The following is a 144,179-nucleotide window of genomic DNA, read 5'->3' as shown; positions in this document are numbered from 1 at the left end:
TGGGGGCAGGATGCCGGCATCTCTCCACGGCAGCAGGCGATCCCAGCACAGCCAAGTTGCTGAGAGGCGGGTGGGGCAGGTTCAGGGAAGACTGCAGGACTCGGTCCTCCACGAGTCCACCCAAGTGAAGACAGGGTACAGATCTCCAGGGACCTCACACATGGCCTCTGAGACATGCAAGCTCCACGACACAGTACCCAGGGACAAGCAGGGAGAAGGAAGAGCAGGAAAAAAGGCAAATCCTTCTCCCTGGTTCTGACCACCAGACCAGGTAGCAAGATGTTACATTCACAGGAGGAGGCAGAGATGTTTGCAGATTTTGGGCCCACGTGGAACTCAAAGAGCCGACAACCCACCCAGATGGAGCTTCACTGTGAGGTGCTCGGAAAGGTGTCCAAGAGACAGAGTGGGGTGGATGAAGGAGACTTCAGGGAAGCCGAACCTCCCAAGAAGAATCGCCTCCCCGATTCTGAATGACAGACTCATGTGGCAAAAGCCATCCTGCAGCCGCACTGTGCACACTTTCCACCGAACCACACACTCCCATGCCCTTCTATTGCTCTGCATAAAACCACATACGTCTTTGGATGAAGTACCTGCAGCACATACTCAGTTCAGCACCTAGAACAGTGCCTGTCATGCACTCAATAAACAGGTGAATACTTTTGTGTACGCCTTGTACTCACCCAGGTAACTATTACACAAACTTCTTTTCAATATTACGTAGTTTCGTGTAGTGTATAAAGACACAAACTGTCCTGTACTTTATGTGATGGGTGATGTGAGGCGGTTGTACCTATTGCCTGAAGCACGAATCTTATAGCTCAATCCACACAAAAGGAGTCACTCTACCCAATGGCGTCTACCCTGCTTCCAGTTGTGTCACCTCCCAACCCACTATCCACACAGTAACAGCACCAGCTTTTTAACAAGTTAACATCATGTCAGTCCTTTCCCCTGAGGACACAATGACCCAAGGCCCTTCTCTGAATACCAAATTCCTTACGGGGAAGTTTCTGCCCAACACCAACTGCCTGGTGCCTCACTTGGCTCCACTTCCACCTCCATAGCTTAAGACAAAGGCACGTTTCTCCTTGATTCTGGCCTTTGGCCCCAGAGTGAGACTGCTGGGAGAGTGTTCTGTTAGACTCAGCTCCTGATGTACCTCTCCGGAAAAGTCCTTTCCTGAACCGCAGTGCGCAAGTAAGCAATTCCTCCTAACTGCATCATTCTTTCAGATAAACTCTTTCAGATGTGCTTCCACCTCCGTCTCCGAGGAACACAGATGCCAGATCCCAGCGACCACAATGGTGCCGAGTCACAGACGGGCTCAACAAGGGTGTCTGGTTGTGTCTGTGCACATGATGCAGGTGCACCAACCCAGAAACCCTTGTTGTTGGGGTTGCACTGTACAGTTGAGGGGCAAAGCGCCCCGAGCCTGCTTCAGTTTCTTGGTCTCTCTTCCGCTGCCCTTCTGTCCGTACGTTTCTCTCTCAAAAGTAAATCAACATTACAAAAAAATTTTTTTAAAAAAGCCAAAACTGATCAAACACTCACAGAATAAGGGTCACGCCATCCACCTCCTTGGCCTGCTTTGCCACATCCAGCCCGTCACTGCAATGCTTGCCCTGGGCAAGCACCTGAAAGGGGAGGAGGGCAGCGGCGGTGGGGTGGGGGTGGGGGGGGCTGAGACACTTAAAACATCACCACTCAATGGACGCTGGCTGAGCGTGGGCAAACTGGATGGCCATTTTAGAACGACGGGTACTAGGCAAGGACTAATGGGTTTCGTTTTCTCCTGTAACAAACGCTGTTGACCAAAAGTTTTACTATGACTTCTTTTTCTTCTCCGCCTGCTCTTATAAGTGTGAGTAGTCTGTTAGTCAACCTATCATGAACTAGGAAAGATGATTTCAATTTTAGACATGTTTGAAGGCATCACGGAGACACTGAGACAGTCACAACTGGAAAGACTGAGACCCCAACAAAAGGGAAGCCCACTGAGCCAACTCTAATGTTCAGGGTCCTCTCTCTCCTTCAAGGGATTTGAGGATTCTGAATTTCTTCAGGGATTTGAGGCAATATACCAATGAGCAGGAAAGGAAACAAAACAGACAGCCGAGCAGAAAGTCACTGATAACCAGCACTGTACAGCACAGGGAGGCACAGAAAATGAGCCAAGCACTTGGCAAACATTGCCTGAGAAGCTGAGCCTCCCGTAATCTCATTGTGCTGCGGAGAAAATACCGGGGCTTTTGGACCAAGCCTCAAAGAGGGGTCCTGGAAGACACTCCAGCCCTCGAGATGGACATCCTGGAAGACTACACGGGGGTGGTGAACATTGTGAGTCCCGCTCACACTGAACCTTACAAAGACTGGGGCCCAGTGACAAGTCATTCAGGCCTGACTGGGCTCAATAACCATCACAGTGTGTGGGGGATGAAAGGCTGAAGAAAAAGCAAGCACACGAAGAGCCTCTATGCTTCTCCATAATGTCCCACACAAAATTCAAAAAAGAAATTAAGAAAAGAAAAAGAACGAATGAAAAGAAATTAAAAAAAGAAACAAAAGAAAGAAAAGAAAAAAGAAAAGGGATGCCTGGGTGGCTCAGTCGGTAAATCATCCCACTTTGGTTCAGGTCATGAATCAGGTTTTAAGGTTCGAGTCCCGTGTCGGGCTCTGTGCTGACATCGAAAAGCATGGAGCCTGCTTTGGATTCTGTGTCTCCCCCTCCCTTGCTCAAGATTTGTCTCCACCTCTCTCGCAAAATAAATAATATTTAAAAAAAATTATTTTAATAAAAAAGAAAAAAAAAAACAGAGAAAGGCACGAGGATAGCTCAGGTTACTCGTTTAGGTGACCAAAAGTTGGTTTCGACTCAGGTTTGTGAGTGTGAACCCTGTGTTGGTCTCTCTACTGATAGAATGGAGCCTCTCAAGAGTCTCTACGCCCCGCCCCCCCGTCTTCTACCCCAACGCCTACTCTCAATCGCTTTCTGAAAATAAACTTTTAAAAAAGACATGTTTTACATCATATAGACCAAAAGAAGAAAGAACAGAGAGAGACCAAGGGGAGACACACCGACCGGAATACGGGATACAGAGGTCAATTGTCCAACAAGCATACTTGACAAATGGGAAATTTTCAGAGAATCAAAACAGATTCTAAACCTAAAAATTATCAGAGCTAAAATTAAGAACTCTGGTGGCCTGGATGGCTCATTTGGTTAAGCATCTGACTTCAGTTCAGGTCGTGATCTCGTGATTCGGGAGTTTGAGCCCCGCGTTGGGCTCTGTGCTGAGTGCTCAAAGCCTAGACCCTGCTTCGGTATCTGTTTCTCGCTCTGTCTGTTCTTCCCTTGTTCACATTCTGTCTCTCCAACATAAATAAGAGTAAAAAAAATTTTTTTTAGTAACGTTAACAACTATTTGGGCTTAATATCAGACTAGGCACAGGTGAAGAGAGCCACAGTGAACTGGAAGATAAGTAGGTAAAAATTTATCTGGACCATACACAGAGAAAAAAATCAATAGAGAAACCCAAAAGACACACAAAATATGGGTAAGTGTCCAATGAGAACCTTCAAAGTAGAGAAAACACAGAATGCGGGTTACCAGATCCCTACAAAAAGAAGAATCAAAACTTTCCAAAACTGATAAAAGAACCATGAAAGTGACTCCACAAAGAATGCTTGAGGCAAAAAGATGTTAACAATCATGAGAGGGAAAAGATACCGCCTTCCATGGGACAAGACTACCAGCTCACGTTTCCAGAAAGCAAATGAAGCCAGATGATTGTAATCTAGAAAATGTTGAATGAAAATAACCACCAACCTGGAAGTCTTTACCTAACAAAAAAACTTCTTCAAAGTGAAGGCAAGGTAAAGATGTTTTCCAGGAAAAACAAAAGCAAAATGAGAAAAAAACAAACATAAAAAACTAAGATTAGGAATCAACTACACACACAAACTAAAATCAATATTAAAACACGTCGTTAAAGAAAAAAAACCTAGTCTCTGACAGATATAGGAAAAATCAAGGCTTGCAGAACAACGTCCCAACAGAAAGGCTATGAGAACAAATCTTAACAAAGGCACAAAACAATGACAACTACGCCAAAATCCATCTAAAACTTTAAAATTTTACCGCAAAAAGATGAAGGGGAGTTCACTGTGGTTCGAGTGTCAAAGGAAACAGCAGGGGCGCCTGGTTAACTTGTTCAGTTGAATGTCCGACTTTGGCTCTGGTCACGATCTCACGGTTTGTGAGTTGGAACCCCGTGTCAGGCTCTGTGCTGATGACTCAGAGCCTGGAGACTGCTTCAGATTCTGTGTCTCCATTTTCTCTAGCCCCTAGTATTTCACTTTTATTGTCATTTTGTGTCTACTGACACATTTTACAAACACACCAGGCAAACTCTTTTCCCCAGAAGCGGGATGAGGTTTTCCTTTTTACTGCCGGATGACCTGAGACAACCAAGGAAGAGACGTGCGGCTTCCCAAAACACAGGGTCTTACATCCTCAGGCCAGGCTATGCTTCTGCACCTGACATTCCCCCTATCTCAAGTTCTAACTAAAACGGTCAGCTGCCTACAAATTCCTGGCCACTCACCGCTAGTTTGGAAAGAGTGCTAATAGGCAAAAGAATAACGTGCAGTTAACACATAAGAAGGAATCCAGGAGGGTAGCAACATAACATGCTTACACAACATCTAAAAGAGTTAATCCCATGACGTTGAAGTAACCCCGTTTTCCAACACAACATTTTAACATCCTGAAAGCTTTCCACTGAGACTAGGTCCTTAACTTCACTTGTAATTAACAAAAGAGGAATGAAGGTCAATGCAACCAACGACGATGCAGAGAGTCTTTCTTTGCTATCTTGTTTTCAAGTTTATCCTTGAGGTCGTGCGGACAGGTGGTTTCATGCTGTGCCCTGAGACAACGCTTCTCAAGGTTAGTGATCCTCTCTTGTATGTCTTCCTTCTGGACCATGGCCTACAGCAGGTATATCAGAGGGAAAACGGAAAGAATTAGTGTACGACATACTAATATACTCCAGACAGAAAAACGGTGAAATCCTAATTTCCAAAGAGAAAAAGTAGCATCCTCGAGGCACCTGGGTGGCTCAGCTGGTGACGATTTGTGAATTGTGGCCCCGTGTCAGGCTCAGCGCCGACACTGCGGAAGCTGCTTGGGATTTTGAGCACTCAGTTACCCAGCCTTATTCTTTCCGATGTGTTGAAAGACAAAAAGATAATAAAATCTCCCGGAAAAAATCTCCCGGAAATAAAATCTCGGCAGCCTCCGGACACAAGTGAGCTTTCCGCAGTTCAGGGCCTTCCGTCTGGAGACACACACCATAAGACAACCATCATTTTTCCGGGAGAAGGGTGGATGAAATCTCACCCAATTACCACAAAGTTGAAGCAGTGGTGTTAACAAATGGACACCAAACTCAACCTTCAATATAATTGGAAGTCACCTTCTGTAGCTTAATCCTGTAACAAAATTGTATCCCGTGGTATCTGACACTGCAAATGGAACAAGAAAGTTCTGCCCTGAGTTTCTTGTCCACCACCCGAAAGATTCCTCTTTCAGCCTTCCGTTTACTAAGCAATTTATGTCAGCAGTCTCAAGAGTGAAAGTGAGGACTCAAGAAGTGATTGAATTCTCCACATATTGAACTCTGCTGCGGGGTCTCCCCCATCTTGGGCAAACAACTCCGCTGAATGGGTTATATAATTTCTGCAAATACTTTTGTTTTAAATTCTTACACGACCTCACCCACACGAAGGTACTAAACAGACCGCACGTGTACGTACACAAGGAAGGGTCTGAAACGGTCTTCTTGAGTTGGCGTTGCTGGGCTGGGGTTGGGGTGTGGGGGGACTGTCCACAAAGGGCAGCTCACAGTGACAGGAGGAGGCAGAGAGAAACCATGCTACCCTTACTAGTTTCTGTGACAATGATCAGATTCCCATCGACGACCACACGTGCAGAAGCGGCCGCACTCCTCCATGACCTTACACCAGGACCAGCGGGCTGCCCCTCCCTCACTCTGACCGCCACGACCAGGGGCACGGAACGCCTGGGAGGAGGGCAGGGCGGCAGAGGCGGCCGTGACGGCCCCTCGGCAGAGCCGCCCTCGCACGGTCGTGCCCCCGTAAGCGACTTGGCAGCACCACGCTGGTTCCTACGTGCCGAGTGTGTTCCCAAAACGGACTCGAGAGCACGGCATGGGCCAAGCTCAGGTGGCCCACACTCCACACCCGAGGGCACTCCGCCACTTGCCCGCCAGGCCTCAACAAGGGAGAGCCCGGGGAAGACAGATTCAACTACGCGGATGGAGAGACGGCCCGTCCAGGCCCCTGAGTAACGTTCTGTTCTGCTGCTACTTCTATAAAACTCCAAAAGTTCAAACCCGTGGGAAATGAAGGACACACTGGGCAAAGACCGAACCAAACACCCCACATTTGTCTCGACGACGGCGTGGCCATTTCAAATGCCACTGACTTCACGGATATCTCGCTGCAACTTGCTGTTCTTTTCTTCAGAAATGAAGAGGTCCTTCCCTGAGGTGTCTAGGTCCTCTTCCAGCTTGACCACGAGACTGGAGAGGAGAGCCAGGCGCTCTTTCATCTAGCTCTGCACCTTTGAAAGCCAGAAAGGGAAGCAAGGGATGGGCCCCACGGCAAGTCTTGTGTTGTTTAAAAAACAAGGGAAAAAAGAAACCCAATCAAATCCTGTGATGACGTCTGGAGCTGAAATTTGAATGTGGCCCTTAAATCTTCTACGAAACTTTACCTCTCCACACCTAACCATTCTCTCACTTGGAAACAAAGGGATTGAGTTTCTACTCAGAAGTCTTTCGTTAGCCTTTACTGTAGAGTTACCCTAAGGTGCCCTTCGCCTCATGTAACATGAGAGAACACTGGTAAGGTTTTTCTCGGTTGCTTATGTTCACACAGTTGCTTGTTAAGAGCTTTCAATTTTACATTGGAGAGAAAACTTCCCCGAAAAAAAGTACATTAGGAAATTTGTACCAGCCAATCGATACACACATTTCCACCAACCAACCACTGCTATTTAACCATAGAGGTCTGACTTCTTACAAGAATTCAAGAAGCTTAAAAGGAAACTCCAGTTACACAAACACGCAATGTGTGCCTGATCACACACAACATGTGCACAAGTCAAGAACCGCCGTGGCTACGCACACCGTTTCTTCATCCGTTTTGTGACTCTTGAACATAGAAGTCAGGGCCTTGAGCATCTCCGGCTCACTGGACACGCCAGCTTGAGACTTCACCTGTTGCCTCACAACCGTCATCCGGAGAGATCCCTCGTGCCTGGAGAAAAGCTACTCCACATGTTCCAGCAACAGCTGGCGGGAGAGGCAAAAAGAATCCGTGTTTCAAGAACACCTTCAATTCCGGGCCTCAAATTCACCAAATGCAAAACCAAGTCTGAATCCCTTCAATTCAGTTCCGAGGCAGGGAGCCGCCCAAGCAAATGTGTTAAAATAGCCTTACTTTTCCTCACAGATCAAAGTCTGAGAAAAATGGGCCCCATCCAACTCCACTGGGACGTGTGGACAAGGGGAGAGAATGGTGTCCTGTGTGTAAATACACTGGCAGGGGGCCTACTGGCCCTGGTCCTATTTCGCTCTTCCTTCGTTTCTGTGGTTTCCTCTCTGTGTGAGAGCTGCTCCTTGCAAATGTTGAGCTCATCAGTGAGTCCTGCAAACTCCTGGGGTTGCAGACGGGATAAAAGTGGAGAAACAGAGGGGGTCGTTCACAAGAGCTCACCAGGCTTCCGTGGTTCTCCAGAGTCCACTCACTCTACTCCAATCACCCACCACCTTCAAGTAGCACACACATAAAGCCCTTCCTCACCACTCACAGCAGTCCCAGGGATATTCGTAGGAACTGAGACTCAATGGGACAGAGGTATTGTCAGGTGCCTTGCAGGTCTATGACAGAGGAAATCTGCTGACTCAGGAACAGGTAGAGAAGGCTGTTGCCGACTCCCAGCCTCTGGCCCCATCTGGCAAGCAGGCTTGTGGAGCGGCAGTGGGGAAAGGCAACGGGACTCAAAAGCCGCTGACAGCCTGAATAACTGGGTCAAAGTCAACCATACAGAATGGACTGTTCAAAACTGATGGTACGACTCGACGAAAGGAAGAGTTTAAGACTTATTTCCTTAGTCAAACAGGAAAATTTCTGGATGAAGCGTTTCTGAGTAGAGAGATGCCGGGGCCTACAACCCCGCGTGGGGTTTTTCTTCCGTCAATACTGAGCGCCCACCCAGGACATGCCATACATGTGGGCTCCAAGGAGGTATGCGCACACTCTCCAGTCAATCGAGCACAGAGACAGATGCAAGGCTCAATCCGTGAACCTTGACACCATGACCCGAGCTGAAACCAAGAGTCAGACGCTTAACTTCCTGAGCCACCCAGGCGCCCCAGAGGTTTTGTCGCTATAGGACAAATGGAATAAAGGTTCACTTAACAACTGACATTCAAATAAAGAGTGGTTGACTTCGGCAATTCTAGAAAATCTGTATAAACAGGTGACATACTTCAAGGTCCTACATAAATTAACCCTTTACAAATCAATAAGAATTTTACCACAGAACTGACCACGTTCCTTGCAATCTGACTTGACAAGGTGAACTTACAGAAGCCTATCTGATCCTTGATGTAGAACTGTGCAAAACCCATTTCTATGTGGAGACTTTGTTCCAATAAATACATTGGAAATTTTTCTGGAGATGTGTGACGTTTGGAAAGACTGGCAGTTGAGCTGAGCAGCTTCAAGACTTACCAAAACTTCTGCACTGAAACAGTACCCACACGATGCCATTTGCAGTCAAGAGAAAGGCAAACAAATGTGGATACGCAGGATTAAGTACTAAACGCATAACACGAGCTGTAGCAGACGCTTTCCTCTGGGGGAAGTGTGCACCACCTCCTGTTGCTATTGAGGTCACCTCAAGTGTGGCACGAATCTGCTAATCAGCTCTTGGTAAGCCCTTCATTTCTCCAGTAAATCAAGCACCAAAGGAAACGTGATTTCTCACGGTTCCTGCGTCATTGTCACCGTGTTAAGCATAATACCATCAACCATGGATTAAACCCTTGGACCCGTCTGTGTCTGTAGGGTGCTGGACGTGCTCCCGCGATGCAAAGAAGAGTCATGTTATAAGAAAAGGCTGAATGGCCTGACATGTACTGAGGCCAACAGCTGCAGCTGCCAGCCGGCCAGTGTGAAGACCATGGGGGCACATAAAAGGGAAACTCTCGAAGCTCTCGCTGCGGCTATCCCAGCACATGAAAAACCTGGTGATTTTTCTGAGCCATCTTTTTGTGTCGTGTTGAAGATGTGGCATCTCTATGGATGTACTAATGTTATGAGACGGACACACGTGCAGTCTCGACTCGAACGGAAAGACAAGTCTTGACATCACAACTTAAGGCAGAATCGAGGGAAGGATCAAAAACTGGAACATTTCAATGCAGGCACAGTATAGATTGGTGATTTTAGAAAGGGGTTTGGCTTTTAGAATGGTCAAGACGATAGGAGAAGCAGGTTCTACCACGAAGAGGAAGCACACGGTTTCCCAGACGCCCCAGAGAATATTGCAGAGAAGGAACGACCATCCACCGCATGTCAACCACTCCAACACAAAAAGTGAAAAACCCAAGAAAATCAGTTGAGGAGACCAAGGCTACCTGCACAGGTTTTTCTTGCAGAAGGAGGTGCCCTGTCAGGAGGAAAATGCCACCAAGGACACTGATCCACGAGAAAGACAAGTGAGCAGCAAAATGTTGGGTAGGAAGGGGTGAAGCAGCTACCGTCTAAGCGGATACAGTCGGGTGTGTGATCAGGGCGGCTGGCCCTGTGTAGGAAGCTCACCCCATTGTCCTGAAAGCAACAAGTCCCAGTGGCCAGTGGTCTGGCTGCACGACCAGAGCCCTTTCCCTGGACAAGTTCCATCCCGGTTCTGTCCCTCAACTCACGAAGTACGCTGAAAGCAAGGGACTGTCCTCTAATGTTCCTATGACACTGGACAATGTCCTGGCCACCCAGAACCCCACGGGTCACAGTCAAACGTGTCTTGGCGGCTCACCCGCTCTGGATGGCAGCAAGTCTAAGTCAGCATGTGGAGCAGGGGCCACGAGGACCTATGAAGCTCATGACAAATGCCATTTACAAGAAGGACGGTCAATGCTACCAAAGAGAAAAACCTCAGAGGAAACATATGAAAGTCAGGAAGATTCCAAGGGAGGTTTTTATAAACTCCTTCAAAGCCACCAAAATAAAGAAATCCCTGCTAGAGAAGACTGTCCAAATGACGTGGTCACAGGACGTACGTCACATTCGGGAAACTCATGAATGTGACTCTGAATATGGTAAAAAAAAAAAAAATAAGAAGAAGAAGAAAAAGATTTGGGGGATGCAGAGATTCAAAATGTGTATCCTAAAGGTCAAGAGTGCAGAGAAAAACCCAGAGGAGGTCACAGAAGACAGCACAGAGAGGAGATCTGGTGAAAAAGCCAAAGTGCGAGGAAAGTTGAATGGAAGTGGCATCGCTGGAAAGCCTTCTGCCACCAGGAGTGATCCGGCAGAGTCTCGTCTACTGTCCCATATTGACCATTCCATGACAAGGGCGCTGGGACTAAACCCAGCCAGCCGTCTATGGAGACATTGGCCAGAAAGGCCCTTCTGAAAAGTGGCAAAGACATTGCCCGTATCCACCACATACAGCCAGGCCCCGAGACCCAAAATTGCCCCATTCAGCCGGTCCCCCCCCCCCCACCCCATGCAGGTCTGCACATCAGGACATTTGTGAGACCCACCCTCACTCTCCAGACAGCAAATCCTCACAAAGGAGCTCAGTGAATCTCTTCACCTGCCATACACACGTCTGTGCGTGAAAATCGAAGGAGCATGCAGCCAGGCCACCCGAGACGCATGTGTGTCACTACCACTAAGGGTTCATCAGGAGGAACATCCTGTGTGACTTTTGTGCACTTGGACAACCTACCCACACACGGATATAAGGTACATAAGATCTGATATAAAACGAATAATGTGTTTTCCATAACTAGTCTTTCAAAAAATGACATTACCTTGTAGCATGCTTGTCTCCGTCCCTGCCCGGAGAAAATGCCTCTCAGCCTACTATCACAGGCGTGTTTGGTAATGCAACAGTGTGTTCAGACTGTATTAGGAATATGGCTGTAAAACTGCAGGCTAGAAAAGCTTTATAACAATTCATTCACCCCTGTATCTCCTAGGCCATGAAGAAGCAAGTGTACTGATTACATTAAGCAATCATGAAGCAACACTCTTCAATGTTAATGCATGAATTGTTACACCTGTAACAACGTAAACATACAGGAATCTTTCCAATATCTCCATTTCTGACGACTAGTTCTGGAGATACACTTAAAAACAGCTTAGTGTGTAACCTAAGTCAACAGTGATGCGTGAGCTGATAGATGATTTATCCTAGAAACAAAACGGAGAATAAACTTAGGTATGAATACAGCACAGAGCTGTGAACTTGTTTTCTATGTAACTTTGTTTCCATAGCTTCCTCTCCTCGGAGAATATGGTATATATGACATAAAACATACAAGTGCTAATGGATTTTTTTGTGTTCTACTAAGGTTTCTGGACAACAGGAGAGTTTGAACACTTGAGATTTCTGGTGAGGAAAAGTTATACATGGATTTTCAATTTGGGGCAGGATTTAAAACCGAGAACCAAGTTTTTTTAGGATCAGCTGTAGTCATCCGTGAGGAAGAATGGAGACAGCACTACCATTGTCAACAGAAAAGAGTAAAATAGAAGGAATTTTGCTATTTTAATTTTTTAAATGTTATTCTTTATTTCTTAGAGACAGAGACAAAGAGCAGCAAGGGAGGGGCGGAGTGAGAAGGAGACAAGAATTCAAAGCAAACTCAGGCTCTGGGCTGTTAGCACAGAGCCAGACTCGGGGGTTACCTTGCCAACACAAAGTTCATGACCCGAGCTGAAGTTGGCCGTTTAACCTACTGAGCCACCCAGGAACAGAATAGGAACACTTTGGAGGTTCCTTGTACACAAGGCAAACGTGATTCCCCCAAAGAGTTAATTGCTAAGTTGCTTAGCAAAAGCCAGCACAAAGGGCCAACAGGCAGGACACAGTTTCAGAAGGCCGTCTTCTCAGAGATCGTGGCCTATTGTACACGGATGGGGGCAGGATGCCGGCATCTCTCCACGGCAGCAGGCGATCCCAGCACAGCCAAGTTGCTGAGAGGCGGGTGGGGCAGGTTCAGGGAAGACTGCAGGACTCGGTCCTCCACGAGTCCACCCAAGTGAAGACAGGGTACAGATCTCCAGGGACCTCACACATGGCCTCTGAGACATGCAAGCTCCACGACACAGTACCCAGGGACAAGCAGGGAGAAGGAAGAGCAGGAAAAAAGGCAAATCCTTCTCCCTGGTTCTGACCACCAGACCAGGTAGCAAGATGTTACATTCACAGGAGGAGGCAGAGATGTTTGCAGATTTTGGGCCCACGTGGAACTCAAAGAGCCGACAACCCACCCAGATGGAGCTTCACTGTGAGGTGCTCGGAAAGGTGTCCAAGAGACAGAGTGGGGTGGATGAAGGAGACTTCAGGGAAGCCGAACCTCCCAAGAAGAATCGCCTCCCCGATTCTGAATGACAGACTCATGTGGCAAAAGCCATCCTGCAGCCGCACTGTGCACACTTTCCACCGAACCACACACTCCCATGCCCTTCTATTGCTCTGCATAAAACCACATACGTCTTTGGATGAAGTACCTGCAGCACATACTCAGTTCAGCACCTAGAACAGTGCCTGTCATGCACTCAATAAACAGGTGAATACTTTTGTGTACGCCTTGTACTCACCCAGGTAACTATTACACAAACTTCTTTTCAATATTACGTAGTTTCGTGTAGTGTATAAAGACACAAACTGTCCTGTACTTTATGTGATGGGTGATGTGAGGCGGTTGTACCTATTGCCTGAAGCACGAATCTTATAGCTCAATCCACACAAAAGGAGTCACTCTACCCAATGGCGTCTACCCTGCTTCCAGTTGTGTCACCTCCCAACCCACTATCCACACAGTAACAGCACCAGCTTTTTAACAAGTTAACATCATGTCAGTCCTTTCCCCTGAGGACACAATGACCCAAGGCCCTTCTCTGAATACCAAATTCCTTACGGGGAAGTTTCTGCCCAACACCAACTGCCTGGTGCCTCACTTGGCTCCACTTCCACCTCCATAGCTTAAGACAAAGGCACGTTTCTCCTTGATTCTGGCCTTTGGCCCCAGAGTGAGACTGCTGGGAGAGTGTTCTGTTAGACTCAGCTCCTGATGTACCTCTCCGGAAAAGTCCTTTCCTGAACCGCAGTGCGCAAGTAAGCAATTCCTCCTAACTGCATCATTCTTTCAGATAAACTCTTTCAGATGTGCTTCCACCTCCGTCTCCGAGGAACACAGATGCCAGATCCCAGCGACCACAATGGTGCCGAGTCACAGACGGGCTCAACAAGGGTGTCTGGTTGTGTCTGTGCACATGATGCAGGTGCACCAACCCAGAAACCCTTGTTGTTGGGGTTGCACTGTACAGTTGAGGGGCAAAGCGCCCCGAGCCTGCTTCAGTTTCTTGGTCTCTCTTCCGCTGCCCTTCTGTCCATACGTTTCTCTCTCAAAAGTAAATCAACATTACAAAAAAATTTTTTTAAAAAAGCCAAAACTGATCAAACACTCACAGAATAAGGGTCACGCCATCCACCTCCTTGGCCTGCTTTGCCACATCCAGCCCGTCACTGCAATGCTTGCCCTGGGCAAGCACCTGAAAGGGGAGGAGGGCAGCGGCGGTGGGGTGGGGGTGGGGGGGGCTGAGACACTTAAAACATCACCACTCAATGGACGCTGGCTGAGCGTGGGCAAACTGGATGGCCATTTTAGAACGACGGGTACTAGGCAAGGACTAATGGGTTTCGTTTTCTCCTGTAACAAACGCTGTTGACCAAAAGTTTTACTATGACTTCTTTTTCTTCTCCGCCTGCTCTTATAAGTGTGAGTAGTCTGTTAGTCAACCTATCATGAACTAGGAAAGATGATTTCAATTTTAGACATGTTTGAAGGCATCACGGAGACACTGAGACAGTCACAACTGGAAAGACTGAGACCCCAACAAAAGGGAAGCCCACTGAGCCAACTCTAATGTTCAGGGTCCTCTCTCTCCTTCAAGGGATTTGAGGATTCTGAATTTCTTCAGGGATTTGAGGCAATATACCAATGAGCAGGAAAGGAAACAAAACAGACAGCCGAGCAGAAAGTCACTGATAACCAGCACTGTACAGCACAGGGAGGCACAGAAAATGAGCCAAGCACTTGGCAAACATTGCCTGAGAAGCTGAGCCTCCCGTAATCTCATTGTGCTGCGGAGAAAATACCGGGGCTTTTGGACCAAGCCTCAAAGAGGGGTCCTGGAAGACACTCCAGCCCTCGAGATGGACATCCTGGAAGACTACACGGGGGTGGTGAACATTGTGAGTCCCGCTCACACTGAACCTTACAAAGACTGGGGCCCAGTGACAAGTCATTCAGGCCTGACTGGGCTCAATAACCATCACAGTGTGTGGGGGATGAAAGGCTGAAGAAAAAGCAAGCACACGAAGAGCCTCTATGCTTCTCCATAATGTCCCACACAAAATTCAAAAAAGAAATTAAGAAAAGAAAAAGAACGAATGAAAAGAAATTAAAAAAAGAAACAAAAGAAAGAAAAGAAAAAAGAAAAGGGATGCCTGGGTGGCTCAGTCGGTAAATCATCCCACTTTGGTTCAGGTCATGAATCAGGTTTTAAGGTTCGAGTCCCGTGTCGGGCTCTGTGCTGACATCGAAAAGCATGGAGCCTGCTTTGGATTCTGTGTCTCCCCCTCCCTTGCTCAAGATTTGTCTCCACCTCTCTCGCAAAATAAATAATATTTAAAAAAAATTATTTTAATAAAAAAGAAAAAAAAAAACAGAGAAAGGCACGAGGATAGCTCAGGTTACTCGTTTAGGTGACCAAAAGTTGGTTTCGACTCAGGTTTGTGAGTGTGAACCCTGTGTTGGTCTCTCTACTGATAGAATGGAGCCTCTCAAGAGTCTCTACGCCCCGCCCCCCCGTCTTCTACCCCAACGCCTACTCTCAATCGCTTTCTGAAAATAAACTTTTAAAAAAGACATGTTTTACATCATATAGACCAAAAGAAGAAAGAACAGAGAGAGACCAAGGGGAGACACACCGACCGGAATACGGGATACAGAGGTCAATTGTCCAACAAGCATACTTGACAAATGGGAAATTTTCAGAGAATCAAAACAGATTCTAAACCTAAAAATTATCAGAGCTAAAATTAAGAACTCTGGTGGCCTGGATGGCTCATTTGGTTAAGCATCTGACTTCAGTTCAGGTCGTGATCTCGTGATTCGGGAGTTTGAGCCCCGCGTTGGGCTCTGTGCTGAGTGCTCAAAGCCTAGACCCTGCTTCGGTATCTGTTTCTCGCTCTGTCTGTTCTTCCCTTGTTCACATTCTGTCTCTCCAACATAAATAAGAGTAAAAAAAATTTTTTTTAGTAACGTTAACAACTATTTGGGCTTAATATCAGACTAGGCACAGGTGAAGAGAGCCACAGTGAACTGGAAGATAAGTAGGTAAAAATTTATCTGGACCATACACAGAGAAAAAAATCAATAGAGAAACCCAAAAGACACACAAAATATGGGTAAGTGTCCAATGAGAACCTTCAAAGTAGAGAAAACACAGAATGCGGGTTACCAGATCCCTACAAAAAGAAGAATCAAAACTTTCCAAAACTGATAAAAGAACCATGAAAGTGACTCCACAAAGAATGCTTGAGGCAAAAAGATGTTAACAATCATGAGAGGGAAAAGATACCGCCTTCCATGGGACAAGACTACCAGCTCACGTTTCCAGAAAGCAAATGAAGCCAGATGATTGTAATCTAGAAAATGTTGAATGAAAATAACCACCAACCTGGAAGTCTTTACCTAACAAAAAAACTTCTTCAAAGTGAAGGCAAGGTAAAGATGTTTTCCAGGAAAAACAAAAGCAAAATGAGAAAAAAACAAACATAAAAAACTAAGATTAGGAATCAACTACACACACAAACTAAAATCAATATTAAAACACGTCGTTAAAGAAAAAAAACCTAGTCTCTGACAGATATAGGAAAAATCAAGGCTTGCAGAACAACGTCCCAACAGAAAGGCTATGAGAACAAATCTTAACAAAGGCACAAAACAATGACAACTACGCCAAAATCCATCTAAAACTTTAAAATTTTACCGCAAAAAGATGAAGGGGAGTTCACTGTGGTTCGAGTGTCAAAGGAAACAGCAGGGGCGCCTGGTTAACTTGTTCAGTTGAATGTCCGACTTTGGCTCTGGTCACGATCTCACGGTTTGTGAGTTGGAACCCCGTGTCAGGCTCTGTGCTGATGACTCAGAGCCTGGAGACTGCTTCAGATTCTGTGTCTCCATTTTCTCTAGCCCCTAGTATTTCACTTTTATTGTCATTTTGTGTCTACTGACACATTTTACAAACACACCAGGCAAACTCTTTTCCCCAGAAGCGGGATGAGGTTTTCCTTTTTACTGCCGGATGACCTGAGACAACCAAGGAAGAGACGTGCGGCTTCCCAAAACACAGGGTCTTACATCCTCAGGCCAGGCTATGCTTCTGCACCTGACATTCCCCCTATCTCAAGTTCTAACTAAAACGGTCAGCTGCCTACAAATTCCTGGCCACTCACCGCTAGTTTGGAAAGAGTGCTAATAGGCAAAAGAATAACGTGCAGTTAACACATAAGAAGGAATCCAGGAGGGTAGCAACATAACATGCTTACACAACATCTAAAAGAGTTAATCCCATGACGTTGAAGTAACCCCGTTTTCCAACACAACATTTTAACATCCTGAAAGCTTTCCACTGAGACTAGGTCCTTAACTTCACTTGTAATTAACAAAAGAGGAATGAAGGTCAATGCAACCAACGACGATGCAGAGAGTCTTTCTTTGCTATCTTGTTTTCAAGTTTATCCTTGAGGTCGTGCGGACAGGTGGTTTCATGCTGTGCCCTGAGACAACGCTTCTCAAGGTTAGTGATCCTCTCTTGTATGTCTTCCTTCTGGACCATGGCCTACAGCAGGTATATCAGAGGGAAAACGGAAAGAATTAGTGTACGACATACTAATATACTCCAGACAGAAAAACGGTGAAATCCTAATTTCCAAAGAGAAAAAGTAGCATCCTCGAGGCACCTGGGTGGCTCAGCTGGTGACGATTTGTGAATTGTGGCCCCGTGTCAGGCTCAGCGCCGACACTGCGGAAGCTGCTTGGGATTTTGAGCACTCAGTTACCCAGCCTTATTCTTTCCGATGTGTTGAAAGACAAAAAGATAATAAAATCTCCCGGAAAAAATCTCCCGGAAATAAAATCTCGGCAGCCTCCGGACACAAGTGAGCTTTCCGCAGTTCAGGGCCTTCCGTCTGGAGACACACACCATAAGACAACCATCATTTTTCCGGGAGAAGGGTGGATGAAATCTCACCCAATTACCACAAAGTTGAAGCAGTGGTGTTAACAAATGGACACCAAACTCAACCTTCAATATAATTGGAAGTCACCTTCTGTAGCTTAATCCTGTAACAAAATTGTATCCCGTGGTATCTGACACTGCAAATGGAACAAGAAAGTTCTGCCCTGAGTTTCTTGTCCACCACCCGAAAGATTCCTCTTTCAGCCTTCCGTTTACTAAGCAATTTATGTCAGCAGTCTCAAGAGTGAAAGTGAGGACTCAAGAAGTGATTGAATTCTCCACATATTGAACTCTGCTGCGGGGTCTCCCCCATCTTGGGCAAACAACTCCACTGAATGGGTTATATAATTTCTGCAAATACTTTTGTTTTAAATTCTTACACGACCTCACCCACACGAAGGTACTAAACAGACCGCACGTGTACGTACACAAGGAAGGGTCTGAAACGGTCTTCTTGAGTTGGCGTTGCTGGGCTGGGGTTGGGGTGTGGGGGGACTGTCCACAAAGGGCAGCTCACAGTGACAGGAGGAGGCAGAGAGAAACCATGCTACCCTTACTAGTTTCTGTGACAATGATCAGATTCCCATCGACGACCACACGTGCAGAAGCGGCCGCACTCCTCCATGACCTTACACCAGGACCAGCGGGCTGCCCCTCCCTCACTCTGACCGCCACGACCAGGGGCACGGAACGCCTGGGAGGAGGGCAGGGCGGCAGAGGCGGCCGTGACGGCCCCTCGGCAGAGCCGCCCTCGCACGGTCGTGCCCCCGTAAGCGACTTGGCAGCACCACGCTGGTTCCTACGTGCCGAGTGTGTTCCCAAAACGGACTCGAGAGCACGGCATGGGCCAAGCTCAGGTGGCCCACACTCCACACCCGAGGGCACTCCGCCACTTGCCCGCCAGGCCTCAACAAGGGAGAGCCCGGGGAAGACAGATTCAACTACGCGGATGGAGAGACAGCCCGTCCAGGCCCCTGAGTAACGTTCTGTTCTGCTGCTACTTCTATAAAACTCCAAAAGTTCAAACCCGTGGGAAATGAAGGACACACTGGGCAAAGACCGAACCAAACACCCCACATTTGTCTCGACGACGGCGTGGCCATTTCAAATGCCACTGACTTCACGGATATCTCGCTGCAACTTGGTGTTCTTTTCTTCAGAAATGAAGAGGTCCTTCCCTGAGGTGTCTAGGTCCTCTTCCAGCTTGACCACGAGACTGGAGAGGAGAGCCAGGCGCTCTTTCATCTAGCTCTGCACCTTTGAAAGCCAGAAAGGGAAGCAAGGGACGGGCCCCACGGCAAGTCTTGTGTTGTTTAAAAAACAAGGGAAAAAAGAAACCCAATCAAATCCTGTGATGACGTCTGGAGCTGAAATTTGAATGTGGCCCTTAAATCTTCTACGAAACTTTACCTCTCCACACCTAACCATTCTCTCACTTGGAAACAAAGGGATTGAGTTTCTACTCAGAAGTCTTTCGTTAGCCTTTACTGTAGAGTTACCCTAAGGTGCCCTTCGCCTCATGTAACATGAGAGAACACTGGTAAGGTTTTTCTCGGTTGCTTATGTTCACACAGTTGCTTGTTAAGAGCTTTCAATTTTACATTGGAGAGAAAACTTCCCCGAAAAAAAGTACATTAGGAAATTTGTACCAGCCAATCGATACACACATTTCCACCAACCAACCACTGCTATTTAACCATAGAGGTCTGACTTCTTACAAGAATTCAAGAAGCTTAAAAGGAAACTCCAGTTACACAAACACGCAATGTGTGCCTGATCACACACAACATGTGCACAAGTCAAGAACCGCCGTGGCTACGCACACCGTTTCTTCATCCGTTTTGTGACTCTTGAACATAGAAGTCAGGGCCTTGAGCATCTCCGGCTCACTGGACACGCCAGCTTGAGACTTCACCTGTTGCCTCACAACCGTCATCCGGAGAGATCCCTCGTGCCTGGAGAAAAGCTACTCCACATGTTCCAGCAACAGCTGGCGGGAGAGGCAAAAAGAATCCGTGTTTCAAGAACACCTTCAATTCCGGGCCTCAAATTCACCAAATGCAAAACCAAGTCTGAATCCCTTCAATTCAGTTCCGAGGCAGGGAGCCGCCCAAGCAAATGTGTTAAAATAGCCTTACTTTTCCTCACAGATCAAAGTCTGAGAAAAATGGGCCCCATCCAACTCCACTGGGACGTGTGGACAAGGGGAGAGAATGGTGTCCTGTGTGTAAATACACTGGCAGGGGGCCTACTGGCCCTGGTCCTATTTCGCTCTTCCTTCGTTTCTGTGGTTTCCTCTCTGTGTGAGAGCTGCTCCTTGCAAATGTTGAGCTCATCAGTGAGTCCTGCAAACTCCTGGGGTTGCAGACGGGATAAAAGTGGAGAAACAGAGGGGGTCGTTCACAAGAGCTCACCAGGCTTCCGTGGTTCTCCAGAGTCCACTCACTCTACTCCAATCACCCACCACCTTCAAGTAGCACACACATAAAGCCCTTCCTCACCACTCACAGCAGTCCCAGGGATATTCGTAGGAACTGAGACTCAATGGGACAGAGGTATTGTCAGGTGCCTTGCAGGTCTATGACAGAGGAAATCTGCTGACTCAGGAACAGGTAGAGAAGGCTGTTGCCGACTCCCAGCCTCTGGCCCCATCTGGCAAGCAGGCTTGTGGAGCGGCAGTGGGGAAAGGCAACGGGACTCAAAAGCCGCTGACAGCCTGAATAACTGGGTCAAAGTCAACCATACAGAATGGACTGTTCAAAATTGATGGTACGACTCGACGAAAGGAAGAGTTTAAGACTTATTTCCTTAGTCAAACAGGAAAATTTCTGGATGAAGCGTTTCTGAGTAGAGAGATGCCGGGGCCTACAACCCCGCGTGGGGTTTTTCTTCCGTCAATACTGAGCGCCCACCCAGGACATGCCATACATGTGGGCTCCAAGGAGGTATGCGCACACTCTCCAGTCAATCGAGCACAGAGACAGATGCAAGGCTCAATCCGTGAACCTTGACACCATGACCCGAGCTGAAACCAAGAGTCAGACGCTTAACTTCCTGAGCCACCCAGGCGCCCCAGAGGTTTTGTCGCTATAGGACAAATGGAATAAAGGTTCACTTAACAACTGACATTCAAATAAAGAGTGGTTGACTTCGGCAATTCTAGAAAATCTGTATAAACAGGTGACATACTTCAAGGTCCTACATAAATTAACCCTTTACAAATCAATAAGAATTTTACCACAGAACTGACCACGTTCCTTGCAATCTGACTTGACAAGGTGAACTTACAGAAGCCTATCTGATCCTTGATGTAGAACTGTGCAAAACCCATTTCTATGTGGAGACTTTGTTCCAATAAATACATTGGAAATTTTTCTGGAGATGTGTGACGTTTGGAAAGACTGGCAGTTGAGCTGAGCAGCTTCAAGACTTACCAAAACTTCTGCACTGAAACAGTACCCACACGATGCCATTTGCAGTCAAGAGAAAGGCAAACAAATGTGGATACGCAGGATTAAGTACTAAACGCATAACACGAGCTGTAGCAGACGCTTTCCTCTGGGGGAAGTGTGCACCACCTCCTGTTGCTATTGAGGTCACCTCAAGTGTGGCACGAATCTGCTAATCAGCTCTTGGTAAGCCCTTCATTTCTCCAGTAAATCAAGCACCAAAGGAAACGTGATTTCTCACGGTTCCTGCGTCATTGTCACCGTGTTAAGCATAATACCATCAACCATGGATTAAACCCTTGGACCCGTCTGTGTCTGTAGGGTGCTGGACGTGCTCCCGCGATGCAAAGAAGAGTCATGTTATAAGAAAAGGCTGAATGGCCTGACATGTACTGAGGCCAACAGCTGCAGCTGCCAGCCGGCCAGTGTGAAGACCATGGGGGCACATAAAAGGGAAACTCTCGAAGCTCTCGCTGCGGCTATCCCAGCACATGAAAAACCTGGTGATTTTTCTGAGCCATCTTTTTGTGTCGTGTTGAAGATGTGGCATCTCTATGGATGTACTAATGTTATGAGACGGACACACGTGCAGTCTCGACTCGAACGGAAAGACAAGTCTTGACATCACAACTTAAGGCAGAATCGAGGGAAGGATCAAAAACTGGAACATTTCAATGCAGGCACAGTATAGATTGGTGATTTTAGAAAGGGGTTTGGCTTTTAGAATGGTCAAGACGATAGGAGAAGCAGGTTCTACCACGAAGAGGAAGCACACGGTTTCCCAGACGCCCCAGAGAATATTGCAGAGAAGGAACGACCATCCACCGCATGTCAACCACTCCAACACAAAAAGTGAAAAACCCAAGAAAATCAGTTGAGGAGACCAAGGCTACCTGCACAGGTTTTTCTTGCAGAAGGAGGTGCCCTGTCAGGAGGAAAATGCCACCAAGGACACTGATCCACGAGAAAGACAAGTGAGCAGCAAAATGTTGGGTAGGAAGGGGTGAAGCAGCTACCGTCTAAGCGGATACAGTCGGGTGTGTGATCAGGGCGGCTGGCCCTGTGTAGGAAGCTCACCCCATTGTCCTGAAAGCAACAAGTCCCAGTGGCCAGTGGTCTGGCTGCACGACCAGAGCCCTTTCCCTGGACAAGTTCCATCCCGGTTCTGTCCCTCAACTCACGAAGTACGCTGAAAGCAAGGGACTGTCCTCTAATGTTCCTATGACACTGGACAATGTCCTGGCCACCCAGAACCCCACGGGTCACAGTCAAACGTGTCTTGGCGGCTCACCCGCTCTGGATGGCAGCAAGTCTAAGTCAGCATGTGGAGCAGGGGCCACGAGGACCTATGAAGCTCATGACAAATGCCATTTACAAGAAGGACGGTCAATGCTACCAAAGAGAAAAACCTCAGAGGAAACATATGAAAGTCAGGAAGATTCCAAGGGAGGTTTTTATAAACTCCTTCAAAGCCACCAAAATAAAGAAATCCCTGCTAGAGAAGACTGTCCAAATGACGTGGTCACAGGACGTACGTCACATTCGGGAAACTCATGAATGTGACTCTGAATATGGTAAAAAAAAAAAAAAAATAAGAAGAAGAAGAAAAAGATTTGGGGGATGCAGAGATTCAAAATGTGTATCCTAAAGGTCAAGAGTGCAGAGAAAAACCCAGAGGAGGTCACAGAAGACAGCACAGAGAGGAGATCTGGTGAAAAAGCCAAAGTGCGAGGAAAGTTGAATGGAAGTGGCATCGCTGGAAAGCCTTCTGCCACCAGGAGTGATCCGGCAGAGTCTCGTCTACTGTCCCATATTGACCATTCCATGACAAGGGCGCTGGGACTAAACCCAGCCAGCCGTCTATGGAGACATTGGCCAGAAAGGCCCTTCTGAAAAGTGGCAAAGACATTGCCCGTATCCACCACATACAGCCAGGCCCCGAGACCCAAAATTGCCCCATTCAGCCGGTCCCCCCCCCCCCACCCCATGCAGGTCTGCACATCAGGACATTTGTGAGACCCACCCTCACTCTCCAGACAGCAAATCCTCACAAAGGAGCTCAGTGAATCTCTTCACCTGCCATACACACGTCTGTGCGTGAAAATCGAAGGAGCATGCAGCCAGGCCACCCGAGACGCATGTGTGTCACTACCACTAAGGGTTCATCAGGAGGAACATCCTGTGTGACTTTTGTGCACTTGGACAACCTACCCACACACGGATATAAGGTACATAAGATCTGATATAAAACGAATAATGTGTTTTCCATAACTAGTCTTTCAAAAAATGACATTACCTTGTAGCATGCTTGTCTCCGTCCCTGCCCGGAGAAAATGCCTCTCAGCCTACTATCACAGGCGTGTTTGGTAATGCAACAGTGTGTTCAGACTGTATTAGGAATATGGCTGTAAAACTGCAGGCTAGAAAAGCTTTATAACAATTCATTCACCCCTGTATCTCCTAGGCCATGAAGAAGCAAGTGTACTGATTACATTAAGCAATCATGAAGCAACACTCTTCAATGTTAATGCATGAATTGTTACACCTGTAACAACGTAAACATACAGGAATCTTTCCAATATCTCCATTTCTGACGACTAGTTCTGGAGATACACTTAAAAACAGCTTAGTGTGTAACCTAAGTCAACAGTGATGCGTGAGCTGATAGATGATTTATCCTAGAAACAAAACGGAGAATAAACTTAGGTATGAATACAGCACAGAGCTGTGAACTTGTTTTCTATGTAACTTTGTTTCCATAGCTTCCTCTCCTCGGAGAATATGGTATATATGACATAAAACATACAAGTGCTAATGGATTTTTTTGTGTTCTACTAAGGTTTCTGGACAACAGGAGAGTTTGAACACTTGAGATTTCTGGTGAGGAAAAGTTATACATGGATTTTCAATTTGGGGCAGGATTTAAAACCGAGAACCAAGTTTTTTTAGGATCAGCTGTAGTCATCCGTGAGGAAGAATGGAGACAGCACTACCATTGTCAACAGAAAAGAGTAAAATAGAAGGAATTTTGCTATTTTAATTTTTTAAATGTTATTCTTTATTTCTTAGAGACAGAGACAAAGAGCAGCAAGGGAGGGGCGGAGTGAGAAGGAGACAAGAATTCAAAGCAAACTCAGGCTCTGGGCTGTTAGCACAGAGCCAGACTCGGGGGTTACCTTGCCAACACAAAGTTCATGACCCGAGCTGAAGTTGGCCGTTTAACCTACTGAGCCACCCAGGAACAGAATAGGAACACTTTGGAGGTTCCTTGTACACAAGGCAAACGTGATTCCCCCAAAGAGTTAATTGCTAAGTTGCTTAGCAAAAGCCAGCACAAAGGGCCAACAGGCAGGACACAGTTTCAGAAGGCCGTCTTCTCAGAGATCGTGGCCTATTGTACACGGATGGGGGCAGGATGCCGGCATCTCTCCACGGCAGCAGGCGATCCCAGCACAGCCAAGTTGCTGAGAGGCGGGTGGGGCAGGTTCAGGGAAGACTGCAGGACTCGGTCCTCCACGAGTCCACCCAAGTGAAGACAGGGTACAGATCTCCAGGGACCTCACACATGGCCTCTGAGACATGCAAGCTCCACGACACAGTACCCAGGGACAAGCAGGGAGAAGGAAGAGCAGGAAAAAAGGCAAATCCTTCTCCCTGGTTCTGACCACCAGACCAGGTAGCAAGATGTTACATTCACAGGAGGAGGCAGAGATGTTTGCAGATTTTGGGCCCACGTGGAACTCAAAGAGCCGACAACCCACCCAGATGGAGCTTCACTGTGAGGTGCTCGGAAAGGTGTCCAAGAGACAGAGTGGGGTGGATGAAGGAGACTTCAGGGAAGCCGAACCTCCCAAGAAGAATCGCCTCCCCGATTCTGAATGACAGACTCATGTGGCAAAAGCCATCCTGCAGCCGCACTGTGCACACTTTCCACCGAACCACACACTCCCATGCCCTTCTATTGCTCTGCATAAAACCACATACGTCTTTGGATGAAGTACCTGCAGCACATACTCAGTTCAGCACCTAGAACAGTGCCTGTCATGCACTCAATAAACAGGTGAATACTTTTGTGTACGCCTTGTACTCACCCAGGTAACTATTACACAAACTTCTTTTCAATATTACGTAGTTTCGTGTAGTGTATAAAGACACAAACTGTCCTGTACTTTATGTGATGGGTGATGTGAGGCGGTTGTACCTATTGCCTGAAGCACGAATCTTATAGCTCAATCCACACAAAAGGAGTCACTCTACCCAATGGCGTCTACCCTGCTTCCAGTTGTGTCACCTCCCAACCCACTATCCACACAGTAACAGCACCAGCTTTTTAACAAGTTAACATCATGTCAGTCCTTTCCCCTGAGGACACAATGACCCAAGGCCCTTCTCTGAATACCAAATTCCTTACGGGGAAGTTTCTGCCCAACACCAACTGCCTGGTGCCTCACTTGGCTCCACTTCCACCTCCATAGCTTAAGACAAAGGCACGTTTCTCCTTGATTCTGGCCTTTGGCCCCAGAGTGAGACTGCTGGGAGAGTGTTCTGTTAGACTCAGCTCCTGATGTACCTCTCCGGAAAAGTCCTTTCCTGAACCGCAGTGCGCAAGTAAGCAATTCCTCCTAACTGCATCATTCTTTCAGATAAACTCTTTCAGATGTGCTTCCACCTCCGTCTCCGAGGAACACAGATGCCAGATCCCAGCGACCACAATGGTGCCGAGTCACAGACGGGCTCAACAAGGGTGTCTGGTTGTGTCTGTGCACATGATGCAGGTGCACCAACCCAGAAACCCTTGTTGTTGGGGTTGCACTGTACAGTTGAGGGGCAAAGCGCCCCGAGCCTGCTTCAGTTTCTTGGTCTCTCTTCCGCTGCCCTTCTGTCCATACGTTTCTCTCTCAAAAGTAAATCAACATTACAAAAAAATTTTTTTAAAAAAGCCAAAACTGATCAAACACTCACAGAATAAGGGTCACGCCATCCACCTCCTTGGCCTGCTTTGCCACATCCAGCCCGTCACTGCAATGCTTGCCCTGGGCAAGCACCTGAAAGGGGAGGAGGGCAGCGGCGGTGGGGTGGGGGTGGGGGGGGCTGAGACACTTAAAACATCACCACTCAATGGACGCTGGCTGAGCGTGGGCAAACTGGATGGCCATTTTAGAACGACGGGTACTAGGCAAGGACTAATGGGTTTCGTTTTCTCCTGTAACAAACGCTGTTGACCAAAAGTTTTACTATGACTTCTTTTTCTTCTCCGCCTGCTCTTATAAGTGTGAGTAGTCTGTTAGTCAACCTATCATGAACTAGGAAAGATGATTTCAATTTTAGACATGTTTGAAGGCATCACGGAGACACTGAGACAGTCACAACTGGAAAGACTGAGACCCCAACAAAAGGGAAGCCCACTGAGCCAACTCTAATGTTCAGGGTCCTCTCTCTCCTTCAAGGGATTTGAGGATTCTGAATTTCTTCAGGGATTTGAGGCAATATACCAATGAGCAGGAAAGGAAACAAAACAGACAGCCGAGCAGAAAGTCACTGATAACCAGCACTGTACAGCACAGGGAGGCACAGAAAATGAGCCAAGCACTTGGCAAACATTGCCTGAGAAGCTGAGCCTCCCGTAATCTCATTGTGCTGCGGAGAAAATACCGGGGCTTTTGGACCAAGCCTCAAAGAGGGGTCCTGGAAGACACTCCAGCCCTCGAGATGGACATCCTGGAAGACTACACGGGGGTGGTGAACATTGTGAGTCCCGCTCACACTGAACCTTACAAAGACTGGGGCCCAGTGACAAGTCATTCAGGCCTGACTGGGCTCAATAACCATCACAGTGTGTGGGGGATGAAAGGCTGAAGAAAAAGCAAGCACACGAAGAGCCTCTATGCTTCTCCATAATGTCCCACACAAAATTCAAAAAAGAAATTAAGAAAAGAAAAAGAACGAATGAAAAGAAATTAAAAAAAGAAACAAAAGAAAGAAAAGAAAAAAGAAAAGGGATGCCTGGGTGGCTCAGTCGGTAAATCATCCCACTTTGGTTCAGGTCATGAATCAGGTTTTAAGGTTCGAGTCCCGTGTCGGGCTCTGTGCTGACATCGAAAAGCATGGAGCCTGCTTTGGATTCTGTGTCTCCCCCTCCCTTGCTCAAGATTTGTCTCCACCTCTCTCGCAAAATAAATAATATTTAAAAAAAATTATTTTAATAAAAAAGAAAAAAAAAAACAGAGAAAGGCACGAGGATAGCTCAGGTTACTCGTTTAGGTGACCAAAAGTTGGTTTCGACTCAGGTTTGTGAGTGTGAACCCTGTGTTGGTCTCTCTACTGATAGAATGGAGCCTCTCAAGAGTCTCTACGCCCCGCCCCCCCGTCTTCTACCCCAACGCCTACTCTCAATCGCTTTCTGAAAATAAACTTTTAAAAAAGACATGTTTTACATCATATAGACCAAAAGAAGAAAGAACAGAGAGAGACCAAGGGGAGACACACCGACCGGAATACGGGATACAGAGGTCAATTGTCCAACAAGCATACTTGACAAATGGGAAATTTTCAGAGAATCAAAACAGATTCTAAACCTAAAAATTATCAGAGCTAAAATTAAGAACTCTGGTGGCCTGGATGGCTCATTTGGTTAAGCATCTGACTTCAGTTCAGGTCGTGATCTCGTGATTCGGGAGTTTGAGCCCCGCGTTGGGCTCTGTGCTGAGTGCTCAAAGCCTAGACCCTGCTTCGGTATCTGTTTCTCGCTCTGTCTGTTCTTCCCTTGTTCACATTCTGTCTCTCCAACATAAATAAGAGTAAAAAAAATTTTTTTTAGTAACGTTAACAACTATTTGGGCTTAATATCAGACTAGGCACAGGTGAAGAGAGCCACAGTGAACTGGAAGATAAGTAGGTAAAAATTTATCTGGACCATACACAGAGAAAAAAATCAATAGAGAAACCCAAAAGACACACAAAATATGGGTAAGTGTCCAATGAGAACCTTCAAAGTAGAGAAAACACAGAATGCGGGTTACCAGATCCCTACAAAAAGAAGAATCAAAACTTTCCAAAACTGATAAAAGAACCATGAAAGTGACTCCACAAAGAATGCTTGAGGCAAAAAGATGTTAACAATCATGAGAGGGAAAAGATACCGCCTTCCATGGGACAAGACTACCAGCTCACGTTTCCAGAAAGCAAATGAAGCCAGATGATTGTAATCTAGAAAATGTTGAATGAAAATAACCACCAACCTGGAAGTCTTTACCTAACAAAAAAACTTCTTCAAAGTGAAGGCAAGGTAAAGATGTTTTCCAGGAAAAACAAAAGCAAAATGAGAAAAAAACAAACATAAAAAACTAAGATTAGGAATCAACTACACACACAAACTAAAATCAATATTAAAACACGTCGTTAAAGAAAAAAAACCTAGTCTCTGACAGATATAGGAAAAATCAAGGCTTGCAGAACAACGTCCCAACAGAAAGGCTATGAGAACAAATCTTAACAAAGGCACAAAACAATGACAACTACGCCAAAATCCATCTAAAACTTTAAAATTTTACCGCAAAAAGATGAAGGGGAGTTCACTGTGGTTCGAGTGTCAAAGGAAACAGCAGGGGCGCCTGGTTAACTTGTTCAGTTGAATGTCCGACTTTGGCTCTGGTCACGATCTCACGGTTTGTGAGTTGGAACCCCGTGTCAGGCTCTGTGCTGATGACTCAGAGCCTGGAGACTGCTTCAGATTCTGTGTCTCCATTTTCTCTAGCCCCTAGTATTTCACTTTTATTGTCATTTTGTGTCTACTGACACATTTTACAAACACACCAGGCAAACTCTTTTCCCCAGAAGCGGGATGAGGTTTTCCTTTTTACTGCCGGATGACCTGAGACAACCAAGGAAGAGACGTGCGGCTTCCCAAAACACAGGGTCTTACATCCTCAGGCCAGGCTATGCTTCTGCACCTGACATTCCCCCTATCTCAAGTTCTAACTAAAACGGTCAGCTGCCTACAAATTCCTGGCCACTCACCGCTAGTTTGGAAAGAGTGCTAATAGGCAAAAGAATAACGTGCAGTTAACACATAAGAAGGAATCCAGGAGGGTAGCAACATAACATGCTTACACAACATCTAAAAGAGTTAATCCCATGACGTTGAAGTAACCCCGTTTTCCAACACAACATTTTAACATCCTGAAAGCTTTCCACTGAGACTAGGTCCTTAACTTCACTTGTAATTAACAAAAGAGGAATGAAGGTCAATGCAACCAACGACGATGCAGAGAGTCTTTCTTTGCTATCTTGTTTTCAAGTTTATCCTTGAGGTCGTGCGGACAGGTGGTTTCATGCTGTGCCCTGAGACAACGCTTCTCAAGGTTAGTGATCCTCTCTTGTATGTCTTCCTTCTGGACCATGGCCTACAGCAGGTATATCAGAGGGAAAACGGAAAGAATTAGTGTACGACATACTAATATACTCCAGACAGAAAAACGGTGAAATCCTAATTTCCAAAGAGAAAAAGTAGCATCCTCGAGGCACCTGGGTGGCTCAGCTGGTGACGATTTGTGAATTGTGGCCCCGTGTCAGGCTCAGCGCCGACACTGCGGAAGCTGCTTGGGATTTTGAGCACTCAGTTACCCAGCCTTATTCTTTCCGATGTGTTGAAAGACAAAAAGATAATAAAATCTCCCGGAAAAAATCTCCCGGAAATAAAATCTCGGCAGCCTCCGGACACAAGTGAGCTTTCCGCAGTTCAGGGCCTTCCGTCTGGAGACACACACCATAAGACAACCATCATTTTTCCGGGAGAAGGGTGGATGAAATCTCACCCAATTACCACAAAGTTGAAGCAGTGGTGTTAACAAATGGACACCAAACTCAACCTTCAATATAATTGGAAGTCACCTTCTGTAGCTTAATCCTGTAACAAAATTGTATCCCGTGGTATCTGACACTGCAAATGGAACAAGAAAGTTCTGCCCTGAGTTTCTTGTCCACCACCCGAAAGATTCCTCTTTCAGCCTTCCGTTTACTAAGCAATTTATGTCAGCAGTCTCAAGAGTGAAAGTGAGGACTCAAGAAGTGATTGAATTCTCCACATATTGAACTCTGCTGCGGGGTCTCCCCCATCTTGGGCAAACAACTCCGCTGAATGGGTTATATAATTTCTGCAAATACTTTTGTTTTAAATTCTTACACGACCTCACCCACACGAAGGTACTAAACAGACCGCACGTGTACGTACACAAGGAAGGGTCTGAAACGGTCTTCTTGAGTTGGCGTTGCTGGGCTGGGGTTGGGGTGTGGGGGGACTGTCCACAAAGGGCAGCTCACAGTGACAGGAGGAGGCAGAGAGAAACCATGCTACCCTTACTAGTTTCTGTGACAATGATCAGATTCCCATCGACGACCACACGTGCAGAAGCGGCCGCACTCCTCCATGACCTTACACCAGGACCAGCGGGCTGCCCCTCCCTCACTCTGACCGCCACGACCAGGGGCACGGAACGCCTGGGAGGAGGGCAGGGCGGCAGAGGCGGCCGTGACGGCCCCTCGGCAGAGCCGCCCTCGCACGGTCGTGCCCCCGTAAGCGACTTGGCAGCACCACGCTGGTTCCTACGTGCCGAGTGTGTTCCCAAAACGGACTCGAGAGCACGGCATGGGCCAAGCTCAGGTGGCCCACACTCCACACCCGAGGGCACTCCGCCACTTGCCCGCCAGGCCTCAACAAGGGAGAGCCCGGGGAAGACAGATTCAACTACGCGGATGGAGAGACGGCCCGTCCAGGCCCCTGAGTAACGTTCTGTTCTGCTGCTACTTCTATAAAACTCCAAAAGTTCAAACCCGTGGGAAATGAAGGACACACTGGGCAAAGACCGAACCAAACACCCCACATTTGTCTCGACGACGGCGTGGCCATTTCAAATGCCACTGACTTCACGGATATCTCGCTGCAACTTGGTGTTCTTTTCTTCAGAAATGAAGAGGTCCTTCCCTGAGGTGTCTAGGTCCTCTTCCAGCTTGACCACGAGACTGGAGAGGAGAGCCAGGCGCTCTTTCATCTAGCTCTGCACCTTTGAAAGCCAGAAAGGGAAGCAAGGGACGGGCCCCACGGCAAGTCTTGTGTTGTTTAAAAAACAAGGGAAAAAAGAAACCCAATCAAATCCTGTGATGACGTCTGGAGCTGAAATTTGAATGTGGCCCTTAAATCTTCTACGAAACTTTACCTCTCCACACCTAACCATTCTCTCACTTGGAAACAAAGGGATTGAGTTTCTACTCAGAAGTCTTTCGTTAGCCTTTACTGTAGAGTTACCCTAAGGTGCCCTTCGCCTCATGTAACATGAGAGAACACTGGTAAGGTTTTTCTCGGTTGCTTATGTTCACACAGTTGCTTGTTAAGAGCTTTCAATTTTACATTGGAGAGAAAACTTCCCCGAAAAAAAGTACATTAGGAAATTTGTACCAGCCAATCGATACACACATTTCCACCAACCAACCACTGCTATTTAACCATAGAGGTCTGACTTCTTACAAGAATTCAAGAAGCTTAAAAGGAAACTCCAGTTACACAAACACGCAATGTGTGCCTGATCACACACAACATGTGCACAAGTCAAGAACCGCCGTGGCTACGCACACCGTTTCTTCATCCGTTTTGTGACTCTTGAACATAGAAGTCAGGGCCTTGAGCATCTCCGGCTCACTGGACACGCCAGCTTGAGACTTCACCTGTTGCCTCACAACCGTCATCCGGAGAGATCCCTCGTGCCTGGAGAAAAGCTACTCCACATGTTCCAGCAACAGCTGGCGGGAGAGGCAAAAAGAATCCGTGTTTCAAGAACACCTTCAATTCCGGGCCTCAAATTCACCAAATGCAAAACCAAGTCTGAATCCCTTCAATTCAGTTCCGAGGCAGGGAGCCGCCCAAGCAAATGTGTTAAAATAGCCTTACTTTTCCTCACAGATCAAAGTCTGAGAAAAATGGGCCCCATCCAACTCCACTGGGACGTGTGGACAAGGGGAGAGAATGGTGTCCTGTGTGTAAATACACTGGCAGGGGGCCTACTGGCCCTGGTCCTATTTCGCTCTTCCTTCGTTTCTGTGGTTTCCTCTCTGTGTGAGAGCTGCTCCTTGCAAATGTTGAGCTCATCAGTGAGTCCTGCAAACTCCTGGGGTTGCAGACGGGATAAAAGTGGAGAAACAGAGGGGGTCGTTCACAAGAGCTCACCAGGCTTCCGTGGTTCTCCAGAGTCCACTCACTCTACTCCAATCACCCACCACCTTCAAGTAGCACACACATAAAGCCCTTCCTCACCACTCACAGCAGTCCCAGGGATATTCGTAGGAACTGAGACTCAATGGGACAGAGGTATTGTCAGGTGCCTTGCAGGTCTATGACAGAGGAAATCTGCTGACTCAGGAACAGGTAGAGAAGGCTGTTGCCGACTCCCAGCCTCTGGCCCCATCTGGCAAGCAGGCTTGTGGAGCGGCAGTGGGGAAAGGCAACGGGACTCAAAAGCCGCTGACAGCCTGAATAACTGGGTCAAAGTCAACCATACAGAATGGACTGTTCAAAATTGATGGTACGACTCGACGAAAGGAAGAGTTTAAGACTTATTTCCTTAGTCAAACAGGAAAATTTCTGGATGAAGCGTTTCTGAGTAGAGAGATGCCGGGGCCTACAACCCCGCGTGGGGTTTTTCTTCCGTCAATACTGAGCGCCCACCCAGGACATGCCATACATGTGGGCTCCAAGGAGGTATGCGCACACTCTCCAGTCAATCGAGCACAGAGACAGATGCAAGGCTCAATCCGTGAACCTTGACACCATGACCCGAGCTGAAACCAAGAGTCAGACGCTTAACTTCCTGAGCCACCCAGGCGCCCCAGAGGTTTTGTCGCTATAGGACAAATGGAATAAAGGTTCACTTAACAACTGACATTCAAATAAAGAGTGGTTGACTTCGGCAATTCTAGAAAATCTGTATAAACAGGTGACATACTTCAAGGTCCTACATAAATTAACCCTTTACAAATCAATAAGAATTTTACCACAGAACTGACCACGTTCCTTGCAATCTGACTTGACAAGGTGAACTTACAGAAGCCTATCTGATCCTTGATGTAGAACTGTGCAAAACCCATTTCTATGTGGAGACTTTGTTCCAATAAATACATTGGAAATTTTTCTGGAGATGTGTGACGTTTGGAAAGACTGGCAGTTGAGCTGAGCAGCTTCAAGACTTACCAAAACTTCTGCACTGAAACAGTACCCACACGATGCCATTTGCAGTCAAGAGAAAGGCAAACAAATGTGGATACGCAGGATTAAGTACTAAACGCATAACACGAGCTGTAGCAGACGCTTTCCTCTGGGGGAAGTGTGCACCACCTCCTGTTGCTATTGAGGTCACCTCAAGTGTGGCACGAATCTGCTAATCAGCTCTTGGTAAGCCCTTCATTTCTCCAGTAAATCAAGCACCAAAGGAAACGTGATTTCTCACGGTTCCTGCGTCATTGTCACCGTGTTAAGCATAATACCATCAACCATGGATTAAACCCTTGGACCCGTCTGTGTCTGTAGGGTGCTGGACGTGCTCCCGCGATGCAAAGAAGAGTCATGTTATAAGAAAAGGCTGAATGGCCTGACATGTACTGAGGCCAACAGCTGCAGCTGCCAGCCGGCCAGTGTGAAGACCATGGGGGCACATAAAAGGGAAACTCTCGAAGCTCTCGCTGCGGCTATCCCAGCACATGAAAAACCTGGTGATTTTTCTGAGCCATCTTTTTGTGTCGTGTTGAAGATGTGGCATCTCTATGGATGTACTAATGTTATGAGACGGACACACGTGCAGTCTCGACTCGAACGGAAAGACAAGTCTTGACATCACAACTTAAGGCAGAATCGAGGGAAGGATCAAAAACTGGAACATTTCAATGCAGGCACAGTATAGATTGGTGATTTTAGAAAGGGGTTTGGCTTTTAGAATGGTCAAGACGATAGGAGAAGCAGGTTCTACCACGAAGAGGAAGCACACGGTTTCCCAGACGCCCCAGAGAATATTGCAGAGAAGGAACGACCATCCACCGCATGTCAACCACTCCAACACAAAAAGTGAAAAACCCAAGAAAATCAGTTGAGGAGACCAAGGCTACCTGCACAGGTTTTTCTTGCAGAAGGAGGTGCCCTGTCAGGAGGAAAATGCCACCAAGGACACTGATCCACGAGAAAGACAAGTGAGCAGCAAAATGTTGGGTAGGAAGGGGTGAAGCAGCTACCGTCTAAGCGGATACAGTCGGGTGTGTGATCAGGGCGGCTGGCCCTGTGTAGGAAGCTCACCCCATTGTCCTGAAAGCAACAAGTCCCAGTGGCCAGTGGTCTGGCTGCACGACCAGAGCCCTTTCCCTGGACAAGTTCCATCCCGGTTCTGTCCCTCAACTCACGAAGTACGCTGAAAGCAAGGGACTGTCCTCTAATGTTCCTATGACACTGGACAATGTCCTGGCCACCCAGAACCCCACGGGTCACAGTCAAACGTGTCTTGGCGGCTCACCCGCTCTGGATGGCAGCAAGTCTAAGTCAGCATGTGGAGCAGGGGCCACGAGGACCTATGAAGCTCATGACAAATGCCATTTACAAGAAGGACGGTCAATGCTACCAAAGAGAAAAACCTCAGAGGAAACATATGAAAGTCAGGAAGATTCCAAGGGAGGTTTTTATAAACTCCTTCAAAGCCACCAAAATAAAGAAATCCCTGCTAGAGAAGACTGTCCAAATGACGTGGTCACAGGACGTACGTCACATTCGGGAAACTCATGAATGTGACTCTGAATATGGTAAAAAAAAAAAAAATAAGAAGAAGAAGAAAAAGATTTGGGGGATGCAGAGATTCAAAATGTGTATCCTAAAGGTCAAGAGTGCAGAGAAAAACCCAGAGGAGGTCACAGAAGACAGCACAGAGAGGAGATCTGGTGAAAAAGCCAAAGTGCGAGGAAAGTTGAATGGAAGTGGCATCGCTGGAAAGCCTTCTGCCACCAGGAGTGATCCGGCAGAGTCTCGTCTACTGTCCCATATTGACCATTCCATGACAAGGGCGCTGGGACTAAACCCAGCCAGCCGTCTATGGAGACATTGGCCAGAAAGGCCCTTCTGAAAAGTGGCAAAGACATTGCCCGTATCCACCACATACAGCCAGGCCCCGAGACCCAAAATTGCCCCATTCAGCCGGTCCCCCCCCCCCCCACCCCATGCAGGTCTGCACATCAGGACATTTGTGAGACCCACCCTCACTCTCCAGACAGCAAATCCTCACAAAGGAGCTCAGTGAATCTCTTCACCTGCCATACACACGTCTGTGCGTGAAAATCGAAGGAGCATGCAGCCAGGCCACCCGAGACGCATGTGTGTCACTACCACTAAGGGTTCATCAGGAGGAACATCCTGTGTGACTTTTGTGCACTTGGACAACCTACCCACACACGGATATAAGGTACATAAGATCTGATATAAAACGAATAATGTGTTTTCCATAACTAGTCTTTCAAAAAATGACATTACCTTGTAGCATGCTTGTCTCCGTCCCTGCCCGGAGAAAATGCCTCTCAGCCTACTATCACAGGCGTGTTTGGTAATGCAACAGTGTGTTCAGACTGTATTAGGAATATGGCTGTAAAACTGCAGGCTAGAAAAGCTTTATAACAATTCATTCACCCCTGTATCTCCTAGGCCATGAAGAAGCAAGTGTACTGATTACATTAAGCAATCATGAAGCAACACTCTTCAATGTTAATGCATGAATTGTTACACCTGTAACAACGTAAACATACAGGAATCTTTCCAATATCTCCATTTCTGACGACTAGTTCTGGAGATACACTTAAAAACAGCTTAGTGTGTAACCTAAGTCAACAGTGATGCGTGAGCTGATAGATGATTTATCCTAGAAACAAAACGGAGGGGGGCGCCTGGGTGGCGCAGTCGGTTAAGCGTCCGACTTCAGCCAGGTCACGATCTCGCGGTCCGTGAGTTCGAGCCCCGCGTCGGGCTCTGGGCTGATGGCTCGGAGCCTGGAGCCTGTTTCCGATTCTGTGTCTCCCTCTCTCTCTGCCCCTCCCCCGTTCATGCTCTGTCTATCTCTGTCCCAAAAATAAATAAATGTTGAAACAAAACGGAGAATAAACTTAGGTATGAATACAGCACAGAGCTGTGAACTTGTTTTCTATGTAACTTTGTTTCCATAGCTTCCTCTCCTCGGAGAATATGGTATATATGACATAAAACATACAAGTGCTAATGGATTTTTTTGTGTTCTACTAAGGTTTCTGGACAACAGGAGAGTTTGAACACTTGAGATTTCTGGTGAGGAAAAGTTATACATGGATTTTCAATTTGGGGCAGGATTTAAAACCGAGAACCAAGTTTTTTTAGGATCAGCTGTAGTCATCCGTGAGGAAGAATGGAGACAGCACTACCATTGTCAACAGAAAAGAGTAAAATAGAAGGAATTTTGCTATTTTAATTTTTTAAATGTTATTCTTTATTTCTTAGAGACAGAGACAAAGAGCAGCAAGGGAGGGGCGGAGTGAGAAGGAGACAAGAATTCAAAGCAAACTCAGGCTCTGGGCTGTTAGCACAGAGCCAGACTCGGGGGTTACCTTGCCAACACAAAGTTCATGACCCGAGCTGAAGTTGGCCGTTTAACCTACTGAGCCACCCAGGAACAGAATAGGAACACTTTGGAGGTTCCTTGTACACAAGGCAAACGTGATTCCCCCAAAGAGTTAATTGCTAAGTTGCTTAGCAAAAGCCAGCACAAAGGGCCAACAGGCAGGACACAGTTTCAGAAGGCCGTCTTCTCAGAGATCGTGGCCTATTGTACACGGATGGGGGCAGGATGCCGGCATCTCTCCACGGCAGCAGGCGATCCCAGCACAGCCAAGTTGCTGAGAGGCGGGTGGGGCAGGTTCAGGGAAGACTGCAGGACTCGGTCCTCCACGAGTCCACCCAAGTGAAGACAGGGTACAGATCTCCAGGGACCTCACACATGGCCTCTGAGACATGCAAGCTCCACGACACAGTACCCAGGGACAAGCAGGGAGAAGGAAGAGCAGGAAAAAAGGCAAATCCTTCTCCCTGGTTCTGACCACCAGACCAGGTAGCAAGATGTTACATTCACAGGAGGAGGCAGAGATGTTTGCAGATTTTGGGCCCACGTGGAACTCAAAGAGCCGACAACCCACCCAGATGGAGCTTCACTGTGAGGTGCTCAGAAAGGTGTCCAAGAGACAGAGTGGGGTGGATGAAGGAGACTTCAGGGAAGCCGAACCTCCCAAGAAGAATCGCCTCCCCGATTCTGAATGACAGACTCATGTGGCAAAAGCCATCCTGCAGCCGCACTGTGCACACTTTCCACCGAACCACACACTCCCATGCCCTTCTATTGCTCTGCATAAAACCACATACGTCTTTGGATGAAGTACCTGCAGCACATACTCAGTTCAGCACCTAGAACAGTGCCTGTCATGCACTCAATAAACAGGTGAATACTTTTGTGTACGCCTTGTACTCACCCAGGTAACTATTACACAAACTTCTTTTCAATATTACGTAGTTTCGTGTAGTGTATAAAGACACAAACTGTCCTGTACTTTATGTGATGGGTGATGTGAGGCGGTTGTACCTATTGCCTGAAGCACGAATCTTATAGCTCAATCCACACAAAAGGAGTCACTCTACCCAATGGCGTCTACCCTGCTTCCAGTTGTGTCACCTCCCAACCCACTATCCACACAGTAACAGCACCAGCTTTTTAACAAGTTAACATCATGTCAGTCCTTTCCCCTGAGGACACAATGACCCAAGGCCCTTCTCTGAATACCAAATTCCTTACGGGGAAGTTTCTGCCCAACACCAACTGCCTGGTGCCTCACTTGGCTCCACTTCCACCTCCATAGCTTAAGACAAAGGCACGTTTCTCCTTGATTCTGGCCTTTGGCCCCAGAGTGAGACTGCTGGGAGAGTGTTCTGTTAGACTCAGCTCCTGATGTACCTCTCCGGAAAAGTCCTTTCCTGAACCGCAGTGCGCAAGTAAGCAATTCCTCCTAACTGCATCATTCTTTCAGATAAACTCTTTCAGATGTGCTTCCACCTCCGTCTCCGAGGAACACAGATGCCAGATCCCAGCGACCACAATGGTGCCGAGTCACAGACGGGCTCAACAAGGGTGTCTGGTTGTGTCTGTGCACATGATGCAGGTGCACCAACCCAGAAACCCTTGTTGTTGGGGTTGCACTGTACAGTTGAGGGGCAAAGCGCCCCGAGCCTGCTTCAGTTTCTTGGTCTCTCTTCCGCTGCCCTTCTGTCCGTACGTTTCTCTCTCAAAAGTAAATCAACATTACAAAAAAATTTTTTTAAAAAAGCCAAAACTGATCAAACACTCACAGAATAAGGGTCACGCCATCCACCTCCTTGGCCTGCTTTGCCACATCCAGCCCGTCACTGCAATGCTTGCCCTGGGCAAGCACCTGAAAGGGGAGGAGGGCAGCGGCGGTGGGGTGGGGGTGGGGGGGGCTGAGACACTTAAAACATCACCACTCAATGGACGCTGGCTGAGCGTGGGCAAACTGGATGGCCATTTTAGAACGACGGGTACTAGGCAAGGACTAATGGGTTTCGTTTTCTCCTGTAACAAACGCTGTTGACCAAAAGTTTTACTATGACTTCTTTTTCTTCTCCGCCTGCTCTTATAAGTGTGAGTAGTCTGTTAGTCAACCTATCATGAACTAGGAAAGATGATTTCAATTTTAGACATGTTTGAAGGCATCACGGAGACACTGAGACAGTCACAACTGGAAAGACTGAGACCCCAACAAAAGGGAAGCCCACTGAGCCAACTCTAATGTTCAGGGTCCTCTCTCTCCTTCAAGGGATTTGAGGATTCTGAATTTCTTCAGGGATTTGAGGCAATATACCAATGAGCAGGAAAGGAAACAAAACAGACAGCCGAGCAGAAAGTCACTGATAACCAGCACTGTACAGCACAGGGAGGCACAGAAAATGAGCCAAGCACTTGGCAAACATTGCCTGAGAAGCTGAGCCTCCCGTAATCTCATTGTGCTGCGGAGAAAATACCGGGGCTTTTGGACCAAGCCTCAAAGAGGGGTCCTGGAAGACACTCCAGCCCTCGAGATGGACATCCTGGAAGACTACACGGGGGTGGTGAACATTGTGAGTCCCGCTCACACTGAACCTTACAAAGACTGGGGCCCAGTGACAAGTCATTCAGGCCTGACTGGGCTCAATAACCATCACAGTGTGTGGGGGATGAAAGGCTGAAGAAAAAGCAAGCACACGAAGAGCCTCTATGCTTCTCCATAATGTCCCACACAAAATTCAAAAAAGAAATTAAGAAAAGAAAAAGAACGAATGAAAAGAAATTAAAAAAAGAAACAAAAGAAAGAAAAGAAAAAAGAAAAGGGATGCCTGGGTGGCTCAGTCGGTAAATCATCCCACTTTGGTTCAGGTCATGAATCAGGTTTTAAGGTTCGAGTCCCGTGTCGGGCTCTGTGCTGACATCGAAAAGCATGGAGCCTGCTTTGGATTCTGTGTCTCCCCCTCCCTTGCTCAAGATTTGTCTCCACCTCTCTCGCAAAATAAATAATATTTAAAAAAAATTATTTTAATAAAAAAGAAAAAAAAAAACAGAGAAAGGCACGAGGATAGCTCAGGTTACTCGTTTAGGTGACCAAAAGTTGGTTTCGACTCAGGTTTGTGAGTGTGAACCCTGTGTTGGTCTCTCTACTGATAGAATGGAGCCTCTCAAGAGTCTCTACGCCCCGCCCCCCCGTCTTCTACCCCAACGCCTACTCTCAATCGCTTTCTGAAAATAAACTTTTAAAAAAGACATGTTTTACATCATATAGACCAAAAGAAGAAAGAACAGAGAGAGACCAAGGGGAGACACACCGACCGGAATACGGGATACAGAGGTCAATTGTCCAACAAGCATACTTGACAAATGGGAAATTTTCAGAGAATCAAAACAGATTCTAAACCTAAAAATTATCAGAGCTAAAATTAAGAACTCTGGTGGCCTGGATGGCTCATTTGGTTAAGCATCTGACTTCAGTTCAGGTCGTGATCTCGTGATTCGGGAGTTTGAGCCCCGCGTTGGGCTCTGTGCTGAGTGCTCAAAGCCTAGACCCTGCTTCGGTATCTGTTTCTCGCTCTGTCTGTTCTTCCCTTGTTCACATTCTGTCTCTCCAACATAAATAAGAGTAAAAAAAATTTTTTTTAGTAACGTTAACAACTATTTGGGCTTAATATCAGACTAGGCACAGGTGAAGAGAGCCACAGTGAACTGGAAGATAAGTAGGTAAAAATTTATCTGGACCATACACAGAGAAAAAAATCAATAGAGAAACCCAAAAGACACACAAAATATGGGTAAGTGTCCAATGAGAACCTTCAAAGTAGAGAAAACACAGAATGCGGGTTACCAGATCCCTACAAAAAGAAGAATCAAAACTTTCCAAAACTGATAAAAGAACCATGAAAGTGACTCCACAAAGAATGCTTGAGGCAAAAAGATGTTAACAATCATGAGAGGGAAAAGATACCGCCTTCCATGGGACAAGACTACCAGCTCACGTTTCCAGAAAGCAAATGAAGCCAGATGATTGTAATCTAGAAAATGTTGAATGAAAATAACCACCAACCTGGAAGTCTTTACCTAACAAAAAAACTTCTTCAAAGTGAAGGCAAGGTAAAGATGTTTTCCAGGAAAAACAAAAGCAAAATGAGAAAAAAACAAACATAAAAAACTAAGATTAGGAATCAACTACACACACAAACTAAAATCAATATTAAAACACGTCGTTAAAGAAAAAAAACCTAGTCTCTGACAGATATAGGAAAAATCAAGGCTTGCAGAACAACGTCCCAACAGAAAGGCTATGAGAACAAATCTTAACAAAGGCACAAAACAATGACAACTACGCCAAAATCCATCTAAAACTTTAAAATTTTACCGCAAAAAGATGAAGGGGAGTTCACTGTGGTTCGAGTGTCAAAGGAAACAGCAGGGGCGCCTGGTTAACTTGTTCAGTTGAATGTCCGACTTTGGCTCTGGTCACGATCTCACGGTTTGTGAGTTGGAACCCCGTGTCAGGCTCTGTGCTGATGACTCAGAGCCTGGAGACTGCTTCAGATTCTGTGTCTCCATTTTCTCTAGCCCCTAGTATTTCACTTTTATTGTCATTTTGTGTCTACTGACACATTTTACAAACACACCAGGCAAACTCTTTTCCCCAGAAGCGGGATGAGGTTTTCCTTTTTACTGCCGGATGACCTGAGACAACCAAGGAAGAGACGTGCGGCTTCCCAAAACACAGGGTCTTACATCCTCAGGCCAGGCTATGCTTCTGCACCTGACATTCCCCCTATCTCAAGTTCTAACTAAAACGGTCAGCTGCCTACAAATTCCTGGCCACTCACCGCTAGTTTGGAAAGAGTGCTAATAGGCAAAAGAATAACGTGCAGTTAACACATAAGAAGGAATCCAGGAGGGTAGCAACATAACATGCTTACACAACATCTAAAAGAGTTAATCCCATGACGTTGAAGTAACCCCGTTTTCCAACACAACATTTTAACATCCTGAAAGCTTTCCACTGAGACTAGGTCCTTAACTTCACTTGTAATTAACAAAAGAGGAATGAAGGTCAATGCAACCAACGACGATGCAGAGAGTCTTTCTTTGCTATCTTGTTTTCAAGTTTATCCTTGAGGTCGTGCGGACAGGTGGTTTCATGCTGTGCCCTGAGACAACGCTTCTCAAGGTTAGTGATCCTCTCTTGTATGTCTTCCTTCTGGACCATGGCCTACAGCAGGTATATCAGAGGGAAAACGGAAAGAATTAGTGTACGACATACTAATATACTCCAGACAGAAAAACGGTGAAATCCTAATTTCCAAAGAGAAAAAGTAGCATCCTCGAGGCACCTGGGTGGCTCAGCTGGTGACGATTTGTGAATTGTGGCCCCGTGTCAGGCTCAGCGCCGACACTGCGGAAGCTGCTTGGGATTTTGAGCACTCAGTTACCCAGCCTTATTCTTTCCGATGTGTTGAAAGACAAAAAGATAATAAAATCTCCCGGAAAAAATCTCCCGGAAATAAAATCTCGGCAGCCTCCGGACACAAGTGAGCTTTCCGCAGTTCAGGGCCTTCCGTCTGGAGACACACACCATAAGACAACCATCATTTTTCCGGGAGAAGGGTGGATGAAATCTCACCCAATTACCACAAAGTTGAAGCAGTGGTGTTAACAAATGGACACCAAACTCAACCTTCAATATAATTGGAAGTCACCTTCTGTAGCTTAATCCTGTAACAAAATTGTATCCCGTGGTATCTGACACTGCAAATGGAACAAGAAAGTTCTGCCCTGAGTTTCTTGTCCACCACCCGAAAGATTCCTCTTTCAGCCTTCCGTTTACTAAGCAATTTATGTCAGCAGTCTCAAGAGTGAAAGTGAGGACTCAAGAAGTGATTGAATTCTCCACATATTGAACTCTGCTGCGGGGTCTCCCCCATCTTGGGCAAACAACTCCGCTGAATGGGTTATATAATTTCTGCAAATACTTTTGTTTTAAATTCTTACACGACCTCACCCACACGAAGGTACTAAACAGACCGCACGTGTACGTACACAAGGAAGGGTCTGAAACGGTCTTCTTGAGTTGGCGTTGCTGGGCTGGGGTTGGGGTGTGGGGGGACTGTCCACAAAGGGCAGCTCACAGTGACAGGAGGAGGCAGAGAGAAACCATGCTACCCTTACTAGTTTCTGTGACAATGATCAGATTCCCATCGACGACCACACGTGCAGAAGCGGCCGCACTCCTCCATGACCTTACACCAGGACCAGCGGGCTGCCCCTCCCTCACTCTGACCGCCACGACCAGGGGCACGGAACGCCTGGGAGGAGGGCAGGGCGGCAGAGGCGGCCGTGACGGCCCCTCGGCAGAGCCGCCCTCGCACGGTCGTGCCCCCGTAAGCGACTTGGCAGCACCACGCTGGTTCCTACGTGCCGAGTGTGTTCCCAAAACGGACTCGAGAGCACGGCATGGGCCAAGCTCAGGTGGCCCACACTCCACACCCGAGGGCACTCCGCCACTTGCCCGCCAGGCCTCAACAAGGGAGAGCCCGGGGAAGACAGATTCAACTACGCGGATGGAGAGACGGCCCGTCCAGGCCCCTGAGTAACGTTCTGTTCTGCTGCTACTTCTATAAAACTCCAAAAGTTCAAACCCGTGGGAAATGAAGGACACACTGGGCAAAGACCGAACCAAACACCCCACATTTGTCTCGACGACGGCGTGGCCATTTCAAATGCCACTGACTTCACGGATATCTCGCTGCAACTTGGTGTTCTTTTCTTCAGAAATGAAGAGGTCCTTCCCTGAGGTGTCTAGGTCCTCTTCCAGCTTGACCACGAGACTGGAGAGGAGAGCCAGGCGCTCTTTCATCTAGCTCTGCACCTTTGAAAGCCAGAAAGGGAAGCAAGGGACGGGCCCCACGGCAAGTCTTGTGTTGTTTAAAAAACAAGGGAAAAAAGAAACCCAATCAAATCCTGTGATGACGTCTGGAGCTGAAATTTGAATGTGGCCCTTAAATCTTCTACGAAACTTTACCTCTCCACACCTAACCATTCTCTCACTTGGAAACAAAGGGATTGAGTTTCTACTCAGAAGTCTTTCGTTAGCCTTTACTGTAGAGTTACCCTAAGGTGCCCTTCGCCTCATGTAACATGAGAGAACACTGGTAAGGTTTTTCTCGGTTGCTTATGTTCACACAGTTGCTTGTTAAGAGCTTTCAATTTTACATTGGAGAGAAAACTTCCCCGAAAAAAAGTACATTAGGAAATTTGTACCAGCCAATCGATACACACATTTCCACCAACCAACCACTGCTATTTAACCATAGAGGTCTGACTTCTTACAAGAATTCAAGAAGCTTAAAAGGAAACTCCAGTTACACAAACACGCAATGTGTGCCTGATCACACACAACATGTGCACAAGTCAAGAACCGCCGTGGCTACGCACACCGTTTCTTCATCCGTTTTGTGACTCTTGAACATAGAAGTCAGGGCCTTGAGCATCTCCGGCTCACTGGACACGCCAGCTTGAGACTTCACCTGTTGCCTCACAACCGTCATCCGGAGAGATCCCTCGTGCCTGGAGAAAAGCTACTCCACATGTTCCAGCAACAGCTGGCGGGAGAGGCAAAAAGAATCCGTGTTTCAAGAACACCTTCAATTCCGGGCCTCAAATTCACCAAATGCAAAACCAAGTCTGAATCCCTTCAATTCAGTTCCGAGGCAGGGAGCCGCCCAAGCAAATGTGTTAAAATAGCCTTACTTTTCCTCACAGATCAAAGTCTGAGAAAAATGGGCCCCATCCAACTCCACTGGGACGTGTGGACAAGGGGAGAGAATGGTGTCCTGTGTGTAAATACACTGGCAGGGGGCCTACTGGCCCTGGTCCTATTTCGCTCTTCCTTCGTTTCTGTGGTTTCCTCTCTGTGTGAGAGCTGCTCCTTGCAAATGTTGAGCTCATCAGTGAGTCCTGCAAACTCCTGGGGTTGCAGACGGGATAAAAGTGGAGAAACAGAGGGGGTCGTTCACAAGAGCTCACCAGGCTTCCGTGGTTCTCCAGAGTCCACTCACTCTACTCCAATCACCCACCACCTTCAAGTAGCACACACATAAAGCCCTTCCTCACCACTCACAGCAGTCCCAGGGATATTCGTAGGAACTGAGACTCAATGGGACAGAGGTATTGTCAGGTGCCTTGCAGGTCTATGACAGAGGAAATCTGCTGACTCAGGAACAGGTAGAGAAGGCTGTTGCCGACTCCCAGCCTCTGGCCCCATCTGGCAAGCAGGCTTGTGGAGCGGCAGTGGGGAAAGGCAACGGGACTCAAAAGCCGCTGACAGCCTGAATAACTGGGTCAAAGTCAACCATACAGAATGGACTGTTCAAAATTGATGGTACGACTCGACGAAAGGAAGAGTTTAAGACTTATTTCCTTAGTCAAACAGGAAAATTTCTGGATGAAGCGTTTCTGAGTAGAGAGATGCCGGGGCCTACAACCCCGCGTGGGGTTTTTCTTCCGTCAATACTGAGCGCCCACCCAGGACATGCCATACATGTGGGCTCCAAGGAGGTATGCGCACACTCTCCAGTCAATCGAGCACAGAGACAGATGCAAGGCTCAATCCGTGAACCTTGACACCATGACCCGAGCTGAAACCAAGAGTCAGACGCTTAACTTCCTGAGCCACCCAGGCGCCCCAGAGGTTTTGTCGCTATAGGACAAATGGAATAAAGGTTCACTTAACAACTGACATTCAAATAAAGAGTGGTTGACTTCGGCAATTCTAGAAAATCTGTATAAACAGGTGACATACTTCAAGGTCCTACATAAATTAACCCTTTACAAATCAATAAGAATTTTACCACAGAACTGACCACGTTCCTTGCAATCTGACTTGACAAGGTGAACTTACAGAAGCCTATCTGATCCTTGATGTAGAACTGTGCAAAACCCATTTCTATGTGGAGACTTTGTTCCAATAAATACATTGGAAATTTTTCTGGAGATGTGTGACGTTTGGAAAGACTGGCAGTTGAGCTGAGCAGCTTCAAGACTTACCAAAACTTCTGCACTGAAACAGTACCCACACGATGCCATTTGCAGTCAAGAGAAAGGCAAACAAATGTGGATACGCAGGATTAAGTACTAAACGCATAACACGAGCTGTAGCAGACGCTTTCCTCTGGGGGAAGTGTGCACCACCTCCTGTTGCTATTGAGGTCACCTCAAGTGTGGCACGAATCTGCTAATCAGCTCTTGGTAAGCCCTTCATTTCTCCAGTAAATCAAGCACCAAAGGAAACGTGATTTCTCACGGTTCCTGCGTCATTGTCACCGTGTTAAGCATAATACCATCAACCATGGATTAAACCCTTGGACCCGTCTGTGTCTGTAGGGTGCTGGACGTGCTCCCGCGATGCAAAGAAGAGTCATGTTATAAGAAAAGGCTGAATGGCCTGACATGTACTGAGGCCAACAGCTGCAGCTGCCAGCCGGCCAGTGTGAAGACCATGGGGGCACATAAAAGGGAAACTCTCGAAGCTCTCGCTGCGGCTATCCCAGCACATGAAAAACCTGGTGATTTTTCTGAGCCATCTTTTTGTGTCGTGTTGAAGATGTGGCATCTCTATGGATGTACTAATGTTATGAGACGGACACACGTGCAGTCTCGACTCGAACGGAAAGACAAGTCTTGACATCACAACTTAAGGCAGAATCGAGGGAAGGATCAAAAACTGGAACATTTCAATGCAGGCACAGTATAGATTGGTGATTTTAGAAAGGGGTTTGGCTTTTAGAATGGTCAAGACGATAGGAGAAGCAGGTTCTACCACGAAGAGGAAGCACACGGTTTCCCAGACGCCCCAGAGAATATTGCAGAGAAGGAACGACCATCCACCGCATGTCAACCACTCCAACACAAAAAGTGAAAAACCCAAGAAAATCAGTTGAGGAGACCAAGGCTACCTGCACAGGTTTTTCTTGCAGAAGGAGGTGCCCTGTCAGGAGGAAAATGCCACCAAGGACACTGATCCACGAGAAAGACAAGTGAGCAGCAAAATGTTGGGTAGGAAGGGGTGAAGCAGCTACCGTCTAAGCGGATACAGTCGGGTGTGTGGACTCACTAGGGCTGGGCTTTGCACCAGGTGTGGCGGACTGGAGGGAAAGGCCTGGTGGCTGGCTGCGCTCGCCCTGGGGCTGGGGAGGTGGCGCTGAGAACCCGGTGGGGCGGGCCCGGTAGGCACGGCAAGCCAGATGCCCTACGCTTGCTTCCACCCTCTACCCAGTGAGTAGCCCGAAGTGGTGCGGTGCGGTGCGGGATGGAAGTGGAGGCGGGCGTAGGCCCAAGCCGGGAGCACCCTGCAATGGTCCCGGGATCAGAGAACGCAGGGGCTGGCGCCAGAGCGCCTTGCCAGGGTCCTCTTGCTCGGCCTGCGCCACAGGCCCGGGCCCCGTGGCGGAGGGCGGCAGCAGCCAGGCAGGGAGGCAGGCGCGTGCATGGGTGAAGCCTGGCACCCACTGGGCTTGGGACTCGTGGAGCAGGCTCTTGAGGCACCCAGTGGCAGCCGCCAGCATCTACGGCCATACCACCCTGAACGCGCCTGATCCCGTCTGATCTCGGAAGCTAAGCAGGGTCAGGCCTGGTTAGTACTTGGATGGGAGACCGCCTGGGAATGCCTGGTGCTGTAGGCGTTTGCCTTTTGCCTTTTGCCTCTGGCCTCCTTGACCTCTCCTTTGGCGCCCGCCGTCGCTCCCCCCTCCCTCCGTGTGTCCATCTCTCCCCAGGGAGCGCGGCTCCTGGGGCCAAACACACCCGGCCACTGCTCCCTCAGCCCCTCCCGGGGCGGCAAAGGGGCCTGCCCTGGCCTAGCCTGGCCCCACCCTGCCCCCCGAGCCCGTACACACCACGGAACTTCACAAGGGGTCCGCTCCCCGCTCCCTGTCCCCGCTCCCCCCACCAGGCTAAATCTCACTGCACCGGCTGTAAACCACTCCCCAGCTTTGCGCCTTTCCTGACACTGCACCCGCACGAAGGGGTAGAGGGGTGCGGTGAGGGCTGGACCGGGGACTGGCGCCGGGGGCTGGACCGGGGACTGGAGGGTGGGGGCTGGGTGGGTGAATATAAGAACCCAGGTGCGGGCTGGAGGGCGGGGCACCTAGACCCCAGACTCCAACTCCGCCACAGGCCTGGGCTCCCTGGGTCCTGGACCTTTTCCCTCCCTCGAGCCCTAATCCCCAGGGCCCCCGGCGTTTGGCGAGGCCCAACTAGGGCAGCAGGCTCAGGCTGGTGATGTACTCTGGGGGCGCTGGAGGCTCCGGGGTGGCTTTACACCATGTGGGGTGGACGGGAGGTTACGGCCTGGGGGGGGTTGGCTGCCATCGTCCTGGAGCTGGGGAGGAGGCGCTGAGAACCTGGCGGGGCAGGCGCGGAAGGCACGGCCAGCCGGATGCTCCACGCTCGCTTCCACCCTCTTCCCAGTGAGCGGCCCAACGTGGTGCGGTGCGGTGCGGTGCGGTGCGGTGCAGGATGGAAGCGGAGGCGGGCGTGGGGCCGAGCCGGGAGCAGCCTGCAAGAGTCCCAGGATCGGTGAAGGCCGGGCTGTCACCACAACGCCTTGCCAGTGTCCTCTTGCGCCGCCTACGCCACCCGCCCGGGGCCCGCGGCGGAGGGCGGCGGCAGCCAGGCAGGCAGGCAGGCGTGTGCATGGGTGAAACGTGGCACCCGCTGGGCTTTGGATGCGTGGAGCAGGCTCTTGTGGCGCCCAGCGGAAGCCGCAGTCCTCTGCGGCCATGCCACCCTGAACGCGCCCGATCTCGTATGTTCTCAGAAGCTAAGCAGGGTCGGGCCTGGTTAGTACTTGGATGGGAGACCGCCTGGGAACACCGGGTGCTGTAGGCTTTTGCCTTTTAAGCCTTTGGCCTCCTTCAACTCTCCTTTGACGCCCCCCGCCCCTCCCCCTTCCCTGCCTGTGTCCCTGTCTCCCCAGGGAGCGCCGCTGCTGGGGCCAAACACACCCCAGCCACTGCTCCCTCAGCCCCTCCCGGGCCAGCAAAGCGGCCGTGCCTGGCCAGGCCTGGCCCCGCCTCGCCCCCCGTGCCCGCACACCCCAGGGCACTTCAAAGGGGCACGGTCCCCACTCCCGGAACCCGGCCAAATCCCACGGCAGAGACGGGAAGCCACAGCCCAGCTTTGCACCTTTCCTGACACACCACCCAATCCCGCACCCGCTCCGAGGGGGGGGGTGCGGTTGGGCGGAACCGGAGGCTAGCGCCTGGGGTCTGGAGAGTGGGGGCTGGGTGGGTGGATACAAGAACCCAGGAACGGGCTTGAGGGGCAGCACGACCCCAGACTCCGCATCCGCCACAGGCCTGGGCTCCCCGGGTCCTGGACCTCTTCCCTCCCTCGAGTCATCATCCGGGATCCGGGGGCTGGGGCCTGGGGCCAGGGGGCTGGGGGCTGGGGTGCGTGGACGCGAGGACAAAGGAGGGGCGGGAGGGACACAGAGACACCACACTCCGACTATGCCACAGGCCTGGGCTCCCTGGGTCCTGGACCTCTTCCCTCCCCGGAACCCTCATCCCCAGGGCCCGTGGCATTTCACGACGCCCAGCTAGGTCACCGGACTCGGGCTGGTGATGTTGTCTGGGGGCGCCGGGGGCTCCGGGGTGGGTTTGCACCAGGTGGGGCAGACGGGAGGGAAGGGCCCCGTGGCCGGCTGCGCTTGCCCTAGGGCTGGGGAGGAGGCGCTGAGAACGCGGCGGGGCAGGCCCAGAAGGCACCAGCGGCCTGATGCCCCACGCTCCCTTCCACCCTCTTCCCAGTGAGCAGCCCAACGTGGTGTGGTGCTGGGCTGCGAGGTGCCTTGCTGTGCGGGATGGAAGCGGAGGCGGGCGTGGGGGCAAGCCGGGAGCAGCCTGCAAGAGTCCCGGGATTGGAGCACGACGGGGCTTGCGCCAGCGCGTTGCCAGGGTCCTCTTGCCCGGCCTCTGCCACCTGCTCGGGACCCGGTACCCGGGGCGGAGGGCGGCGGCAGGCAAGCAGGCAGGCAGGCAGTCAGGCGCGTGCATGGGTGATGCACGGGCGAAGCGCGGCACCCGCTTGGCTTGGGACGCGTGGAGCCGGCTCACGAAGCGCCCAGCGGTAGCCGCTGGCCTATTCGGCCATAGCAGCCTGAACGCTGCCGACCCCGTCTTCTGTGGGAGGCTAAGCAGGGTCGGGCCTGGTTAGCACTTGGATGGGAGACGGCCTGGGAATACCGGGTGCTGTTCGCTTTTGCCTTTGCCTTTGGCCTCCTTCCCCTCTCCTTTGGCGCCCGACGTCCCCCCCACCCCGCCTGTGTCCCTGTCTCCCCAATGAGCGCCGCTGTTGGGGCCAAACACACGCCAGCCTCTGCTCTCTCAGCCCATCCAGGGCCAACGAGGCGGCCATTCCTGGCCCAGCCACGCCCCGCCTCGCCCCCGTGCCCGCACACCCCAGGGCACTTGAAAGGGGCAAGCTCCCCGCTCCCGGCACCCGGCCAAATCCCACTGGAGCCACTGGAAGCCACAGCCCAGCTTTGCACCTTTCCTGACACACCACCCAGACCCGCACCCGGACGGAGGGGGGTTGGTGCGGTGTGGGGGAACCAGAGGCTGGAGCATGGGGGCTGGAGGGTGGGCGCTGGGTGGGTGGATCCAAGAACCCCGGAGCGGGCGGGAGGGGCAGCGCGACCCCAGACTCCGCATCCGCCACAGGCCTGGGCTCCCCGGGTCCTGGACCTCTTCCCTCCCTCGCGCCCTCATCCCCAGGGCCCGTGGCATTTCACGACGCCCAGCCAGGGCACCGGACTCGGGCTGGTGATGTTGTCTGGGGGCGCCGGGGGCTCCGGGGTGGGTTTGCACCACGTGGGGCAGACTGGAGGGAAGGGCCCCGTGGCCCGCTGCGCTCGCCCTAGGGCTGGGGAGGAGGCGCTGAGAACGCGGCGGGGCGGGCCCGGAAGGCACGAGCGGCCTGATGCCCCACGCTCGCTTCCACCCTCTTCCCAGTGAGCAGCCCAACGTGGTGTGGTGCGGGGCTGCGAGGTGCCTTGCTGTGCGGGATGGAAGCGGAAGCGGGCCTGGGGCCAAGCCGGCAGCAGCCTGCAAGAGTCACGGGATTGGAGCACGCCGGGGCTTGCGCCAGCGCGTTGCCAGGGTCCTCTTGCCCGGCCTCTGCCACCCTCCCGGGACCCGGTACCCGGGGCGGAGGGCGGCGGCAGGCAAGCAGGCAGGCTGGCAGGCAGGCAGGCAGGCAGGCAGTCAGGCGTGTGCATGGGTGAAGCGCGGCGCCTGCTTTCCTGGGAGGCGTGGAGCAAGCTCTTGAAGCGCCCAGCGGCAGCCGCTGGCCTCTTTGGCCATAGCAGCCTGAACTCTCCTGACCCCGTCTTCTCTGGGAAGCTAAGCAGGGTCGGGCCTGGTTAGCACTTGGATGGGAGATGGCCTGGGAATACCCGGTGCTGTATGCTTTGGCCTCCCTCACCTCCCCTTTGGCGCCCGCCGCCCCTCCCCCCTTTCTGCCTGTGTCCCTGTCTCCCCAGGGAGCGCCTCTGCTGGGGCCATACACACCCCAGCCTCTGCTCCCTCAGCCCCTCCCGGGCCAGCGAGGCGGCTGTGCCTGGCACGGCCCCCCCCCCCGCCCCCCCCCCCGTGCCCGCACACCCCGGGGCACTTCAAAGGCGCACGCTCCCCACTCCCGACACCTGGCCAAATCCCACTGCAGCGACTGGAAGCCACAGCCCAGCTTTGCACCTTTCCTGACACACCACACAAACCCGCGCCCGGACTGAGGGGGGGGGTGCGGTGTGGGCGGAACCGGGGGCTGGCGCCTGGGGGCTGGAGAGTGGGCGCTGGGTGGGTGGATACAAGAACCCAGGAGCGGGCGGGAGGGGCAGCGCGACCCCAGACTCCGCATCCGCCACAGGCCTGGGCTCCATAGGTCCTGGACCTCTTCCCTCCCTCGAGTCCTCATCCCCAGGGCCGGTGGCATTTCACAAGACCAAGCTAAGGCAGCGTACTCGGGCTGCTGTTGGTCTCTGGGGGCGCCGGGGGCTCCGGGGTGGGTTTGCACCAGGTGGGGCAGACCGGAGGGAAGGGCCCCGAGGCCGGCTGAGCTCGCCCTAGGGCTGGGGAGGAGGCGTTGAGAACCCGGCGGGGCGGGCCCCGAAGGCACGAGCGGCCTGATGCCCCACGCTCCCTTCCACCCTCTTCCCAGTGAGCAGCCCAACGTGGTGTGGTGCTGGGCTGCGAAGTGCCTTGCTGTGCGGGATGGAAGCGGAGGAGGGCCTGGGGCCAAGCGTGGAGCAGCCTGCAAGAGTCCCGGGATTGGAGCACGCCGGGGCTTGCGCCAGCGCGTTGCCAGGGTCCTCTTGCCCGGCCTCTGCCACCCGCCCGGGACCCGGTACCCGGGGCGGAGGGCGGCGGCAGGCAAGCAGGCAGGCTGGCAGGCAGGCAGGCAGGCAGGCAGTCAGGCGTGTGCATGGGTGAAGCGTGGCGCCCGCTTTCCTGGGAGGCGTGGAGCAGGCTCTTGAAGCGCCCAGCGGCAGCCGCTGGCCTCTTAGGCCATAGCAGCCTGAACTCTCCAGACCCCGTCTTCTCTGGGAAGCTAAGCAGGGTCGGGCCTGGTAAGCACTTGGATGGGAGACGGCCCGGGAACACCTGGTGCTGTACGCTTTGGCCTCCCTCACCTCCCCTTTGGGGCTCGCCGCCCCTCCCCCCTTTCTGCCTGTGTCCCTGTCTCCCCAGGGAGCGCCGCTGCTGGGGCCAAACACACCCCAGCCTCTGCTCCCTCAGCCCCTCCCGGGCCAGCGAGGCGGCCTTGCCTGGCCCGGGCCCCCCCCCCCCGCCCCCGCCCCAGTGCGTTGGAAAGCATTGAGCACAAGAGGTTTGCCTGCGGACAGAAGGCCGGGTGGAAAGCAGGCTGCCTTCCTTCTAGGGCAAAGGAAATATATCAGCAAGAAGTAGTCAGGAACAACGCAGCTGCCACCCAGACAGCAATCTCTGGCAGCTTCTCTGACTGACTCGGCCATGCGGAGTCAGGTGCAGGGCCCGCTCTCCCGCGGGACAATCCTTCGGCTCTCCTATTTGGGGCTTTTCATGAGAATATGGGACTTAGAAAGCAGCTCCCCTGTATACCCCACTCGCAGTGACAAAGCAGGAAAATTAGTCGTGTAGGGGAGTTTAAGGTCGAAAGTATTCAAAGACATGGTGTGTGGCAGGAACACCCACTTGCAGAGAGCGTAGGTGACCGAAGTCCCTTGATGAAATCTCCGCTCTTGAAGACAAGATGCTAGAATCATCAATACAGGAACCGTTTGTGATGGGAGATTCTAAGCCACCACGTACCTATGCAAACACATGTAAAGAAGCATGGAGTCACATGTTGTGGGAACTTCAGCCCTCAAGACAGACTAAGTCCTGCCAGTGTGGGTTCACAGGAAAGCTGTGTCCCCCTGGTCTGTGTCTCTGCCTTTCAAAAGACCAATTTCACACCAGCATTAAGATAGTCCCTTCCTTGATGTGCTCATGATCCCCAGAAACTTTCAGGGTCTTGGCCCCATCTCTGCTCTTTTCCACTTACATCATTCAGAAAAGTGTAGTCAATGAGGAGTGAAGCCCACACAGGGGATTGTAAGAAACACAGACAAGCCAAATGAAAACAAGAGGAAAATGACCTTTGGGAAAGGGGAGACAGAAGGACACTGGTGACTCATACCACAAAATAGGGTCAGTCTCCCATGGATCTCATCAGCACCCCCTCTTCCTGGGGAATGGACATGGTGTGGCCTTCCTAAGATTCCACATCTGAAAGAGCAGGGCCCGGGGTCAGGGATGCCTGGGAGAACGGCTCTCAGAGGCCACCCAACAAGCTCTCTGGCCACAGTGTGACAGCTCTAAGCTTGGGGGGCTGGGCAGCTGGGCCACCAAATGCACACCCACAGCCCCGTGGGTTTAAAAATTAACATGAATAAAAAAGAAAATAAGATGTTGGAGACTAAAACAACCTTAGCCTTCTATTTTTGCAATGTGACAATGTCTTACTACTTTAATTACAAGTGAAAAAATTTTTTTTATTTTTGTTAACTTTATTTTGAGACAGACCACATGTGTGAGTGGGGGAGGGGAGAGAGAGTATCCCAAGCAGGGTCTGTGCTGTCAGCCCAGGACTCGATGCAGGCCTCAAACCCACAAACCATGAGATCATCACCTGAGCTGAGGTCAAGAGTCAGACGCTCAACCAACTGAGCCACCCAGGCTACCCTCATTAAAAAATTTTAAATTAATTGACATTATTTTATTCTCCTGAAAATGTTTACAAATAGCTTTTACTTAAATTTCCGAGAGCATCCTGGCCTGAAAACCAGAGCCATGGCCCTGAAGCACGGAGGCTAGGCTGTGGGCCTCCCCTCAGCACCAGTGGAGGAAGGTTCTGTTCGCCTCCTCTAAGGATGGCTGGCCGGACGCACTGAAAACGATCCAAGCAAGTGGGACGGCAGCCACCATTTGCGCAGGAGAGGCTGACCTACCCTCCAACTGCTGGATGTGCTCTGGTGTGTGTGCCCCGAAACCCTGTGGGCGGCCCCCATGCCCATGGCTCACAGCGGACGGAGGCCTTGGAGGCGGCACAGTGGGACACGGGCCTCCCTGCACCTGGCCCTCACCACAGCCCAGCCTGGCTGGCATCCTGGCGTCCAGGCCTGATGCTGCTTCCTCTCACGTGTGGGCAGGATGGTTTCCTCTTGCATCGCTGTCTCCCCTGCACGTCCTAGTGCCTTTCCAGAGTGGTTCCTGTCTCAGGGGTCCCTGAAAGTGCCTTCTACCAAAGCAGAGAACACTCACCCTCACCAGGCACATGCACGCTCGTGGCTAGGAGAGGCCCAGCACACTCGAGTGAGAAGATCAACCGGCAGTAATCCTGATGCACGCCAGAGGTCCTCTTGACTATTTTCCATCTTCCACTTTCTGCCTGGACAGTCTAGGGCCTGTCGTGTGACCCGAGAGTCCTCTTCCCCGTGGGAGGGTTGGGCCCGTCCTCCCCACCCTGATGCCTCCGGGGTAGGACCGGGCAGAGCAGGCCTTCTCCAGAAACAGGTGGACTGGGGAGGTGGTCCCGTCTATGTCCAAATCTCTGGAACCTGTGCATGTGACTTTATTTGGAAAAGCAGTCTTTGTGAGTGCAGCTACGTGGAGGACCTGGAGACCACCCTGCACTCCCTGGGGAGGGGGCTGGGGAGTACACGGATGAATGTTCTTCAAAAGAGGAGTCAGGTAAGATACACCGAGAAGGGACAGGGCACGGGGGCCAGCAAGCACCGAAGCCGGGCAGGATGGAGCCTCCCTGCTCCCGCTGAAATCTGCCCACGCACCGGGTGGTGTGGACACAGCGCTGGCCTCAAGTCAGGACTGGGAAAGGTGCCGAAGGAAGACAAGGAGGAGAATCAGCAGAATCCACGCCACTTCTTCCCACCGAGGACTCAAGCGACAGGGGGGTAAGAGAAAGCAGAATGTCAGAGATGTTGAGAAACACCATGAAGTGAAGCCACATCATCAGGAAGGAGGCAACAACCCCTCTTGGGCATGCACCTGCTGACCCTGTGCAGAGGCCATGGGGACAGACCCCTCCCGGTACCGCGGAGCACCCACCTGGGAGGTGGCAGGACTCAGTCAGCAAAAGGCGAGGAGGAAAGTGTGAAGTCACAATTACATTCAGAACACTCGACGTGACACACAAGAAAGGACCTTAAGGGCAGCAGTGAGGAGGGTAGAGTGGCCTCAAGGAGGAGCGTGTAGCGGTAGGAGAGTCAAGGGTATTCGGTGGGACCTGGCGGGTCTGTGGAAAGGCCTGCAAGCCCCGGAACATTCAGTATGGGGCGAGCACAGCCAAGGATGGCTGACGCGTGTTCTCAGAGAGGCCACACCCCTCGGACATCTGCTCGGTGCTTGGTCTGTTTCTCAACTGACATTTCTTTTTTAAGCATAATTGGATTCACCAAATCAAGTTTTAATAAACCATGTGCAAGCTAATGTACCTGTGGGGAATTGGTCTGTTTCCAGAAACTCTCAGATGCCGAAGGCTTGCCCAGCTTTGGTGGGGAAAAAACAGAATCTTAGATGTAAAACGCAGGGAAGCACTTTGTTGTTCCAAACCTCACACTTCACACTAAGGACTAGGAAGTGCAGAAACTAAAGACCAGCCAGCAAAGGTTCTGAACAGGAAGACACAGAATGACCTATGCCCTGACAGAAAGGAGAAGGGAAGTCTTACTCCACAGAAAGAAACTATGTATCCTTCACAGTAGTAAACGATCGGCCCTGGCGGGAGAGACAGTACAGGAAGAGGAAATCCCAGCGATTGTCTGCTGTGCCCTCCACACGAGGCCCACGGGTCAGGGCGTCCATCCCTTGACCCAATGGCCATAAGCTCTCTGTGGCGGGGAGGAACGGAACCATCCCAGAGTCGCCTGAGGTATGAGGGATCTTGTGCCAGAGCCTCCTGAGTTGGCCTCGTGAGGGCTGCTTCGGAATCTGTGTTTTCTCCTGTCTCTGCCCCTCCCATGCTCATGCTCTGTCTCTCTGTCTCTCAATAATAAATAAACATAAAAAAATTAAGGAAAATCTACAAATGGAGAATGAGGTCCACTCTTGAAACTTGTTCAAAAAAGAAATGTAAAAAGTTGATTTCCGTAAGAACGGTAAGACCTTTATTAGAGTTGCACTACATTATTTCCAGGGTCTCGCGCCTTCCTCCTGGGTGCACACCCAGCACCCTGCCCCGCGGTGGGAGCCCAGTGCTTCCTGATTGGTCTTCTGAGAGTTCGGGTGCCAGGGAGCTCAGGGTGGGTGTGGGGCAGGGGTGGGGGGAGGACGTGCCCATGTCCCCCCCGCCCAGGCTTGCCGCGGCCCCAGCTCCCAGGTTCTGTGGGTCACTCCAGGCAAGCTGCCCAGGCCCCCAGGACTAGGCTCTGATAGAGCCCACGCACTGAGGACACCCACGATGCCTAGCTGTAGTAGGTGGAAGAGCACACTAATATTCAAGCAGATAAGCTTGATATCCAGTTAGGAGTCATCTTAGATCATTGAAGCCTGAGCGGGCCACAGCCTTGTTACATACGAAGTCGGCCATTCTCCACCATTGTTCACATTCCAGTCAAAGAGCCTCCCGTGGCGCCGTCGCCGAGGGGCTGGGGCAGGTCAGCATGTCACGGACCGACGACCAGCTGCATCTTCTTTGGCTGCATAGAGGACAGAGAGGAAGTGACCCAGAAGTCTGCAGGGAGAGTCTCTGCTGACCCAGCAGCTAAGTCACAAATGTCCTTTGGTCTACATTGTTTTCTCCAAGAAGGTGCCTTCCTAAAGTTTTGTCATCATCCAGAAGTCAAGACTGATTGCAAATTAAAAAACAAAAGTGTATACTAAAGTTACCAGCCCTTTAAAATGACCTCGCTCTGCAATTTTGTTTACAGATAGTTACCCACATTCCTGACAGCCATCGGGCCCCCTGCCCAGAAGGCAGCCCCAGGGGGTAAAAGGAGATAGGCCACACTTGTGCCAGGACCCTGACCGGGCACAAGTCAGCAGAGTCCTGGGCTGCCTGGGCCTGCTCCACTGTGTATGTGAAATCGCCTTCCTGCTATAGAAGATACTACCTTTTCGTTTTCCAAATAGTCTTTAAGCTGCACACAGTGCCACACGCTGGGACAGTCCCACAGCACCCTTGCCCTTGCCCTGTTCTCCTCACAAGCATGTGTTCGTTCTTATGGCAATGACGACAGTCTTAAGTAGTGGTGTGGGAGTACATCAGTCCTGGTTTTGTAGAAGGAGAATGCAACGTTTTGTGTCTTTTCAAATAAATAACTGAATATTCCCCCAGAGCACAGGGCCCTGGATTGCAGTGAGATATCCGGCTACCCCCAAAACACAACTTACAGGCTCTATTCCCAGGCTGCAGCCAGCGTGTTATGAGGTCAAAAATATTTCTGAAGACTATCAGTGTCAAATAGCAAAAAGGAAAGAAACCAAACTCCTCATCTCTGTGAAACTATTGGTTCCTCAATAGCTAGTTGGTTTGTTTATTTTTTATAGATTTTTTCTTGAAAGAGACAGAAACGGCAAGAGTGGAGCAGGGGCAGAGAGTTCAGGGGAGAGAGAATCCTAAGCAAACTCCCTACTGTCAGCTCTGCGCCCAATGCAAGGCTCACATTCACCAAGTGTGAGAACACGACCTGTCCCGAAACCAAGAATCAGATGCTTCACTGACTGAGCCACCCAGTCGCCCCTGTTTTTAGAGTTTGAGAGAGAGAGAGAGAGAGAGAAAGAGTGTGTATGAGGAGAAAGGGGCAGAGAGAAAGGAGGAAGAGGACCCAAAGCAGGCTCCACGCAGAAAGCAGCCAACCCACACTTTTTGTTACCTCTCAACTTACAAAAATACACATTTCGGGGAGCAGTGGGGTGGGAGAGCCAGAAGGCATTACCATGAATCTTAGTGTTTTCATTACAGAAAGTATAAGGTTGTGAAAGAAAACACATCAGCACATCTAAGGGACAGAATTTTCCCAGCATGGTTCCAGGAGCAATAGGTCTACTTTCAGTATCAAATTGCATACAGCAAGGTGAAAACTATCCAAGGTATTGTAAAACACTTTTATACACTTCAAACATTGGGACATTCAAATCAGACCACTGTTGAACAGTTTCTACAAATTTGCATTCCCTGGAAACCAAAAGCCTGAGGGTTCCTACGGAATTGTGAGCAGTAACAGAAATAACGGCATTTCACCTGAAGTACAACTCAGTGTGCCAGTCATGATCATTATTATGAGTTCTGAGAAGGAGACTACATTGAGGCAGATGGAAAGAAACCAACGGACAAGTCTGGGGGCTGAAGCGGAACGGCCTCTACGGGAAGGGGCTCTGTGGGCCCAGTGTGGACATGAGGCACCCCACTCCAGACCTCGCAGGCTCTCAGGGCACGGAAGAGTGGCCACAATGCCTTGCCTAATGTCTGGTGTATCACAGAGCCCACTGACTTCTGCCCTGGCTCAAGGCCCCATCCCGTCGTCCCCCCATCTCCAATGTACCCGTGTGGCCCACCTCCTGCTCCACCCCGCTAGCCTGCAAACAACCTCTTCTGTTGAAAAGAGCTCACTTTTTTAAATCAGTTGTGGGATCACTGGGATGTGGTTTCAACCTGCCTCCTTCACCCACTTAACTCAGCTCTGGGACACAGTCAACCCACGTGCGACATGCTCTGCAGTGGAAAGTCCCAGAGAGATATGCCCGCACCACTCCTCTGGGCCCCCCCTCCCGGGCATCACAGCGCCTCAGCTGCTTGGTAGCAAATGAAACCCACTGCTGTTACTCGTTGTCAGAATCAAGACCAGTTGAAAATAAGATGTACTGATTAGACTGCAAAGGTCAGAGTCTATTGAAGAGAAACTCAAACACTACAGGGGAAGGAAACACAGGGGCAGCCTAGTGAGGACGCCAGAGAGATCACCAGCATGAATGACAGCTTCTGAATGCTGGTGACCAGGTCCTCACAGGGGCTGCAGTTACACATAATGTGATGGAGCTTCTGTGTTGAAAGTATCTCGTGGATATTTAGATGCAGACACTCCTGAAAGCCATGCGACCGAAGTGCTCCCACTGTTCCCAGGTACAGGTGAGAAAACGGAAGCACAGGAATGCTAATATGGACTTTCCCCAGACCCCCAAACCCATCTGTGCAGGAGCCAGGCTCAGCGTCAAGTGCTCTGGGGCCACACCCTCACGTGAGCCACAACATATCCTCCCTGCACAACTTCTCAAGGTGCACTGGGAATCCATGTGAGTCCCTTCAAGGTTTCATACGTGCTCTACATCCTCCAGGACCCACAGTTTAAGAAGAACCTCAGGTTCGGCGTGGAGGACATAATAATGCTTTGCAGCTATAGAGTCTATTGAACAAACGAACAGCTACTGCTTTAAAAACAGGTACAGCTGAAAAGTGCTCAGCAAGGTGACAAGAAACACAATGCTTATTTGTTAAAGTTTTTGGTGTTTTTCAGCTTGTCCGCCCAATTTGCGGAGTCCCAGGGCACGCTGGGAAGGGTTTTCAACCTCCAATTCAGCGGCTGTGGGGAAGCAGAGTGATGAAATGGGAGGTGGGGGGTGTCCACAGCCACGTGAGGTCTCCCGACACGGGGAGGGGTCTGCAGGCAGAGAGACCACGGATCTAGAGGAATGAGGCCAGTAAGACCACCCACACGCTGGAAACACGCAGGGAACACCAACCTGGTCATGCAGGCTCGTCACTAGCGTGGCTGGGGTGGACTTTTGTTTTCTGGCAAGCAACCAGGGGATTGATTTTGTGATGCCTTCTTCTTGGGGGCGTTATTCAGTGAGTCCTGGCTATTGCTACTGTTGCAGAGGTTGCTCAGGGGGCCATCCTGAGAGCCTGGGGATCTGGGGGACGCACAGGAGAGCATCGTCCATGCGTGCTTGTCACACGACACACCGCCCCACGTGATTAGAAGCACACTCCCCCAGCTTCTAGGGAGGGCTGCGCCCTGGGAGCTGAAACTCTCTACCTCCCAAGTATATCTGGAGTCCAAGCACCTTGGGTCCAGCACCCCTCCCTGGCCGTGACCCAGGAGCACGGAGGACATGCACACCTGAGCCACCCCAGGACGTGGTGCGAGGAACAGAGAGGCTGCTGGAGCTGCCTGGTGGGGGTGGGGGGAAGAGAGCATGGCTCCTGACAGCCCCACAGGGCACAGTGCGGCCCAGGGGAGGAGCCCTAGGGAGCATGTCACCCAGGATCCACCGGGAGGAAAAGGGAGGTCTCAGGACGGCTGGTGCGTAGGATCTGAGCAAACGAGGCTGCCCTACAGCCACCAGCATCACAAGACTCTGGTCTTTCCCACCTGCCTTTTGCTCTGCTGGCCACACCCAGGGCACCCAGGCAGGTATCCCAAGAACGCCGTGCACGTAAACTCAGTTCATTGGACTGTCTTTGGAATCGCTGTTCCGACCCTTTCTCCCCCATGTAGAGATCAAAGGGTTCTCAGAGCTGAAAACCAGCGCACAGGCATGTCTCCTACGATGCCTGTGCCCCTTACTTTGTGGCGTCCCTGATGTCCTCGTGGCTGGCCTTGTGCAGTGCCCCTTGCTGCAGCCTGTCCAAGCTCAGGGACCTCTGGGAAGAAGGAGCTGACGGTACACATCGTGTCCTTGCCGTGCTATCTTGTGACTCTTCCTCCAAAGGCAGCAACTGTGGGGTGGAGAGGAGAGTGACATGAGTTCACCGTGCACCCAGACAGAGGAGCACACAGCCCTGAAATCACAGCCAGCAACTCATTTGAAAAGCTATGAGCTGTGCTTTGTGCAGCGTCCAAAACGACTTCCTAGGATCGGCCTAACGCCAGGCGAAAGGGTGGATTCGCGTCCGGGCAGTGGGCCCACTGAGACCCCCAGCCCATCTGCACCGAGGGGTGTACCCTCCCCAGGACCTCGCACCACCAGGAGCCCGGCCACAGAAGGTAGAGGCGGAGACCCAAACCATGTCACCATACACCACGGCCAGCTGAGAAGGAAGGTGTTTGTTTCCTGACGCCATTCAGGGCAAACCCTGGTGAGCATGGAGCCCTCCCATGCACGATTGTCCAAAGCTCTTTGTTTGGGGGAAGTGGAGCGAGCTTGTGGCCTAATCCACTGTCACTTCTGGTAGCGATGCAAGGCTGGAATCTACGGGGACGTGTGTAAAGTGACAAGGCACCCAACCCCCTGAGCCCACACTCGGGTCTGACTTCTGCTTCTCAGGGCCATTTCGGGTGATGTTACAAACTGACGGACCCATCTGCAGCTTACAGACAGTCTGCTCGACACGGTGGAGACACAGTGTCCCTCGGCTGCCGTCACGACAAACGAACCCCTTCAGACTCCATTTTTCCTTCTGTGACAGGCTGTGGGTCTGCGGCTATGTGGCTGTGGGCCCTGGAAAGGACCGTGGGGCCACGGACCCGCCAGCGTTATGACCCTTGACAGGTCCTGGTGGTGAGGCAGGGCCGGATCTCACGAGACACACGTGTAGGACTGGCGAGACAGGCACAGCCAACTGGGTTTGTACCAGGACCTCCGAAGCTGCATGGGGCTCGGGACACCCATGGCGGCCAGCACCAAGTGGAGCTGAGCTCAGGGAAGACACAAGCTTCACCAACAGCTCCAGAACACCTGCCTCCTCTCCTGATTTCCTGACAATCATCAGACAACAAAAGGCTACCTTAACAGGCTACAAATTATCCACATAAAACCAAACAGGGTCAGACTCACTCAACACAAGTAGATTTCATACCCAGGTGGAAGCAAGGATATGAACCCAAAAGGGAACAGGACAGGGAGCCACACTAGCGACCAGGCTATGAGGTGAGCAGGGACGGAGGGTTCCGGGAGCACACCCTCCCCTGTGTCACAGCGCAGTCCACACACAGGCCCCCGCCCAGCACTGGGTCCTGCCAGACTTGTGCCTATGGGCCATTTCAGTCTCAACCAAAACGGGAGGCTCCCGCCAGGCTGGGAAGTGCAACGCCCGTGCTGGCCCTGTCTGCATGGACCTGACACCCACTGCCCGTACACCTAGACTTCATCCCCCAAAACCTCCAAAGAGCCCTCCAAGTAGCCATCAGTGAGCTGCGGGAGCAGGCCGTCCTGCCTAGGTGTTCATCACACGACCCTCTGGTCCTTGAGAAAGTCTTGCTACAGAGGAAAAGGCAGCACGAGCCAGCAGAATGCAGGGCGTGCTCTGTGCCCCGTCGCCGATGTGAGCTCCTGATCTCTGAGGACCGTGCACCGATGGGCAGGGTGTGGACACCCCAAGGGCCATGAACCTTTCGCTATCCTCACTTACCAGGAGAGCAAAGCAGGAAAAAAAGACGGTGATGAATACACCCCTGTCACAAAACAACCAGTGACCGAACTGGCACTTGAACGCAAGAATTCAACTGAACGGACACACCATCTGTGCAGTGGAGGGGCTCCCCCAGCTGCTGCCCAGCTCTGTATCAGAGGCACGGCCCTGTCAGCGCATGGCTGGGAAGGTCTGGGATGGGGGTCCGGTCCAGGGAGCCAGGCATCCCAGTTATGAGGCGGACTCTCTGGTCGAGGGTTCCGTCCCGAGGCACGGCGCTTCCCCTGAGAATGGGCACACCCACATCATTGTCCTCTGGACACAGGAGGTGTCCTGTCCCGGCGAGGGGCACTGTAAATGGGAGAAGGGCGCCCGCGCAAAGGTGGGGTATGTGGCAGAGTGGTGTCGTGGCCAGTGTTTGCCCTGCAAAGTGTCCTCATGCACAGGACCCGGGCTCTCAGGCTCTGGTTGCACGTCTGGAAATGGGCTAACCACACAAGCTGTGGTTCGCGGGGATGTCTGTGAGGGCCAGGTCACAGGATCCTAAACCACTGCACACACCAGGTGGCGAACGCTAAGAGCTCTCTGAATGCTGCTGGCTACGGCTGTCAAAAGTGGTTATCCCGAAATCGAAACTCTATGCCTCTGCTTCAGTAATTTCTCTTCCTAGAAACTTCTAGGTCTCATGGAACTAAGTACGCAGCGCAGCGAGCAAGACACAAACGAGAGACAACGGCGAGCTCTGGTGGCCGTCGCAGGTACCGTGGAAACCGGCCGCCACGCTCCAGCCCCCAGTGGCTCCTGTACTTCCCCGCACACGCCAGCCGCTCGTCCTTACCCAGCTGTGGAGAGACGGGCACTCTCCCCCACACCACACACAAACACAGCTAGGTTGCACTACGAAACACTTTCGCTTTCTCCGATGCTTCCTTACATCACTAGGCTGACAGAGGCATGCAAAGAAAAGAAGAGAAATCAGATTTACTGCACACTTGGAAGCTACAATTTCCAAGACCCAATGAGGCAAACATATTTAAAAAAATTTTTTTTTCAACGTTTTTATTTATTTTTGGGACAGAGAGAGACAGAGCACGAACGGGGGAGGGGCAGAGAGAGAGGGAGACACAGAATCGGAAACAGGCTCCAGGCTCCGAGCCATCAGCCCAGAGCCTGACGCGGGGCTCGAACTCTCGGACCGCGAGATCGTGACCTGGCTGAAGTCGGACGCTTAACCGACTGCGCCACCCAGGCGCCCCGAGGCAAACATATTTTAAAGAGAACAACAGGACGGATGTAATTGAGAGAAGATTTAGAAACAACCACGACTGGAAGCAGAACTTTGTTCCACCACACATCTGAACGTAATAGGTTATACAATATTTACCAGAGACACTACCAATTATCACTCAGGGACGTAAAACTCCATTACAACATACACAACTTATTAAAACATGGCATCTTGTAGAACAAAGACTTCTAACAGGTGCCTATTCTAAACTTTCCTGTAACAGTTCTCCTTGTTGAAAACCAAGTTACACTTTTACAGTATCACCCTAGGGGATGCCGAAGTTCCCGCAACACCTTGTATAACACCAAACAAACCCACTCTGTTAATGCCCTGCTGGACGTGAATGTGAAATCCTGACCTAGAATTTGATTGACAACCTCTCACGAATCACTGTGCTGGTTACAGGAGGGTGCCCTGGGCAGGTACGTGATAAAAACGGGCTTAGGGGCAGGTGACAGCTTCATGTTGTAGGAGTCCTGAGTTTCAGTGTAGAAGGCAGTACTTGTGCTCAGTAAGCCCATGAGATTTGGAGTCCTGAACACGAGTGTCGGCACCACAAAGCGTGCTGTCTGTATCGACCTTCCGTTCATCTATGCTCAGTGCCTTATTTCTTTTGAAGAAGCACTTTGTTTACAAATTATTATCTAGATCATACCCGTATCCACCTGTACTATACAGTGATACACTAACGACAATTTATGACTATTGGGGCAAAACCCCACTATCTACTGATGAAGATACAGGAGAAACAACACGAGCCAGCCACGACTGACCACAGACCCTCCAGGGCAAAACACCAAAATGACAAAACACAAACCACAGAAATTTACCCTGTGTCTCTTTCCAGCTAGCACTGCGTCTCTGCTCCCAACCAGAGTTCAAGTCCTCCAGAAAGCTGCCCCTACTGTGTCTACACAGACTCTGGAACTCTGGCGAGTGGGCTTTAGCACAAGGGCTCCTGGACCAGACCACCGTGATCCTCGACCTCCACCTTGGCTGGCCCCACCCAGCACGACCAGGCCACCGGTCTCCCTTTCCCTGAGCACCTGGCTCACTGAGGTCCTTCCACTTTGTGACCGCTTGGTCTCTGCCAGTTCTGGATCTCTCTCTCCACTGCCACACTGGGCAGTGCCCAGAGAGCCACCCTTGGACTCTGGGGCTATCCACAGGTGCCCATCGAGGGACTTGTCAATCATCTGTCAAACAGAAATAGATAACTAACACGCATATCACCTTTTACTTCCCATTCTCTGCTGGTCTCTTCTCACTACACTGTGCACACATAGGGGTGCAGGCCTCTCCTCTGACTTTTTATCTGTTTATTGTTTTCTTTGTTTTATTTCAAGTGGGGGAGGAGCAGAGAGAGGGAGAGAGAGAGAATCCCAAGCAGGCTCCAGGCGCGGTCAGCGCAGAGCCCCATGCGGGGCTGCGGGGCTGCGGGGCTCCGGGTCTCGATCTCACAAACCCAGAGATCGTGACATGAGCAGAAATCAGCAGTCGGACGCTTGACCGACTGAGCCACCCGGCGCCCCTCATCTGGGTTTTTCAGTCATGCTGCACATTAGCTCTGGGACTATGTCTGCACCAAACTTGTTCCATGACTACAGGTGCTCAAAACTTACACAAATATATAAAAATATACGTGGCTGAAGAGACAAAGGACAAAAGTACTTAAACTCCAAAGGTGAATTCTTTGTTGTTTAAGGATGAATACACGTGTTCATTTAACCTTCATTAGCGTTTCAAACCCTTACTAATTTGCATTGTGCTGTGCTTAACACTAGGTCCTATCTTAATCCACATTGCTACTTTATACAAAGAAAGAACAAAAGCTCTCAAAAGTAAATTCTAAGGCAGCAAAAGAAGAATGGGGGAAGGGGAGAAGAGAAAGCAGCCTATCAGTCCTTTAGTTCCAGAAGAGCCTCACAGACAGAGGAAAAGGCAGGTGACATTGGAGCAGGCAGGTGGGTCCCACGAGAGCCCCCAGAGGATGGAGGTCCTTGCCTTGGAAGGCTCATGTCGCAGACGGGCCACACGGCCTTTCCGGTGGCGCCGCAACACCGCGCTGCTGCTGGTGCTGCTGGCATCCGTGGGGCTGTCCGCCAGACGGAACCTGGAAACTGGGATGCTGCCGACGTGCGTCCGCCTGAAATATGGAGGAAAACAATCAAACACACACACACACACACCAAGGTTGTTATCTAGGGAAAAGTGGACTTTGTCAGCCAGACCAGAACCCGTCAATTGGGAAAATGAGGTCACAGATAAAGGTCTCCAAGGAAGGCATCCTTGCCCCTGGCTCCAGTGCAAGCCCACTAGCCGGGCCCTGTGGAGACAGGGTCTCCCGGGCCCAGCAGGTGCAACGCATCCCCGCGGCCCAGACGTCCCCGAGGTGGAGCGGCGCCTGCCCCCAGTCAAGCTGTCATCCTGCGTGTCTGCACCACCTCCTGCCCAACTGACCGGGAAGCACTCCTATACGCCCCTCTGGCCTTCACCTGCCATCGGCCCACGTGTGCCAAGGCCCTCGCTGTGATGCCAGGTGACCCCAGGTTTTCCTCCACCAGCCACTATCGGGCGCCCCAGGGGCAGTCGCAGCAGGATCCTCGGGAACCACACCTCGCAGCTCCCGTACACAGGAGGTGGCAATGTGCCCGGTGTTTCCAAGGCAAAAGCGTCTCTGGCCTCTGTGCAGTTAGACTAACAGACAAATGTCCCCCTTGGCCTCAGAAGTCTCCAGAAAAGTTCCATGGAGCCCCGAGCCCCTAGGGTGGAGTCACTTAATTGGGCTGTCAGCTGCTCCCCTCAGCAAAGGCTCTGGGCACAAAGCGGTCAGCAGCTGTGAAGGAGCACCCGCCAGCCCACGTGCCCGGCCTCAGCCACGGGTCACCCTCCACACTTGAACCCTGCACGGGAGTCCAGTGGCTCCTTGCTCTCTGGAAAAGAAGAGAGGCTGCCTTCCATTTCACAAATCCTTATGGTCTCGGGAGACAGAACACGCCCATCTGATTCACATCAACTAAAGAGGGGGCCCCTGGCGTCACCCCTTGTGGCCTGGAGACAGAGCCACCACGACAGGGCGTCTCCTCTGTGGTGCTTCAAGCTCTTCCCTGCGGCCTTTCGAGAAACGTCATTGACACGTGCTGCCTCAGGGTACTGATTGTTTCTAAGACAGCCAAGTCGGAACTGCCCGCTGGCCACAACCATCTTCCCCTCCTCTGGTCCCCCCATTCCCAGAAGAACTGCTCACCTGTGCTCAGGTGGTCTAGCTTCACCGCTGTGCGGCCACGACACATCGCCAATCGGGGAGAGCCACACACGCCACCCCGCATGGGACCTGGGAAGGTTCGTGGCTCCTCCAAGGTTCACGTGTGTCCCCTGACTCGGACACCCTATCTCAGGCTCCCTGGCTCCCGACCCCACCACCCTGCACCCAGTCCTATCCCAGAGCTCTCTCCCATCTGCCCCGCCTGCGTGTGGAAGTTGGTCCGTCACCTTTCTTTTCCTCTGCAACCCAGACCATGTCATCTTGCTAGAGGAGGACACAAACAGAAGACGTGGCTGTGAGGTCATGCCACGAGGGCTCAGCTGTCCAGCCTGCCTGCCGCCTTCTCAGTCTCGTCCCCACGGCCCCCGGCCGCTCACGGCGACACAGCTCCCACCAGCCTCTCTTCTGCCACCACACGAGAGAGCACATTGTGAGACGGCTTCAAACAGACCCTGTTCCTCAGGCGGCCATCTGCCCGGGGTCTTCTGACCACAAGGCCACCTGTGACCGCGGCCAATGCCTCCGCAACCACGGGAGCACTGCGATCCTCTCTATCCTTCTCCTTGGCCAGCTCACCTCAGGCAGGTGACGGGCGTGGACGTCCCTCTTATGGCAACTGCCCCAGGGTGCCACCCTCAAGGGGCCTGCACAGCCCCTTCCCTTGAGAACTCCAACATGCCCTCGAGTGGCCTGCCCCGCATCCACTGTTTGCTCCCTTGGCCTCCTCACACATACCCGTCTTCAAGCCCTGGAATGGTGACACTCAGCACACTGTTGTCTTGCTGGCGAGGATCTCCGTCAGCCAACCAAGAGGCTGCTCTGTGCCCGGATCTTCCTGTGTGCTTCTCTCTCCGGACACACATTCGCTGTGCCACCAGGAGTTCCGTGGACAGGGAGGGCCGCTTGTGACTCTACCTGCACTGACTTCTCTCTCCTACAAGCAGGCTCAACAAGGACAGCCACAGCACACCCTCGACTCTCCCCAGAGCCCCCGTCGGCAGCCGCACAGACCCCAGTGAGGCCTGAGTGGGCCTGCCTTTGGAGCAGGAGCCTGCTTCCTGCACCGAAGGGGGCCCAGTCAGCTACTCGAGGCACTGTCACACCAGAATGACTCTCACATGGTACCCGTTTCCTACAAAGAAGCAAGCAAACCTTTTCATACCTTGCTGACAATTACTGTCTGCCGGACGCAGCTCACAAGCCGGCTGACCCACTCCCTCACAGGCGACTCACCAACGTCCCAACAGAGTTACAGCGATTACATGTCATTCTCCAGTCTTTTCAAAAATATAAGAAACTGCGAGCACTGCGCTAACCCCACCAATGTCAAGGTGACCTTCACCACCATGGCCACGTGTCCACTCCCATGGTGACCCCACTGGCGTTGCGGAAGGGACCATAGCTTCCAGGGATGCTGGGCCGAACCTGGCACGCTGGACCCCTCCTAGCCCCACACCATCACTGCCACACTTGGTGGAGGGAGGACGCAAATAAACCCACCGAAACACGAACAGAACTTTCCCTAACTTCTACTCCTCCTCCCATGGCTGTGAGCTCTGTCATGCCTCCCGGTATCCTGAGATTCTTAACCTAACCTCTGGAATGAGGTTTTACTTCTCCCTCTTGCCAACTACTAAGCTACCGGCTCCCTGAGCTACATCCAGTCACTCTGCCCATTCGGCCAAAGGATTCCTCTGGAAGATACACAGCAGGTGCTAACATATGTGTTTGTGAGGTGGTTCATGTTAGGCACGGTGAAGGGCAGTGTCCCCCCCAGCCCCGCCCCATCATCAGTTAGGTGGTACCTGGAAAATGGATCGCGTCAGACTACAACACACTCAGGGTTATTGTGTGTCACTGTGATCCGGTTCGGGTCATACCATAGCACACCCACAGTTCTACTTTGGAACCATGAGCTGGTTCGGGTCATACTGGTGACAGAGGGAAGCCGCCCCCAGCCGCATCTCAAACAGATCTGTGAACCGGGAAGTGTCATACCCATGGTGAAGCGAAGAGCCTCTCAATCTTGCCCGCTTTCATACGGCCCTCAGTGCTTCCATTTTCTGTAGAAGCCGATCCTGCAAAGCAGCAAATGACAACGACACTCACTGCAAGCAAGGTTAACTAGTCTTTGCATCAACACAGAGCACAAACTGGTAGTGGCCAGAGGAGAGGCGAGTAGGGGCAGTGGGCAAAAGAGATGATGGTGATTATCAGGCATCAGCATCCAGATATCAAATAAAGGCGTCTCGGGGATGAAAAGCACAGTACAGGGAATACGGTCCGTGATACCCTAAGGACTCTGTATGGTGGTGACACACGGTGACCACAGTGATGGTGACGAGCACAGACTCACGTGTGCAATTGTTGAAACGGTATGCTGTCTACTTGAAACTGACACAACACTGTAGGTTCATTAGAATTCAAGAAAAAATGGAAAACACTCCTTGCATCAAGTGTGCTGAAATGCTGACCATCATAACCACGATGGGTAAATTCAGCAGTTACAAACCCCAAGACCATTCTCTCCAAGAGTCCTCCAGTAAACACCCGGATCACCAAGTGAAGGTCCTAAACCCTACTGAACAGTTAGGTCTCAGGCATAGCAAGGTTACAGAGGAGAAACACCGAGCCACTAGGACTTCTTCCTAATTATGTAGAGAGGAGCAGGACTTTCTGGGCGGTGGGGGAATAGCCCTTCTGTGCCATAGGCACGTGCTCCGTCGTGGACCCTCTGCAGCCCAGCCTCACGTCTGCACACGCAGCACCAGGGAGCAAAACCGATGAGGAGCTTCGGTCACACAACAACCCCCTAGGGAGTGCCGTCCCAGGCCGGAGACACCGCTGCACGTGGCTAACTGAGCGCCCAAAATGGGGCTGGTCCCGACCACAGGGGATGGAACTGTGAGACGCCCTATGGGTTGCAAGGACTGAATGTCGAAAAACATTGTAGAGTAGCTCCTTCATGTCTACACTATTTACATGATACAGTAACATGTTGCCTGCATCGGGCTACATGAAAACTAACATCACCCGTCTGACCATTTCAAATGCAGCCGCGAGAACCCTTGGGATGACACCCGTGTCACCTGTTACCTTCCTGCTGGGCAACGCTGCACTCAACGAACGGTTTACGCAAACATTTTAGCTTTCGAGCGAACCCCCGTAGGGACTCAGAAATCTGAACCCCATAGGCTGCTCGGCTCCAACTCCGCCACATGCGTGCCATTCAGACTTGCGAGCGTGGGGCCGCTCGAAAGCACATTGGTGGCTCGCCTTGGAGGAAGTGTGAGCCCCAGAGATCACCTGCTCCTTTCCAGTCTCAAGGGATCACTGAATGAGTGAGAGATGGATGTACTTTCTCACGTTGCGTTTCTTCTAACTGTTTTTTCAGATTGCCAACTTCTCCTAACAGAGACTTCTGAGAAAGGTACTGACAGTCCTTTAATATTGCTTCTTTCAAACATTCCACATGCTAGAGCATGCTTACGTTTCTCTTTACAATAATGCAGCACCGCAGAAAAGGCGTGGAGCGAATGGCCATACCAACGAACAGGGTCACATGACCACAGAATGAAATGCTGTCTGTGAAACTGCAGTAACAGCCTTTACTCATATTTTGTCCATGTACAATTTCTTCACGGATCACTGTCTGACTAAATATGAAAAGTTCCTAAGTTTACTTGCAGCAGGTACACTGGTTTGTACTAGCTTTTAGGGTCTGTGATGCCTCAGTCACTTGGGAAACCTGACCTAAGTTTCGTACATATACTTCCAATCTCACATACAACTATTCTACCGAAAGGCTGGCCCCAGTGATCAAGGTAGAACCTCACGTGGGGTATAATAACGCACCTCATAATGGGTTTTACCCAAAACAAGTGTGTCGTGTAATTAGCATTGCTCAGTGCTGTCTCCAAGTGCCAATCTTAGGGAAGATTCTGGGCTCATCTACAGGGACACAGGTGTAACCAGAACCGGTAGTATCAGGTCCGCATCCAACTGTCACCACCAGAGCTTCTCTCACAGAGATCCTATGATACTGCTTCCCTCCCGTTACACCTCAAGTGTATCCATTATGATGGTGTAAGAGTCCAGGCTTAGACTCTTTCCAACCCAGATGAAAAGAGGGAAGGCAGGAGATGGAACAGGAGAAACTCTGTTTTCAGCTGGTTAAAGGCCTGACAGAACTGCGCACTCCTACCGATCCGTCTGGACAAAAGAGGTAGAAATTAGCTCCGCAGACAAGAACCAGGCTGAAGGTTCCAGCACAGGGGTGGCAAACGAGGGCCTGCCTACCACATCCAGCCACCGCCGGGTCCTGTCAACAAAGGGTTATCGGCACACGGCCCCTCCCCTTGGTTATATACTGCCTATGGCTGTTTCTGTGCCCATCTTGGATTAGCATGAAGCTAGCTTACTCCTTATGTCTCAGTTGGTAAAAGCCTAAAATACTTACTCTCGGGCCCTCCCCAGACCACACTCCTCTTCTAGACAGTGAGACGCACCTTCCCGCACACATACGTCGGGCAGGGACAGGACACTGGGAACTTAACGCTGGCAGTGGGTAACAGCCTGCAGTTTTTCCGCGTGAAAGAATCATTTCTACTTTCTGCCGTGGCTGTTGGCCTCTGCTCCACGCTGCTCCTCAGGATCACAACGTGAGTGTCTCCTCTGTGAGGACGGGGGCACTCAGCCGCTGTCTCTCATGTCCTACCTTATCTTCCACAGCAGCCATTCTCTCTTTAAGATGACGCTGCAGGGGCGCCTGGGTGGCGCAGTCGGTTAAGCATCCGACTTCAGCCAGGTCATGATCTCACGGTCCATGAGTTCGAGCCCCGCGTCGGGCTCTGGGCTGATGGCTCGGAGCCTGGAGCCTGTTTCCGATTCTGTGTCTCCCTCTCTCTCTGCCCCTCCCCTATTCATGTTCTGTCTCTCTCTGTACCAAAAACAAATAAACGTTAAAAAAAAAAAAAAAGATGACGCTGCAGACGCTCATCAGATTCGGAAAGGCGCTGGTCAATAGTGCCCGACAGACGTTGATTAGTTTCTTCCATCAGTTTTTCTCTCTGCCTTACCTGAAAGAGAAGACGCAGGCTTCAAACAAAAGTGCGAACACCGGCTCAGGCGTGCGAATGGCCAGCGGTGTGACCCACACGCACGCCATCCTCGGCTGCCCCTTCCCACGGCACTCTTTGGCGTGCTTGTGCGTCACTGCCAGCATCGACCTAGTGGGACACAGAAACGCAGGAACCTGCTTCCCAGGGGTCATCACTTAGCAGGTCCCTTTGTTTCTGGGAAACAAAACAGGCATGGGCCCTCACGAATGTCCTCATTATTAGCTCTCAGATGGGCTCAGGAGGCAGATGTACATGCAGGAAAGACCGTATTCGTAAGGGGATCAGCTTATCTACACAGGGGAGGAGGAATATTCTGGGGCGTAAATCGAAGCTCGGATCTGGCTTCAGGGGGAAAGAAATGAATCCATTTACAAAACCGAAAGATAAAAAAACATCTACTTTGGGAAAAATTGAGTGGTGAGAAAGACTTTCACTTGTTTTTCGTGAAATTCACACATCTCCTGAACGTTTTGTAATGGAAACTTGTATTACAAATTCATAACTAATTACCTCAAGTAATATCTGAATGTAACCGCAAAGTTCACGGGTCTGTGTTTTATCGAACTCTCATCAATCGTATGGTTTACAAACTTGTTTCTACCGCATATCCTGGATTAACCCAAAACAGAAGCGGCGAGGACAGGCCGGCAGGATTCAGGGGCTCCTGCTGGGCGGAGGGCCGTGGAGTATGGAGTACACATGTGTCCTGCAGTCGGGGGGCCCAGGGAGGAAGAAGAGCCCACAGGACACACCCGCAGGCTAGGCAACGGACAGTCCCTCCAGGCTCGGGCTTCCTCATCTCTAAGCCACACCCGCTGGCACCTCTTTCCTTGGGAGCAGGCAACAGAAAGCACGACCACCACACCTCACACGCAGCAACGGCCATCACTTGGAAAAGACCCTGGCCACCCCACAAGAAGGGATCAGCACCCAAGTATTTTTCAAGCAAAGCAGCTTAAAAGTGTCCTTGGAATTGTCTCAGTTATACTAGAATCCTTATCTCAACACCTGTCCCTCCAAACTACCATACAGTCCTAAAGGCAATGAAGTGCTTCTCTAAGTAGGTGAGGTCGAATTCTCGGCCCAAGAGGCTAGCGTCTGGTTGTGCTCGCTTGTGTGCATGTGTCATGGCGGGCTGGGGTCGGCCAACACGAGCCGTCACGCTGGCATCAGAAGCTTCACTCCGCGGAAACTCATGTTTTATTCTCTGACCCTGAGGGCCAAGCACACGAGTTTCTGCTGTAAGTTAAGGGTGAGTGTTTTGAGTTTTCTGGTGAAAACAAAACCCGATGGCCTTGGATAGACGTCCCAAGCTGGGGACGCTGCTGCCTGGTCTGTCTCCTGGGTGTTTCATGTTGACGTCCGACCAGCTCCCGCAGGGAAAAAACTCAGGGGATTCAAGGGACACGGGCGTCCCTTTCGTCAAGGCTCGATTACGCTATTCCTCTTCTTAGGAACATCTACCCTGACCTGTGCCTTTACATCTCAAGTAGAAATTCAGGATGTGGGGACCAAGGTCAGGCCAGTGACCTGATTTCAGGACCTCAGTGTCATGTCCTAAGGAAGGAGACCCCTCCTCTAGGCTACCCTACCCCAGGCCAGTACCTCCGCTTTGGTCAAGGGACACCCATGAGGTCCTGAGTCAACTGTGAGTAGCTGCTAATGAGCTGGTGGGCACGGTGGGCTGTGCGGGTGCCTCCACCCCTAAGCGGCACTGCCTACGGGGCCCCAGCGCCCAGAGAACATTGTCCACAGGCTAGGAGTGTTCGCTAGCGTCCAACTCGCACAAGAGTGCACTGTACCCCTGATGGGATCGAGAAGGGGCCTGACGTCCACGTGGGGAGAAGTGGGAAACAAGGGACCACTCCCTACCCCCACACCCCCAGCCTGCGCCTCATCCTCAACCACTGCCAGGTGCGCGGCTGCTCCGCCCGGACACGTACCCGCTGCAGTTCTTGGTTCTTTTCCTCCAGCTGGGCCTCCATCTGGCACAGCCTTTCCTCGATGTTGCCACGCCTCTGCTCGGCCTGTGGGCGACAGCGGGGTCAGAAGAGCTGGCTGCCCCACACCACACGCCGTGCCTACGCACGACAGGCTGTGAGCGGCCTTCCGCCTGCTCACAGTCCCTACCGGCCTCATGCGTGCCAGTGGGAAGCAGTGGGCTTCCATGCTGGTGACCGGGGGTAGGCAACGGTCTCGTCCCCACCCCGGGCCCCGGATCCTTGGACGGTGCCTCGTCCCCCGGGAGACACCCCTGGCCACTCAGCACGGACAGGAGGAAGCAGCAAGCGGAAAGAGCAAACAGGCGTGCTGCCTTCCTAAGCTGGGAAGTCACTTCCAATAGTTGAGCTTCCTCAGCAGCAGAGTGTCCAAAGACAAAGGGTTCTGCTACGTGGCTGACCAGGACAGGAGAGAGGACAGGCGAGAAAAGAAACGGAGACTTGACATGCAGATCACAAAGGAGGAGAGGCTCTGTTGGAGCCTGGGCCTCTGGGCGCCCAATGCCGCCTGCCCAACTTGATGGCAGCCTTGAGGGTCAGCATCCCGTGACGAACCCACCCCCCTTCCCACTGGGACCCTCACTGCACTGGAACCGGTGACACAGAAGCACCGACAGGCTCCCTGCTACAGGTTCCCTCAGCCCCGGTTCTGGAAGGATGGACTGGCTGCCCAGTCATGTGCTCCTTCGTCCTGTGTGCATCACTCGATCCCAGCACCGACCACATCATGTCTGGAAACTACCTCTTCAACTGCTGCCTTCCTCTGTGGGTGGTGAGGGCTGTGAGAGCTGGGAGGGCAGGGACTGTGTGTGGCACGTTCCTCGACTCTATTTGTGGAACCTCCGAGTGAATTCCTTAAAGATTTATTTCTTACAGGGGTGTCTGGGTGGCTCAGTCAGTCGGGTTCTGACTCTTGGCTTCAGCTCAGGTCATGAACTCAAGGTTTGGGCGTTCGAGCCCTGTGTCAGGCTCTGTGCTGATAGCATGGAGCCTACTTGGCATTCTATCTCCTTCTTTCTGCCCCTCCCCTGCTCATGTATGTGCCCAGGCTCGCCCTCTCTGTCTGTCTCAAATAAATGAACATTTAAGAATTTTTTAAATAAAAACGATTGTGTTTAAAAGAGGATAGGATTTTCTCATTTCTCGGAAAAATTCTATGCTTTTTTTTTTTTTTTTCCTTCGGTAAGCTCTACACCCAACGGGGAGCTCAGACTCATGACCCTGAGATCAAGAGTCCCAAGCTCCACTGACTGAGCCGGCCAGGCACCCCTGTCCTTCTCTTACCCAAGGCTACTATCTTGAGCTTTGAGTCGCTGACTTAACTCTGAAAAGCAGTGAGTCTTAGATGCAGCCAACGGCAAACAGCACACGTCGGACAAAACCGGAGGGAACAAAACTGGGGATGATGCCTGCCGTTTGGAAAGCATTCCAATCTCAGACAAAGTAGCACCGAAAACAGATCTCAGCTGGTTCGCGGACTTTGGCACGCCGACGTTACCGGTGAGAAATGAGATACAAGAACGGACCGCCTTGAAAATGACATTCCCACCATGGGACCCAGAAGGAAACGGGGGCCCCACCTTGCAGAGGGTGGCCACCCTCTGGGCCGGCTCGGCTTCCACCTCGGGCAGCGACTTGGCCTTCCTCGGGGTCTGCTGCAGCTTCCGCTCCGCCACCTCCAGGCGCTCTTGCAACTGGCGGTTTTGATCCGCAGTCTAGGAAATGAAGGCAAAGCATCAAAGTGTAGCAAGTCTTCTCTCCGTTTCCATTTTTAATAAAGTGAAACAAAATCTAAATGCAGAGATCTACTGTTAGTTCTGACTGAAGCCAACAGTTTGGCAGGTGCTTCAGAGTAAACCTTTCCTTTCTGCAAGGAGTCACCCACTGCCTTGGTCCTCCTTTCACTACGCAAAACATGTCTTGCCAACCTCTTTGCTCTTCTTCAGGATCTTCAAAGAAGTCTTTCCAAAGACAAAGTTCCCACACATTAAAGAAAACCCATCTTCTGGAGGAGCTTGCTCGCTCTTCCTGACCAGTTAAGGAGAGAAGGGTTCGGTCCTAACCCTCCGTAAACATATTTATACTGTGGTCCGAGGGCTCGCTACATAGGACACTCGGAGGTGGGCACATCAGCCAGCACAGAGCTTCTGAGAGCATGCCTGATGCCAGTTGAGTTCTTTTTGGAAGTGTACCATGATTCAACAAAAACACTCTCCCTCTTGACCAAAACGTGGAAAACTTCAACGTGGAAAACTTAGACACGAGATTTTTTGTTAAAGGACTTTTAGGGAAGCCGAGGTGGCTCAGTCGGTTAAGTGTCCACCTTCGGCTCAGGTCATGATCTCATAGCTCATGGGGTCAACCCCGCCTCATGCTCTGTGTTGACTGCTCAGAGCCTGGAGCCTGCTTTGGATTCTGTGTCTCCCTCTCTCCCTCTCTGGCCCTACACTGTTCATGCTCGCTCGCTCTCTCTCTCTCACTCTGGCCCCCTCTCTCAAAAATAAATAAGCATTAAAAATATATAAAGTCATTTTAAAAATCATGTACAAGGTGAGGTTTTTGCAAGGTTAACGTTTGTTCCCAAAGACTCCTTCCATCTTCTGTGTGCATAGAGCTCTGTGTGTATATACAGACCGCGTATCATGCTTTACAACCCTCAAAAAAAAATCACATGCTGTACACATAGTATTTCGCGATCTGCCCTTTACACTCATGATTTGGAACATGTTACGTGCTCTCAAACAGCATTCCTCCATGTCATTTTAATGGCTTCCTAGTATTTCACTTTGATTATCATTTTGGGTCGACTGACACATTTGACAAACACACCAGACAAACTCACTCTGTTTCCAAGAAGCTGGATGTGCTTTTCCTGTTCAATGCTGGATGACCTGACAACCAAGGAAGAGATGTGCAGCTTCCCAAAACACAGGGTCTCACATCCTCACGCCAGACTACGCTTCTGCACCTGCCATTCCCCCCGATCTCAGGTACTAACCAAAATGGCCAGCTGCCTACACATTCCCGGCCACTCCCTGCTCCTTTGGAAACAGGGCTAACAGGCAACAGAGTAACGTGCATGGAAGACAAGACAAAGAAGGAATCAAGGACGGGAGCCCCATAACATGCTTCCATAAAATTCGAAAGAATTAAACCCTGGATGTTGAAGTAACCCCGCCGGTCAACACAAGATTCTAAGATCCTAAAACCTTGACATTGACCCTTGGTCCTTAACTTGACTTGTAATTAATAAAAGTGGAATGAAGTTCAACGAAACCAATGACCTGTCGATGCAGAGAGTCCTTCTTTGCGATCTCGTTTTCAAGTTTATCCTTGAGGTCGTGCAGAGAGGTGGCTTCGTGCTGTGCCCTGAGGCAGCGCTTCTCAAGGGTAGTGATCCTGTCTTGCATGTCTTCCTTCTGGGCCATGGCCTACAGCAGGTATTTCAGAGGGAAAACAGGGAAAGAATCAGCGTACGACACATTAACACACTGCAGACACAACAACCGGGCGAAATCCTCATTTTCCAAACAAACAGAAAAGTAGCATCCTCGGGGCACCTGGGTGGCTCAGCCGGTGTCGCTCTGTGAGTTGGCGCCCCGCGTCAGGCTCTGTGCCGACAGTGCGGAGGCTGCTCGGGATTCTGACCAGTTACCCAGGCTTATTCTTTCCCATGTGTTCAAAGACAAACGGATAATAAAGTCTCCCGGAAGTCACAACCTCGGTTGCCTCCGGACACCGTTGAGCTTTCCACAGAACGGCGACTTGCCTCTGGAGGCACACACCATGAGACAACCATCCTTTTTCCGGGGAAAAGGCGGATGAAATCTCATCCAATTAGCACAAAGTTGAAGCAGCAGTGTTAACAAGTGGAAGCCAAACTCCACCTTTCATATAACTGGAAGCCATCTTCTATAGCCTAACCCTGTAACAACATTGTATCCCATGGTATCTGACACTGCAAATGGAACCAGAACGTCCTGCCCTGCGTTTCTTGTCCAACACCTGAAAGATTCCTCTTCCAGCCCTCCGTGTTTACTAAGCAATTTATGTCAGCAGTTTCAAAAGTGAAAGTGATGAGTCTTAAGAAATGATTTTCTAAATTCTCTGCATATTGAACTCTGCTACGGGGTCTCCCCCCACCTGTGCCAAACAACAACTTCACTGAACGGGTTATATAATTTCTGCAAGTACTTTTGTTTTAAATTCTGACACGACCTCAGCCACACTAAGGTACTAAACAGACTGCTCGTGATTGTCCATGTTTCCCAAAGCACGAGACCCCCCCACCCCTTGTCGCTTTTGGAGGACACACTGTGTCCCAGCAAAGCAGCAGTGCTGACTGCCCACCCACAGGCACACTCTGATCCGTGTGAGGTGGCATCTCAGTGTGGTTTGATTTGTAGTCCCCTGATGAGGAGTGACTATGAGAATCTTTTCTTTTTTCTTGTATTCAATATAATTTGTTGTCAAATTGGTTTCCATTCAACACCCAGTGCTCATCCCCACAGGTGCCCTCCTCAATAGCCATCATCCACTTTCCCCTCTCCCCCACCCCCCATCAACCCTCAGTTTGTTCTCAGTATTTAAGAGTCTCTTCTGGTATGCCTCCTTCCCTCTCTGCAACTCGTTTGCCCCTTTCCCCTCCCCTCTGGTCTCCTGTGAAGTTTCTCAGGATCCACATATGAATGAATGAAAACATATGGTATCTGTCTTCCTCTGCCTGACTTATTTCACTTGGCAGAACAACCTGCAGTTCCTTCCACGTTGCTACAAATGGCCAGACTTCATCTTTTCTCATTGCCAAGTAGTATTCCATTGTATATAGAAACCTCATCTTCTTTATCCATTTGTCCATTGACGGGCATTTAGGCTCTTTCCATCATGTGGCTATTGTTGAAAACGCTGCTATAAAATTGGGGTACGAGTCCCCTGTGCATCAGCACTCCTGAATCCCCTGAATTCTAGCAGTGCTATTGCTGCGTCATAGGGTAGATCTATTTTTAATGTGGTGAGGAACCTCCACACTGTTTCCAGAGTGGCTGCACCAGTTTTTCTTCCCACCAACAATGCAAGAGCGTTCCTGTTTCTCCCCATCCTCTTCAGCATCTATAGTGTCCTGATTTGTTCATTTCTGCCACTCTGACCGATGTGAAGTGGAATCTCAGTGTGGTTTTGATTTGTATTTCTCTGATGAGGAGTGATGTTGAGTATCTTGGCATGTCTCTTGGCCATCTGGATGTCTTCTTTGGAAAATTACCTATTCATGTCTTCTGCCCATTTCATCGCCCGAATATTTGTTTTCAGGTGTGGCGCTTGGTGAGTTCTTTATAGGTGTTTGGATACTAGCCCTGTGTCTGATACATCATTTGCAAATATCTTTTCCCATTTCATCTGTTGTCTTTTTGTTTTGTTGCTTGTTTCCTTTGCAGTGCAGAGGGTGTTTATCTTGATGAGGTCCCAATAGTTCATTTTTGCTTTTAGTTCCCTTGCCGTTGGAGACGTCTCATGTAAGAAATTGCCACAGCTGAGGTAGGAGAGGTTTTCTCCTGCTTTCTCCTCTCGGCTTTTGACGGTTTCGTGTCTCACATTCAGGTCCTTTATCCATTTTGAGTTTACTTTTGTGTATGCTATAAGAAAGTGGTCTAGTTTCATTCTTCTGCATGTTGCTGTCCAGTTCTCCCAGCACCAGTGGTTAAAGAGACTGTTTTTTTTCCATTGGATATTCGTTCATGCTTTGTGGAAGATTAGTGGGCCATACATTTGTGGGTCTGAATCTGGGTTATCTATTCTGTTTCATTGGCCTATGTGTCTGTTTGTGTGCTCATACCATACTGTCTTGATGATTACAGGTTTGTAGCAGAGGCTACATTCTGGGACTGTGATGCCTCCTGCTTTGGTTTTCTTCTTCAATATTACTTTGTATATTCGGGGAATTTTGTGGTTCCACACAAATGTTAGCATTATTTGTTCTAGCTTTGAAAAGAATGGTGGCACGATTTTGATGGGGATTGCATTGAAAGTGTAGATTGCTTTGGATGGTATTGACATTTTAACAATATTCATTCTTTGAATCCATGAACATGGAATGTTTTCCCGTTTCTTTGTGTCTTCTTCAATTTCCTTCATAACCCTTGTATACTTTTCAGCATGCAGAACTTTTATATGTTTGCATTGGTTCATTCGTAATTTTTAGGTTATTGATAGGTATTTTATGGTCCTGGTGCAACTGTAACGTGATCAGTTTCTTTAGTTCTCTTTCTGTTTTGTTGTTATTGGTATATTAAAATGCGAGGGGTTTCTGTACATTGATTTTGTACCCTGCGACTTTGCTGAATTGATGTATCAGTTCGAGGAGACTTTTGTAGGATTCTGTCAGGTTTTCCAGGTAGAGTATGATGTGGTCTGTGCAGAGTGAACGTTTGACTTCATCTTTGCCATTGTGATGCCATTTATTTCATTTTGTTGTCTGATTGCTGGTTCTAGGAATTGAAAAACTGGGTCTAGGAATTGCCAAACTATGTTCAACAACAGTGGTGACAGTGGACATGCCTGTCATGTTCCTGATCTCAGGGGGAAAGTTTTCAGTTTATCCCCAGGAGAATTATATTAGCTGCGGACTTGTATCATACGTGGCTTTTATGATGTCTACATATGTTCCTTCTATTCTGACTTTCTTGAGGGTTTTTATTAAGAAAGGATGCTGTGTTTTGTCAAATGCTTTCTCTGCCTGTATTGACAGGATCATGTGGTTCTTACCTGTGGTTTTCTTAATGTGATGTATCCTATTGGTTGATTTCCAAATATTGAACCAGCCCTATAGCCCAGATAGGAATCCTACTTGATCATGGTGAAAAATTCTTTTCATATGCTGTGCATTCGATTTGCCAGTATCTTGTTGAGAATTTTTGTATTCTCATTCATCAGGCATATTGTCCTATAGTCGTTTTTTTGTTTTGCTGGGTCTCTGTCTGGTTTGGGAATCAAAGTAAAGCTGGCTTTGTAGAATGTGTCTAGAAGTTTTCCTTCCATTTCTATTCTGTGGAACAGCTTGAGAAGGATAGATATTAACTGCTTTAGATGTCTGATGGAATTCCCCAGGGAAGCATGTGGTCCAGAAAATGAGATAAATATTAGGAAGCAATGACTAAGACAACTCCCTGGCAAGCTGATGGTCTCAGGAATAAGATATGGATAGATATGAAACACATATGGGTACGGCAAAGGGAAGCCTCCGTCATCTACCGTGGGAACCCAAAGGCAAGATGCCTGTGTTATTACCTTAGAAATGAGGGAAAGCTTCTGGAGTTCACTGTTTTCCCTTGCCATCCTATCAGTGGATAGAGAAGACAGTGATTCCAAGGTAACAGGCTTGTGCTGCAGGCTAAGCTCAAATGTTTGGAAAAGGGCTTGGATGCAGTAGTTCATGAATGGTCTCTCTCTGTGCTAAGCAGTCCTAGAGAATACTGCCCATGGTGAACCAAGTGTTCCTCAGAGTAAAAGCATCTTTAATGGCCAGGGAGGGAAACAAGTTGGCTAGCCATCATTTCTTCTACCAGCCACCCAAACACCAAGTACTCTCAGGAAGGCAATCTTTCTTTTGGGATCTCAGAAACTGATTGCTCTTGGTTAGCACAGACCAGATTCAGAGCTCGTTAGGAGAGGCCGGCACTCACTACGCAGGGGACAGCCTCATTGCATTACATGAGACCCATGCCATGGTTATCGGGTCACGGCCTGGGAGGGGTGCTGAGCGTTCCCGACCCAGGGCGCTTGGACTCCAGATGTACTTGGGAGGGAGAGTGTCAGCTCCCAAGGCGCAGCCCTCCCTAGAAGCTGGGGGATTGTGCTTCTCCCTCACGTGGGGCGCTGTGTCGTGTGACGAGCATGCCTGGAAGATGCTCTCCTGTGCGTCCCCCAGATCCACAGGCTCTCAGGATGGCCCCTTGAGCAACCTCAGCAGCAGTAGCAGTAGCCAGGACTCGCTGCACAACGCCCCCAAAAGGAAGGTCATCAGTCTTCAGTGCGCTGCTTGCTAGGCAAGAAACAAAAGGTCCACCCCGTCCACGCTAGTGACAAGACCGCCTGAACAGGTTGGTGTCCCTTGCGTGGCTCCCGCATGAGTGAGGTCTTACTGGCATCGTTCCTCTAGATCCGTAGTCACTCGACCTGCAGACCCCTTCCCCTGTCGGGAGGCCTTCACGTGGCTGTTGACACCCCCGGCCTCCCATTTCATCACTCTGCTTCCCCACAGCCGCTGAATTGGAGGTTGAAAACCCTTCCACGGTGCCCTAGGACTCAGCAAATTGGGTGGACAAGCTGATAAACACAATAAACTTTAAAAAATAAGCATTGTACTCGTGTTGCTGAGTAGTTCTCAGCTGTACCTGGTTTTCAAGCAGTGGTTGTTTGTTCAATGTTCTATATAGCTGCAAATAGGTTGTATCTCCTCCACAGTGAACCTGAGGCCCGAATTCAGCTATGGTTCCTGGAGGACGTAGAGCATGTATGAAATCTGGAAAGGACTCACGTGGATTCCCAGTCCACCTTGAGAAGTTGTGCAGGGAGGGCGTGACCCCAGAGCACTTGACGCTGAGCCTGGCTCCTGCACAGATGAGTTTGGGGCTCTGGGGAAGGTACATATGAGCATTCCTGTGCTTCCGTTTAATCACCTGTTAATAGGAACAGTGGGAGCACTTCCGTCACATGGCTTTTAGGAGTGTCTGCATCTAAATATCCACGAGATACTTTCAACACAGAAGCTCCATCACATTATGTGTAACTGCAGCCCCTGTGAGGACATGGTCACCAGCATTCAGAAACTGTCATTCATCTGGAGGTCTCTCTGGCGTATTCACTAGGCTGCCCTTCTTTTTCCTTCCCCTGTAGTTTTTGAGTTTCTCTTCAATAGACTCTGACCTTTGCAATCTATTCAGTACCACTTTTTTTAACTGGTCTTGATTCTGACAGTGAGTAACAGCAGTGGGTTTCCTTTCTTACCAAGCAGCTGAGGCGCTGTGATGCCCGGGATGGGGGCCCAGAGGAGTGGTGCAGGCATATCTCTCTGGGACTTTCCACTGCAGAGCAGGTCGCATGTGGGTTGAGCGTGTCCCAGAGCTGAGTTAAGTGGATGAAGGAGGCAGGTTGAGACCACATCCCAGTGATCCGACAACTGAAAAATAAAAGTGAGCCCTCTTCAACAGAAGAGGTGGTTTGCAGTTTAGTGGGGTGGAGCAGGAGGTGGGCCAAGGGGGGACATTGGAGATGGTGGGACGACGGGACGGGGCCTTGAGCCGGGGAAGAACTCAGTGGGCTCTGTGATACACCGGACAGCAGGCAACGCATGTGGCCACTCTTCAGGGCCCCTGTGCCTATGAGGTCTGGAGTGGGGTGTCTCACGTCCACACTGGGCCCACAGGGCCCCTTACCGCTAGAGGCCATTTCCCCTTCAGCCCCCGGACTTGTCCGTTGGTTTCTCTTTCCGTCTGCCTCAATCTAGTCTCCTTCTCAGAACTCATAATAAGGATCATGACTGGCACACTCAGTTGTACTTCAGTTGAAATGCCGTTATTTCCGTTACTGCTCACAATTCCGTAGGAACCCTCAGGCTTTTGGTTCTCTGGGCATGGAAATTTGTAGAAACTGTTCAACAGTGGTCTGATTTGAATGTCCCTATGTTTGAAGTGTATAAAAGTGTTTTACAATAACTTGGATAGTTGCCACCTTGCTGTATGCAATTTGATACTGAAAGTAGACCTTTTGCTCCTGGAACCATGCTGGGAAAATTCTGTCCCTTAGATGTTGCTGATGTGTTTTCTTTCACATCCTTATACTTTCTGTAATGAAAACACTAAGATTCGTGGTAATGCCTTCCGGTTCTCCCACCCCATTGCTCCCCGAAATGTGTATTTTTGTAAGTTGAGAGGTAACAAAAAGTGTGGGTTGGCTGCTTTCTGCGTGGAGCCTGCTTTGGGTCCTCTTCCTCCTTTCTCTCTGCCCCTTTCTCCTCATACACACTCGTTCTCTCTCTCTCTCTCTCTCTCTCTCTCTGTCTCTCTGAAACTCTAAAAACAGGGGCGACTGGGTGGCTAAGTCAGTGAAGCATCTGAGTCTTGGTTTCGGCACAGGTCATGTTCTCACACTTGGTGAATGTGAGCCTTGCATTGGGCGCAGAGCTGACAGTGGGGAGTTTGCTTAGGATTCTCTCTCCCCCGAACTCTCTGCCCCTGCTCCACTCTTGAGTTTCTGTCTCTTTCAAAAAGAAAAACAATAAAAATTAAATGAATACACCAATTAGCTATTGAGGAACCAAGAGCTTCACAGAGATGAGGAGTTTGGTTTCTTTCATTTTTGCTATTTGACACTGATAGTGTTCAGAAATATTTTTGACATCATAACACACTGGCTGCAGCCTAGGAATAGAGCCTGTAAGTTGTGTTTTGGGGGTAGCCAGATATCTCACTGCAATCCACGGCCCTGTGCTCTGGGGGAATGTTTCAGTTATTTCTTGGAACATCACCAGCCCGAATCCGCTGCTCTAGCGGGGCCTGGTGAAATGCCAGGGGCCCTGGGGATGAGGGCTGGAGGGTTGGAAGAGGTCCAGGACCCAGGGAGCCCAGGCCTGTGGCGGATGAGGAGTCTGGGGTCGCGCTGCCCCTCCCGCCCGCTCCTGGGTTCTTGTATCCACCCACCCAGCGCCCACCCTCCAGCCCCCAGGCGCCAGCGTCCGGTTCCGCCCACACCGCACCCCCCCCCTCAGTCCTGGCGCGGGTTTGTGTGGTGTGTCAGGAAAGGTGCAAAGCTGGGCTGTGGGTTCCAGTCGCTGCAGTGGGATTTGGCCTGGTGTCGGGAGTGGGGAGCGTGCGCCTTTGAAGTGCCCCGGGGTGTGCGGGCACGGGGGGGGGCGAGGCGGGGGGGGGGGGGGGCGGGGCCGGGCCAGGCAAGGCCGCCTCGCTGGCCCGGGAGGGGCTGAGGGAGCAGAGGCTGGGGTGTGTTTGGCCCCAGCAGCGGCGCTCCCTGGGGAGACAGGGACACAGGCAGAAAGGGGGGAGGGGCGGCGGGCGCCAAAGGGGAGGTGAGGGAGGCCAAAGCGTACAGCACCGGGTATTCCCGGGCCGTCTCCCATCCAAGTGCTAACCAGGCCCGACCCTGCTTAGCTTCCCAGAGAAGACGGGGTCGGGAGAGTTCAGGCTGCTATGGCCGAAGAGGCCAGTGGCTGCCACTGGGCGCTTCAAGAGCTTGCTCCACGCCTCCCAGGAAAGCGGGCGCCGCGCTTCACCCATGCACACGCCTGACTGCCTGCCTGCCTGCCTGCCTGCCTGCCAGCCTGCCTGCTTGCCTGCCGCCGCCCTCCGCCCCGGGTACCGGGTCCCGGGCGGGTGGCAGAGGCCGGGCAAGAGGACCCTGGCAACGCGCTGGCGCAAGCCCCGGCGTGCTCCAATCCCGTGACTCTTGCAGGCTGCTCCAGGCTTGGCCCCAGGCCCGCCTCCGCTTCCATCCCGCACAGCAAGGCACCTCGCAGCCCCGCTCCACACCACGTTGGGCTGGTCACTGGGAAGAGGGTGGAAGCGAGTGTGGGGTATCAGGCCGCTCGTGCCTTCCGGGCCCGCCCCGCCGGGTTCTCAGCGCCTCCTCCCCAGCCCTAGGGCGAGCGCAGCCAGCCACGGGGCCCTTCCCTCCCGTCTGCCCCACCTGGTGCAAACCCACCCCGGAGCCCCCGGCGCCCCCAGACAACATCACCAGCCCGAGTCCGGTGCCCTAGCTGGGCGTCGTGAAATGCCACGGGCCCTGGGGATGAGGGCGCGAGGGAGGGAAGAGGTCCAGGACCCGTGGAGCCCAGGCCTGTGGCGGATGCGGAGTCTGGGGTCGCGCTGCCCCTCCCGCCCGCTCCGGGGTTCTTGTATCCACCCACCCAGCGCCCACCCTCCAGCCCTCATGCTCCAGCCTCTGGTTCCCCCACACCGCACCACCCCCCCTCCGTCCGGGTGCGGGTCTGGGTGGTGTGTCAGGAAAGGTGCAAAGCTGGGCTGTGGCTTCCAGTAGCTCCAGTGGGATTTGGCCGGGTGCCGGGAGTGGGGAGCTTGCCCCTTTGAAGTGCCCTGGGGTGTGCGGGCACGGGGGCGAGGCGGGGCGTGGCTGGGCCAGGAATGGCCGCCTCGTTTGCCAGGGACGGGCTGAGAGAGCAGAGGCTGGCGTGTGTTTGGCCCCAACAGCGGCGCTCATTGGGGAGACAGGGACACAGGCGGTGGGGGGGGGGGAATGCGGGCGCCAAAGGAGAGGTGAAGGTGGCCAAAGGCAAAGGCAAAAGCGAACAGCACCCGGTATTCCCAGGCTGTCTCCCATCCAAGTGCTAACCAGGCCCGACCGTGCTTAGCCTCCCACAGAAGACGGGGTCGGCAGAGTTCAGGCTGCTATGGCCGAAGAGGCCAGCGGCTACCGCTGGGCGCTTCATGAGCCTGCTTCACGCGTCCCAAGCCAAGCAGGTGCCGCGCTTCGCCCGTGCTTCACCGGTGCACGCGCATGACTGCCTGCCTGCCTGCTTGCCTGCCGCCGCCCTCCGCCGCGGGCCCCGGGCCCCGGGAGGGTGGCAGAGGTCGGGCAAGAGGACCCTTGAAACGCGCTGTGGCGCAAGCCCCGGCGTGCTCCAATCCCGGGACTCTTGCAGGCTGCTCCCGGCTTGCCCCCATGCCCGCCTCCGCTTCCATCCCGCAGCGCACCTCACCGCACCGCACCACACCACGATGGTCTGCTCAGTGGGAAGAGGGTGGAAGTGCCTTCCTAAGCCATGGGCAGGCCTACCTCACGCCCAAAGCTCTGGGGATGGAAACTTTCAGCCATGAAACATTCTGCAACGCCCAGTAGGCAGTGCGGGTGGACCGGTAGCCACCCGCAGGCCCTGCACGGCAAGTTGTGCTCGTGGACTTCAGCCCCCCAATGCCAACCCTCGGCGACCCCCTCCCGCCACACGCACACCTGCTTTTCCATGAGCTCTTCCAAGAACAATACTATCGTCAGTAACGACAACGGGCATGTTGGGGGGGCATGTGCGCACACGGCCCTAGGAGACAGGAATCCCCGTCGCCCCGTTTTACAGGCAGTTAGCGCGGAACCGCAGCTCACATGTAGTAAAGCCTGAATGCAGACAGAGGGTTAACTCCAAAACCCAACTGCTGTGATGTAAAACAGGGTATACACGGCCCTCAGTCAGAGACTGAGAGACTGAGGCCCAGAGGCGCCAGGACACCGGGCCTTAGCCCTGGAATCGGGCACGTGTGCGGCACTCTGCCATGTCTGCCCTGAACACTACCGGGTCACAGTGATACCCATGCAGGGAGGCTGGCTAGAAATGGTCCCCACGGGCACAGTCTTAGGCAGTGGAAGGCTGTCTGTCCCTGGTCTATCTGATCTCTAGATACCAATGTGGGGGATTTCTACAAGAAACAGTGTTCCTCTTCTCACTTCTTAACCTGGCAAATCATCTCAGAGTCAGGGGCTGGGGCGGGGGGCTTCTAGAAGCTCTGCACCTGGACGGCCACCCCACAGGCCTGAGTCGAGGCACTGTCTCGAGAGGCCCAGTGCATACCCTGGTCTAGAGGGAGGGGCTCCATCACCTGCACTCTGGTTCCCATGACGCCTCACTCACCTGGTCAACGCTGTCCACCTGGACACCAAACTTGCCTCGAATGCCCCTGATGGAGCGGACCTGGGACGAGTGCTTGGAGAGCTTCGACTGATACTCGTGGCCGACAGCTGACTGAAACAGGTCGCAGAGCAAAGGTGTCAGCTGCCGGGCATAGCAGCTGTATCAGACACCCCCGGCCATGGTCCTCGGGGAACAGGCCCCCACCTTTGTCCACACCAGGGCTCCTCCTGGGAACAGGCTCTGTGTGCAAGCTGGTGGAGGAGGGATCCCCGAAGCCACCCAAGACCCTACCAGGTGGGGCTTGTGATCTGAGGGGCGTGGGGAAAGGGCCACGAGGCCGGGACCATCCACAGCCGAGTCTGATACCTGGCACCCACAGATGGCGATACAATCACTAGCTCTGTAAAGCGAGGCACTTGCCTACCGTGTGGCGTAGGAATGAGGACCAGAGATTTGCGGCGACAGGCGGAGACAGACTCACGCTCTTGGTGACACCATGCACTCCACCACTCTACACAGAAACTGCAATTGCAACGCCCGCTCTATCCGCATACAGGGTCTGCCACGCAGCAAAGTCTAGGCTTCCCGCCACTCTGGCCTCGGCGGGGTCAGCCACCCATAGCCTCCGTGCCACACCGGGCACCACAGCACTTTGCAAACAAAGCTTCTGGAAGGCAGCCCCCACCGAGCATTTATATATAAGCCCGGTTCTGAGATGTGCCCACCAAATTCAGTAAATGCCAGATGTGCCACATCCTCCAAAGCTGAAAATATGGACTACCGAGCTCCCAGGCAGCCCCCGGCCCTGCCTGGCCTCCCAGCACCAGGCTCTGTCCCCAGTGTGGACGGCCCAGACGTGTGACCCAGTGCGGGCATCTGAACCTTCCCTCTTACTGCCTGGGACACGGCGCATAGACACCCCTCCACCTGGTCTCTCCAGGGCCCTACAAGATACCTGGGTCAGGAGGAGCCGGGAGGAAGAGGAAATCAGGAGGCCCTTCTCAGCACAGTTCAAGGGAGAGAGCGGCGAGGCTTATTCCAAACGTCGGAGCCCTGCCACTCTCTCCCCTCCCCGGCTCTGCTCTGATGTCCATCCTGCCTGGAGACCTGAGGCACACTGGCCTCCCACGGCCTCCAGGCGTCCACTCGAAAGTGCTGACAAAGCTCCCCTGGAGGACAGCCTGCGGAAGGGACTCCCCAGCACAAAACTTAGCAGAAAGAAGTTGTAAGAGAGTTTCTCTAAGAGTACTGCCAGAGATGCAGAGTGGCAATTTTTCCAAGTTTTTTTTTTTTTTAATCAAAACAGGTCGATCCAACTGAGAAAATCATGCGTATAACTAGGCATCAGCACCGGGCGGGACGTGGTCTGAAAGCCTAGTCTCATGCTCCAGGCAGGGGGTTGGGCCAAGGCCAGGAACGAGCCCAGGAGCGAGAGCAGGAATGAGGTCCGCCTCACCGGCTCCCCTGCAGACAAGGGCAGGAGCCAGACAGCAGTGTAGACTGGGGCCTGGCGGCTACCACACCTGCCCAGGCCACACTCATGCAAACACGTGCCTGCCCGAGCAGAGTTTTGCTCTCCAAGACTCCATCACTTTCTCCTCAAATCTTAACACAGGGATCTCAGGGCTCTTTCCAACTCAGAGGGGACAGGTTACAAATAACTGCAGAGTTATGCATTTTTGAGTCTCATTTTTTTATCTTTATTTTTTATTTTGAGTGAGACAAAGACAGAGCATTTCAGGGAGGGCAGAGATATTGAGAGAGAGAGAATCCCTAGGAGGCTCTGCACTGACATTAGACAGCCCGATGCAGTGCTCGAACCCAGGAACCGTGAGATCAGGACCCGAGCCGAAACCAGGAGTCAGACACATAATAGACTGAGCCACCTAGATTTCTGACAAGTTGGTCCAATCTGGAAGAGCTGGAAGCCAAGCTTGCCTACAGGTGTAGGGAGGCACGGGGAGAGGGGCTGTGAGCCCATGGCAGCACCCCACCAAATTCATCTGTAAGGGCAGTCTCCCCACTATACCAGGTGTAGACACCTGAGCATTTCCGTCAGCTGTCTGGGTACCATCACTGCACCGGCTGGTAACTCGTGAGATATCGCTGAGCGCCTGCACGGTGCCAGGCCAGGCACGAGGTAAGGAGGACAGGTCCCAGCCCCAGAGAGCCTCCACGGAAATACAGTAATGTCCAGGGTGAGTGATGGACCACAGGCAGAAGACACGGGGGAAAGGCAGCTGCAGACAGGCTGGAGGGAAGGAGGGCTCCTCAGGGAAGCTTTGGGGCCTAGTAAGGCCAGAGCCCAAGGTGTTGAGAGGACGACAGAAGCAGAGAAGCCAGCAGTGACAGCTTTGTTGTTACTGCCATCAAGCTTCTTCTTGATAGATTCATTGTTTGCCCCAATGTGTCATTTTGCCAACCCAGAGCTAGAGACCCAGACAGACCATGAATGTCTCTCCGTTTCAAATCCCTACAACCCCATGGGCACAGGCTTTGTTTCAGGAAGGAAAGGCCTCTACCTGTTTCTCTCACTGTCCGAAGCACACGGGGGTGACGGGTTGTCTGTACTGCAAAAGGCAACCAGGCAACTTTGTAGAATCCAAAGATGATTCCACTCCCCACTCTGCCTGTCTAGATATCTCCGGGAATGACAGTCACACCAGGAAACGTCCCTGTCTGTTTCCTGTAGCTCACTCTTGGTCCAACCCCAGCATAGGCAAATTCCAGACCTGGTGTGTGGTGCCCCGAGGACCCCCCAAATATCTGCTCTGTGTGAACACAGTTCAGCGTGGCTCACTGTGACCCAGTGGTGCAGTTCTGCACTTGGCTCAACACTGAGCCCGATCTGAGCAGCATCTGGAATTACAAGGCACAGGTTAGAATTATAGACCAGAAATTCCGTATCAGCTGATGGCTTCCCGTCTATGCAGAGCAGAGGCAGACATCTGTTGGGTCAGAATGAGAGACACTGCTCAAACTGGGAAATTCACCTCTACAGGGAGGTCTGCAGAATGTACACAGGTACCTCCCTGGAGAAACATGTAACACACCACCCCCTACACCGTAGTCTCTTGCATGGGGCGTGGAATAGAGCGGCCGAGCTCCGGGTGTCTCAGGACAGAGGATGCAAAGTGCCACCAAAGGCTGATGTGTGCAGTCAACCATGCTGAACCCTATAGCTGGATGGCAGAGGAAGGTCGCCCACTGTCCTCAGAGAGTGCTCTCTCCCGGACTCACGGGAAGTGACTCTACACAGAGGGCCATGTTGGACTGTTCTGTCAAGGTCGTCAATGCCTGAAGGACAGCAAAGCACCTGGTGGCTGAAGCATCGCCTGCGCACTGAAGGACAGCCCCAGATCTGGTTCTGGCGCCAGCTGGCTGAAGGCTCGCCTGCGCCGTGAAGGAGAGTCTCTGATCTGGTTCTGGTCTACAGACTGGCTCAGATTAGGCTCCTGGTGAACTGGGGGCAGCCGTGACACCAACACCCACACTCAAGATGCTTCTGGGCTTCTGTCCTCCACCCAGAGCCCCCCACCGCCCCCCAGTAAGGCCTTCTGCCACATTGCCCACACCCCGGCACACATGAGAATCCTAAAAGAGCTTCTAAAACGCAGGAACACCTCATGAGAAAGGTCAGTCAACAGAGGAGGATCTCACCTTCACCGCATGGACTCAAAGCTCTTCTGCAAGAAGTCTGAGCCCCTCCTTCGCCAAGTCTGTGCCCACAGTGAACCGGCACATTCTGCGAACACCGACCTTGTCCATCCGGTCCTGCCACATGCCAAACTTCCTGCCATAACCATGAGAGGCTTTTGTTCCTCTTTCAAGCTCTTTTCCTTGAGGGTCTGGTGTTCTTAAAAATCATTCTCTCTCAACTTGTGTATGCTTGAAGGGAAGGAAGGGAAGGGAAGGGAAGGGAAGGGAAGGGAAGGGAAAGAACTGGGAATGGTGGGAGGGCGTTGGTGCCTTCTAAGATGACACGTGAGGTCACGTGGTGGGATCTCTACACCACTAGGCCCCATTCCTCCACACCCCCAGTCCCTGCCTTTGCCAGTCTCCCCTTAGTCTGCCAGGCCCATCTTGTCAGTAGAGCTCAGAGTCAAGTTTACAGGGAAAACAGAAACTAATGTGCTCCGGGCCAGTGAGTCCCCCCAAATCCAAGAGTAGCTGACCTAAAATGGGAATTTTCTATATTCATATGGAGAAAAGGTTCCCTTTCATCAGGTAGTGGGATTAGGAGAAGCACTTTTGCAAGCCTCAGCTCATAGCAGAGGTGGAAACCAAGTCAACAATCCCACATCGCAGAGACTCTGAGGACGCTCGTCAAAGACAGTGAGGCAAAACGTTTAGACAGCATCTCTTTACTTGAAGTACTACTGCTTTCACATATTCTTACACATTCGAAGGTGACACAAGACACTATCAGAATTTATCATCTAAAGCCCCTTTCTACATTTAACACCGGGAATAGTGAAGCAGATCACAAGCTGTGGTCAAAATATGGCAGGTCAAGAAGCCTTTAGAGCTGTCACAATCAGGGGACCACAAAATGGCACAAAGGCCACCCCACAGGGCTGTCCAGGGGTCACCACGTCCACACATCTGGATGGCAATCCCAGAGTATAGCGAAAAAGCAAACCAGCCCTGGCCACTGCCCAGTGTCCTTGGGAATGGTGACGGGGGTAGAACCGGCTCCAACACCTGGAACGGCCACAGGGTGCCCACAACTGTCCCAGGGGTTCTCCCAACATCCAGCATGTTTCAAAGCCACGGGAACAGAAACGACGAGGAGAGCAATGGTGACTTCACCGGCTCGGGAGTCGGCTCCCAGGGCCTCGACATCCTCACGTGGCTTCTGTGGAAGGTGTGGGCTCAGCAAGTCAGGGAGGAACCTACACTTGTGTCTAAAATACCCACACTACAGACTTCACCCTCTTTTGGGGATGATTTCCTGGCACTGCCTCAGCCAAGAACAGCTTCATTTTCCTGAAAGATATTGGGGCCGAGGAAGTCAAGCACCGCAGGGGACCCAAACAGATCAGAGGGATGGTCCCTCACAGTAGGGACGGGAAGGTCCAATCGGAAGCCGGTGCATCCTAAAGAAAAGTCTGAGCACAGTTTCAAGGTTCCTTTTACCTACACTTCCTGACTAGGAAACACCACCGGGAGAGGTGGCAGCATAAGGCCATGCCGAGTCAGGTGCAGGGCCTGCTCTCCCACGGGACAATCCCTCGGCTCTCCTATTTGGGGCTTTTCATGAGAATATGGGACTTAGAAAGCAGCTCCCCAGTATACCCCACGCGCAGTGACAAAGCAGGAAAATTAGAGTCATGGAGGGGAGTTTAAGGTCGAAAGTATTCAAAGACATGGTGTGTGGCAGGAACGCCCACTTGCAGAGAGCGTAGGTGATCGAGTCCCTTGATGAAATCTCCGCTCTTGAAGACAAGATGCTAGAATCATCAATACAGGAACTGTTTGTGATGGGAGATTCTAAGCCACCACGTACCTATGCAAACACATGTATAGAAGCATGGAGTCACGTGTTGTGGGAACATCAGCTCCCGAGACAGACCAAGTCGTGCCCGTGTGGGTTCACAGGAAAGCTGTGTCCCCCTGGTCTGTGTCTCTGCCTTTCAAAAGACCAATTTCACACCAGCATTAAGATAGTCTCTTCCTTGATGTGCTCATGGTGCCCAGAAACTTTCACGGTCTTGGCCCCCATCTCTGCTCTTTGCCACTTACATCATTCAGAAAAGTGTAGTCAATGAGGAGTGAAGCCCACACAGGGGATTGTAAGAAACACAGACAACCCAAATGAAAACAAGAGGAAAATCACCTTTGGGAAAAGGGAGACAGAAGGACACTGGTGACTCATACCACAAAATAGGGTCGGTCTCCCATGGGTCTCATCAGCACCCCCTCTTCCTGGGGAATGGACATGGTGTGGCCTTCCTAAGATTCCACATGTGAAAGAGCAGGGCCCGGGGTCAGGGACGCCTGGGAGAACGGCTCTCAGAGGCCACCCAACAAGCTCTCTGGCCACAGTGTGACAGCTCTCAGCTTGGGGGGGCTGGGCAGCCGGGCCACCAAATGCCCACCCACAGCCCCGTGCAGGAATGACTACATCAGACACAAAAGAAACATCATGTGGGATTTCTAACACTGCTCTCAAAGGGCATCTTACACCATCAGAAACATTCCGGCTTCAATTCGATTGAGAAAATGTTCTGGAAAACAAAAAGTCACCCATGCATTTAAGTCATCCATTAAGAATACACCCTTCCAGGGGCACCTGGGGGCCTCAGTCTGTTAAGCGTCTGACTTTGGCTGAGGTCATTATATTGCCGCTCGTGAGTCCCAGCCTCACATTGGGTCTGTGCTGTCAGTGCAGAACCCACTTTGGATCCTCTGTCTCCCTCGCTCCCTGCCCCTCCCCCGTTGCGGTGCTCTCTCTCTCTCTCTCTCTCTCTCTCTCTCTCTCTCATTAATAAACACCAATAAAGAAAAGAAAGCAAGAAAGCAAGCAAGCAAGCAAGAAAACATGCCTTCACTAAGTCATGACAACAGTGTTGTCCAAACACGAAGGAGCCCAACAACGTGAGCGATTCCTAGGTTCTGTGGACTTTCTCACTTCAAAGAAACAACAGGAATCATTTCGATTTCAAGTACTTCCTGGAAGGGTAATAGTGACATCCCTAACTCAGGCTCTGACAATTGTGTCCATTTTTTCAAGTGATTTCTTGGAGGGCTGCTTCACGAAACCTCGCGGGGGAACTATCTGGCCGGTACAATGTGGACTTTTCTCCTACTGGGAATCTCAGAGGATGTGCTGTCCCCTCCACCTCCAGCACATCAGTGCTAGAAGGGTCCATCTGGCACCAAGACCAAGGGCAGCAGACTCACACCTGAACGGGACAAGACTTTTCCCACCCGCAAATGTAAACTCGAACTTTTACAGGTTTCAAGAGAAAACTATGTATGAGACCCGACTCGTTTTCCACACCAGTACTAGTAAAATTTCACCTGGGCCAGGAAGCAAATGAAACACCATTTGAAGTCGATCAAGGGGAAACTCCACCCATGTGTCTGAACTGGGGACACCCAGTGGGTGCTTTTTGGGTTGCCACACTGGGGTGCTCCTGCGGCTTGAATTCAGCCAGAACAAAAGCCTGTGTGGACCCACCCCCTCCAGCTCTACTGGGCCTCAAGTCCAAATCCGGGATGGCAGCGAGGGGCAAATCAGGGCACAGCTCTCAAGTGCCCAGATGCGACCCCTGTCACTGTGCCCTGAAAGGGCAACAGTTTGCTAGCAGGTAAGGCAGGATCCACACTGTCCCTTCAAGGCCACCTCAAATCTCGCTCCCCTCTCTCTAGGTATCCTAAGCCTGGCACGAATTTCCCAGATGCCATCTACTGTGGACGCAGTGTTAAACATCAGCCTCAAATCTCAGTCCTGGGAGGGGAAACCAGGCAGTGTCTCGCCGGGGCGCCCATTCGCAAACGAAACAATGGCAGAACGAAAGTTGTGTGATTTGTACACAGTCTCTGCCTCTCCAGCCAAGTGTGCCCCATGGCCCCGAGCTGGAAAGAGGCCACCCAACTGCATGCACGACTTCAGCTGCCTGCAGTTCGGACCAGGGGAAACTGTCACACGAAAGGACAGGGTCTCTGGGGAGGGCCGGTGAGGCTAAATCTCCCGGAAGGTGAAGGTGAAAGAGGGCTTTGCCTGTTGTTCTAGACTCATCAGGAAAACTCGGCAAGGCCACACCATTCCTGGTCCTTCTGGAAGCCAGCTTCATCAGAGGGCAGGGTGAGCACCTGTGCCTGATTCCTCACATCCTGCCTGGCAGCCATGCCCACGGTCCATGTGCTCCTGCTCCCCAGCTCCTGAGTTCTCTTTGAAAACCACAGGCAACACTGGAAACTGAGCTGGATTTTTTAAATGTTACTCATTTATATTGATTGATTGACTGATTGATTGATTTATAGGTAATCTCTACACCTAACGTGGGGCTCAATCTCACGACCCTGTGACCCCGAGATCAAGAGTCACATGCTGTTCAAAACAGAGCCAGCCGGGCGCCCTCTTGACTTTACCTTATAAACAACAAAATATCCTCCCAGAAAAAATTTCTATCCCGGCCTGATCTCCGCACACCCAAAGGGAGAATCCCCACCCCATCCTTGCCCAGGGACTCACCGCTGTGGTCCGAGGGGAAGGAATACCATGGTGACAAGGCACAGATTATTCTTTTTTCTTTTAATTTTCTGTTGTTTTTTTTTTTTTTTTTAAATTAACCTCCAAATTGGTTAGCATATAGTGCAACAATGATTTCAGGAGTAGATTCTTTAGTGCCCCTTACCCATTGAGCCCATCCTCCCTCTCACAACCCCTCCAGTAACCCTCAGTTTGTACTTCATAGTTATGAGTCTCTTCTGTTTTGTCCCCTTCCCTGTTTTTATATTATTTTTGTTTCCCTTCCCATATGTTCATCCCTTCTGTCTCTTAAAGTCCTCATATGAGTGAAGTCATATGACTTTTTCTTTCTCTGACTGACTAATTTCACTTCGCGTAATATCCTCCAGTTCCATGCATGTAACTGCAAATGGCGAGATTTCATTCATTTTGATAAGGCACAGACCTTTCTTCCTGGCGGAAGGTGAGAGGCTGCTCACAGGTCTCTCTCTGAAACCCAGCGATCCACTGAGGAAATCCCAGGCATCTGGAGGGATCCGTGCCTAACACGATGAAGAGTAAAAACGTCAGGAGGACGTCTGCCGCCAGGGCAAGTCGTCAGGCGTGCAGACCTTTTCAGGACTCCAGGACATCCTCCCACACTTCACACGGCTTTGTGAAGAAATCCGAAGGAGGGAAGGAGGAAGTGCATTTGACTAACCAAATAGCTCAACCGGTTTTCAGACACATTGAGAAAATACAGAAAATGACACGTTTCCAAAGATTTAGAGCTGCATAAAGTTTTCTCTTCGTGCCAACAGAAATCATTACTGCAACCTGCCAGCGTACATCTTCTCATGGCCTCCTGTGTTTATTCCTTGTAAATGAGGACTTTGCTACAAGTGAAAAAAATCTATTCCTGTGAGTTAAACACATACTCACACACGCAAACACACACATCCACACACACCCCCCCACACACACACACACCACCTGCGTGACTAACCGGATTAAGCATCCAACTTTCGACTCAGGTCATGATCTCGAGGTTTGTGGGTTCGAGCCCTGCGTCCACCTCTGGGCTGTAAGCTGGGAGCCTGAAGCCTGCTTCTGATTCTGTGTCTCCCTCTCTCTCTGCTCCTCCCCTTCTCACATCCTATCTCCCTCTCTCAAAAATAAATAGACATGAAAAAATATATAAATAACCCAAGGAAACCTCTCTGAAGGGACCGTGATGCAGCTGAGAGACAAGCACAGCACAGGGAAGGCTGTCTGGATTAGAGCAGGGTGACTCAGGGAGCAAGGGAGAAGCCAGCTGCACTTCTCACGAACGGTCACTGCGACTGCAGAGAGACCACGACACCAATTCATCAAGCCACCGACGCCCCACCGACTTCCACAAATGATACACCAACCTCGACAGGCACTGCATTGTTACGGATTACAGAGTAGAGAAATCAAGTCCTCTCTTCCCCTAGAAACCAGCCAGTGCCAAGCACGCACCGCTTACATCTGTGAGCAACTCTGTCACACTCAAGAACCACAGGTTCCCCGAGCATCCCATCTACACATCCATTTGGTCAAGCATGTCACTGAGGACGGCCCAGGCTCAAGGGGAGGCCTTAGACTCCACCTCTCAAAGGGGGTTGGAGACAAGCAACTACCTCCCATCGTGACTTTGATGTCATCATGGGCCACGTTTCAGCAGGTCTAAGATGTCACCACTTGTAGGAAGCATCCTGATGTCACACGAATCAAAATGTGAAAGCAAGGTCAAGATGGAATTGCGACGTGTAGGACTTGCACGCTGATTTGTGATGGGAGACGTGTCTCCGCTGCTGGTGCAGCTCAAAGTTTGAACCCGGGCTACCTTACGTTCCAAAGTGAGGGCCAGGGAGCAGTCGTTCCAGGCTGAGACCATCTATCGCATGGAGGGGATCCCTAAACAGCTACTAATGTTTTCTATTCTAGAAACTTCTGCACAAATGCCAAAGGAAGATGTACAGTAAACCCTCATGAATCCATCACCCATCTTCCACCAGTATCAACCCACATGGTCACTTAATCATTGATGCATACCCTGACCTAACCCAGGGCGTCGAATTCCCAGAGGGTGGTGAATTCACGTGTAAATCCCGGGGCATAAGGTGGCACCGTGAGCCCTTGCTGTTGTCCTCCTTGCAATCAATCCACGTGGCTGAGCTATACATATCGCTTTATTACCTAGATGCCACTGGGTAAATCTGAAGTGGATGTGCCAGGGCTCACACTGAGCACACATGAGTTAGCAGGTAAGTAACGGGACAAAACGGTTAGAATACTATCGCATGGGGAAGGGAGGGGAGTAAGAACCAGGGTGGGGGCAATTCAGTCGCAGTTTTCCCTGAAATAATGAGTGTGGTGGCACTTTGAGCAAAACGTGAAAAACAGGAGCACCTCGGTGGCTCACTTGGCTGAGTGTCCAACTTCCACTCAGGTCATGATCTCACGATTCATGAGTTCAAGCCCTAGGTCGGGCTGTTTGGTGACAGCTCAGAGCATGGAGCCTTTTTTGGATTCTGTGTCTCCCTGACTCTCTTCCCCTCCCCCAGTTGCACTCTGTGTGTGTCTCTCTCTCCCTCTCAAAAATAAATAACCATTAAAAAATTTAAAAGAAACAAAAACCAGGGTCACTCAGCTGCCACAGTCAGGGGAGTATACAACTCTTGACACCTGGGTCGTGGGTCTGTGCAGAAGTTCCTTAACATCTTTAAAAATAAATCGAAATTAGGAGTACCTGGGTGGCTCAGTCAATTAAGCACCTGACTCTTGATTTCAGCTCAGATCATGATCTCTCTGTTGGTGAAAAAGTTCCCACATCAGGTTTGTGCTGACATTGGAGGGCCTGCTTGGGACTCTCTCTCCCTCTCTCTGACCCTCCTCCCCTCTCTCTCTCTCTCAAAAGATATCATTTTTAAAGTTTAAAAATTAACATAAATAAAAAAGAAAATAAGATGTTGGAGACTAAGACAACCTTAGCCCTCTATTTTTGCAATGTGACAATGCCTTACTCACTGCTTTAATTACGAGTGAAAATTTTTTTTATTTTTGTAACTTTGTTTTTATAACCTTATTTTGAGACAGAGTACATGCATGAGTGGGGGAGGGGAGGGAGAGAATCCCAAGCAGGGTCTGTGCTGCCAGCCCAGGGCTCGATGCGGGCCTCAAACCCACAAACCATGAGATCGTGACCTGAGCCGAGGTCAAAGGTCAGACGCTCAACCAACTGAGCCACCCAGGCTACCCTCATTAAAAAATTTTAAATTAACTGACATTATTGTTCTCCTGAAAATGTTTACAAATAGCTTTTACTTAATATTCTGAGAGCATCCTGGCCTGAAAACCAGAGCCATGGCCCTGAAGCACGGAGGCTAGGCTGTGGGCCTCCCCTCAGCACCAGTGGAGAAAGGTTCTGTTCGCCTCCTCTAAGGATGGCTGGCCGGACGCACTGAAAACGATCCAAGCAAGTGGGACGGCAGCCACCATTTGCGCAGGAGAGGCTGACCTACCCTCCAACTGCTGGATGTGCTCTGGTGTGTGTGCCCCGAAACCCTGTGGGCGGCCCCCATGCCCATGGCTCACAGCGGACGGAGGCCTTGGAGGTGGCACAGTGGGACACGGGCCTCCCTGCACCTGGCCCTCACCACAGCCCAGCCTGGCTGGCATCCTGGCGTCCAGGCCTGATGCTGCTTCCTCTCACGTGTGGACAGGATGGTTTCCTCTTGCATCGCTGTCTCCCCTGCACGTCCTAGTGCCTTTCCAGAGTGGTTCCTGTCTCAGGGGTCCCTGAAAGTGCCTTCTACCAAAGCAGAGAACACTCACCCTCACCAGGCACATGCACGCTCGTGGCTAGGAGAGGCCCAGCACACTCGAGTGAGAAGATCAACCGGCAGTAATCCTGATGCACGCCAGAGGTCCTCTTGACTATTTTCCATCTTCCACTTTCTGCCTGGACAGTCTAGGGCCTGTCGTGTGACCCGAGAGTCCTCTTCCCCGTGGGAGGGTTGGGCCCGTCCTCCCCACACTGATGCCTCCGGGGTAGGACCGGGCAGAGCAGGCCTTCTCCAGAAACAGGTGGACTGGGGAGGTGGTCCCGTCTATGTCCAAATCTCTGGAACCTGTGCATGTGACTTTATTTGGAAAAGCAGTCTTTGTGAGTGCAGCTACGTGGAGGACCTGGAGACCACCCTGCACTCCCTGGGGAGGGGGCTGGGGAGTACACGGATGAATGTTCTTCAAAAGAGGAGTCAGGTAAGATACACCGAGAAGGGACAGGGCACGGGGGCCAGCAAGCACCGAAGCCGGGCAGGATGGAGCCTCCCTGCTCCCGCTGAAATCTGCCCACGCACCGGGTGGTGTGGACACAGCGCTGGCCTCAAGTCAGGACTGGGAAAGGGGCCGCAGGAAGACAAGGAGGAGAATCAGCAGAATCCACGCCACTTCTTCCCACCGAGGACTCAAACGACAGGGGGGTAAGAGAAAGCAGAACGTCAGAGATGTTGAGAAACACAATCAAGTGAAGCCAGATCATTAGGAAGGAGGCAACAACCCCTCCTGGGCATGAGCCTGCTGCCCCTGTTCAGGGGCCATGAGGACAGACCCCTCCCGGTACCGTGGACCACCCACCTGGGAGGTGGCAGGACTCAGCCAGCAAAAGGCGAGGAGGAAAGTGTGAAGTCACAATTACATTCAGAACACTCGACGTGACACACAAGAAAGGACCTTAAGGGCAGCAGTGAGGAGGGTAGAGTGGCCTCAAGGAGGAGCATGTAGCGGTAGGAGAGTCAAGGGTATTCGGTGGGACCTGCCGGGTCTGTGGAAAGGCCTACAAGCCCCGGAACATTCAGTATGGGGCGAGCACAGCCAAGGATGGCTGACGCGTGTTCTCAGAGAGGCCACACCCCTCGGACATCTGCTCGGTGCTTGGTCTGTTTCTCAACTGACATTTCTTTTTTAAGCATAATTGGATTCACCAAATCAAGTTTTAATAAACCATGTGCAAGCTAATGTACCTGTGGGGAATTGGTCTGTTTCCAGAAACTCTCAGATGCCGAAGGCTTGCCCAAGCTTTGGTGGGGAAAAAACAGAATCCTAGGTGTAAAACGCAGGGAAGCACTTTGTTGTTCCAAACCTCACACTTCACACTAAGGACTAGGAAGTGCAGAAACTAAAGACCAGCCAGCAAAGGTTCTGAACAGGAAGACACAGAATGACCTAACTATGCCCTGACAGAAAGGAGAAGGGAAGTCTTACTCCACAGAAAGAAACTATGTATCCTTCACAGTTAGTAAACATCGGCCCTGGCGGGAGAGACAGTACCAGAAGAGGAAATCCCAGCGATTGTCAGCTGTGCCCTCCACACGAGGCCCACGGGTCAGGGCGTCCATCCCTTGACCCAATGGCCATAAGCTCTCTGTGGCGGGGAGGGAAGGAACCATCCCAGAGTCGCCTGAGGTATGAGGGATCTTGTGCCAGAGCCTCCTGAGTTGGCCTTGTGAGGGCTGCTTCGGAATCTGTGTCTTCTCCTGTCTCTGCCCCTCCCATGCTCATGCTCTGTCTCTCTGTCTCTCAATAATAAATAAACATAAAAAACTGAAAGAAAATCTACAAATGGAGAATGAGGTCCACTCTTGAAACTTGTTCAAAAAAGAAATGTAAAACGTTGATTTCCGTAAGAACAGGAAGACCTTTATTAGAGTTGCACTACATAATTTCCAGGGTCTCGCGCCTTCCTCCTGGGTGCACACCCAGCACCCTGCCCCGCGGTGGGAGCCCAGTGCTTCCTGATTGGTCTTCTGAGAGTTCGGGTGCCAGGGAGCTCAGGGTGGGAGTGGTGCAGGGGTGGGGGGAGGACGTGCCCATGTCCCCCCCGCCCAGGCTTGCCGCGGCCCCAGCTCCCAGGTTCTGTGGGTCACTCCAGGCAAGCTGCCCAGGCCCCCAGGACTAGGCTCTGATAGAGCCCACGCACCGAGGACACCCACGATGCCTAGCTGTAGTAGGTGGAAGAGCACACTAATATTCAAGCAGATAAGCAGAAGTTAGGAGTCATCTTAGATCATTGAAGCCTGAGCGGGCCACAGCCTTGTTACATACGACGTCGGCCATTCTCCACCATTGTTCACATTCCAGTCAAAGAGCCTCCCGTGGCGCCGTCGCCGAGGGGCTGGGGCAGGTCAGCATGTCACGGACCGACGACCAGCTACATCTTCTTTGGCTGCATAGAGGACAGAGAGGAAGTGACCCAGAAGTCTGCAGGGAGAGTCTCTGCTGACCCAGCAGCTAAGTCACAAATGTCCTTTGGTCTACATTGTTTTCTCCAAGAAGGTGCCTTCCTAAAGTTTTGTCATCATCCAGAAATCAAGACTGATTGGAAATTAAAAAACAAAAGAGTATACTAAAGTTACCAGCCCTTTAAAATGACCTCGCTCTGCAATTTTGTTTACAGGTATTTACCCACATTCCTGACAGCCATGGGGCCCCCTGCCCAGAAGGCAGCCCCAGGGGGTAAAGGGAGACAGGGCCACACTTGTGCCAAGACCCTTACCGGGCACAAGTCAACAGAGTCCTGGGCTGCCTGGGCCTGCTCCACTGTTTATGTGAAATCACCTTCCTGCCATAGAAGATACTACCTTTTCGTTTTCCAAATAGTCTTTGAGCTGCAGACAGTGCCACACGCTGGGACAGTCCCACAGCACCCTTGCCCTTGCCCTGTTCTCCTCACAAGCATGTGTTCGTTCTTATGGCAATGACGACAGTCTTAAGTAGTGGTGTGGGAGGAAATCAGTCCTGGTTTTGTAGAAGGAGAATGCAACGTTTTGGTCTTTTAAAATAAGAACTGAAACATTCCCCCAGAGCACAGGGCCCTGGATTGCAGTGAGATATCCGGCTACCCCCAAAACACAATTTACAGGCTCTGTTCCCAGGCTGCAACCAACGTTCAATATTCAAAAATATTTCTGAAGACTATCAGTGTCAAATAGCAAAAAGGAAAGAAACCAAACTCCTCATCTCAGTGAAACTATTGGTTCCTCAATAGCTAATTGGTTTGTTTATTTATTTTTTATTGTTTTTTTTTTTCATTTTTGAAAGAGACAGAAACAGCAAGAGTGGAGCACGGGCAGAGAGTTAGGGGGAGAGAGAATCCTAAGCAAACTCCCCACTGTCAGCTCTGCGCCCAATGCAAGGCTCACATTCACCAAGTGTGAGAACATGACCTGTGCTGAAACCAAGACTCAGATGCTTCACTGACTGAGCCACCCAGTCGTCCCTGTTTTTAGAGTTTGAGAGAGAAAGAGAGAGAGAGAGAGAACGAATGTGTATGAGGAGAAAGGGGCAAAGAGAAAGGAGGAAGAGGACCCAAAGCAGGCTCAACGCAGAAAGCAGCCAACCCACACTTTTTGTTACCTCTCAACTTACAAAAATACACATTTCGGGGAGCAGTGGGGTGGGAGAACCGGAAGGCACTACCACGAATCTTACTGTTTTCATTACAGAAAGTATAAGGATGTGAAAGAAAACACATCAGCAACGTCTAAGGGACAGAATTTTCCCAGCATGGTTCCAGGAGCAAAAGGTCTACTTTCAGTATCAAATTGCATACAGCAAGGTGGAAACTATCCAAGTTATTGTAAAACACTTTTATACACTTCAAACATAGGGACATTCAAATCAGACCACTGTTGAACAGTTTCTACAAATTTGCATTCCCAGGGAACCAAAAGCCTGAGGGTTCCTACGGAATTGTGAGCAGTAACGGAAATAAAGGCATTTCACCTGAAGTACAACTCAGTGTGCCAGTCATGATCATTATTATGAGTTCTGAGAAGGAGACTACATTGAGGCAGATGGAAAGAAACCAACAGACAAGTCTGGGGGCTGAAGCGGAACGGCCTCTACGGGAAGGGGCTCTGTGGGCCCAGTGTGGACATGAGGCACCCCACTCCAGACCTCGCAGGCACTAGGGGCACTGAAGAGTGGCCACATGCCTTGCTTGCTCTCCAGTGTATCACAGAGCCCACTGAGTTCTGCCCTGGCTCAAGGCCCCGTCCCGTCAATTGGGAAAATGAGGTCACAGAAAAAGGTCTCCTTGCCCCTGGCTCCAGTGCAAGCCCGCTAGCCGGGCCCTGTGCAGACAGGGTCTCCCGGGCCCAGCAGGTGCAACGCATCCCCACGGCCCAGACGTCCCCGAGGTGGAGCAACACCTGCCCCCAGTCAAGCTGTCGTCCTGCGTGTCTGCACCACCTCCTGCCCAACTGACCGGGAAGCACTCCTATACGCCCCTCTGGCCTTCACCTGCCATCGGCCCACGTGTGCCAAGGCCCTCGCTGTGATGCCAGGTGACCCCAGGTTTTCCTCCACCAGCCACTATCGGGCGCCCCAGGGGCAGTCGCAGCAGGATCGTCGGGAACCACACCTCGCAGCTCCCGTACACAGGAGGTGGCAATGCGCCCGGTGTTTCCAAGGCAAAAGCGTCTCTGGTCTCTGTGCAGTTAGACTAACAGACAAATGTCCCCCTTGGCCTCAGAAGTCTCCAGAAAAGTTCCATGGAGCCCCGAGCCCCTAGGGTGGAGTCACTCAATTGGGCTGTCAGCTGCTCCCCTCAGCAAAGGCTCTGGGCACGAAGCGGTCAGCAGCTGTGAAGGAGCACCCGCCAGCCCACGTGTCCGGCCTCAGCCACGGGTCACCCTCCACACTTGAACCCTGCACGGGAGTCCAGTGGCTCCTTGCTCTCTGGAAAAGAAGAGAGGCTGCCTTCCATTTCACAAACCCTTATGGTCTCGGGAGACAGAACACGCCCATCTGATTCACATCAACTAAAGAGGGGGCCCCTGGCGTCACCCCTTGTGGCCTGGAGACAGAGCCACCATGACAGGGCGTCTCCTCTGTGGTGCTTCAAGCTCTTCTCTGCGGCCTTTCGAGAAACGTCATTGACACGTGCTGCCTCAGGGTACTGATTGTTTCTAAGACAGCCAAGTCGGAACTGCCCGCTGGCCACAACCATCTTCCCCTCCTCTGGTCCCCCCATTCCCAGAACAACTGCTCACCTGAGCTCAGTTGGTCTAGCTTCACCGCTGTGCGGCCACGACACATCGCCAATCGGGGAGAGCCACACACGCCACCCCGCATGGGACCTGGGAAGGTTCGTGGCTCCTCCGAGGTTCACGTGTGTCCCCTGACTCGGACACCCTATCTCAGGCTTCCTGGCTCCCGACCCCACCACCCTGCACCCAGTCCTATCCCAGAGCTCTCTCCCATCTGCCCTGCCTGGGTGTGGAAGTTGGTCCGTCACCTTTCTTTTCCTCTACAACCCAGACCATGTCATCTTGCTAGAGGAGGACACAAACAGAAGACGTGGCTGTGAGGTCGTGCCAGGAGGGATCAGCTGTCCAGCCTGCCTGCCGCCTTCTCAGTCTCGTCCCCACGGCCCCCGGCCGCTCACGGCGACACAGCTCCCACCAGCCTCTCTTCTGCCACCACACGAGAGCACTTTGTGAGACGGCTTCAAACAGACCCTGTTCCTCAGGCGGCCATCTGCCCGGGGTCTTCTGACCACAAGGCCACCTGTGTCCGCAGCCAATGCCTCCGCAACCACGGGAGCACTGCGATCCTCTCTATCCTTCTCCTTGGCCAGCTCACCTCAGGCAGGTGACGGGCGTGGACGTCCCTCTTATGGCAACTGCCCCAGGGTGCCACCCTCAAGGGGCCTGCACAGCCCCTTCCCTTGAGAACTCCAACATGCACTCGAGTGGCCTGCCCCGCATCCACTGTTTGCTCCCTTGGCCTCCTCACACATACCCGTCTTCAAGCCCTGGAATGGTGACACTCAGCACACTGGTGTCTTGCTGGCGAGGATCTCCGTCAGCCAACCAAGAGGCTGCTCTGTGCCCGGATCTTCCTGTGTGCTTCTCTCTCCGGACACACATTCGCTGTGCCACCAGGAGTTCCGTGGACAGGGAGGGCCGCTTGTGACTCTACCTGCACTGACTTCTCTCTCCTACAAGCAGGCTCAACAAGGACAGCCACAGCACACCCTCGACTCTCCCCAGAGCCCCCGTCGGCAGCCGCACAGACCCCAGTGAGGCCTGAGTGGGCCTGCCTTTGGAGCAGGAGCCTGCTTCCTGCACCGAAGGGGGCCCAGTCAGCTACTCGAGGCACTGTCACACCAGAATGACTCTCACATGGTACCCATTTCCTACAAAGAAGCAAGCAAACCTTTTCATACCTTGCTGACAATTACTGTCTGCCGGACGCAGCTCACAAGCCGGCTGACCCACTCCCTCACAGGCGACTCACCAACGTCCCAACAGAGTTACAGCGATTACATGTCATTCTCCAGTCTTTTCAAAAATATAAGAAACTGCGAGCACTGCGCTAACCCCACCAATGTCAAGGTGACCTTCACCACCATGGCCACGTGCCCACTCCCATGGTGACCCCACTGGCGTTGCGGAAGGGACCATAGCTTCCAGGGATGCTGGGCCGAACCTGGCACGCTGGACCCCTCCTAGCCCCACACCATCACCGCCACACTCGGTGGAGGGAGGCCGCCAATAAACCCACCCAAACACGAACAGAACTTTCCCTAACTTCCACTCCTCCTCCCATGGCTGCGAGCTCTGTCATGCCTCCCGGTCTCCTGAGATTCCAAACCTAACCTCTGGAATCAGGTTTTACTTCTCCCTCTTGCCAACTACTAAGCTACCGGTTCCCTGAGCTACATCCAGTCACTCTGCCCATTCGGCCAAAGGATTCCTCTGGAAGATACACAGCAGGTGCTAACATATGTGTTTGTGAGGTGGTTCATGTTAGGTACGGTGAAAGGCAGTGTCGACCCCAGCTCCGCCCCATCATCAGTTAGGTGGTACCTGGAAAATGGATCACATCAGACTACAACACACTCAGGGTTATTGTGGGTAACTCTGATCCGGTTCGGGTCATACCATATCACACCCACAGTTCTACTTTGGAACCATGAGCTGGTTCGGGTCATACTGGTGACAGAGGGAAGCCGCCCCCAGCCGCATCTCAAACAGATCTGTGAACCGGGAAGTGTCATACCCATGGTGAAGCGAAGAGCCTCTCAATCTTGCCCGCTTTCATACGGCCCTCAGTGCTTCCATTTTCTGTAGAAGCCGATCCTGCAAAGCAGCAAATGACAACGACACTCACTGCAAGCAAGGTTAACTAGTCTTTGCATCAACACAGAGCACAAACTGGTAGTGGCCAGAGGAGAGGAGAGTAGGGGTGGTGGGCAAAAGAGATGATGGTGATTATCAGGCATCAGCATCCAGATATCAAATAAAGCCGTCTCGGGGACGAAAAGCACAGTACAGGGAATACGGTCCGTGATATAGATCTGTGAACCGGGAAATGTCATCCCCGTGGTGAAGCGAAGAGCCTCTCAGTCTTGCCCGCTTTAATACGTCCCTCAGTGCTTCCATCTTCTGTAGAAGCCGATCCTGCAAACAGCAAATGACAACGACACTCATTGCAAGCAAGGTTAACGATTCTGTGCATCAAGAGTCCGTTCAACACAGAGCACAAACTGGTAGTGGCCAGAGGAGAGGAGAGTAGGGGTGGTGGGCAAAAGAGATTTTGGTGGTTAGGGGGCATAATCATCCAGATATCAAAGCAGGCCGTCTCGGGGACGAAAACCACACTACAGGGAATACGGTCCGTGATACCCTAAGGACTCTGGTGACACACGGTGACCACAGTGATGGTGACGAGCACAGACTCACGTGTGCAATTGTTGAAATGGTATGCTGTCTACTTGAAACTGATACAACACTGTAGGTTCACTAGAATTCACGAAGAAATGCAAAACACTACTTGCATCAAGGGTGCTGAAATGCTGACCATCATAACCACGCTGGGTAAATTCAGCAGTTACAAACCCCAAGACCATTCTCTCCAAGAGTCCTCCAGTAAACACCCGGATCACCAAGTGAACGTCCTAAACCCTACTGAACAGTTAGGTCTCAGGCATAGCAAGGTTACAGAGGAGAAACACCGAGCCACTAGGACTTCTGCCTAATTATGTAGAGAGGAGCAGGACTTCTTGGGCGGTGGAGGAATAGCCCTTCTGTGCCATACGCACGTGCTCCGTCGTGGACCCTCTGCAGCCCAGCCTCACTTCTGCACACGCGGCACCAGGGAGCAAAACCGACGAGGAGCTTCGGTCACACAACAACCCCCTAGGCAGTGCCGTCCCAGGCAGCAGACACCGCCGCACATGGCTAACTGAGCGCCCAAAATGGGGCTGGTCCCGACCACAGGGGATGGACCTGTGAGACACTCCTCCGTGGGTTGCAAGGACTGAATGTGGAAAAACATTGTAGAGTAGCTCCCTCATGTCTACACTATTTACATGATACAATTAACAGGTTGCCTGCATCGGGCTACATGAAAACTAACATCACCCGTCTGTCTGGCCATTTCAAATGCAGCCGCGAGCATCCTTGGGATGACACCCGTGTCACCTGTTACCTTCCTGCTGGGCAACGCTGCACTCAATGAAAGGTTCACGCGAACATTTTAGCTTTCGAGCGAACCCCCGAAGGGACTCAGAAATCTGAACCCCATAGGCTGCTCGGCTCCAACTCCGCCACATGCGTGCCATTCAGACTTGTGAGCGTGGGGCCGCTCGAAAGCACATTGGTGGCTCGCCTTGGAGGAAGTGTGAGCCCCAGAGGTCACCTGCTCCTTTCCAGTCTCAACGGATCACTGAATGATTGAGATGGAAATACCTTCTCACGTTGCGTTTCTTGTAACTGTTTTTTCAGATTGCCAACTTCTCCTAACAGAGACTTCTGAGAAAGATACAGTCCTTTAGTGTTGATTCTTGCAAATGTTCCACATGCTAGAGCATGCCTACGTTTCTCTTTACAATAACGCAGCACCACAGACAAGGCATGGAGCGCATGGCCATACCAACGAACAGGGTCACGTGACCACAGAGTGAAATGCTGTCTGTGAAACTACAGTAACAGCCTTTAGTCATACTTTGTCCATGTACAATTTCTTCACGGATCACTGTCTGACTGTACATATGACAAGTTCCTAAGTTTACTTGCAGCAGGTACACTGGTTTGTACTAGCTTTTAGGGTCTGTGATGCCTCAGTCACTTGGGAAACCTGACCTAAGTTTCGTACATATACTTCCAATCTCACATACAACAATTCTACCTAAAGTCTGGCCCCAGTGATCAAGGTAGAACCTCACGTGGGGTATAATAACGCACCTCATAACGGGTTTTACCCAAAACAGGTGTGTCGTGTAATTAGCATTGCTCACTGGTGTCTCCAAGTGCCAATCTTAGGGAAGATTCTGGGCTCATCTACAGGGACACAGGTGTAACCAGAACCGGTAGTATCAGGTCCGCATCCAACTGTCACCACCAGAGCTTCTCTCACAGAGATCCTGTGATACTGCTTCCCTCCCGTTACACCTCAAGTGTATCCGTTATGATGGTGTAAGAGTCCAGGCTTAGACTCTTTGCAACCCAGATGAAAAGAGGGAAGGCAGGAGATGGAACAGGAGATACTCTGTTCTCAGCTGGTTAAATGCCTGACAGAACTGCGCACTCCTACCGGTCCGTCTGGACAAAAGAGGTAGAAATTAGCTCCCCAGACAAGAACCAGCTCCCCAGACAAGAACCAGGCTGAAGGTTCCAGCACAGGGGCGGCAAACGAGGGCCTGCCGACCGCATCCAGCCACCGCCGGGTCCTATCAACAAAGGGTTATCGGCACACGGCCCCTCCCCTTAGTTATATACTGCCTATGGCTGTTTCTGTGCCCGTCTTTGATTAGCATGAAGCTAGCTTACTCCTTACGTCTCAGTTAGTAAAAACCTCAAATACTTACTCTCACGCCCTCCCCAGACCACACTCCTCTTCTAGACAGTGAGACACACCTTCCTGCACACATACGTCGGGCAGGGACAGGACACTGGGAACTTAACGCAGGCAGTGGGTAACAGCCCGCAGTTCTTCTGCGTGAAAGAATCATTTCTACTTTCTGTAGTGGCTGTTGGCCTCTGCTCCACGCTGCTCCTCAGGATCACAACGTGAGCGTCTCCTCTGTGAGGACAGGGGCACTCAGCCGCTGTCTCTCATGTCCTACCTTATCTTCCACAGCAGCCATTCTCTCTTTTAGATGACGCTGAAGACGCTCGTCAGATTCGGAAAGGAGCTTGTCAATAGTGCTGGACCGATGTTGATTAGTCTCTTCCTTCAGTTTTTCTCTCTGCCTTACCTGAAAGAGAAGACGCAGGCTTCAAGCCAAAGTGCGAACACCGGCTCAGGCGTGCGAATGACCAGCGGTGTGACCCACACGCACGCCATCCTCGGCTGCCCCTTCCCACGGCACTCTTTGGCGTGCTTGTGCGTCACTGCCACCACCGACCTAGCAGGGCACAGAAACGCAGGAACCTGCTTCCCAGGGGTCATCACTTAGCAGGTGCCTTTGTTTCTGGGAAACAAAACAGGCATGGGCCCTCACGAATGTCCTCATTATTAGCTCTCAGATGGGCTCAGGAGGCAGATGTACATGCAGGAAAGACCATATTCTTAAGGGGATCAGCTGATCTACACACGGGAGGAGGCATATTCCGGGGCGGAAACAGAAGCTCGGATCTGGCCTCAGGGGGAAAGAAATGAATCCGTTGACAAAACCGAAAGATAAAAAAAAATCCCCTTTGGGAAAGATTCAATGGTGAGAAAGACTTTCACCTGTTTTTCGTGAAATTCACACATCTCCTGAACGTTTTGTAATGGAAACTTGTATTACAAATTCATAACTCATTACCTCAAGTAATTTCCGAACGTAACCGCAAAGTTCACGGGTCTGTGTTTTATCGAACTCTCATCAATCGTATGGTTTAAAAACTTGTTTCTACCGCATATCCTGAATTAACCCAAAACAGAAGCGGCGAGGACAGGCTGGCAGGATTCAGGGGCTCCTGCCGGGCGGAGGGCCGTGGGGTACGGAGTACACATGTGCCCTGCAGTCGGGGGGCCCAGGGAGGAGGAAGAGCCCACAGGACACACCCGCAGGCTAGGCAATGGACAGTCCCTCCAGGCTCGGGCTTCCTCATCTCTAAGCCACACCTGCTGGCACCTCTTTCCTTGGGAGCAGGCAACAGAAAGCACGACCACCACACCTCACACGCGGCAACGGCCATCACTTGGAAAAGACCCTGGCCACCCCACAAGAAGGGATCAGCACCCAAGTATTTTTCAAGCAAAGCAGCTTAAAAGTGTCCTTGGAATTGTCTCAGTTATAATAGAATCCTTATCAACACCTGTCCCTCCAAACTACCATACAGTCCTAAAGGCAATGAAGTGCTTCTCTAAGTAGGTGAGGTCGAATTCTCGGCCCAAGAGGCTAGCGTCTGGTTGTGCTCGCTTGTGTGCATGTGTCATGGCGGGCTGGGGTCGGCCAACACGAGCCGTCACGCTGGCATCAGAAGCTTCACTCCGCGGAAACTCATGTTTTATTCTCTGACCCTGAGGGCCAAGCACACGAGTTTCTGGTGTAAGTTAAGGGTGAGTGTTTTGAGTTTTCTGGTGAAAACAAAACCCGATGGCCTTGGATGGACGTCCCAAGTTGGGGAGGCTGCTGCCTGGTCTGTCTCCTGGGTGTTTCATGTTGACGTCCGACCAGCTCCCGCAGGGAAAAATCTCAGGGGATTCAGGGGACACGGGCCTCCCTTTCGTCGAGGCTCAATTACGCTATTCCTCTTCTTAGGAACATCTACCCCGACCTGTGCCTTTATATCTCAAGTAGAAATTCAGGATGTGGGGACAAAGGTCAGGCCCGTGACCTGATTTCAGGACCTCACTCAGTGTCATGTCCTAAGGAAGGAGACCCCTCCTCTAGGCTGCCCTACCCCAGGCCAGTACCTCTGCTTTGGTCAAGGGACACCCACGAGGTCCCGCGTCAACCGTGAGTAGCTGCTAATGAGCTGGTGGGCACGGTGGGCTGTGCGGGTGCCTCCATTCCTAGGCGGCACTGCCTACGGGGCCCCAGCGCCCAGAGAACATTGTCCACAGGCTAGGAGTGTTCGCTAGCGTCCAACTCGCACAAGAGTGCACTGTACCCCTGATGGGATCGAGAAGGGGCCTGGCGTCCACGTGGGGAGAAGTGGGAAACAAGGGACCACTCCCTACCCCCACACCCCCAGCCTGCGCCTCATCCTCAACCACTGCCAGGTGCGCGGCTGCTCCGCTCGGACACGTACCCGCTGCAGTTCTTGGTTCTGTTCCTCCAGCTGGGCCTCCATCTGGCGCAGCCTTTCCTCTAGGTTGCCACGCCTCTGCTCGGCCTGTGGGCGACAGCGGGGTCAGAAGAGCTGGCTGCCCCACACCACACGCCGTGCCTACGCACGACAGGCTGTGAGCGGCCTTCCGCCTGCTCACAGTCCCTACCGGCCTCATGCGTGCCAGTGGGAAGCAGTGGGCTTCCATGCTGGTGACCGGGGGTAGGCAACTGTCTCGTCCCCACCCCGGGCCCCGGATCCTTGGACGGTGCCTCGTCCCCCGGCAGACACCCGTGGTCACTCAGCACGGACGGGAGGAAGCAGCAAGCGGAAAGAGCAAACAGGCGTGCTGCCTTCCTAAGCTGGGAAGTCACTTCCAATAGTTGAGCTTCCTCAGCAGCAGAGTGTCCAAAGACAAAGGGTCGGGCTATGTGGCTGACCAGGACAGGAGAGAGGACAGGAGAGAAAAGAAACGGGAGACTTGACATGCAGATCACAAAGGAGGAGAGGCTCTGTTGGAGCCTGGGCCTCTGGGCGCCCAATGCCGCCTGCCCGACTTGATGGCAGCCTTGAGGGTCAGCATCCCGTGACGAACCCACCCCCCTTCCCACTGGGACCCTCACTGCACTGGAACCGGTGACACAGAAGCACCGACAGGCTCCCTGCTACAGGTTCCCTCAGCCCCGGTTCTGGAAGGATGGACTGGCTGCCCAGTCATGTGCTCCCTCGTCCTGTGTGCATCACTCGATCCCAGCACCGACTACATCATGTCTGGAAACTACCTCTTCAACTGCTGCCTTCCTCTGTGGGTGGTGAGGGCTGTGAGAACTGGGAGGGCAGGGACTGTGTGTGGCACGTTCCTCGACTCTATTTGTGGAACCTCCGAGTGAATTCCTTAAAGATTTATTTCTTACAGGGGTGTCTGGGTGGCTCAGTCAGTCGGGTTCTGACTCTTGGCTTCAGCTCAGGTCATGAACTCAAGGTTTGGGCGTTCGAGCCCTGTGTCAGGCTCTGTGCTGATAGCATGGAGCCTACTTGGCATTCTATCTCCTTCTTTCTGCCCCTCCCCTGCTCATGTATGTGCCCAGGCTCGCCCTCTCTGTCTGTCTCAAATAAATGAACATTTAAGAATTTTTTAAATAAAAACGATTGTGTTTAAAAGAGGATAGGATTTTCTCATTTCTCGGAAAAATTCTATGCCTTTTTGTTTTTTTTTTCCTTCGGTAAGCTCTGCAACCAACGGGGAGCTCAGACTCATGACCCTGAGATCAAGAGTCCCAAGCTCCACTGACTGAGCCGGCCAGGCACCCCTGTCCTTCTCTTACCCAAGGCTACTATCTTGAGCTTTGAGTCGCTGACTTAACTCTGAAAAGCAGTGAGTCTTAGATGCAGCCAACGGCAAACAGCACACGTCGGACAAAACCGGAGGGAACAAAACTGGGGATGATGCCTGCCGTTTGGAAAGCATTCCAATCTCAGACACAGTAGCACCAAAAACAGATCTCAGCTGGTTCGCGGACTTTGGCCCGCCGACGTTACCGGTGAGAAATGAGATACAAGAACGTACCGCCTTGAAAATGACATTCCCACCATGGGACCCAGAAGGAAACGGGGGCCCCACCTTGCAGAGGGTGGCCACCCTCTGGGCCGGCTCGGCTTCCACCTCGGGCAGCGACTTGGCCTTCCTCGGGGTCTGCTGCAGCTTCCGCTCTGCCACCTCCAGGCGCTCTTGCAACTGGCGGTTTTGATCCGCAGTCTAGGAAATGAAGGCAAAGCATCAAAGTGTAGCAAGTCTTCTCTCTGTTTCCATTTTTTTTTTTATTTTTTTTTCAACGTTTATTTATTTTTGGGACAGAGAGAGACAGAGCATGAACGGGGGAGGGGCAGAGAGAGAGGGAGACACAGAATCAGAAACAGGCTCCAGACTCTGAGCCATCAGCCCAGAGCCTGATGTGGGGCTCGAACTCACAGACCGCGAGATCGTGACCTGGCCGAAGTCGGACGCTTAACCGACTGCGCCACCCAGGCGCCCCGTCTCCGTTTCCATTTTTAATAAAGTGAAACAAAATCTAAATGCAGAGATCTACTGTTAGTTCTGACTGAAGCCAACAGTTTGGCAGGTGCTTCAGAGTAAACCTTTCCTTTCTGCAAGGAGTCACCCACTGCCTTGGTCCTCCTTTCACTACGCAAAACATGTCTTGCCAACCTCTTTGCTCTTCTTCAGGATCTTCAAAGAAGTCTTTCCAAAGACAAAGTTCCCACACATTAAAGAAAACCCATCTTCTGGAGGAGCTTGCTCGTTCTTCCTGACCAGTTAAGGAGAGAAGGGTTCGGTCCTAACCCTCCGTAAACATATTTATACTGTGGTCCGAGGGCTCGCTACATAGGACACTCGGAGGTGGGCACATCAGCCAGCACAGAGCTTCTGAGAGCATGCCTGATGCCAGTTGAGTTCTTTTTGGAAGTGTACCATGATTCAACAAAAACACTCTCCCTCTTGACCAAAAACGTGGAAAACATCAACGTGGAAAACTTAGACACGAGATTTTTTGTCAAAGGACTTTTAGGGAAGCCGAGGTGGCTCAGTCGGTTAAGTGTCCACCTTCGGCTCAGGTCATGATCTCATAGCTCATGGGGTCAACCCCGCCTCGTGCTCTGTGCTGACAGCTCAGAGCCTGGAGCCTGCTTTGGATTCCGTGTCTCCCTCTCTCCCTCTCTTGCCCTCCACTGCTCATGCTTGCGCTCTCTCTCTCTCTCTCTCACTCTGGCTCCCTTTCTCAAAAATAAAGAAGCATTAAAAATATATAAAGTCATTTTAAAAATCATGTACAAGGTGAGGTTTTTGCAAGGTTAACGTTTGTTCCCAAAGACTCCTTCCATCTTCTGTGTGCATAGAGCTCTGTGTGTATATACAGACCGCGTATCATGCTTTAAAACCCTCAAAAAAAAATCACATGCTGTACACATAGTATTTCGCGATCTGCCCTTTACACTCGTGATTTGGAACATGTTACGTGCTCTCAAACAGCATTCCTCCATGTCATTTTAATGGCTTCCTAGTATTTCACTTTGATTATGATTTTGGGTCGACTGACACATTTGACAAACACACCAGGCAAACTCACTCTGTTTCCAAGAAGCTGGATGTGGTTTTCCTGTTCAATGCCGGATGACCTGAGACAACCAAGGAAGAGACGTGCTGCTTCCCAATACACAGGGTCTCACATCCTCACGCCAGACTGTCCTTCTGCACCTGCCATTCCCCCCGATCTCAGGTACTAACCAAAATGGCCAGCTGCCTACACGTTCCCGGCCACTCCCTGCTCCTTTGGAAACAGGGCTAACAGGCAACAGAGTAACGTGCATGGAAGACAAGACAAAGAAGGAATCAAGGACGGGAGCCCCATAACATGCTTCCATAAAATTCGAAAGTATTAAACCCTGGACGTTGAAGTAACCCCTCTGGTCAACACAAGATTCTAAGATCCTAAAACCTTGACATTGACACTTGGTCCTTAACTTGACTTGTAATTAATAAAAGTGGAATGAAGTTCAACAAAACCAACGACCTGTCGATGCAGAGAGTCCTTCTTTGCGATCTCGTTTTCAAGGTTATCCTTGAGGTCGTGCAGAGAGGTGGCTTCGTGCTGTGCCCTGAGGCAGCGCTTCTCAAGGGTAGTGATCCTGTCTTGCATGTCTTCCTTCTGGGCCATGGCCTACAGCAGGTATTTCAGAGGGAAAACAGGGAAAGAATCAGCGTACGACACATTAACACACTGCAGACACAACAACCGGGCGAAATCCTCATTTTCCAAACAAACAGAAAAGTAGCATCCTCGGGGCACCTGGGTGGCTCAGCCGGTGTCGCTCTGTGAGTTGGCGCCCCGCGTCAGGCTCTGTGCCGACAGTGCGGAGGCTGCTCGGGATTCTGACCAGTTAGTTACCCAGGCTTATTCTTTCCCATGTGTTCAAAGACAAACGGATAATAAAGTCTCCCGGAAGTCACAACCTCGGTTGCCTCCGGACACCGTTGAGCTTTCCACAGAACGGCGACTTGCCTCTGGAGGCACACACCATGAGACAACCATCCTTTTTCCGGGGAAAAGGCGGATGAAATCTCATCCAATTAGCACAAAGTTGAAGCAGCCGTGTTAACAAATGGAAGCCAAACTCCACCTTTCATATAACTGGAAGCCATCTTCTATAGCCTAACCCTGTAACAACATTGTATCCCATGGTATCTGACACTGCAAATGGAACCAGAACGTCCTGCCCTTCGTTTCTTGTCCAACACCCGAAAGATTCCTCTTCCAACCCTCCGTGTTTACTAAGCAATTTCTGTCAGCAGTCTCAAGAGTGAAAGTGATGAGTCCTAAGAAAGGATTTTCTAGGGGCGCCTGGGTGGTTCAGTCGGTTGAGTGACCGGCTCAGGTCATGATCTCACAGTTTGTGAGTTCAAGCCCCGCATCAGGCTCTGTGCTGACAGCTCAGAGACTGGAGCCTGCTTCTGATTCTGGGTCTCCCTCTCCCTTGGCCCCTCCCCCTCTCATGCTCTGTCTCTCTCTGTCTCAGAAATAAATAAACATAAAAAAAAAAGAAAGGATTTTCTAAATTCTCTGCATATTCAACTCTGCTGAGGGGTCTCTCCCCACCTCTGCCAAACAACAACTTCACTGAACAGGTTATATAATTTCTGCAAATACTTTTGTTTTAAATTCTGACACGACCTCACCCACACTAAGGTACTAAACAGACTGCTATTGCACGTACACCCTCGAGGGTCTGACAGGGTCTTCCCAAGGTGGCATTGCCGGGCTGGGGGTGGGGTGTGCGGGGACTGTCCGCAAAGGGCAGCTCACAGTGACAGGAGGAGGCAGAGAGAAACCATCCTACCCTTACTAGTTTCTGTGACAATTATCAGATTCCCATCGACGACCACACGTGCAGAAGCGGCCGCACTCCTCCATGACCTTACACCAGGACCAGCGGGCTGCCCCTCGCTCACTCTGACCGCCACGACCAGAAGCACGGAACCCCTGGGAGGAGGGCAGGGCGGCAGAGGTGGCCGTGAGGGCCCCTCGGCAGAGCCGCCCTCGCACGGTCGTGCCCCCGGAAGCGACCTGGCAGCACCATGCTGGTTCCTATGTGCCGAGTGTATTTCCAAAACGGACCGAGAGCACGGCATGGGCCAAGCTCAGGTGGCCCACACTCCACACCCGAGGCCACTCTGCCGCCTGCCCGCCAGGCCTCGGCAGGGGAGAGCCCAGGGAGGACAGATTCCACCACGCAGACGGGGAGGCAGCCGGCCCCGGGCCCCAGAGTCACGTCCCGTTCTGCTGCTACTTCCACCAACTCCAGAAGTTCAAAACCCGTGGGAGACGAAGGACACACGGGGCAAGGCCGAACCAAACACCCCACGTTTGGCTCAACGACGGCGTGGCCATTTCAACCGACACTCACTTCACGGACATCTCTTTGTAATACGGTGTTCATTGCTTCAGAAAGGATGAGGTCTTTCCTTGAGATGTCTAGGTCCTCTTCCAGCTTGGCCACGAGAGTGCACAGGGTAGCCAGGAGCTCTTTCATCTGGCTCTGCACCTTTGAAACTCAGAAAGGGAAGCAACATGTGAGGGCCCCCACTGCTAGTCTTCATATGTTGTTTTAAAAACAATGGATAAAAAGGAAACCCCCTCCAATCAAATCCTGGGATGATGTCTGGAGCTGAACTCTGCGTGTGGCCCCTAATTCTTCTTCTACGAAACTACACCCCTCCAGTGCCACACGTAGCTGCTCTCTCACCTGGAAACAAAGGGATTGAATTTGTACGCAGAGGTGTTTCATTAGTCCTTACTATACAGTTACCCTAAGATCCCCTTTGCCTCAAATAACATGACAGAATGCTGGTAAGGTTTTTCACGGATGCTCGTGTTGACAAAATTCGTTGTTAACCGCTTTCAATTTTACATTCAAGAGAAATCTTCCCTGAAATAAATTACATTATGCAATTTGTACTAGCCAAATGATACACACAACATTTCCAACAACTACTGCTTTTTAACAATACAGACCTGTCTTCTTACAAGAATTCAAGAAGATGAAATGGAAAGTCCAGTCACACAAGCACACAAAGCGTGCCTATAACACACAGCATGTGCACAAACTGAGAACCGCCGTGGCTAGGCACACCGTTTCAGCCTCGGTTTTGTCCTTCTCCAATATGGAGTTGAGGACCTTGAGCACCTCCGCCTCACTGGACACACCGGCCAGAGTCTTCGCCTGTCGCCGTATGACTGTTTTTTGAAGAGCTCTCTCGTGCCTGGAGACGAGGAACTCCAAATGTTCCAGCAGCAGCTGGCGGGAGAGGCAAAAGGAAAACCGTGTGTCAAGAACACCTTCAATTCTGGGCCTCAAGTTCACCAAATGCAAAACCAAGTCTGAATCCTTTCAATTCAGTTCCCAGGTAGGGAGCCACCCCCTCGAATGTGTTAAAATAGCCTTACTCCTCCTCACGGATCAAACAAGGTTTGAGAACAATAGGTCCCAGCCAACTCCATGGGGACATGTGGACAAGGGGAGTGAATGGTGTCCTGCGTTTAAAGACACTGGCAGTGCGCCTACTGACCCTGGTGTTGTTTCTCTCCGCCTTCAGGTTGGCGATCTCCTCCTCTCTCTGCACGAGCTGCTCCCTGCAGGTGTGGAGCTCTGCAGCGAGAGCTGCACACTCCTGGGGGCGGAGAGGGGACAAAAGTGGAGAGACACAGGGGGTCTTTACCAGAGCACACCAGGCCTCCGTGGCCCTCCAGAGTCCCAGCACCCACCACCACCCTCAAGTAGCATCACACACACCAGTCCCCTCCTCACCACCCACAGGAGTCCCGGGGATTTTCGGAGGGACCGACACTCGAGGGGACAGACATTTTCAGGTGCCTGGCAGGTCTAGGACTCAGGAACTCTGCTGACTCGGGAGCAACAGGCCGAGAAGCCTCCTGCCCATCCCCAGCCTCTGGCCTCGTCTGGCAAGCAGGCTTGTGGAGCGGCAGTGGGGAAAGGCTGACGGTACTCAAAAGCTGCTGTCTTAGCCTGAACCCCTGGCTCAATCAGACTCAACCATACCCGATGGACTTTTCAAAATGATGGTAGGACTCTTGACGAAAGGGCGAGTTTATGACTTCTTTCCTTAGTCAAGCAGGAAATATTATGGAGGAAGGGTTTCTGAGGAGAGTGATGCCAGGGCCCACCACCCCGCGTGGGGCTTCTCTCCCGCCAATACTGGGCGCCCGCCCAGGACATGGTGTACAGGTGGGCTCCAAGGAGGTGGACGCACACTCTCCAGTCAGTCGAGCACAGAGCCCGGTGCAGGGCTCAATTCCTGAACCATGACATCATGACCTGAGCTGAAACCAAGAGTCAGACGGTTAACGCCCTGAGACTCCCAGGCGCCCCAGAGCTTTTGTCTCCGTAGGACAAATGAGGGGCTAAGGTTCACTTATCAACTGACATTCCAAAGAGAGAGTGGTTGATTTCAGCAATTCTAGAAAATCCAAGTACAAACTGGTGACATACTTCAAGTTCCTTCATAAATTAGCCCTTTCCAAATCAACGGGAATGTTACCACAGAACTGACCACGTTCCTTGCAATCTGACTTGACAAGGTGAACCCACAGAAGCCTATCTGATCCTTGATGTAGGACTGTGCAGGCCCATTTCTATGTGGGCATTTTTGTTCCAATAAATACATTGGAAACTTTTCTGGAGATGTGTGACGTTTGGAAAGACTGGCAGATGAGCTGAGCAGCTATGAAGTATCAAAACTAGTAAGTAAAAGGGAGGCCACGAGGGCGTGAAATATACGCAGATATTAGGCTATTAGAGCATTTCCTCTCCAAAAACATACACAAAACTAGTGTAACAAGATAAAACGTATCATTTTGCACACAGAAACTGACCGTACCTACATGGTGCCATCTGCAGTCAAGAGAAAGGCAAACAAATGTGGAGACGCAGGATTAAGTCCTACCCGCATAACACGAGCTGTAGCAGACGCTGTCCTCTGGGGGAAGGGTGCACCACCTCCTGTTGCTATTGAGGTCCCCTCAAGTGTTGCACGAATCCACGAATCTGCTACTCAGCTCTTGGGAAGCACTTCCTTTCTCCAGTAAATCAAGCACCACAGGAGAAGTGATTTCTCAGGGTTCCTGCGTCATTTTCACCGTGTTAAGGGCAATACCATGAACCTTAATTACAGCCTGGGACCCGTTTGAAGTGTCCCAGGGATGCTGGACGTGCTCCCGCGATGCAGAGAAGACTCCTGGCATGACAAGAAAAGGCTGAAAGGCCTGACATGTAATGAGGTCCACAGCTGCAGCTGCCAGCCGGCCAGCGTGAGGACCATGGAGGCACAAAGAAAGTGATATTCTCGAAGCTCTCGCTGCGGCTACCCCAGCACATGCAAAAACCTGGTGCTATTGGTGAGACATCTTTGTGTCTCGTGTGGAAGATGTGGCATCTCTGTGGATGTAGGACTGCTGTGAGACGGGCACACCTGCAGACTCAACTCAAGCTGCAAGACAAGTGAAGACCTGACATCACGACGTAAGGCAGAAGGAAGGAGAGGATCGAAAACTGGCACATTTCAATGCAGGCACAGGATAGCTTGGTGATTTTAGAAAGGGGTTGGCTTTGAAAATGCTCCAGACGATAGGAGAAGCAGCTTCCACCATGAAGAAGAAGGACACAGTTTCCCAGACGCCCCAGAGAAGATTGCAGAGAAGCAGGAACTACCATCCACCTCATGTCAACCACTCCAACACAAAAAGTGAAAACCCAAGAAAATCAGTTGAGGAGACCATGGCTGCCTGCACAGGTTTTTCATGCAGAAGGAGGTGCCCTGTCGGGGGGAAAATGCCACAAACGACATTTATTCACGAGAAAGACAAGTGAGCACCAAGATGTTGGGTAGGAAGGGGTGAAGCAGCTACCGACTGAGCGGATACAGGCGGGGGTGTGAGCAGGGTGGCTGGCCCTGTGTAGGAAGCTCACCCTAGTGTCCTGAAGACAACAAGTCCCAGTGGCCAGTGGTCTGCTGCACAACCAGAGCCCTTGCCCTGGACCAGTTCCATCCCGGCTCTGTCCCTCAACTCAGGAAGTACGCTGAAAGCAAGGGACTGTCCTCCAAAGTTCTTCTGACATTGGACAATGTCCTGGCCACCCAGAACCCCACGGGTCACCACCAAACGTGTCTTGGCGGCTCACTCGCTCCGGAGCGTAGCGGGTCTAAGTCAGCCTGCGGACCAGGGGCCACGAGGACCTGTGAGGCTCATGACACAGGCACTTTACAAGAAGGACAGTCAAAGCTACCAAAGAGAACCGCCACAGAGGGAACATTATGAAAGTCAGGAAGATGCCAAGGGACGTTACAAAAAACTCTGGGAAAACCATCAAGCCCAACACAATCAAGAAATCCCTGCTAGAGATGACTGTCCATACGACGTGCGGGATTTCCAGGAACTATGACACAGCCAATCAGGAAACTCATGAATGAGACTGTGCATATTGCAAAAAGAAAAAAAAGAAAAAGAAAAAGAAAAAGAGTTGGGGGATGCAGGGATTCAAAATGCGTATCCTACAGAAGGTCACGAGCACAGAGAAAAGCCCAGAGGAGGTCACAGAAGAAGACAGCACAGAGAGGAGATCTGGCGAAGCAGACGGAGGGCGAGGAAGGCGGCATGGAAGTGGCATCGCTGGAAAGCACGCTGCCACCAGGAGTGATCCGTCAAAGTCTCGGCTCCTTTCCCACATGGACCCTTCCATGACAAGGCCGCTGGGACTAAAGCCAGCCAGCCGTCTATGGAAACTTTGGCCAGGAACAGAAAGGCCCTTCTAGAAAGCTGCACAGACAGTGCCCGCCTCCACCCCCATACCGCCAGGCCCCAAGGCCCAAGACTGCCCCATCTAGCGGGTCCACCCCACCCCATGCAGGTCTGCATATCAGCAATTTGTGAGGACCCACCCCCACTTTCCAGACAGCAAATCCTCACCAAGGTTCTCAGTGAATCACTTCACCTGCCATGCACACGTCTGTGCGTGAAAATCAAGGGAGCATGCAGCCAGGCCACCTGGGACGCATGTGTGTCACCACCACCTAAGCGTTCATCAGGAGGAACATCGTGTGCGAGACTTGTGTGCACTTGGACAGCCTATCCTCACATGGGCATAAGGGGATAAGATCTGACATAAAACGAATAACGTGTCATTCCATAACATGGGTTTCAAAAAGTGACATTACCTTGTAGCATGCCTCTCTCTGTCCCCACCCAGAGAAAATGCCTCTCAGCCTACTATCACAGGCCGTTTTTGTAATGTCACAATGTGTCCAGACTGTATTAGGAATATGGCTGTAAAACTGCAGGCTAGACAAGCTTTGTAACCATGCATTCACCCGTGTATTTCCTAGGCCATGATGAAGCAATCGTACTGATTACACCAGGCCATCATGAAGCATTCACCCTTCATTGGTAATGCATGAATTGTGACACCCGTAAATACACAGGAATCTTTCCAATTCCTCCCATTTCTGATGCATAGTGCTAATGATACGCGTAACAACAGCGTAGTGTGTCACCTAAGCCGGCACTGATGTGGGTTCTGATAGACAATTCATTCTAGAAACAAACGGAGAATAAACTTAGGGATCAATACAGCGCAGAGCTGTGCACCTATTTCCCTGTGAAACGTAAAACTGTTTCTCTAGCTTACTTGACTCGAAGAATATAGCATATGACACATACAAGATACAGGTGCTAATGCACTGTTTGTGTTTCTACTAAGGTTTCTGGACGACAGGAGAGTTTGAACAGTTAAGTGTTCTGGGGACGCAAAAGTTATACATGGATTTTCAATTGTGGGCAGGGTGGAACCCCAAACACCAAGTTGTTCTACGGTCACCTCTACTCATCCTTGGGGAAGAACGAAGCAAGCACGACCATTGTGAACAACAGAAAAGAGTCAAATAGAAATAGATTTTCCGTTTTAATTTTTTAATGTCATTCTTTATTTCTTAGAGACAGAGACAGAAAGCAGCAGGGGAGGGGCAGCGAGAGAGGGAGACAAGGAATTCAAACTAGACTCCAGGCTCTGAGCTGTCAGCACAGAGCCCGAATCGGGGGTTACCTCTCCAACACAAAGATCATGACCCGAGGTGAAGTCGGTCACTTAACCGACTGAGCCACCCAGGAGCAGAATAGGAGCAGTTTGGAGGGTCCTTGTACACAGGGCAAACATGTTTCCCCAAACCACGTAGTTACCAAGTTGCTCAGCAACACCAAGCACTAAGGGCCAGCAGGCAGGACACAGATTCAGAAAGAAAGGCCGTCTTCTCAGAGAGCGAGGCGTATTGTACACGGATGGGGCAGGACGCCAGCATCTCTGCACAGCAGGAGGCGCCCCCCGCCCCACAGCCAAGCAGCTGCGAGGTGAGTGGGGCTGGCGCAGGGAAGACCGCAGGACTCGGCCCCTCCCCGAGTCCACCCGAGTGATGACAGGGTACAGATCTCCAGAGACCTCACAGATGGCCTCTGAGACAGGCAAGCTCCACGCCACAGGACCCACGGACCAGCAGGGAGAGGGAAGAGCAGGAAAGAGGCAAAGCCATCTCCCTGGCTTCTGACCACCGGACCAGGGAGCAAGCTGCTCTGTTCCCAGGAGGAGGCACAGGTGTCGGGAGGAGGGTAGTGGCCCGTGTGGAACTCAAAGAGCCCACAGTCCGCCCAGATGGAGGTTCACTACGAGGTGCTTGGAAAGGCATCTGGGAGACAGAGTGGGGTGCATGAAGGAGAACACAGGGCAGCCGAACCTCCCAAGGAAAACCGCCTCCCCGAGTCTGACCCACGCCGACCCATGGGACCAAACGGCCATCCTGCAGCCGCACTGTGCACACGTTCCCCCTATTCCACCGAACCACACACTCCCATGCCCTTCTATTGCTCTCCGTAAAACCACATACGTCTCTGGGCGAGGTACCTGCAGCACATACTCAGTGTTCAGCACCTAGTATAGTGCCTGCCACGCACTCCAGAACAGGTGAATACTTTAGTGTACGCCTTGTACCCACACAAGTAAAATTACACACGTTGCTTTTAAACATTACGTACTTGTGTATAGGATATAAAGACGTACACTGTGCTGTGCTTTCTGTGATGGGTGATGTGAGGGGCTTGTACCTGTTGCCTAAAGCACGAATCTTAGAGCTCAACCCACGCATTAGAAGGAGCCACTCTACCCAATGACGTCTACACTGCATCCATTCTTGTCTCTTCCCCCAACCCACTATCCACGCAGAACCAGCACCAGCTTTTAAAAAATTCAACAACATCATGCCAGTACTTCCCCCTGAGGACACAACGACCCCAGGCCCTTATCTGAAAACCCAACTCCTGACGGGGTAGGTTCTGTCCCAACACCAGCTGCCTGGTGCCTCACCTGGCTCCGCTTCCCCTTCCATCGCTCAAAACAAAGCCAAGCCCCTCCTTGACCCCGGCCTTTGGCCCTGGAGTCGGACTGCTGGGAGAGTGCTCGGTCAGCCTCAGCTCCCGAGCGACCTCTCCGGAAAAGGCCTTTCCGGAACCACCGTGCGCAAGTAAGCAACACTTCCTCTTACCCCTTCACTCTTTCAGATACAACCTTTCAGATGTGCCTCCACCACCATCTCCGAGGAGCACAGACGCCAGAGCCTGGTGACCACAATTGTGCAGAGTCACAAAGGGGAGCCACAAAGGTGGGTGTTTGTGTCTCTGCAGATGGTTCCGGTGCACCAATACAGAAACCCTTGTTGTGGGGTTTGCACTGTACGCTTGAAGTGCATCCCGTCCCCAGCCTGCTTCAGATTCTGGTCCCTCCATCTGCCCCTACCCTGGCCACACTCTGTCTCTCTAAAAAGTAAATAAACATTACGAAAATTAGAAAACAATGAACACTGATCAAACACTCAAAGAGTAAGTGTCAGTTAAGCCATCCACTTCCTCTGCCTGCCCTGCCACAGCCAGCCCGGCACCACAAAGCCCGCCCTGGGCAGGCACCTGACAGGGGAAGAGAGCGGTGGTGTAGGGGGGTGGGGCTGGGACGCTGACACCATCACCACCCCATGGACGCTGGCTGAGCGTGGGCAAACTGGATGGTCATTTTAGAAGAACGATGGGTACTAGGCAAGGACTACTGGGTTTCGTTTTCTCCTGTAACAAATGCTGATGACCAAAATGTTCACTATGACTTCTCACTCTTTTCCGGCTTGCTCTTATACGTGTGAGTAGTCTGTTAGTCAACCCATCATGAACTAGGAAAGATGAGTTCAATTTTAAGCAGTGTTTGAAGGCATCAAGGAGACCCCGAGGCAGTCACAACTGGAAGGACTGAGACCCCAACAAAAGGGAAGCCCGCTGAGCCAACTCTAATGTTCAGAGTCCTCTCTCTCCCTCAAGACATGTGAGGATTCTGAATTTCCTCAGGGATTGGAGGCAAGATACCAACGAGCTGCAAAGGAAACCTAACAGAAAGGCAAGCAGAAAGTCGCAGCTAACCGAGCTCTGGACAGCACAGGGAGGCACAGAAAATGAGCCCGGCACTCGACAAGCACTGTCTGAGAAGCTGACACTTCAATGATCTCATTGTGCTGCGGAGAAAATAACTGGGCTTTGGGACATAGCCCCAAGAAGGGGTCCTTGGAAATACTCCCGGCCTCAAGATGGAGACACTGGAGGACTACATGGGGGTGGGGGACAGCGTGAGCCCAGCTCACACTGCACCTTACAAAGACTGAGCCCCAGTCTCAGGTCACTCACGCCTAACTCGAGGTGTGTGGGATGAAATGCTGAAGAAATACAACCACACAAAGAGCCTCTATGCTTCTACATAATGTCCAACACAAAATTAAAAACAAAAAAGAAAAGAAAAAGAAAGAAAGAAGAGAAGAGAAGAGAAGAGAAGAAAAAAGGAAAGGAAAGAGAAGAAAAGAAAAGAAAAGAAAAGAAAAAGAAAAGAAAAGAAAAGAAAAGAAAAAAGGAAAGAAAAGAAAAAGAAAAAGAAAAAGAAAAGAAAAGAAAAGGAATGTCTGGGTGACTCAGTCGGGTAAGCATCCCAATTCGGTTCAGGTCATGATCTCATGGTTTATGGTTTGAGTCCGGTGTTGGGCTCTGTGCTGACAGTGAAGAGCCTGGAGTCTGCTTTGGATTCTGTGTCTCCCACTTTATCTCCCCCTCCCCTGCTCAAGTTTTGTCTCTACCCCTCTCTCTCTCAAATATGAACGAAAAAAATATTCTTTTAATAAGAAAAGGAAAGAAACAAACAAGCAAACAAAAACAGAGAGGTACCTGGATAGCTCAGTCTACTCGTTTAAGTGACCAACACTTGGTTTCGGCTCACGTTTGTGAGTTTGAGCCCTGTGTTGGGCTCTCTACTGACAGAAAAGAGCATCTGCTCAAGAGTGTCTCTCTCTCCCCCATTCTCTAACCCCACCCCTGCTCTCACTTTCTTTCTCCCTCAAAATAAATAAATAAACATAAAAAAAACAGGTTTTGTATCATAGCGACCCAGAGAAGAAAGAAGAGAAACAGACCAAGAAGAGACACATAGACTGGAATTACTGGATGCAAAAGTCAACTGTCCAAAAACCATTCTTGACAAATGGAAAATTTTCAGAGACTCAAAACAGATTCTCAAACTGCAAATTATCGGAGCTAAAATTAGGGTCTCCAGGTGCCTGAGTGGCTCATTTGCTTAAGCATCTGACTTTAGCTCAGGTCATGATCTCATGATTCGGGAGTTTGAGCCCTCGTGTTGGGCACTGTGCTGATAGTGCAGAGCCGAGAGCCTGCTTCGGCATCTGTGTCTCCCTCTCTCCCTGTTCTTCCCTTACTCACAACCTGTCTAGCTCTCCAACATAAATAAAAGTGTAAAAAATCTTGTTAAAAGCATTAAGAACTCAGTCTATGGGCTTCACATCAGACTACACACAGGTGAATAGACTCAGTGAACTGAAAGATAGGTAGATAAAAATATATCTAGACCATACACAGAGAAAACGTCCAGAAAATACAGAAGCCCAAAAGACACAGAAGATATGGTAAAAAGGTCCAATGGGAACCCTCAAAGTAGAGGAAACACAGAATGGATATTAACACATCCCTACAAAGATAAGAATCAAAACTATTCCAAAACTGATAAAAGAACCATGACAGTGACTCCACAAAGAACACCTCAGGCAAAAAGATGTTAACAGTCTTGAGAGGACAAAGATACCGCCTTCCATGGGACAACAACAACACTACCAGCTGACTCTTCAAGAAAAGCAAATGAAGCCAGATGATGGAATGGCATGTATGAAAGGTGAACTAAAATAGCCACCAACCTGGAAGTCTTTACCTAACAGAAACATTCTTCACAGTGAAGGCAAAGGAAAGATGTTTTTCAGGCAAAACAGAAGCAAAAATAAAAACAGAACAACAAAAACAACACACACACACATACACACACACACACACACACACACAAAAACCATGACTACACATCAACTACAGACACAAACTAAAAGCAATATTAAAGCAGCTCGTTGCAAAGAAGAAATGTAGTCTCTGACAGAAATATGAAAAAACAAGGCTTGCAGAACAACGTCACAACAGAAAGGGTAACTATGAGAACAAACCTTAACAAGCATTAAGTGCACGAAACAATGACAACAACGCCAAAATCCATCTAAGACTTAAAAATATTAGGCAACAAAAGGTGAAGAGGAGTTCAGTGTGCTTCAAGTGTCAAAGAAAAGAGCAGGGGCACCTGGGTAGCTCAGTCAGTTGAGTGTCCGACGTTGCTCAGGTCACGATGTCACGTTTTGTGAGTTGGAGCCCTGCATCAGAGTCTGTGCGGATGGCTGAGAGCCTGGAGCCTGCATCAGATTCTGTGTCTCCCTTTCTGCTCTGCCCCTCACCCGCTTGTATTATGTCTCTTTCAAAAAACAAATAAATCTTAAAACAAAGAAAAGATAAAAGGAGAGAGCAGTGTCAGGGAAGCAGCACAAGACCTGAATCAGGCAGGGGTCAGTTTATTTTTTTTTATTTTTAAATTTTTTTTTTCAACGTTTATTTATTTTTGGGACAGAGACAGACAGAGCATGAATGGGGGAGGGGCAGAGAGAGAGGGAGACACAGAATCGGAAACAGGCTCCAGGCTCCGAGCCATCAGCCCAGAGCCTGACGCGGGGCTCGAACTCCCGGACCGCGAGATCGTGACCTGGCTGAAGTCGGACGCTTAACCGACTGCGCCACCCAGGCGCTAGGGGTCAGTTTAAAATGCACGTGCCTCTAGAAATAGATATATTCCAATTACCTAACACATCAGTGTACAATTAAAAACTCTCTCCTACTTCTAAAGGAAGGCTAGAGACCAAAAGAACACACAACAGGTGGGACAAACAAGAAACTACTAATACGGTACGTGTAAACTAACCTATCAGTCATTACATGTGCACAAACACTCCAAGGAAAAGTTTGAGTGTCAAATTCATTAGAAGGAAACTAAGCATACGCTGGTCACAAACGTACACCCTAAAACGTAAGATCACAGACAGGTGGAAGTAAAAGATCCCCAGGCAAACCCTACCGAACAGAAAACTGATGTGGCCACTGGGACCCTCCAAGAAAGTAACCTCTATAGCAAAAAGCTCTAATAGAGACCAAGAGGAACATTTCACGATGGAAGTTCCATTAACCAAGAACACAACACTTCTAAACTTGCATATACCTAATAACGCAATCTCAAAATACAGAAAAATTGACATAGAAAAGGAAAAAGAGCCACATCCATAAGCATTATGGGAGACTTGACGATACATCTCTCAGTATCTGACAGAACTGACGACAACAGACAAATCAAAGGAGTGGGACGGGGCTGTCCAATATGCGGTCACGTGCTTTATTGCAAGTACTTGCAATGCGGCTCCTCAAAGTGCGACGTGTGGAAAGTATATAATGCACACCACATTTTAAAGACAATGTGATAAAAGAGAATGCAAAATCATTCATTAGTTTTTCTCACGCTGGCTATACACTGAAATGATATTTTGGATATACCTGTTAGTAATATTAGTAAACTCATTCTCGCCTATTCCTTACTTGGTTTAAAGTGGTTACTAAAATCTGAATTCTGTCATTAAGAAACTTCATCTAACATATAAACAGAGAATACTGCATCCCCCCCAATACACATTATTTGCACGTGGCCAAGGAACAGTTCATGAAAACGAATATATGCCAGGCCATTAGGAAAGTGAACTCATCTGAAAGGACTGAAATACTGCAGGGCATATTTAGGGATTGCATTAGATTAACAGTTCATTTCCCCCAACAATTCATCACGCCCACAGTGATGGGATGAAGACAGGGAGACTTCCGGTGATGACCAGTCCTGGGCGGCTGAGAGAGCACCATCACCCCTGCCACCACTTGAGGACAGGGAGAAGCAGGCTGTCGATGAACCAGGAAGCTGACTCTCACCTGACCCTGAATCTGCAGACGCCTTGATCTTGAGAACTTCCCAGTCTCCTCAACTATAGGAAAGAAGCTTCTGTGCTTATTAGGCAGCCAGACTATGGAATTTTGTTACAATCACCCAAAAACACTGAGACAGATACCTTCATGGAATGAAGCTAGAAATCTGCACAAAGAGAGCGAGAAAATCCCCCGAAACATCAAGATGTGTTATGCTCCTAAACATTGTGATGAATTAAGAAAAAGATGCCACAATGAAAGTTAGAAACTAGTTTCACATAAAAGATAATAAACATTTAGCTTATCAAAACTTGTGAGATTGGTAAAGGTGTGCTTAAAGGGAGACTCATACCTTTAGAATACATATATCATAGGGATAGCTCAGTTGCTTGGTGACCAACTCTTGATTTTGGCTCAGGGTATGTTCCCACGGCCACAAGGTTGATCCCCAGCCAGGCTCCACACTGAGTGAGGAGCCTGCTTGAGATTCTCTCTCTCTCTGTCTCTCTCTCTCTCTCTCCCTCTGCCCCTCTGCCCTGCTCATGCTCTCATTCTAAAATGAATCAACACACTAAGAAGCAAATAAATACAATACACATACTGGAAAAGAACAAAGGCTAAAAATCAAATGAAGGATTTAGTTCAAGAACTACAAGATGGGACAGCAAACAATCACCAAGTAGATGGAAAACAAAAGGGCAGAAATCAGTGCTGCAGGAAACAAATAGTAAATGACAGAAATAAAAAAAAAAAGCCCAAGTTGGTTCTATGAAAAAGAAACAAAGCACAAAGTACCAATATCAAGAAGTTCTAAAGCGAATATCACACCAGATGCTGCAGATAGGAGGGATATTAGAAACCAGTTGACACTTACTCCTTGGAAAGTTTGGGAGGTCTGAGCAAATTCCAAGAAAACAAAATGCCTTATCTAAATAGACACAAGAAGATATGGGAAATCAGAAAAATCCTATTTCCACTTAAGAAAGGAATCTGCAATGAAAACCCTTCTCACAAGGAAAACCCTACACCAGCTGTGGGCCTAGCACTTCTTCCCAAAAGAAAAGAACACACACAAAAACTCTTCTGGGAAAGCACAAAGAGTGCTTCTTCCTACGTTGTTTTAGGAGGCCAGCACGACCTTAATCCCAAACCCCAGCATGGACAGCACAAGAGGGTGCGAGGGAACACCCACCTCTCTCTGGAATACACATGCAAGAATGCAAAGCACACTATTTACAAATGGAATCCAGTGAAAAGAGAATGCATAGACATCAGGTTTGGATTATTCTAGAAGGGCAAAAGTTGTTTTAAGTAAAACCACAACATTGAAACAAATCACTTGTCCCCAAAATGCACAAAACACATTTCAGAAAATTTAGTATTATTATTTCTTTGATGAGTGTTAAAAAATCAGAGCAAACTAAAAATAGAGGAGAATTTTCATGTTTTGATCCAACTATCTACCAGTACGCAACGGCAGGTGTCCTATGTAGTGGTAAAATACTGAACCCTTTGGGGCACCTGAGTGGCTTCTAGTCGGTGAAGCGTCTGACCCTTGATTTCAGCTCAGGCCATGATCTCACGGTTCATGAGTTCAAGCCTCGCATCAGACTCTGTGCTGACAGGGCGGAGTCTGCTTGGGATCCACTCGCTTTCCCATCTCTCACTCCCCTTCCCAGGCACGCTCTCAAAATCAATAAAGAAAGAAACTTTAAAAAATATTAAGTATACAAAAAATTATGAAACCCTTCTCCCTCGTATCTGGAAGGAGACAAGGACACCTACTCTCACCACTTCCATTCAACACAGTACTGGAGGCCCTAGCCAATCCAAGGCAAGAAACATACAAATGGTTATACTATTGGAAAGAAAAAAAAAGAAACTTACCACAAGGCAACACAGAGAATGTAAGGCAGACATACACAAGAATGTGAAAACCTCTGCCATTCACAGATGTATTCCACACACAAAGAAAGAACTCATTCAAATCAACAAAAACCAAAACACACAACCTAATCACAAAGTGGCTTCCAAAAGGCAATTATTTCACAAAAGAAACACGTAAGTGGCCAAGACACACACAGGGGCGGGTCCCACGAATACACCATCCCTCCCAGCACCTGAGCCCCAGCAACCAGCTAACACACGAGAAGAGGCAATACCAGGCATCAGCCAGCCCTGAGCTCCCGCACGCTGTTGCTCGTGGGGAACAGACACGTGCCACCACTCACGCCCTGCTCCTCCAAGGCAACCCAATACGATGCATGTGGATCTGCAGGCAGCCTCTGCACAAACCGGAGCACCCACAGGAGAAAGAATAAACTGTGCTATGCTCACACACTGGGCCTTTGACAGCAGGGGAGGACCAGCACAGCCACGCAAGGAAAGCAGGTGCATTGCGCCCACACAGCGCTCAAAGGTTGGCTCAACATGAAGCGAAGAACAAGCCAAAGCCATCGCTGGTGAAAGTCAAGACCGTGGTTACCTTTGGGGGACATTCGGTGGGAGTCAGTAGGAGGTAGGAAGCACGGTAAGGTTCCATTTCTTCATCCAGGTGGTGGTTCCAAGAATGGGTTCGCTGAGTGAAAGATATGGAAGATCAGCTGAAAGTAGTGGCCTAGGATGTTCCAAACGTCCACCGCGTGCCACACAAAAATGCAGCTCTGTGCGGGCCCCTAACCCCCAAGAGAAGCAAGGAAGCCCCACCCATCTGAGTGCGGAATCAGGAAAGAGCATTCAGACACCCCAGGAGCTACCGCCACACCCTCCTCGCCTCCAGCTGTTCATCTGGGGGTGTCCACATCACCATCCTGAACATAATTGGCCACAAGACACTGAATGCAGAAGCGGCTGGAAGAATAAAGATCTTGCACTAAGCCAATGCCAATGCCAATGCCATGCTTCTACACAGTGTTGTTCTGAAAATGTATGTATTTTTGGCATGAAAGGTATCAAAAATATGTACTAATTTCTTGTCTTTAAGTGAATTCATCACACCTGAGATGCTCGGATTTGGTTTGGTTTCCTTAATGTTTGTTTTTGAGAGAGAGACACGGGACACGTGTGGGGAGGGGCAGAGGGAGAGGGACACAGAGATTCTGAGACAAGTCCAGGCTGGCAGCTGGCAGCACAGAGCCCCACATGGGGCTCTAAACCATCAACTGTGAGATCACCACCTGAGCCAGAGTCGGACCCTTAACACAGAGAGCCACCCAGGTGCCCGCTTCAATTCTCGTTTAACCTCACCACAGTAGAGATCAAGAGACACAACCCCCACACTCGAAGGCTCTCTGGGGCCCTCAATAATCCCCTGATGTCCAAGTGTCCCGACACCACCGAGTCTGAGAAACACTGACCCAGGGATCAAAGGGCACTCTCCCCTTCTTCTCGTCAACTTGCCAATTTCTGTAGGGTTTCCCCAGCTCACCAGACTCTCTAGGGCCTGGCCCACAGGACGCAAGGGCCTAAGGCGGCCTTTGTTCGTGGCAGCCGCCTCGGGGGACAGAACGTGTGCGGCCTGTGCGGGGTCAGGGGACAGACAAGGCGGGAAGGTCTCTGACACCCTCTGCGAGGGCGGGCGGCACACTCCTTACACGACAGCCGCGGCTGAGGCGGGCACCCGGAGAACCTCCCAGAAGCCACTATCGGCAGGGAGAAGGGCCCTTACCGCCTGCCGAGCGGTTAAGCCAGCACTGCCACGGGAGGCGCCCCCACACACACCCCGCCGCCACAGAACGGCCACCTCGACTCACGGGAGCCTGCGGGCGTCCACACGGACAGGCCGGCCTTCCGCCCGAGGGTGGCCAAATGCCGTCCACCAAGTGAGCAGAACCAGGGCGCCCCGAGCCTCCCGGCCTCCCACGGCTGGCACTGGGGCCTCTGCGGGAGTCCGAGCGGCGCTGGGTCCACCAGAACTCACCTGCCTCGATCGGGACGGTCTTCCAAGAAACAGGGGCCCCACGACGACATCCTCGTAGGTGGAAGACTTCTAGCAAGGGAGAAGCCGGATGCTCAGAAGAGCACCTCCCTCGCCCTCCACAGCGCATGCGGGCTCCCACCGCCGGCAAGAGCCGCCGGCCTCCGGCCCACCTCTCCGCCTGGCAAATGCGCTGTGGCGCCAGCACCAACGGAAACTACTGCGTCAGGGCGGAAAGACCACCGGGTGGGACGCTGCACCGCAGAGACTCCTCAACACGCACCCTCCCGGACGCACTGGGGTACAACGTCAGAGGCGAACCCGATCTCAGCTGCGGACCTTGGGCGATGCACACACATCAGCACAGGTTTGGGGCTGTGACAAAGGCCTCGCCCTGGCGGGGGGTTTGGATACCTGCTCAGGGGAGAGGCCGTGCCTCAGTAAGGGCAGGTATGTGTGTGAAATCTCTGGAGCTTCCTGTCACATTTGCTAAAACTGCTCTAGAAAAGTAGCCAAGAAGCCAAAACCACCCCCAAAAATATGCATGGGCGGGCCTCTGTGCAATCATAACCCAAGTCTGTGCTCTTTCCAAGCCCCTCCCCCACCCCCCTCCTCGGCCACCGACAGGGGCTCGGGAGCCTGTAAGAGCCCCAATGACGCTGATGGGCCATGTTTGGGCCCGCTTCGGGACACCCTGAGCTACGTTGGAGCCGCGCTGCTCCTGATTGTCCATGTTTCCCAAAGCGCGAGACCCCCCACCCCTTGTCGCTTTTGGAGGACACACTGTGTCCCAGCAAAGCAGCAGTGCTGACTGCCCACCCACAGGCACACTCTGATCCGTGTGAGGTGGCATCTCAGTGTGGTTTTGATTTGTAGTCCCCTGATGAGGAGTGACTATGAGCATCTTTTCTTTTTTCTTGTATTCAATATAATTTATTGTCAAATTGGTTTCCATTCAACACCCAGTGCTCATCCCCACAGGTGCCCTCCTCAATGGCCATCACCCGCTTTCCCCTCTCCCCCAACCCCATCAACCCTCAGTTTGTTTCAGTATTTAAGAGTCTCTTCTGGTATGCCTCCTTCCCTCTCTGCAACTCGTTTCCCCCTTTCCCCTCCCCTCTGGTTTCCTGTGAAGTTTCTCAGGATCCACATATGAATGAAAACATATGGTATCTGTCTTTCTCTGCCTGACTTATTTCACTTGGCAGAACACCCTGCAGTTCCTTCCACGTTGCTACAAATGGCCAGATTTCATCTTTTCTCATTGCCAAGTAGTATTCCATTGTATATAGAAACCTCGTCTTCTTTATCCATTTGTCCATCGACGGGCATTTAGGCTCTTTCCATCATGTGGCTATTGTTGAAAACGCTGCTATAAACATTGGGGTACGAGTCCCCTGTGCATCAGCACTCCTGAATCCCCTGAATTCTAGCAGTGCTATTGCTGCGTCATAGGGTAGATCTATTTTTAATATGGTGAGGAGCTTCCACACTCTTTCCAGAGTGGATGCACCAGTTTTTCTTCCCACCAACAATGCAAGAGGGTTCCTGTTTCTCCTATCCTCTTCAGCATCTATTTTGTCCTGATTTGTTCATTTCCGCCACTCCGACTGATGTGAAGTGGAATCTCAGTGTGGTTTAGATTTGTATTTCTCTGATGAGGAGTGACGCTGAGTATCTTGTCATATGTCTCTTGGTCATCTGGATGTCTTCTTTCGAAAAGTACCTATTCATGTCTTCTGCCCATTTCATCGCCCGAATATTTGTTTTCAGGTGTGGCGTTTGGTGAGCTCTTTATAGGTGTTTGGATACTAGCCCTGTGTCTGATATGTCATTTGCAAATATCTTTTCCCATTTCATGTGTTGTCTTTTTGTTTTGTTGCTTGTTTACTTTGGTGCAGAGGGTGTTTATCTTGAGTAGGTCCCAATAGTTCATTTTTGCTTTTAATTCCATTGCCTTGGGAGATGTGTCATGTAAGAAATTGCCACAGCTGAGGTCGGAGAGGTTTTGTCCTGCTTTCTCCTCTCGGGTTTTAAAGGTTTCGTGTCTCACATTCAGGTCCTTTATCCATTTTGAGTTTATTTTTGTGTATGCTGTAAGAAAGCGATCTAGTTTCATTCTTCTGCATGTTGCTGTCCAGTTCTCCCAGCACCAGTGGTTAAAGAGTCTGGTTTTTTTCCACTGGATACTCTTTCATGCTTTGTGGAAGATTAGTGGGCCGGGCCATACATTTGTGGGTCTGAATCTGGGTTCTCTATTCTGTTCCATTGGCCTATGTGTCTGTTTGTGTGCCCATGCCACACTGTCTTGATGATAACAGGTTTGTAGCTGAGGCTACATTCTGGGACTGTGATGCCTCCTGCTTTGGTTTTCTTCTCGAATATTACTTTGTATATTCGGGGTCTTTGGTGCTTCCATACACATGTTAGCATTATTTGTTCTAGCTTTGGAAAGAATGGTGGCACGATTTTGATGGGGATTGCATTGAAGGTGTAGATTGCTTTGGGTGGTATTGACATTTTAACAATATTCATTCTTCGAATCCATGAACATGGAAAGTTTTCCCATTCTTTGTGTCTTCCTCAATTTACTTCATAAACCTTCTATAGTTTTCAGCACACACATCTTTTATATCTTTGGATAGGTTCATTCGTATTTTTAGGTTATTGATAGATATTTTATGGTCCTGGTGCAACTATGAACGTGATCAGTTTCCTTACTTCTCTTTGTGTTTGTTATTGGTATATCAAAATGCAATGGGTTTCTGTACATTGCTTTTGTACCCTGCGACTTTGCTGCACTGATATATCAGTTCGAGGAGACTTTTGGTGGATTCTGTCAGGTTTTCCATGTAGAGTATCATGTGGTCTGTAAAGAGTGAACGTTTGGCTTCATCTTTGCCATTGTGATACCATTTATTTCATTTTGTTGTCTGATTGCTGGTTCTAGGAATTGCCAAACTATGTTCAACAACAGTGGTGACAGTGGACATGCCTGTCATGTTCCTGATCTCAGGGGGAAAGTTTTCAGTTTATCCCCAGGAGAATTATATTAGCTGTGGGCTTGTATCATCATACGTGGCTTTGATAATGTTTACATATGTTCCTTCTATTCCAACTTTCTTGAGGGTTTTTATTAAGAAAGGATGCTGTGTTTTTTCAAATGCTTTCTCTGCCTGTATTGACAGGGTCATGTGGTTCTTACCTGTGATTTTCTTAACGTGATGTATCCTATTGATTGATTTGCAAATATTGAACCAGCGCTATAGCCCAGATAGGAATCCTACCTGATCATGGTGAAAAATTCTTTTCAAATGTTGTGCGTTTAATTTGCCAGTATCTTGTTGAGAATTTTTGTATTCTCATTCATCAGGCATATTGTCTTGTAGTCGTCTTTTCTTTTTCTTTTTTTTCTTCTTTTACTTTTTTTTTTTTTTTGCTGGGTCTCTGTCTGGTTTGGGAATCAAAGTAAAGCTGGCTTTGTACAATGAGTCTGGAAGTTTTCCTTCCATTTCTTTTCTGTGGAACAGCTTGAGAAGCATAGATATTAACTGCTTTAGATGTCTGATGGAATTCCCCAGGGAAGCATGTGGTCCAGAAAATGAGATAAATCTTAGGATGCAATGACTAGGACAACTCCCTGGCAAACTGATGGTCTCAGGAATAAGATATGGATAGATATGAAACACATATGAGTAGGGCAAAGGGAAGCCGCTGTCGACTACCATGGGAACCCAAAGGCAAGATGCCTGTGTTCTTACTTCAGAAACAGAGGGAATGCTTCTGGAGTTCACTGTTTTCCCTTGCCATCCTATCAGTGGATAGAGAAGACAGTGATCCCAAGGTAACAGGCTTGTGCTGCAGGCTAAGCTCAAATGTTTGGAACAGGGCTTGGATGCAGTAGTTCGTGAATGGTCTCTTTCTGTGCTAAGCAGGTCCTCGAGAATACTGCCCATGGTGAACCAAGTGTTCCTCAGAGTAAAAGCATCTTTAATGGCCAGGGAGGGAAACAAGTTGGCTAGCCATCATTTCTTCTATCAGCCACCCACACACCAAGTACTCTCAGGAAGGCAATCCTTCCTTTGGGATCTCAGAAACTGATTGCTCTTGGTTAGCACAGACCAGATTCAGAGCTGGTTAGGAGTCGCCAGCACTCACTATGCAGGGGACAGTCTCATTGTCCTTGCCTGAGACCAGAGACATGGTTACCATTATGGCCAGGGAAATCAGAAAGGCTAGAAACGGGCCAAAGTGTTTCAGTTCAGCAAATTATGGAATCAAGCTGGGACAGAAATGTCTACCCCCACATTCCTCTTATCCCAGAAGGGAGGATAGCTCCCTTCCCAATATCGGTGACCCTGACTCCACATGAGCATTGCTGCTGGGCACTTTGAAATCCCCTGGGCTTACCTTTGTCCACATAGTGCTGAAAGGCAATTGTTGAGGGACCCTGTGGCCCAAGGGATCTCACGGTGACAAGAATATGGTCTGACACCCCAGTTAAAAGTAGAAAAAATGGCTCTGAGATACTGTCCCTGAATGGACAACAGAGAGAACTTTGTGGGAAAAGAGCAACAGGATGGAGAATGATACAGAGAAGGCCAAAGTTCTTTCTTAACACGAGAGAATGCGATAAATCAAACAATGATGCGACGAGCACAATCTCCTGATAGGATGGTTGCCTCAGGAGTAAGAACCATGTGTGGGCTAGGACCAAGGGAAACCTCCTGCAGTGTTTCTCCAGAAAGGGGTGAAAAGTTCCTGGCACTGGCTTTTGTTGCCCTGTCCTTTGAAGCCAGAATTGACACCCAGTTTAGCACATTCTAGCTTGGGGCTAACCCTCAGGTATTTGGAGAATGGTTCTGCTGCACCAGTCCTTGAGTGGGCTGTGTCTGGCACGTAGCAGATCCTGAAGATTATTGCCAGTGGATGAAGTGTCTGCTCTGCATGGTGAAAGCATCTGTATCCTCCAGCGTTTGGAGTTCTGCTGACGAACTGATGAAGAATGGGGGCGATGGTGGGGGTGATCCAGAGCCCAAGACCAAGAAAGGTCTCCTGAAGACATCTTTCATACAAAAAAGGTGATATTATTAAACGATGGGGACAGAAACCACATGCAAGAAAATCTGCACTGGGGTCCTGACGGGTAACTCATTATTACACACCATCAGGTTGGCAGGGTGTCAAGGATAGGGTTAGGGTTAGGGGGAAGCAATTTTTCAGCACCTTGAGGGGCTAGGTGTGCCTAAGGAAATGCCCTTCATTACCACATAATAAAACCCAAGTCATGAGACCCATTCAATGTATATGGGGCGGGTGCATAAGCTTGGAGGAATACTGCCAGCATATGCCTTGGGGCAGTTGAAATAAAAGAAGTTGACTTGCAGGGTCCTCAAGGTTGGGATAATGTTAGGCTTAGGTTGTGTTTTGCCCCTAGCAAAGGGTCATCACCATCACCGAGCAGCTAAGCTCCTAGAGGGATGTCACTCTATCCATTTCAGGGATTGTCAGTGGGCTATAAGCAGTAAGGGAATTTAATTTTCATTTGCCGTAGCATCACACATTACCATGACAAGTGCTTAAGGCCCTTTTCTCTGTACTTGGGTGGTCAAGACTGTCCAAGGAATAACAATCATATTCCACCCAGGGTGGGAGGAGGGGCTGGCTTGTGCTTTACCCCTCAGCCTGCCTTATGCTCCCTCATCGTATCCTCCCAGAATAATGTCAACCCTGAAACCTTGAAGATGGATGAAGGTGGAAGGTCTCATCTTCTGTAGCTTCTTTGTGCTGAGTAGGGGCATAGAGTCGTCCCTACCTATATGGGTCCTTATTGGTCTCTTGGGAAACGTACAGAGGAGTTACAAAGGCGGCGGCGGCTGAATCCAAAGTGGGCCTTCTTGAGTAGAAAGGCTCATCGTTTGGCTTCAGCAAGTGTAGTGATGGAGTCGGCACCAGGCAGAGAGGCATGGGAGAAACGAGCACAACAGAGTTAGGAAAACATGAGAGAAGTGCTTTGGTAGTTGACAGACATGCTCCAGTCCAGGAGTGTAGCCAGTCATTAGGGGAAAGAGAGGCATTGTTGAAAGCGCCAGTTGAAGTATGCATGTCGGTCAGAAATCCAGAAATCCCTCGGTGGTAATCTGGAATGTATACACAGCATTTTGTCAGAGCACATTCCAAACCCAGTGTCTACCAGTGCTGCCAGTGAAGATTTCAGATGTGAGGCTTGAAGTATCCTCAGATGGAAGTGGGAACAGGCAGCAGGAATCCGATTGGTCTTTCCAGTTGGGAACTCGAATGTCTGCAGTGATCCTTTGAATGGCCCATCGTAAGAAGGACCTGTTAGTATGAATTGAGAAAGGAAAGTGAAAAAGAAAGGTGCGACCATCCTAAGAGAGGCTTGAGGTCTCCTACAGGTTCCCCGGAATAAAAGGCACATTAGTTTGCCCACTGACTAACTGTAAAGCGGGTAGAGGTTTTATTTCGATACGGGAGCCCATGAAAATTGCCCCTCTAAATGACTGCAGTAGGAAGACATAATACGATGCGGTAAGGGCCATTTATTTCAGGGTTAAATCCCCTGTTGCATGAGACTTTCCATCCTTTGAACAATTAGGTCTGGGGATTTATATGGGGTGAGTTTCGAGTAACTGTCAGATCAGGTGTAGGGAGGACACGGTTTGCATACTTCGAGATTTATAAATTAACTCAGCTTCAAGTGGATACTACAGCACTGTCTATTGATAGGTCTAGAGTGAGAAAAGATCTTGTGTACAGTGGTTGGGGAAACCCATCCCATTTTCAAGCTGTTTAAGGATTATACCCGGGGGGTCCTATTACTATGCCCACAGGAGAACAAGGTTGTCCATACCTGTGCTATTGTGACAGGATCTCTCAAGGTTTCCTCACGTTGTCTAGTTTAGGCAAACATTTGAAGACAAGTAGGATTTAACATTGATAATCTGCATTGCTGAAATGTAGTTTTTCTGTCTAAAAACCCTCTTTGCCTGTGATACCCAAATCCAGACTAATTCATTTGCAAAAAAGGGCACTCTTGACAAACTTGGCCTCATTATTTCCATAAGCTCTGCAAGAAGAGTCATTGATCCTAAGGATCTTTGAAAGCGTGCTTTACTTTACTGGAATCCCTTCTAAGGAATCTCCAGACTGAACTTTGGTAGCCTCTCCAGGCCAGAAGCCAAACCAAGGACTTCCTGTCAGATGGGCCTGTAATACCAGTGGAATTGGGCGAATTCCTCTTCACGAGGTCCCCAAGATATCCTAGGGTTCCTGTGCCTGCCAGGAAGGGACACTCTTTACTCACCTGGTGAGGCTGCTGGGAACTCTGGGAACCAGGTATCCGGAAAACATTTCCAAGGGGCTTTAATGGCTCCATGTTACATCACGTCAACCTTAGTTCCTCGAAGCTGTAGTGCCATTTCTGAGTCTATGCATGTCTCTCAAATAGGACATTCCAGTCAACGCCATAGGAAAGTAACCAGTATTTCCAATGGTGTCCTGTTACAAGCAAGAGATTCTTACGCACGTAGGCAAATACCTGTAATGGCCATGAAAGGAAGAATACTCACAGAGAGTGTTTGAATTTCAGAAGATTTAGGTACAGAGGGAAGGTCAAGGCCTCAGTTGACAAGTGAATAGTTGGTGACATCTCTGCATATTGGAGATACCTGAAGAGCAGAGAACGTTTCCTTCATCTGGAACAGCAAACATTAGAGAAGCAGCAAGATTTCCAGCAAGACTCACAAAACTATAATCTTCCTCAATTCATTTAGGCCCCTCTTCCTAATTCTGGTTCAGTTTGAATATAGCTTTTGAGTTCTCGAAATACTTACCCTTTTTAGTAGGAATCTGAAAGATTGCAAATCCCTGTATTTGTCCTAAAAGTATTTATTTTGTGAATCTCCTACGATATGAAACAGGTGTCATGAGAGAAGATTTTGTTATGTTTATCCTTTATGAAGAGAGAGAGAGAGAGAGAGAGAAGGAGTGGGGGAGGGGCACAGGAACCTCAGGATATCTTGGGGACCTCGTGAAGAGGAATTCACCCAATTCCACAGGTATTGCAGGCCCATCTGAAAGGAAGTACTTGGTTTGCCTTCCGGCCTGGAGAAGCTACAAAGCTTCAGTCTGGAGATTCCTTAGAAGGGATTCCAGTAAAGTAAAGCACACTTTCAAAGATCCTTAGGATCAATGACTCTTCTTGCAGAGCTTATGGAAATAATGAGGCCAAGTTTGTCAAGAGTGGCCTCGTTTGCAGATGAATTAGTCTGGATTTGGGTATCACAGGCAAAGAGGGTTTTTACAGAGAAAAACTACACTTCAGCAATGCACGTTATCGATGTTAAATCCTAGTTGTCTTCAAATGTTTGCCTAAACTAGACAACGTGAGGTAACCTTGAGAGATCCTGTCACAATAGCACAGGTATGGACAACCTTGTTGTTCTCCTGTGGGCATAGTAATAGGACCCCCTGGGTATAATCCTTAAACAGCTTGAAAATGGGATGGGTTTCCCCAACAACTGTACACAAGATCTTTTCTCACTCTAGACCTATCAATAGACAGTGCTGTAGTATCCACTTGAAGCTGAGTTAATTTATAAATCTCGAAGTATGCAAACCGTGTCCTCCCTACACCTGATCTGACAGTTACTCGAAACTTACCCCATATAAACCCCCAAGACCTAGTTTATTCAAAGGATGGAAAGTCTCATGCAACAGGGGATTTAACCCTGAAATAAATGGCCCTTACCGCATCGTATTATGTCTTCCTAATGCAGTCATTTAGAGGGGCAATCTTCATGGGTTCCCGTATGGAAACAAAACCTCTACCCCCTTTACAGGAAGTCAGGGGGCAAATTAATGTGCCTTCTTATTCCGGGGAACCTGTAGGAGACCTCAAGCCTCTCTTAGGATGGTCGCACCTTTCTTTTTCACTTTCCTTTCTCAATTCATACTAACAGGTCCTTCTTACGATGGGCCATTCAAAGGATCACTGCAGACATTTGAGTTCCCAACTGGAAAGACCAATCGGATTCCTGCTGCCTGTTCCCACTTCCATCTGAGGATACTCAAGCCTCACATCTGAAATCTTCACTGGCAGCACTGGTAGACACTGGGTTTGGAATGTGCTCTGACAAAATGCTGCGTATACATTCCAGATTACCACCGAGGGATTTCTGGATTTCTGAGTGACATGCACACTTCAACTGGTGCTTTCAACAATGCCTCTCTTTCCCCTAATGACTGGCTACACTCCTGGACTGGAGCATGTCTGTCAACTACCAAAGCACTTCTCTCTTGTTTTCCTAACTCTGTTGTGCTCGTTTCTCCCATGCCTCTCTGCCTGGTGCCGACTCCATCACTACACTTGCTTGAAGCCAAACGATGAGCCTTTCTACTCAAGAAGGCCCACCTTGGATCCAGCCGCCACCGCCTTTGTAACTCCTCTGTACGTTCCCCAAGAGACCAATAAAGACCCATATAGTTAGGGATGACTCTATGCCCCTACTCAGCACAAAGAAGCTACAGAAGATGAGACCTTCCACCTTCATCCATCTTCAAGGTTTCAGGGTTGACATTATTCTGGGAGGATACGATGAGGGAGCATAAGGCAGGCTGAGGGGTAAAGCACAAGCCAACCCCTCCTCCCACCCTGGGTGGAATATGATTGTTATTCCTTGGACAGTCTTGACCACCCAAGTACAGAGAAAAGGGCCTTAAGCACTTGTCATGGTAATGTGTGATGCTACAGCAAATGAAAATTAAATTCCCTTACTGCTTATAGCCCACTGACAATCCCTGAAATGGATAGAGTGACATCCCTCTAGGAGCTTAGCTGCTCGGTGATGGTGATGACCCTTTGCTAGGGGCAAAACACAACCTAAGCCTAACATTATCCCAACCTTGAAGACCCTGCAAGTCCACTTCTTTTATTTCAACTGCCCCAAGGCATATGCTGGCAGTATTCCTCCAAGCTTATGCACCCGCCCCATATACATTGAATGGGTCTCATGACTTGGGTTTTCTTAAATGGTAATGAAGGGCATTTCCTTAGGCACACCTAGTCCCTCAAGGTGCTGAAAACTTGCTTCCCACCCTGCTTAGAGACTTACCCTATCCGTGACACCCTGCCAACCTGATGGTGTGTAATAATAAGTTACCTGTCAGGACCCCAGTGCAGATTTTCTTGCATGTGGTTTCTGTCCCCATCATTTAATAAAATCACCTTTTTTGTATGAAAGATGTCTTCAGGAGATCTTTCTTGGTCTTGGGCTCTGGACCAC

At 50.6% G+C, this 144,179-nt stretch overlaps 1 non-coding gene and 2 pseudogenes across 1 annotated transcript; 2 read left to right on the top strand and 1 right to left on the bottom strand.

Moving 5' to 3' along the window:
- Nucleotides 1–47,309: 47,309 nt before the first annotated feature.
- On the top strand, nt 47,310–47,428 carry LOC124507309 (5S ribosomal RNA). Its single transcript, XR_006960973.1, has one exon. It is a non-coding gene; the product is annotated as a 5S ribosomal RNA (ribosomal RNA).
- Nucleotides 47,429–48,516: 1,088 nt separating this feature from the next.
- LOC124507371 (uncharacterized) lies at nt 48,517–48,635 on the top strand (annotated as a pseudogene).
- Nucleotides 48,636–65,844: 17,209 nt separating this feature from the next.
- On the bottom strand, nt 65,845–134,608 carry LOC124507287 (liprin-alpha-1-like; annotated as a pseudogene).
- Nucleotides 134,609–144,179: the final 9,571 nt, after the last annotated feature.

The sequence above is a fragment of the Lynx rufus genome, unplaced genomic scaffold (assembly GCF_022079265.1).
Source record: "Lynx rufus isolate CCGP_SWC_20201006 ecotype Redwood Valley unplaced genomic scaffold, mLynRuf1.p SCAF_11, whole genome shotgun sequence".
NCBI lineage: Eukaryota > Metazoa > Chordata > Mammalia > Carnivora > Felidae > Lynx > Lynx rufus.
The sequence above is the reverse complement of the archived record's forward strand: the minus strand, read 5'-3'. Positions and strand labels throughout refer to the sequence as shown.